This window comes from Cyprinodon tularosa, unplaced genomic scaffold (genome assembly GCF_016077235.1).
Source record: "Cyprinodon tularosa strain WSP-4 unplaced genomic scaffold, ASM1607723v1 ctg442, whole genome shotgun sequence".
Taxonomy (NCBI): domain Eukaryota; kingdom Metazoa; phylum Chordata; class Actinopteri; order Cyprinodontiformes; family Cyprinodontidae; genus Cyprinodon; species Cyprinodon tularosa.
In genome coordinates this window covers 248,229-360,595 of record NW_024039166.1, presented here as the reverse complement: position 1 = coordinate 360,595, position 112,367 = coordinate 248,229, and the positions used below count along the sequence as shown (strand labels likewise).

The window sequence follows — 112,367 nt, the reverse complement described above, 5'->3', positions numbered from 1 at the left end:
GGCCTGATTAGTGTTGGATCTGTAGAATCAGGAAATACTAAATCTGACTGAAATATCTCGGCTTAAAGGTCATCTAAGTTCTCTCACAAACGGAAACAAAGCCACTTTTCTGTCTGGAAATGGTCAAAAGGTTCTAGTGCCGTGGGAACTGAGGAACCCATGATGTAGAGTAACAATCCTACCCAGATTACTCCAAGAGGGCTTCATGTATGAGGTACCAAAACTCCACAAGTATCTTAATATCTGCAGGCCTCTGATAATAAGATATTCTGGAAGGATAGAATTATTATGAAAGTTAAAAAGGACATTAAGGTCTGTTTCATTTTTACACCTAAAAAGCAAGGTGGGGTGGAGCTAGTTTAGGGGCCTAATACTATTTCACTAGCCTAGGGATTGTGAAGCTTACTTTTTTATTTTTTACCCCTCAGCAATGGAATCATTATTTTTAACCATAATTTTTCACTCAAGTTTAACCGACATCAACGTTTCTCTAACGATCTACAGTAACAGGAACAAAAAAAAAGGGAAAATTGGATAAATATGGAAAGGAAGCAAATGGTTCCTTACGGTGCTTTATGTGGCAAGAGAAATCATTTTCTGAATCGTAAAGTTTGGGGTTTTATTCCACCTCCCTCTCTTGTTGCATGTCGATGTGCTCTTGAGCAACGCTTATTTCCAAGTTGCTGACCCAGTTCTGCCACGTGAATGTAGTTCTGGTTTAAAACGGCTTAAAAAAAACAACAGTTACCCCCTTTTTAAAATTAATGAAATATCTGGTTAACCAAATAAAAAAATAAAATAAGTTGAACTGAATTTCAGCAGCAACACACTGGCCTGATTAGTGTAGAAATAAACAAAATATGTCAGTTTAATTGACATTAAAGTTCCTCTAATGATCTAAAATATATATATAAAAAAAGGAGAAATAAGAGTTTTTTGCAAGAACATTTACTCCATTTATGGATATCGGCTCTCTGTGGTTTCTGTGGTCTAGAATCCAAAAAATTTACAAGATTTAGCCCTAGGTTTTGCTTTTTATTTGTTTACAAAGTAAAATTTGACTCAAACATTTCTCATAATTGGCAGAATCTGCCTATTTTAAACAGCTCCCTGAAAAAATAAACTTTAAAGAATAAAGCAAATTCTTAATAAATTTACGATTATTCAGACTAGAAGTATAATATTCCAACATTTAGATTTTTTATTCTTAAATTTTTATCATGTTTTAATGTTTTTTTTTTTTTTTTTTTTTAGACCATACAGTTTATGATTAATGATTTAAGGCTATAATTCAGTCTGTTGTCACCTTGGAGGCATTTTTTTCACAACTTCGAATTACATTAGGCCCAAACTCAATTAGGGAGGACTGAGTTTCTTAGTTTACAGGCTGGCATAGAGAGGAGCTTTTATTTTCCCCCATCGTAAACCGAAATGCTCCCAAAATAGGTCAACAGCGCCGCTTCATAACGAGACGTGTGAATTGCTAAGACAGTCCCAGGATAATAGCAAGTCCCAAAGCTTTCCAAACAAATCCCTCACATAGTAACACTGCCAACAATGAATTCCAGCAGGAGAGCTTTGTTCAAATGTGTAAGACTGGGTACAAAACATGTGTTCAAACAATACATTTGCAGCTACAGTAGACACAAGTTGTTATTTATAGATTCAAATTCTTTAAAAACATTTTTCTCACCTTTTTTTAAAGATGATGTTGGATTTTAGAAGGTATTGCAAAATAAAGGGTTACAATTTAAAAAAAAACTAAATATTAAGGTGTTATTGTTAACAAACAGTATTTGAAATTCTTCTGTGATCAAAATAAGAATATTTAGAAGGAATCAAAGGTAGATTTTAAACTTAAGAAAACCATCGCTACAGTCAAGCACGGTGGTGGCAGCATCATGTTATGGATTTTTCTTGTTCTGCTTCCTGGTGTATCACACAAAGTGTATGGATTAATAATGAAAGATGAAAGACTCCAGATTGTTTTACTTCACCTTAACTCAGTGGTTAGCAGAAGTGTTGCACCGATACCAGTATCGGGTGGGGCCACGATCCAGCACTAAAATGGTATCTGTATTGGCAAGTACCGACAAATAAGGCACCGACACCAATTTGAGAGCCAAAAGTTTATTCAACTATTGTCACCCATTCCAGGTAGGCAATAAAAAGTTCTACTAGATTCACTTTGTATTAGCAGGGGTTGACGTTAAGGATTTTTACCACACAATTTTTACTTGCCCAGTATAATGTTTGATAAATATAGTTCCTCATATTCATTTTTGTATATATATCAATGAAACATGTTTGTTTTTTAAAATGTTTTTTGTAATTCAGTATTTTTTAAGTTTCCAGGTTCCTGGTGTGTATCTGCATGCATCACATAATGAACTCAAGGCTACATTACCGTGTTAACATGCTTTTCAATCCTTCCTGCACATTCTTTTCAAACTAAACTTTGCTTTAAACTGTTGTGTGCTTGGAAAAATATAAATTGTAATGTTAAAAATCTAAAAAAAACTTGACAGGTTAAAAACTTAAGATAAATCACAAGACAGAAGTCAATGTCACAAATGAATAACTTTTATTTTAGAGTCACGGTATGTTTATACAAGATAATACTATTAATATAATGGGACTTTTCTAGAGAATCATTATACAGAGTTATTTTATACAGGGTTTCCACAGTCTGATATCATTTCAGAATTCCTGGACTTTTAACTGACTCGGGATTAGTTTTCCCTGACAAAATAAATGCAGCCGTTTGTCGTTTTGGTAACTATATCAAAATTACCGCTAGGTGGACAAAAATCACGCAGCTTTTTCAAATCACTCTCCCAACAATAAAAACTACTTGATCGGGCGATGGTTAAAATCGGGCCCTGCTTAGTCTTTTTCCTGCTTCACAAAGGTAGGCAGCAGCTTGACGAAGACATGATGGCAATTATTTTACATCCAAGTAGAATGCAGTTCCTCACATATACACACACATCAATTTCAAACAGATGGTATTGATGATATTGGTATCGGCCATTACTGCACTCCCAGGTATCGGTGCCAAAAAATGGCATCGGTGCAACACTAGTTTGCAGTTTTAAACTTCCAAATATTTTATTTCTGGAGGTTTTTCTTTTTTCAATAGAGAAAGAAATCACACTAAAAACTGTTTTAGAAAGTGAAAAAAGTAGCATAAATTGTTCTTTCATAAAATCCCATTTGGTTTCCATACTCTCTGGCAGAGAATTCAGACACTTTTTTTTTTTTTTTTATGAGAAGGGCTGCAGATTTTACATGACAATGGTGCAGCATGGACATCAGGGGAGTTCAGGGGGTTAAAGTCAGCCACAGAGCTCTGCAGGCTAAACACAGCTTCAGCAGCTGACAGAAAGACAAGGCTTTGGTCTGAATGTCAGGACTGAATTAGCACAGACACGATGGCATCCTAACAAACAAACCTCTCCAAACAGACACTCCATTCTTCTTTTTGGTCTTTCAATCTGGCTTCCAAAGTGATGGATGCATTTCAGTCAGGAAACTGTGGGGAGAAGAGCTGAATTTCTTACTTAAAAAAACAAAAAACAAACAAATCATTGTTCGAAATAGATCCATGTCCCAGAAAGCTTGTTGTCATACATTATGAAATAATAGAATCAAAGTTTAAGTGATTGCTCTGATTAAAGAGCATGTTTTAGACAAACTGAATCAAAATCAGAAACGCTGTTTCAAAACTTGCAGATTAACTTATACTCATTGATATGATCAGCTTTGTAAAAGCGAGTCTGGGTAGTAATAACAGCATAGACCTCAGAGAAGCATCTATTGCTGCCCATCAATGACTGAAAATTTCAAGTAAGAGAGATTATTCCTGCAGTGCAATGATCAGGAACATCTCCAATAAGACTAAAGGTAATATGTGACTCAACAGGATTAGCATGTTAGTAAGTAAGGTTTACTTATATATATATATATATATCACAAAGTGCTGTAAAATATGACGCATAAAATACATAACAGCACCATATAAAATACACATATACAAAATAAATACCATCATAGCAGTCCTTGAGAAAATGAAACAAAAATTTATCCTTTTAAAGCTTTAGACTCTTTTTCCAGGTGTATCATCAAAATAAGTGGTCCTCCTAATTATCAATCATTCTGGTGACATGTTTACGTGAAGCCGTCCTACGTGCTCATCCCCGTTTTCACTTCTGACATGGTTGAAAAATTGCAAATCTTCTTTTGGAAAGTAAGCTTGTATGAGCGATGTAAACAGTAACTTCTAAACAGGGCGTGCACGAGGAGAAATGGGCTCGTGCACGCCCTGTTTAAACTCTCGAGAGCAGGTAGAGGGTTGTAAATGTGAACTTTTTTGAAGTCGAGAGGGCGGGTCTTTTTTGATTTTGAGAAAATCCTCCACTATACCTTAAATATCAAGGTTTACATGTGGGTAAAGTAGACGTCTGATTACAACAGTGTCAGTGCCAGCCTAGTGGTTAGGGCATAGGGCTTTGAATCCTGAGATTGAGTTCGAACAACTCTATATAACTGTCACTAATATACATATTAGTTAGTTTTCATAACTATAATATGAAAAAATAAAGATATGAAAACTGATTACAGTTGGTATATACACCTTTCCCAGCAGATGTTATGCTTTGTTACCATTTATACATACAGAAATGCATCCACTTACAGATTAATTGTTTTCAAATCAATATATATAATATATTTAGTAGCATATATATGTATATATATATATATATATATATATATATATATATATATATATATATATATATATATATAGTTTTAGCAAAGATACTGTGTGGATCCCCAAGTTTTTTCTTGTTTTATATATATAGCCTATAGACGCTGGGCCCTTATTGGCTCCAAATACTAATTTAACCTTGATCCAGACAAGCAGTTAACAGCTTCAACAGAACAATTGTTGACCAACCGTTGTACAAAACTCTTGGGGCAAAAGTTAGTCTACATATTAGGGGATATGTCAACAAACTGCATTGAATTGAATTGCAGATCCTGAAATGTAAAGAAAGATTTCAAAAACTCTAAATTCCCAAGATGACAATTGAAAAAAAGGCTAAATATGTGGCCTGTTATGAAAAACAAACAGTAAAGCTGTCTTAGCTTGAGTTGTTCAGAAATACACATTCAGCACTTCAACTACCAAGCACGGTGGTGGAGGGGGAATTATTATGGTTTTTTTTTTTTTTTTTTTTTTGCAGCCAAGGGGTTTTCTAGGATTTGAAAAACCTGCAAGCATTCTAAAGCTAAAATAATGATCATGAAGATAAAAGCAAATCTTTACAGGAAGCCTTAATATATAGTGGCCTAGTCAAAGTTTGGAGGCCAAGTCAAGAAGTTATTTCCCATTAATGTGGTTCTATATGCATACGTCCTACTATGAACTATGAAATGTACCTAGATGCCAACAGAATAAAAAGATCTTTTATTTAGGGTTCAGGTCCATGTCAATGGAGAGGATAGAGAGAAAGATCTCTTTAGGTCAGCAGTGATTTGGTGATTCTGAAGTGTGAGTGGCAAAGCTAAAAACAACAACTACAGCCTGCCAGATGTGGCTGCTGCCTGCAACATGTAGAGGGACTTGTATGGTGGAGGAGGAGAGATGTTAACATGATGGCAGAGAAAATGACATGCAGACTCAACAGATTTCTCTCTTTGAGTCTTTTCAGAGGCAGATCCTGACAGCAGGCATGTGGTGGTGGGAGTACTCTCACTCTCTGCCCTACTTTCTGACTGATGATGCCACACAGAAACATGAGGGAGAATATCCTACATGGCTCAGCAGAGATGGATGAACGGATGGATGGAAGGATGGATGGATGCCAGAGATGATTGTAAAGCTCTTGTATTAGGACATACTAGCTGAACATGCTTTTGACGCGCTTTTTCAGCTTTAAACACACATCAAGCTACAAAGAATAAAGCTGTGAACTTCCGGTTTGTTTACATTTCAACTTAAGAGTTTAAGATGGAATAGTTGAACTTTAAACCAATACATAATTTTAGTTAATGGTGTCTTGGTATGCTTAAAAAAAAGGGAAAAAAAATATGATAATAAGACCAAAGAATGTTAAGAGTTTATTTTTTTCTACGATATTGGCTAAGATACAAAGACTGGAGAGAGAATAACTAAAACATTAGCCAAGTAACCAATCATAATATATAATAACATTAAAATAATTTGGAGATCTTTGCATTTCAACATCTTTAAGATATTATGATACTGTAGATGTCTGTTAAGAACAGACTGTGCTACAGTTTAACTGTGTTCCTGACTGTGTTTTAGTATCAATAGTAATACATTATTATGTAAAATAAATAAATAAACAACTGAAACATTTAATTACAACCCTAGTAAATCGATTACAACCAAAAACTTCAGTTATTTTAGAATCCAGTTCAATATGTTTGACTTGAGATGAGTTGATTAATCATCCAGAGGTGTAGCCAGAACATTTTTATAAGGGCTGAAAGCGGATAGGCTCCAAAACCTCAGGGTCAAGCTACACTGTTCCAAAAGGAAAATTAACAAGCAAAAAAATCCATATTTTCTAAATAAAGACAAACTATACTTTCCTATAGCCTTTGCTAACAAGTAGACGCATATATTTAAACATCTATGCTTTCTAAATAAAAGGTATAAAAAATTCTTTCAGTTTTGAGATCGGGGGCGTAAATCTTTTCTATCGTCATTACTTACGTACTTTTATCAATAAACATTCTGCATAAAATTGATATTTACAAGCAATAATATCTAAGTAAATTGATTATTTGATAAGCTTTTATTAAAATTGTTATTTATGTATGATTTCACTGAAGACTCCCAGATGACTTGGAGAGACACATTTTCTCTTTACCCTATATAACACAAAATCTAGTTCTGAAAATAGCATGAATTCTATATTAATCATCTTTGATGTTAGTATATTGATGTGAATAATTAAACACAAAAAAAATCAAAATTTTTTGAATATTCCACTTGATAGTATTACTGCTGCCACCATCAGAATTAGAGGGAAAATAATGGTAGGGGTGGCCAATGATTGGGTAAGGGTGGCCATGGCTACCCCTGGCCTCCCAATCTAGCTCTGCTCATGTAATCTTCCACAGACTCATGCTTTATAACCTTTTATTTCTTGTTAGCTCATAAAAAAATATATTTAAGGTAATAAAACACTTCTTTAGCGAAGAAATGTGGGTTTAATGGCAATCATTTGATATTTGCTTTACCGTAACTGACTTAAACTTGCTTTTTCAGTTTTAAAAGGTACTTTAGAACTGGAAGTTGATTTTACTGAATATAAATGTGTAGATAAATAGATTCATTTTTAGAAACTATAAAAATATTTCCAACTGCTTTAAAAAAAATGGCGTTAATGTTTTATTTTGAAAGTGAGTAATTCCTCTTCCGGTTGTAATGGCTGCAGCTTGCCGCCTAGAGCTCGCTGCCAGTTGGTCCAGGGACTCACGAGCGCAGCTCCCTTCTCCGTCCTGCGGCATATAAAGGCGCTCAGCGGTCGGAGACCTCCGTGTCAAGGCAGCGGTAACGTCTGCTTATTCCTTCCCGCAGACATTTCAAAATCCCCTTCCTTCACACCACCCGCGTCTGTGTCCCGTCACAGAGCGGTGGGGGGGAGGATAGAAAGAGAAGGGGGGCTTTGGGGGGGGGGGGGGGGGGGTCCATCTAGGAGTGACCAGCATGGACCCCCAAGCGAAGAGCCGCACCGGACCCGCGGCGATGGCGGCCGGAGGGAGCTACGGCGGCCGCCCGGTCTCTCTCGGAGTAGACGGGGGCGACTCGGAGTCCGGAGCGGGCTCAGAGGAGGCTGCCATGGGCTGCAGCGACACGTTCAGCAGCCTACCGGACATGGAGCAGGAATCTCTGGAGGACAAATTACGCGGACTGGCGTTCAGAAAGCAGACCTCGTATCGGTGAGTAGAGGGCAGAGGGAGGATGCTGGCAGGATGTCGCTCAGAGCAGGATGTGCTCAGGGATCCAGCGCGTGCACATTCCCGACATTTAAATATGGCTTAGAATTACAATTTATCTGCTCTAAAGGGAAAAACAAGTGAAGCTTAGAAATAGTTAAAGACTAAAGAGTAGGAGTTGTATTGTTATGAGGAAAGCAGATTTCTGTCCTGACTTGTCCAGGCAGGCATCGCTACGCTGCTGCTAATTGTCTCAGCATAAATCCAACCGAGCAATTTCAGCCCAAATAAAATAACATGTCCGCGTGCACACAAGCACGATGCGCGTGCATTTTCACTAGGGGGGTGGGGGATATTGATTGGTGAACAAAGTGTGTTTATGTGGATGCCAGCAGCAGCCTGACACCCCAGTGTGACTGACAGCTGCTGCTGATAGCAAATAATCACATTATTATAGATTTGATCTCACCTGAAAGAATCAGGAAAAGAAAAGAAAAATATGTCTGCATAGTTTCTCTGTTTATTTATTTAAAAAAAGAATGAGAGTACACTGGAAAAAAAATCTAACCATAGATAAGTAATTTTTTCTTAAAATAAGTGCATTTGTTCTTGGATTGAAGAGGAAAAAATAGACATTTTGCCAATGGAACAAGACAATTTGAAATTTAAAATAAGAAAACACAATTGCATTGTCTTATTTCAAGTGCATTTTATCTAATTATCTTATTTTAAGAGTAAAAATACTGATTCCATTGGCAAACTACCGGTAATTAATTTACCTACTTAAATTAAGGGTAAATACACTTAATTTAGGAAATTTTACTTTTTTTCCAGTGTAAAATTTTTTGTTGAGCACATGTTGTTTATATCACAATCTTATTTTGTGCTTTATTTATTTTAAAAGCTGGCTCCTTTGTGATTTGTTTCTACAATGACATATGATAACAATTACCAGCTTGCTTTAAAAAAATTTTTTTTTTATTATTACAATACAATTTACTATTATTCAGTACTTGGTAAATAAATGTTCACTGAAAGCCTTTACAAATACTTTATTTTATTTAATCAAATGAAAGAGAAGTCTAAACATTCTAGAGTTAGGTTCTACATATTGGGTACTGCATGGGGGTCACAAAAGTTTTGCTTGATTAGACTTTTTTTATATTCCTCCCTGCAATTTTTTCCACTAATTGAAATGTCTTTTAATACACATTAACATGAATTCAACACCTCAGGAGCTCTTTCAAGCTTTAATTACTTCTGTTAGGTTACTCCATATGTAATACAGTGACTATCGGACCAGTTTGATATAAAACAATCTCATACAATATATGTAATTAGGGGGTCCCTGCTCCACATCGCCATGAATTTTGGGGTCCTTGGCCTGGAAAACGTTGAAGACCCCTGCTTTAAACCATAAATCAGGATAAACTTGTAATTCCTTCATATTTGGATGGATTGTAAACTGCTAGCTCTATCCGAGTACCTTCAGTATGTTTTTTCTTTTTGGTTTTCAAATATTCTTACATAAAAAAAAAAAGAGTCCATATGTCAGACTTAAAAAACAATCAGTTAAAGATTGATCCATGCAGCTCTGTTTTTTTTAAACACAGAATGCAGCTCCGGTTGTTTTTGAATAATCTTTATTTTGCTCTTTATTTTGTTTGTATCAATCACTCCTATTTGTTTCTGAGTTACTGCAGCAGCTTTACTGCACCTAAATCCGGGTCAAATATATTTAAAAATTAGGACTCTTAATGAATTTGATGAACAGCAAAACATAATGGCTAATTAATCCTTGATCTAATTAGATTAATTTCCCCTCTTGTAATCATGCTCCCACTGAATTAACAAGCTAAATTCAGGGGGTATAAATAAAAAAAAAAGGTATGATGCACTGTGATCCAGTTATGAGACATTTAACAGATGGTAATTTGTGTTGTTTGTGTTTTTTTACCTTTTCTGGGAGTATTTTGTTTTTTTGTTCGGTGGATTTTTGTTATTCAGCCATAAAAACCAAAAGAGTGTCAAAGATCTTTCAGTTTTTGTTTTTGTCCTTAGTTCTTCTTTCGCTGGCTGTTTTGTCTGCTGTGTGAAAAAAGGGGTTTGCACAAATAAAGAAGAAAACAGGTTACTCATGCAAGCCGATTTGTCAATTCAGCATTAATCTAAAATTATTTAGAGGTTTCAGTTCTTTACCTTTATATAACAAGTGGTTCTCAGGTCTTCTAAGCTTATAAATCCATATACATTTGATTTTATGTAAGGATAATCCTAAAAAGCCTTAAAGGAATTTACTAAATTTAGCAGGAAAACATCCACCTTTCCTGAAAGGTATGTTCTCCTGTCTTTGCCACGTTATAATGTTGCTGAGATAAACTGGTGTCTCTGTTGCGTTTCATTTAAACCACAGGCAAACATAAAATCAAAGCTTATTAATCAAAAAACAAATAGTAAACACAAGAATTAATTCCATAAAGTTTTATCTACAGCTCTGAAAACATTCACTCAATTTTGTGCAGTCTGATGACCAGTCTCTTAATGAGATTTTCATAAATAAATAAAAAACAGCCAACAGGATACGTATCACAAACCCTTTATTTGGAGCTCATTTTCAATAATCTTATAAGTTAAAATTTAAAGCATTTTATGTAATTTCCATCTTTGATGTCTCAGCCGTACCCACACTGATGCTAAAGCTTTTGTAATAACCTGTAGTAATATTTTTACACCCCTGTGGAGGTTTTTAACCAGCTGAGGGTTAAAAATCATGCCAAAGCATCTTAGTTGAATTTGTCCAGCCTTAGACTAAGCATCCCGACATAAAAAAAATCAGAAGCACACTTGCTGATGTGATCAGAAGTTCGGCTTCTAGGTTTATTAGAGAAAGAGTAGATGTCATGGTCTATTAGTTACCGCTAGTGATCCAGATTTCAGAGTGACGAAGCAGACTTAAGGGCTGGTTATTCTCCTCCAGCATTATATCGCAGTGAGCTTGTCGCAGAATTTTGAAGCGTGGTCGCAACAACGCAAGAGGGACAATAACAAACTAGCCGTGGGTCTAGATACAGCGAGGTGAGGGCGAAAAAGAGCGGGGACCCAGGTGGGAAAAGGGTCCTAGCATTCTCGAGCACCTCGCTCTTCTAGCTGGTCCATCTTAACCCCGTAATGCCAAATGTATCATATTTGATACATACGGTTTCTGAAATGTCACCTTTTGCATAATTTAATGGTAAAAACTTCTCAAAACCCTATTGTACACAATCAGATATACCTGATACCAGAGGGCAGAAGACTACACAAAAAAATAATCTTGACTTATCGCATAGTAATAAATTATTAATATCAAAAATGTATTTCTGTTTTTTCTTTTTATATATTTTGATAAAAGGCTAAATAAGGACTTCAAACCAAAAAAAAGTAATTTTCTGTTTTGTTTTATTCTTGGATCGGGCTTTAAAGGGTTAAAGAGTCATTTTTCACAATGGCGGTCGTACAAACAAAACAAGCCAGTAAGGTACCAAACAGGAAATATGCATAGTGTAGAGGGGATGTAGATTTGACCAATCAGAGGCCTCCTGTCTGCGTTCAGCTACAATTTTGGAGAGGTGCAGCAGAGTGTCTTCAGGGGGGGCGGGGGCATGTCTGCGTTAACTGCGACACACGCAGACGACCCTGTTTCTGAGCATAAATCAGCCTTTTGACTGTTGTTTTATTTTATTTTTTCTGAGTAGCAGTAGTTTTGACTAGGGCTGGGTATTTTCGCCAAAGTCCTGAATCGATTCGATTTTGATTCACACAGTTCTAACTCGATTGATTTCGATTCGATCTGTTTTTTGAAAAATGAAAGTGGTTCAACTGTGTTTTAAAATACTCATATATTTAGTTTTTTCCTGTCACATTAAACACAAAGTGCAAACTTGTAAATCAGACAGTTTAAACTTGAGATATGAACAAAACTGTCTCATAAGTGCAAACTTGTTTGTGAAAAGTGAAAAAGTGAAGCCTCACATGAGCAAGCAGACGTTACACAGCAGACATGCATGAGCTGCATTATCGTCGCTGCACAAACCATATGTGCAGCGTTGTCTGTAACAACTACAGGGTGTTTTCTGGTCAGCCCCCATTTGTTAATGTCTTCAGTCAAGCTATTGGGTACATTTGCAGCTGTCTGGCTTGAAGTCATCTTGAGTGCATCTTTCCTGCTCATTTGAATGTGAACGTCACGTGGGTCACTATAAAACTAATCGATCTCATTCCCCAGACATCAATTTTGCAAAAAAATAAAGGAATCGATTCAAAATCGATTTTTTTACCCAGCCCTAGTTTTGACCTTTCGATCTCCCATTTAATTCAATTCAATTTCAATTCAGATTATTTATATAGCGTCAAAATTACAACACAAGTCATCTCAAGGCACTTTAAAGTTCAACCAGATCATCCAGTCAAATTGAAATTCAAAGTTTTCTATCTAAGGAAAACTAGTTGATTGCATCGACTCATTGACTCAAATACAATCCCTCACACTAAGCATGCTTGTAGTGACAGTGGAGAGGAAAAACTCCCTTTTAACAGGAAGAAACCTCCAGCAGAACCAGGATCAGTGTGAGCGGCCATCTGCTGAGACCGACTGGGGTTCAAGGAGACAGTCCACTTGTTCCCAGTCTGGTCTTATTGTTGAATCTTGAAACTAAACCTTGAAGTGAGGTCTGCAGAGCTGCAGATGTTATTCTAGGTTCCTTAGTGACCTCCTGGATGTTCCACCAACGTGCTTTTGGAGTAAATTGGCCTCCCATTTTGCTTTCCATACCAGATTAAATCTTACATCCCACTTTAGCCTGCTTCATGTTGTCAGTCTGGTTCTATAGAAGTAACTTGATTCTGCAGTAATAGTGCCTGGGGGTTTTTAGGGTGGATTTGAACTCACAATCATGGTTAGTCACAGTTCACTGTCACAGTTTCACAGCAGTGTGTTCATAACAATATGGTTTAAACAGGATCATCTTAGCCTGTTTCAGCCTTTGCATCGGCCATTGGATTCAGCGTATTCCCCTGCTGGATTAATTCATCTGAAAACAGCAAGATTTGGGAGATGTTAGAGCAGAACGGCCTGTTTGTTTCCCCCAAAGAGAAATGTGGAAATAACGCCTCAGATGGTTTAAAAGGCTTCGATATTTCATTGAAAATAGATATAGTGTTTTTAACCTTCAGTGGCATGAAGACGAAACCAATGAGTCTCACCAAACAAGAAAAAAATGAATCCGCCTCTGTCTTGTTGCTGCCGGATCTTGCATAGAGTTTAACGAGATTATATTTGATTTGAGGTAATCTGTGAAGCTCAGAATCAGCCATGTGGAGGAAACAGCCAGCCGGTCAGAGGAGGAAGGTAGTTTACATAACTTTGAAGTGGCCAATGCCAAGAAGTGAATTACCATATGTGGCTATATGGGAGTGAGAGCTGATCAAAGACAGGGTCTGTGAGCTTCTTCTCTGCTGCATTGTGCTTCCAGCAGCGTGAGGCACGTGGAACTTATCTGCCAGAACTTCGTCACACGTTATCTGTGTGTGCGTGTCCTTCCTTTTATCTATTCTTAGACGTCTCACCCATCTGGCTGCATGATGACCCTAACTTAGTGAGGAACACACCAACATTTCTGGGTTTTTCTGTTTAAGGAGTTTTTTATAAAGATATTGACTGGATAAAAGAATCCATCCACCCATTACTTCCTTGACTTTTAATTCAAAGTCAAATAATTTTACCTTAAACAAATCAGCTAGGGAAAAAAAACTCATAGAAGGAGGTTAAACTATGAAGTGTTTAACTTTGACACGGGAAATATGCATGAATAAACCTTGCCTAATGAATCTGTAGGAAATTGCCTCTAATTAACTGGTCAATCAGCCTGCTTAACCCACAGTCAGTAATTGAACTTCCTGCCTATTTGTGACAGCCGGTCATCTCTGTTGTTCATTTAATCCCATAACAAATTATAAACATCTAAAGTTCTCACAGCTCATAAAATGAGCCTCCTGTTCTGTTCAGAGCTGCAACTCCAAACTAACACTGATCTGAGATGATAAAACTCTGCTCTGTCCTCTTCCTTCTAAAAGCCTATATGTCTACATTACACGGGTATGTTACAAATTATGTAATAGTTGAGTGAGATTCAAATGAATGCATAAAATATTCAGCATTGCTAAGAGCTGCATTCATGTGGGATTAGTCATGATAGATATTACTGGTGTAGAGTAAGATGGAAAAGATTAATCCTTTGTTTGTCCCTCAGTTGGTCAGTTTGCAGTAATGCAGCAGCAAAACAACAGATCCAATATAGAGGAAAACAAGCAAAAAGTGAAAAATACTGAACAAACAATATGTATATGGAAGAAAAACAGTCTCATTGGAATCTGCCTTTTTTTTTTAACATCGAATTTTAAACGCTGAATTTTTTTAACCAAATTTCAAACACTTCAGCTGCAAAAATTCAGCTGCAAAGAATTCAGATGCAAAAAATTCAGGTGCAAAAATTCAACTGCAAAAAATTCAGGTGCCAAAAATTCAGGTGCAAAAATTTAGCTGCAAAAATTCAGGTGCAAAAATTCAGGTGCAAAAAAATCAGCTGCAAAAGAATCAGCTGCAAAAAATTCAGGTGCAAAAATCGAGGTGCAAAAAATTCAGGTGCAAAAATTCAGCTGCAAAAAATTCAGGTGCTAAAATTCAGCTGCAAAAAAATTCAGCTGCAAAAGATTCAGGTGCAAAAATTTAGCTGCAAAAATTCAGCTGCAAATATTCAGGTGCAGAAAATTAAGGTGCAAAATTCAGCTGCAAAAAATTCAGGTGCAAAAATTCAGTTGCAAAAAATTTAAATGCAAAAAATGCAGGTGCAAAAATTCAGCTGCAAATATTCAGGTGCAAAAAATTCAGGTGCAAAAATTCAGTTGCAAAAAATTCAGCTGCAAAAATTCAGGTGCAAAAATTCAGCTGCAAAAAATTCAGCTGCAAAAAATTTAGGTGCAAAAAATTCAGGTGCAAAAAAATTCAGCTGCAAAATTCAGCTGCAAAAAATTCAGGTGCAAAAATTCGGCTGCAAAAATTCAGCCGCAAAAGTGTTGACCTTTTGGTGAACTCAAGCCAAAGCAATTTCGTCATATGACACAACGGCTGAGCTCAGCGCTGTTCCCGGCTGAATGAGGAATCTTTTTTGGTTAAACAGATAGAATTACAAAACATCAGTTAGCTACTGACAGACAGCTATTAGAGTTTTTCCTCTTATCAGACTGGGTAAAACAACTGAGCCGATCACAGCTAGTACAGCACCCGTGTCTGTTTGCCGCCGCCATGTTGCCTCTGGCTGAAATGAAGAAGGAAAAAGTTTGCCGCCGGACGCTTCTTCCGGATCAAGCCAAGAGCTTTGGCAGATGGGGTGCCATACTAACTGTGATTGGCTCAGTTGAGCGCAGCCGTTGTGTCATGTGACGAAATGAGCTAATTTCATTGGCTAGAAGCTGCTCGACTCTATCGAGTGTAGATTGCTTTGGTTTGAGTTCACCAAAAGGTCAACACTTTTGCGGCTGAATTTTTTTCTGGTGAATTTTTTCCAGATAAAAATTGAGTGTAAAGAGTTCAATGTCTAAAAAAATCAGTGTTTAAAATTCGGTGTCAAAAAAATTCAGTGTTTAAAATTTGATGTTGAAAAAAAAAGGCAGATTCCAATGAGACTGTTTTTCTTCCATATATGTAGGACCTATGCGGATGAGCAAAATCGGCTGTTACATTAAAAAGAAACATTAAAACATGAAAAATTGGCTAAATGTTGAGAAAATGTTGAATTGTGACCTGACGCATGGAGGGATCCCGTTATCAGTCTTCTATGGTTGCAGGGAAACCAGTCACCCAGAGAAACTGGTCAATCTCAGGCAATAACTGGTAATGGATTACTGCCGCTTTGGGAATATAATACCACATTTTATCAAGAAGAAACTCATAAGCGTTGCTTTGGTTTGGACATCTTAACAACCTTTCAGAGGATTATGATATCCTCTAATATTCTATCCAACAGGAAAAATATTAAGTTCATAATATTTAAAGTATGTTTTCCAACAATTATTGCACTCCTAACTGTCCTTTGAGGCATAAATAATGGATAAACTGATGATGATATTTACACTTTTACCCATCGGAGGTTAAACGAGCATCAGATGAAGAGAAACAGCCCATTGTGAGTGACAGAGCTCCCCTTGGACCGGCTGGTTTGTTCTTTTGTTTACGGTTCTCACACCCACAGCTGTGGGGGTGACAATGATGTTATTGTGACGTTATGTCATGAGACGTAGGTATTGCTGTTGTAGGAGGCAATCCTTTGTCAGACCTCATCAGTTGAGCAACATCACTCTGACTGGTTGACGGGCTTTTTCATTTACATCATTTAATGTTCCATATGTTAGTAGAACATATGCTCCACTAATTATAGTCAATCCATTAAACAATGAATGATGTTTGGTTTAATTAAAACACAATATTGAGGCACAGATATGTTTGACACTATATGAAATTAAAATAAAATGACATAATTACCCTATAGAGATGAGGAACATCTCACAGAGTTCTTACTAGGATTTTTAAATGGCGTAGTTAGGAAGGGTGGGGGAGTTTTTTTAAATTTTTTGGGAATCTTTCCCAACCTGGTCACTTCACCCCTGCTTTCAAAGCTGTCCCTCTATCTGCTGGTGCATCTGCCTGCAAGTTGAGTCAATGACAGTGTTTGAAGGATGTTGTTCACATTTCCACAGTGTTTTCCTTACATATATGTGCAAATAAGGAGGTTAATGTGTTTAAAATCACCCTTCCATGGCCATTAGCCTCAATAAAAGTCAGTGTATCAGCCTGATTTCAATGTCCTTTTTTAAACTTTCAAAGTAACCAGCGTTGGTGCTGAAATGCGCTGCACAAAACCTTGGGAAAAGGAGCCCAGATGTCCAATACAAGGACCAATACGTTCATATAAAATCAGCAGCCTGAATTTCACCACAGCAGGAAAGATTTGAGCGTAGGGGCCCGCTACGCTGAAATAAGCTAGTTAAACCCTGTCACACATCGAATAGTCGTTTTCTGTAGGATTTAGGTCTGAGAATAGAGAAGGAATAAATTGCTCTAAAAAATGCTGCTCCAGCCTTAATGAATTGTAAAGGTAAGTAGGCCCCCAGCATAATAGGTCCTCCACTGTACCTAACCGTTGGCCTAAGGGACTTTTCTGCAAACTCATCCATTGTAGCATAAGAGACTCGCCTTAAATCTTTGTTGTTGAAAAATTTTAATTTATTTTCATCTATTTGAAGTTTTTGGTTTGGTAAAAGGTCCAGCAATGTTTGCTAGAGTCCGCCTGTTTAAGTTTGTGATTTTAGACTCCTTCCTGATTTGTGATCAAATTTCTTAATTAAAATAAATCTAATGTTTCAAGAAGATCAAGATACCATAAAATCTGACATGATTTCATACCAACATCACCTGTTTGCATAAGAGTTAAACCATAAAGGATTCAAAGTTTTTGTGTCATCAGCCTTCTGCTGTGGTCAGATTTAAACTTCAGCCTTTCAGGGAAATGTTGCAGAAACGGGCCTTCACACGACAGGATTTCGCAATGTTATCCTCCTACTATTTACAGCCCACTTTGCAAACAATAGGCTGTCCTCACATTGCGGTTTGCTCTGGTCTCGTGTAATCTAACGGGCCGCGAGACAGCGCTGGGCATAGGAAGAAAGTGCAGAGAAACAAGAGGAGAAGTAAAAACGGCAAAGAGAGTCGAATGTATCTGGGGTGGCTGCTGCCGTGCACCACCTGCAGGGGTAAACAGTGATCAAAGCACTTTCATCATCTGATGCTGGCGGAATATGAAGCTCTTTTCAGCTTTCAATTAGGACAGAGCACTGAGGAGACCGGGAGAATAGAGAGATGAAAAAGACGGCCAGGGAGGGAGAGGAGGAAGAAAGGCTGAAGGCTGGAGATGGAGTCAAAGGAGAGTCATTACTCAAGAAATATAAAAGAGAAACGTATGAAACGAGTAACAGTGGGGCATTATATAGTAATTGCTTTATTAGTCTTGCATAAGGGGAAAAATTACAAGTTAAATGGCTCTAAGAGTAGAATAAGTTTGCTGTGTTGTATGGACCTGCGCTAGAACATTAGAACTGTAATTTAGAGCCATTGGAGCTGCAGCTGATGCTGTGTTTACAGTAAAAACGGCCGTTTGATTGGTTGCATAGCTTGTGGCCAATTCCAAAACATGCTTTCCTTTGAGCTTTTAATAGCTTTCATGCATTTCTTTTTTTAAACTTTTTAATCTCCTGCAGTTTTATACGAAACAATGCAACAGCCTGAAGGAAAGAGAGATCTCAGATTGAGAAAACGACGTAATGTCTATTTACAGTAATTGTCTAACAGCGGCACATCACAGTGCAGCACAATGGTCCTGGCCTTTCCCCTTGGGAAATTATATCTGAAAGGGCAAAAGCAAGAGGAATACCTGGCGCACACAATGGGGTACGGCATGCAACACAGTTCAAAACACAGACGCAAATAACAGCAGAAACATGACACGAGTACAAAAATACTCTGAACATTAGATGTGATGTTTATTGTGATGATTACAAAAGTTTAACTAACATTTCTCATACTCTTTATGACGCTGGACCCGGCCTGTATTGAATTGCAGTCATCACCACCAAATGAAAGTCTGCAGTTTTGCAGTTTTTAAAGATAGCTATAATATTTCAACTGCTTGCAAATAACACATTCAGTCACATGATATGGATCTGCATGAACAGCATTATAAACGGAGGCAACTAAACAATTAACACTGTCATTCAAAATAGTAACGTTAAAGTATTTTAAATGCTCCTGCAGCTCTACTGCATGTATTTAGAGACTTGAAAACACAAATATGACTAAAAATGACAGAATTCACAATGTAGTATGTGAACTTTATTCAATAAAATTACTGTACATTAACAATTAAATAATTTTTTATCATACATTCTCAAATTTTCTGTAAAAGATAGATTTTCAACTTTAGCATGAATTGCAAATTGAATAAGAGTTTATCATAAATTAAGAAAACGTATATCTGAATGAGAGATTTTTGGAAGAATGATGAAAAATATTATGCTAGTGTTCTTATAATAATCTGCTATCCTAGACAGTCATTGGAAAACTGGTTTCACACCACAGTTTTAAAAGTTTAGAAAACTGGTGCCTAAAGTTTGGTAGAAGAGGACAATGAATTTTTTTGGTTAACTTTGATTTAATTAATTTACTTTAGTTTGATTTTAATAGAAATAATTATCTCTAAGTGGTCTTAATTGCTTACTACGGAAGAGGAATAGGGCCACTGAAAAAACAAAAACAAAAAAAGTTAAATTTTATTTAAAGTCAGAATTCTAAAAAAAAAAGTAAAGTCAGAATTTTGAGATTAAAGTCAGAATTCTGAGAAAAAAGTAAAGTCAGAATTCTGAGAAAAAAGTAAAGTCAGAATTCTGAGATTAAAGTCAGAATTCTGAGATTAAAGTCAGAATTCTGAGAAAAAAGTAAAGTCAGAATTCTGAGATTAAAGTCAGAATTCTGAGAAAAAAGTCAGAATTCTGAGATTAAAGTCAGAATTCTGAGAAAAAAGTCAGAATTCTGAGATTAAAGTCAGAATTCTGAGATTAAAGTCAGAATTCTGAGATTAAAGTCAGAATTCTGAGAAAAAAGACAGAATTCTGAGGTTAAAGTCAGAATTCTGAGATTAAAGTCAGAATTCTGAGATTAAAGTCAGAATTCTGAGATTAAAGTCAGAATTCTGAGAAAAAAGACAGAATTCTGAGATTAAAGTCAGAATTATGACTTTTTTCCCATACTAAACTGAATTTTTTTTTTAAAATCAGTTAACTTTTTTTTTTTTTCAGTGGCCCTAATCATTTTCCGTAGCTTACACTTGGCCTCACATCAACCTTTTTTTAGATGTTAAGCACTTAAAACTATTCTTAAAAATCTTTGAGTTATACATCATTTTTTTTAGTTAATCATTTTTATTTTAGTATTTCAGCTCAGATCTGATGGATGGACTTAGCCGCCCAAACCTCTCTTCTCCGTCTCCATTATCCCTGACGGCTGAAGAGCACCCCAAATAAAATCGATATGAAATCCAAGCTCTCACCTGAAACACACAGACGTAGCTGCTCTTTAATGTTTTTCCCAGCCGTAGCATATGCTGGTTAGACGAAGCATCAATCCAGCCAAACACTTGTCTCACAGTCCGAACAGCTTAAAGACACTCATGAATTTTTAAACAGATGATCAGAGCACCGATTGTCGATGAAACGTGAGGCTTACCGACACATCTTTCCTCCTCTCCTCTGGTCCTCTGCTCTGATCAACAGGCGTACATGCATATTTATGACCCATTCCTTGGCTACACAAGGTCATTCAAAAGATATGCATCTCATTTCTATATATTGACTATTAAGAATAAACAAAGAATTTGTAATAAAAGTGGTAAATGTTGTCTTTAAATGTGATAGATGGACGTAGAAGAACCAAATCCAAATCTTCAAAATTCAACACAATAGGCACTTTATTAGTGTTTTTTATTATATTTTTTAGCATGCAGATGTTCTATGTGAAGCTTATAAATGACAGGTTGATTTATTTAAATTTTGCAGGCATTGTTTCTTTTTTGTTTGACATTTTCATTGTCTTTTGCAGCACAGCAAGTGATAGACCGTTACTCTGAAAACAACATAAAAAGTTTGACTACAGATGACCGATGCGGACAAACGGAGAATATGTTTGAAATTCCTTAGACACCAACCTGGCTGTGGTGTACAGGGGGTCTGGCGTCGGGTTGTAGGTGGGCTTTGAACCAGCAGGGACTGCTGCACTTCACAAACCACATTGCGTTTTGAGTGAAGGGCATAAGGTGGAAATATTGCAATAAGCAACACCTCAGTTCAATTCAATTTATTTCTATAGCGCCAATTCACGACACATGTCATCTCAAGGCAGTTTACAGCTAAACCAGATCATACAGTCAAACATTCAAAGTTTTTGACCTAAGAAAAACCAGTTGATTGCATCGACTCATTGACTCTCAGCAATCCCTCACACCAAGCATGCTTGTAGCGACAGTGGAGAGGAAAAACTCTTTTAACAGGAAAAAACCTCCAGCAGAACCAGGATCAGTGTGAGCGGCCATCTGCTGAGGCCGACTGGGGTTCAAGGAGAAATACAGAAAGAAGCACAGATACAAAAGGCAGGAAACACACACCTCCAGGAATTTAGGTTTTATAGCAAAACAGAGCTTTTCCCTTCATATACAACTGTTTATATAAAAGAAAAACAACAACAAGAAAAAAATTGTAAAAATTTGTGTGAGAGCCAGGCTGCCTTCAGACCTAAATCATAGATATTTGGTTTGGAGGGAAAGAAAAGTGCTGTTATGAGAAGCTTGTGGATATATATATGTATATACATACCGTATATGTGTATATATACGTGTATAAATATATCTATATATATATATATGTATATATATATAAACACATATATATATATATGTGTATATTTATATGTGTATATATATGTAGACATATATATATATATATATATATATATATATATATGTGTGTGTGTGTGTATATATAGGTGTATATATTTATATAATCAGAAAATAGCACTATTCATTTTAAAATTACTTAATTTCTTTTTGTTGTTCACAGTTATTGGGTGAGTTTTTGGGAAGTCATGTTAGATCCTCTTTGTACAACATCTTTCAACATTTTCAGCAAAATGGCAATACTTAAAATGGAAACCTCTGCTTTTAGTTCTCTTTAACTCACATGCAATCATTTTTTGCTACTTCTTAAAAAAAAAAAAGATACATTTTAATGAATCACTAAATGTTGAATAATAGCGCAGCAGCTTCCCAGAACTAAACACATTTGTTTCATGTTAATTGATTGCTTTAGCTTTAAATCTGAACTTTTTGGACACATACAGAGCTTACAGTAAATGCTGGAGTCAGCCTTTGATCATGTGCATATGTTAGCGTTATGTCAGACTCTTAATCATGGTGAAGTGTTACTACATTGACTCACTTCTCCCATCTCTTGTCGTTTTTACTAGCATTACTACAACCCCCCTCACTCTCTGCGTTCCAGTTGGCTAGTAATGTGTTTGCTCATTCATATCTGTCTAAAAACAGGACTGATAATGTCTTTTTTTGGCATAGCAGGTTTTCTGATATTCCTCTCTCCTTTCATGGCCTTTTCAGGAGTGTTTCAGAGATCGGCTGTGTTGGCATTGGGGTATTTTACCCATAATACGGCATGCTGAAGCATTAAGAGGGATTGGCTAACAAGAGCCGCTCCTTATTAGTTGTCTGGCTGGCTGTAAGAGGCTTTTCCTGCTTGAAAATGGGGTTAAAAAAGAGGGCAAAAGCAGAAAAACAGAAAAGAGAAGTAAGTGTTGCTTTTTTTTTTTAGAGAAGAGGAACCTGGCTGAAAAAAAAAAATGTTTAATGCTTCATCTTTTACTTCCTTTCTCCAAAAGACATGGCATGACCTTACATGCTTTGACAGTCAATACCGATTCTTTTATCTGGAAATGTTACAAAAGATGAAAACGAAATAAAGTGACTGAAATAAAGTTAAGTATACAATAGTTTTAATTAAATTGCAACCAGACTTGAAGTAAACAGCAAACAGCAGTTATCTGCCTATCCTAAATGCTTCACTTGGAAAAAAATAAACAAAACAAAAAAACTCTAGGTCAGAACAAACTGTCTGGCTAACCTTCTCTCTCATGTTCGTCTGTTTACATTCCTTAAACGGGACAGAAATACAGGCCCAGAACAGCAATGTTTTCAAAATCCCCTCAATGCAATACACTCGTTTATATTAAAAAAATAATCTTTTCTACAATCTAATGTTTTAGTTTCTTGTGAAAACAGACAAAAATGTGAATTTAATTGTCATAAACTCAGTAGCTCAATTTTGCATGCTACTGAATTATTACAAATTTATTGTGAAATTGAAATAAGTGTATAAGTGTGTTTATTAATCTAAAAAAAGCAACATTGCCATGACCTTAACAACTACCCTTAAAAGGTTTTGCTTAGGTTTTTATTCAGCAGGGTGCTTTAAAGGCAAGGATGTGATGATTGAAAAAAAATGTTACATGATAGAAAAGGACATGCTAGCTTCTGGCATGGTAGACGGGGGAGGCTGGGATTTAATGCACTTCATAGAGTTGAGTTTTAGCATTCCACTTAGAGCAACCAGAACAACCTATTGAAAAGCTCTAGTAGCAGCACAAAGTCTCTCCCACCACATTGTGGCATTACTCTAAAAACAAAGCGCTATATCACAGTTAGCATCCACTTCATTGAAACAAAGTGGACAATAGTCAGACAGTATGTCAGAGGGACATACCCTGTTTAATAATGATAGTTTTACATCTCTGTACATTGAAAAAATAAGTGTTTCAAAAATCTTTTTCCTCTTTTTTATTGAGTAACATGTTTGGTTTTTACTAAAATAAATAATTTAAATGATGCATAAAACCACATTTCTGTCTTTCAGTCAGCATTTAATACACCTGGCACAATAAATAGTTAAAATAATGTCCTATCTTTACTTAACGCAGCATAGCGGTAAAACTAATTTTAGCCTTTCAGGTTATAAAGAGATCTTCTTGGTACAGAGAAAACAGATTTTTTAAAGGAAATGTCCGCTTATTAATTAATTGATGGGATAATTCAACTTAATATTATTTCAATAATCTAGAACTTGCATTTCTAGTTTTATGTGTTTTATATATTTTGTTAGGTACGTAGACCTTAGTGTGATTGATAAAAAAAGTAATGCTTAACAAACTTCCTAGCTCATGTTGATAGATTTTTCTTATAATTTATTATATTTGATCTACAGTATACTGACTAGGGATGGAATGGTTTATGAAAACCGTCCGAACAGTTCGGTTCGACTGTCTCGGTTCGATTCGCGTGTGTTTTGTTCGGTTCATGCGCTGCTTCTTTTTCTCTTAGGCGAAGCGTTTACACTCCAGAGCAGAAGGTGGCAGTACTGCGACCAAAGCCAACCACCAGTAGTAAACAAGAAGAAGAAGAAGCGAAGCAGCGTAGCCGGGTGTAGCAGAAAAAAATCAATTGTGTGGGTATGGTGAGTGGGAAAGAACAGGAGTTGGAAGACGCGCCAGCAGCACTTTATAGGTCTGCTGTATGGGACCACTTTGCATTTAGAGTGACCTACGATGACGGCGGAAAGAAAGTTGTGGATAAAAGTGCAACAGTGTACAAGCATTGTGCAACACGTTTTGTTTATGCTAACAGCAAAACCACCAACATATCAGCTCACCTGCAGAGACATCATCCCAGTGAGACAGTTGGCAGTGCAAGGAGGAGAGGGAAACAGTCGACAGGACAACTTCAACTCCCCACAGCTTTCAAACAGACATACGGTGACGAGTCAGAAAGGGTGAAATGCCTAAATGAAGGAGTGGGATATTTCATCGCCAAAGATATGCAGCCTTATTCCTTAGTGGAGGGTGCGGGATTCCGTTCTATGATTAAAGCCACAATATAAAATCCCATCCCGCAACCACTTCAGCAACACGGTAATTCCCGCACTTTATGAAGAGATCCTACTTTTAAACTAAGACTTTCACAATGATGTACCAAATGTCAGACTGTGTTTTTCTTTCAGTTTTAACCTGACTATACAAAGACTAAACAATCAACATATACCGAACCGAAAACCGTGACCACGAAACCATGAACCGAACGGAACAGTGGATTTCGTGAACCGTTCCACCCCTAATATTGACTAGCCTATTATTTTATTGTTGCTCCTAGATAAATATTAGTCAAGAGAATTATTATTAACAGATGTCACTCACCAGACACAAAATATATAATTTTTTTTTATGTTCAGAATAAATTGTAGATTAATCATAGAATAAAGTGCTGTTAAAACCATCTACAGCTCACCTCAGGTTATATTTATAAATTCCTTCTGCTGTTTGCTAATGTCTCCCATCTCTTAGTTCATATATGATGCATAGTTTGCACAGCTACCCTGTTGGTGAAAACATCAGATAGACCGGACCATGAGCTGGATGATATGACGGCTTACAGACTCACTTTCTGTTTCATCAGCTTTATTTCTGTCTTAACGATTGCATCGCTTGATGAGTTGATGTCTGGATTAAACAGCACAGAATATACAGCTAACAGATGCTGGAATCAAGGTTTTCCTTTTTTATATTGCTTGATTTTTCTGCACTTTTATATTTCATGCCTTATTTTTTTTAGTGTAATTTGTTTGTATGAATGTTTCAACCCTTAAATAATCAGCCAGAAATAAAGTTGGAGGGGGAGGAGAGGGCTCAGATGAAAGCAAACAGAACCTAGCTAACCAAACAGAGCAGGATTAAAGCATGTGTGAGGAACAGAGGGGGAAAGAAAGGATGGAAGTGTTTTATTGCTGCGCTTTTTTCACTTTCAAACTAGCAGCTCATCTCTTTTCTAACAAGCCCATCTGTCTCGATAATGAACCTGTGGAGTCGACCGCTGAGGTGCCAGTGACTCCATCACTGAAGCTTGGACTCTTCTCACTGGTCCTCCACATAGTATGTGATTCCTAAGCAACTTATCCATGGATTCACTTGAAAAACTCAACCTAACAACCTGAATAAAGGAATTTACTAATCTTTCGTTTTTGTTGGCGTGGTCATCTTTGAAGCCATTTTTAGTGGCGCTGACGGAGGAGAACGAATGTGCCGTTCTCTCGCCAACTGACTCTGCTGACTCATTTGTTGAAGCTCACAGCCAGCTGCTTCATGCTTTCATTTCTGCAACTCCTCCGTCTTATTTCCTGATTCCCCCTCCATCGTTTATCACCCTAAACCAGTCCGTTTCTCATCCTGAGCCGCTGTTTATCGGTTTCAGTTGGGAAACACACAAACATACTTTCCCGTGTACACAAACCAGTGTGTGCCGCATGGATTAAAAGCCTGGTGGATAGTCTCTTGTACGTGCGGTTTGTGTCTATGCAGGCAGGATTACCCAGCTCTGATCGTCTCTCAGCACTCAGAGAGATGACTCCCCACTCAAAGCGCTTTGTCTGCTTCACTCACATTATCTTAATGTGACTGTCCCTAAATAATAATACTTTTCATTTAACAGTCCCTCTCTTTCTCTTTGGTTGAATGCTGATGTTCTTCCCCTCCTGTTTTTTTTTTTTAAATGTAGCTCTGGCCTATGATGCACACACATGGATGCTTTAGCACACGCTGCTGTCCCTGCAGATCTCAGCTGCAGAGACATGCTATAATTAGTGAGACAGCATCTTTATCTCGCTCTCTTTTCTGTGTGTTTGGGGGCTCTAATTGCTTAGGTTAAAGAGTCATCAGTAAATGATTAATTTTATTAACCAGTTGTGCCCTCAGGTTTCACAGACAATAAACTTTATCTCTTTTGACGGTAAAATCTTAACTGTCTACCACTCAAAATTGTGCTCTCCAGTGTTTTTAAGCCTTTATCTGTTGCGCTAAATCTTTGCTTTCAGTGTATTAGTAGTATTAAGCTTTTTTAGTGCAACAAAATACACAAAACAAGAGGAAAAAAAAGGAGCTTATGGAAGCATTGGCCCAAATATAAAGGGTTGCAGTGACTATACTCATTGTATTGTGAGTTATTCCACATATTTTAATATTAGAGGCTCTCATTTCACGTTAAGGTTGCCCAGTTTCAGCCTTAATATGTTTTAAACTTACTGTGTCCAACGGGACAGTTAGAAATACTAAAATAGAGCTGTTATCAGTGAGTTACCCCACTAAATGTTCCCTTCAATGATTTTATTTCACTTACATCTGTCATGATGTTACAAAGTTCAGACCCAAATGCAGAAAACCGAACAGAGAGACCAGGGAAAAGTTTTATCGGGTTTTATTGAAGAGGTAAAACAGAGGGAGAAGTGTTGCTTTGAACACTGCTCAACCGGAACTGCAAAGTGAGGGGAAGACACAGCGGTTAGTTCAGGCTCAGTGGGGAATTTGACTCATGAACTTGGAGAAGAGGATTTGGTTGCCGACTCACGTTTCCAGGGAAGTTGTTGAATCCTTGATTCCTGTCTGTGTGCCGTGGTTCCAGTGTTTGTCTGATTCGGTGGAGGGCGGAACAGGGTTTACCCAGAATGCGGTTGTTAGTTGGTGAACGGAGAAACTGACTGCCACTCAGATTTTCTGCAGTACTTGAAGGGGTCGTAGTGGAGAATAATCCCTTTCTCAGTGCGAAGCTCAAACGATCTCTTGGGGAAAGTGGATCCAAACCTCCTGTTTGAACCCCCAGCACACTGCCCTGCATGTTTTAGATGTTTCCCAGCTTTGAAACACCTTTTATCAATTGATAGCAGATTATCAGGCTTTGCTGAACTGCAATCATCTGAATCTGGTGTGCTGAAGCTCAGAAACATCCAAAACATGCAGAGCAGTGTGCCTTGAGGACCAGGGTTGAAAAACACTGGGCTAGAGTACCCAAAACTGGCAAACACTCTGGCGTCGAGGTAGGAGCAGTCAGCAGCTTAAGAGCACTCCGTTAACGAGGAAACCATCAGCAGTGTGAGGAGGCGGACCAGAACCAGGCGCCTCCTGGTGGATGAAGGGAGACAAACACAAACACAAAGACAGGAGTCCTGACAACATCTTAGTGATTTGAAAACACTTTAATTTACTTCTGCTTTAATGTCTGTAATAAAACATAAAGTTAAGGTCATTTATTAGAAAAATTTGCCTAAAATATTTTAGTTGCTGCTTAAAAATGTAAGCACAACTCCTAAACCTAATAACCATGTGTTTGGGTTTACGATTTGCCCCTCTCCTGTTCTTACTGTTCTCTTAGGTTTTTCTCTTTTGCGTTTAGTATCTTAGTATATTCTTGTCTTCTGTTTTTTTTGTACATTTAGAATTGTTTCTCTTAGATCTGTTACGTTTTTCCATTTGGTTATTTTAATTAGCCTCCCCCCTCAGCTTCTGTGCTTACATTCTGCCTCAGCTGCTCCACATTTCCTGTAAATAGGTCTTTTGTTGTTTTTCTCATTTTCAACCCCTGCCTCAGTGTGTAAGCTCACTCATTCTCTTTGTTATGATCACTAGATTCTGCTTTTAATGCCTGGTATTCTACCTTCACTCCATGACCTTTTTTGTACATTTCTTTATTTTTAAGTTTTTTTTTTCTAGCTCAAAGACAGAAAATTTCCCCATTCGGTTCCCCAACATTATCTTTTGGGGCATCTGAAAAACTACACCACAAAAGTATATCAACGGTTTTAAAATGATGTAAATCAGCTCCACATAATGTGTTTATAAAAGCATTAAATATGACTAAGTGCCAAAAAAGGTAATTAATAGATATTCTAAGAAGTTATGTTACGGTCGTCTCAGATGGAAACTCAGAAACACTCGGCACTACCATATATGGAAATGAAGCGATGTTGGGGATTAACAACATTTTTAAATACTACATTATACTAAATGAAAGGAAAGAATGGATTAAAATGTAATGTATAGGCGCAAATGATTCACTGACATTTTAAAAGCAGTTCTATTAATCCAGAAATATGTTAAATGATTTACATTTCAAGCTTCTTACTCAAAGTTTTCTATGCTGCTCTTTCTTTTAACCACTGTTGTCCCTGTGTTTGATGCTCCACATGCTTTATCTTCTCTTATATCATTCTTTACTGTCGTCTTTGTGTGTGCTTATTCGAAGCTGTAAAGGTCAGATACAGATGCACAGCGTGAATCTAATGCCACCCACATATTACACGCTGACTTTCTCACACACACACACAAGCGCACTGGCAGACTCTCTAATTATGTAGGTGTCGGAGGAGGATGGGTGAGAGAGGGAGAGAGAACATGGGTGAGGAGAGAAAAACGGTAGTATCACTCCTATCATCTGGCTCAGGTTCATGACACGTTTTAATTGACTGTAGGCACCGACACAGATACTGCATCATTATCTCACTGCAGAAATGTGTCTTTCAATGTGTTTGTGCATCACTAAATCAAAATTGAATCAGTGCATCAGGATGCACAGCTAAGATTTTATTACAAAAACTAAATAAAAAACTAAATATTGGTGGAACATTTAGATTTAGTATTTTAGCTACAGTAATTTTTGGACTATAAGCCTCGACTTTTTCCTCATTTTTCGACCATTTTTCGACCTTGCGGCTTATATAACAATGCAGCTTATCTATGGACTTTTACAGCTAACGGCCACTACGGTGATACAGTACCTAAATCTATGGATTTTAACATCCACCATGTTGACGTCACATTTGCTTCAGCACACAAGTAGCCGAGCGCGGGAATGCGGACGTCCTCCAGAACCAGACTTAGAGAAAGACGGACATTGCGAGCAAGACAGTTTGTGTGACACCATTATGGAAAACAAACGTTTAAATGCATATGATGCAGCTTTTAAGTTAAAGGCAGTCAATTTGGCAGTAACGAAGGAAATAGAACCGCTGAACGTAACCTCGGAATCAACGAGTCAATGGTGAGACGTTGGAGACGCCAGCAGAAAGTCTCAATTCAATTGTGTTGAAATGTTAATAAATAGGAGCTTCCCCAAACAGTTGCCTCTTTCCCAACAATCCTCTCTGTGCACGAACCATATCATAATTAAACATATGGTTGATATTAAACATAAAATTAAACAAAAATTGTATATGTACAAATCATGCAATTTAGCTTCTGCGGCTTATATTCCGAAAATTACGGTACTTTTGTTTTTCAAAGGGTACAGTTGGAAGTTGACTTTTTACAAGCTATGGACAAAAAAAAAAAAAAAACATGTTACCAACAGCACACTTTTTATTATTAATTTGAAGACCCTTTTTTTCTTTTTTAAATCGGATTTACACTGAGATCAAAACCGCAGGTACTAAAAAAGTTGGTCATTAGTTTGTGTTATTCAAAAGTAAAATATTATTTTATGTTTGTCCTTTTTTGCCAAAGTGAAGCTAAAACTGTTATATTATATTGAAAATGTAATCCAAGGCCAGACACCAGCTTCTTGGAGCATTCCTCTTGAATATTTCTCCTCTGCTCATGGTCATAGGCCTCCAGTTCTCTGACGATTTTAAGTTGGCGTGCTAGAAAAAAATTTTCAATAGAGTTCAGCTCAGGCGACTATCTTGTCTACTTAAACATCTTCCAGCTTTGGTTGACTTTGAGCAATGCTGGGATAATTGTCCTGTTTCAAGGTCCAATGATGACTAAACTGTAGCCTCCTTACAGATGTAATCGCCTCTTCCACCAGGACTTTCTGGCAGTTGATGAAATCCTTCTTGCCATCCACATGCTGCAGGTTTCCAGTGCTAAAAGGAGCAAAGCAGTCCCAGAACATACCTGTGTCATATTCTACAGGTGCTTGTTATGTAATATTTTATTTTATATTATACTTTCAGGAATTTTTTAAAAGACCCGCCCTCTCCTCTTGAAAATGCACGACCCTGTACCCCCTCCCGAATGCCTAATAAACGCATGCACAAGCCCATTCCTTAAATTGCACGCTCCATTTAAAAGTCGCTGTTTGCTTTGCTCATACAAGCAAGATTTTGAAAATAAGATTAGCAATTTTTCCACTATGTCAGACTCACCACCAGTATGTGAAAATGTATGACAAGAAAACGTTTTAACCCCTTTGATGCCAGTGTTTGCTAATAAGTAGCAACAAACCGGTTGTATTACATTGCCAAAAATGTAAATCAAAGTTCAATTTTACTAAAATAACAGCATTTTTTTCTTGAATTGAGCAGATAAGTGAGACACTTTGCCATCGTAACAAGACAATGTACATTTAAAATAAAAAAAGAAAACAAAAACTGCAGTCTATTATTTCAAGTGCATAATGTCTTATTATCTTATTTTAAGGGTAAAAATGCTCATTCCATTTTCAGATCATCTTATTTTCCTACTCATATTTAGGGCAAATACACTTATTTTAAGAAATTTTAACTCATTTTCAGAACATTTTAGCTGTGTATGCAAAAATGCATCACCCCAGTGCTGTTCATAGTGTATGTTTAGTTATAACTGCTGTTACAAAATATACTTTACCTTCATTTCTATTTATTTAGTAACACGAAGTATTTTAATTTGGCATCTCATTGAAGTAAAAACACCCACAAAATGTCTTTATATATGTACATGTATATCAATTCAGGCTTCAAGGGGTTAAAAAAATATGTGTTAATCCAATCGAGTTTTTCTGCAAATAAGACTACCGGTACATTAAAAAAAAAATTCATGACATTCTTGTATGTGTGTGTGTGCTGCAGTAGAAAGTTGGACAGGCTTGCGGTCTAAATAAGGATCTGCGGCCACCGTTTAACTACTAACGATGCAAATTATAAAATAATCAAACTTATCTTCCCTGGAAAGTTAAATATAGAGGTAGATAACTTTTATTAACAGTTTTGGAAAGCCGAGCTTCAATGACTGCCTGAAACCGTAGCTCACCACTTTTACATCTGAAAGTGCGTATGCACATAAAAATATAGCTAGCTGGGGACGAGTACATCAGGGGCGGAGCTAGATGGGGGGCCAGGGGGGGCCATGGCCAGCCTTAGCCAATCATTGGCCACCCCTGTGGCCACACCTACCATTTATTTCCCTCAGAAGATTTTGTGTTTTATGGTGTAAAGAGAAAAGCCATCTAGGTTTCTTCAGTGAAATCATAGATAAATAACTAATTTAATAAAAACTTATTAAATAATCAATTTATTTAGATATTAGTACTTGAAAATATCAATTTTATGCAGTATGATTATCGATAAAAGTAGGTAAATAATGACAATGGAAAAGATGATCGCCCCAGAACTCAAACCTGAAAGAATTGTATCCACTCTACCTTTTTTCTAGAAAGCACAGATGTTTGAATATATGCGTCTATTTGTCAGCAAAGGCTGTAGGAAAATATAGTTTACTTTATACTTTATTTAGAAAATATATATGTTTTGCTCATTAATTGTCCTGTTGGAACATTATAGATTTACCGTAAGGTTTTGGTGCCTATTTGCTTTCGGCCACGCCTCAGTATTAATTGGTTATTGCCTGGCCACCCGTATAAAAATTTTCTGGCTACGCCTCTGGAGTACATAGGGCGGCTTTACGTAAACATATCACCAGAATGAATGACAATTAGGAGGACCACTTATTTAGATGAACCAAAATAAAAATAAAAATATACCTTTAAGATCCTGTCAATCCAATTGTTATTTGGGAGGTTTTGGTTTCTATTTTCTCTTTTTTGTTTTTTATTTCTTAGCTTAGCTCCATTCATCATGTAAAATAATGCAGTTTTCCACTCTAACCTCAGCATATAAGCCTAGTTAGCTAGGTGCTCATTATTAACTGTTGGATTATTCCGTTACAATACCTGTTTCTTTGTCTGTGCTCCATTTCCTGTTCCTCCTTCTGAAGCCTTTGTACGTTTTCTGTTTGAATACTAACTGTTAATATGCTTTTGCAAAGTTCCTGTTTGCACTTTGGCCCATGGTGTTTCTATCAGTGTGTGCTTCATACCTTCCCCTTTATTCAAAGCACTGATCCATTGGTCTCATTTGTTCCAGTTTTGTTTTACCTCGCCCCACAAAGCAGAATCCCATAGCTGTTTGGCTTATTTATAGAGTTGTAAACAAACTGGATTTAATTTTTCTTGTGCTTTTCGGTTAATTGTTGTATGATGATAATTGGAGCCTTCCAGCATGTAGTTTGTGAATTCCTGTGGAAGTTAAAGTCTGCTGGATTCAGACCCCGTCCACACGAAGACGAACCCTGGCCTAAACGCACAAATTTTTCACCAAACCAGCCTCTCATCCACACGAAGCCGGCGTTTCGGGGGTCTGTAAACGATCTTTTTTTTATTCAGCCTTCAGAGTGGGAAGATTTCGAAACGCCGTTTTCGCGTTTCCATCTTTACGCCCTAACCGCATATTTTTTTTTACACGCATGCGTCATAGCGTCGCCTCTACACACGCATGCGCGACACATCACAACAACAATGGCGCCGTTGCTAATGCTACTCACCCTGCTGTCGGGCTTACAACAGAATCTTCTTCTTCTGGAATATCTCCAGGAAGAACAGAGCAATATCGACGACATAGTTCAGCACCTGAATTTCACTTAACCACGAAAATGGACCCGCAGGGCAACCATGTATAAATATTAGTGCACATGCCCAACATTTTGTCGCTTATTTTTGCTTTGGCACCACAGCGCCACTTACAGGCCTGGCATACATTTTGCAGCGTTTTCATGCATTCGTGTGGACGCTCACATTTATTTTACGTCTCCGTCTTTACGGCAAACGTTTTGGAAAATATCAGCGTTTCGTGTTCGTTTTGACTTCGTGTGGACGGGGCCTCAGAAGAAGGTTTTAGACTATCTGCTTCCTTAGAAGACTGGTGGAATCCATTGTTTGCTGAAAAATGAAACCTTAGAGTCAGCTTCCTGTCTCCTACAGGATCCAATTTAAAATGTTATTTTTCGTTTTTTAAATCTCTAAATAGTCGCTCCCCCTCCTATCTATCTAAGCTATTCTCTACTTAACCACAAACTTTACGGCATTATTAAGGCTGTTTACTAATAGGTCTATGCTAATTTCTTGAGGAAATTTTTTACTTTCTTAGTTTAACATGTATTTATCCTTTTATCCTTTGTTTATATTATGAAGGTAGATTTGTTTCTTTATTATTCAATCAAAAAAAGGTTGCTTCAATCAAAAAATATATTTTCAATAAAAAAAATCTTCACTTCAATGGAAAAAAAACTTTACAATCAAAGAAACAAAGTATTTGAATGCAAAAATATATTTGAGACAAAAAAAAATGCATTTGAACGCTGCTTTTCTTTGATTGAAAATGTTTTATTTGATAGAAGTGCAGTCTGTTTTGTTTAAAGCAACTTTTTTGATTGAAGTAACATTGTTTTTTGATTGGACCATATAATGGGTAGGACATTTGTGTCTTTATTATTCAATCAAAAAAGAAGTTTCTTCAAACAAACAAACAACAGAATCAAGAAAAAAAAGTAACTTCAATGAAAAGATAAACATTTTCAATCATAGAAAATTGTTTTTTAATTGCAAATAAAATAATTGAGACTCAAAAAATTGCATTTGAACACTTTTTTTTATTGTTGAAAATGTTCTTTTTGGTTGAAGGGATCTATTTTGTGTTTTGGCCATACATGGGTAGGACATTTGTGTCTTAATCATTCAATTCCCAAAAAGTTGTTTCAATGCTTTTCTTGAAACAATGAGCTGTTTTGCTTGTAAATGTGCAACTAGAGCTGTTGAATATGAGCAGATACTTTACATAAACCCATTTAAATATGATCTTTATTTAACAACTTTAATTTGTCTGTAATGTGTTTATTGCAAACACCAGCATAATTTTACATTTTTCAATTAAACCACAGTTGCAAATCATGCTTGGTAACTAAACTCTGGTTACTGGCTTAAACTAATAGATAAAGTTCTATCTATAAATCATCAAACTGTGATGTTATACAATCCATGAGTAATTGTTTCTTTGAACAAGATCTCACAAGCAGTAAGAATTTTGAAAGTGTTTTTATTCCATAAACCTGGCTTTGGGGGAATAAATACACCAGATCTGTTTTTACCTTCAGTTTGCATTTAATTCCCTAAAAAAATAATTGTCAGCCTTTCTAGTGCTCCTGCTACAAATTGTTAGAATATTTAAAATCAGCCACCAGTAAGTGATTTAGTCAGTTTCATATAATAGAAATCTGATAAGTCTATAATAGGGATGCACGATATAATCGGCCCCCTATCGGTATCGGCCTGTATCGGCCTTAAAACTGAATATCGGACATCGGCCACCCCACCGATATTTAACCCGATATTTGATCAGCTTCTGAGTTTCTAAAGTCTAAAAAAAAAATAAAATAAAATACTACTTCTTCTTCCTCAAAAATGTATTTTTTAAAGACTTAAAAACTTCTAAAGACGAAGGAAAAAATATTGATACATTAAAATATCACAATGTCTTCATATGCTGATATATTGCCATTTAAAAACACCATATCAATCTCTTTTACTAATGAAATATTGCTATATGTCATCGTTATGCTACGAAATCCCCCGCAAATTCACGAAATTTTGCCATATTTTTATATGTTGATATATTGACGCGGTATCGATCTATTTTACTAACAAAATCTCACAAGAATTTGCAAAATATCACGATAGTTCGTAACAGAACGATGGAATTTCACGAGATTTTGAAAGTAAAATAGATCGATACCGCGTTTTTAAAAATCTATTTGATATCAGCATATTGAAATATATTTGAGTATATTATTTTTCAAAGTGTCAGAAATGGATAACAAAACTGCTATTTTCAATGACTACTTATTTTTGTCCAGCTTTAACATTGATATCGGTTATCGGTTATCGGCTATATGAGTTTTAAAATATCGGATATCGGCCAAAATCCCAATATCGTGCATCCCTAGTCTATAATAGTCCATTTTATGTGTTTTATGGAAATCTGTTTTCTAATTTAACCTCCAGGGTCCTTTTGTGTTTTTCTCTGCATCTCAGTTGGTATGTGTGTGTTTTCACACTAAACTGTCACATGCAGTGCTGACATTAAACTCACCTCTGAGAATTACCAACTTCACATATCCTGCATGTTTATACCTTCGACTGAAGGGGGAATATATCAGGCTCAGGGGATTTTTACTCAGAGCATAAATGAATTATTTAGATGAAGATAATGGTTTTTATTTTCATTTTTAATGAGAGACGTCTCCAGCATTTAGTGTTTTGATAGTTTTTTGTGACACTAGTCAGGTTAATGGATTTAAATCAGATTGGATGTGGCTTGAGTTTAAGGACACCTTTACTTGGAAAGGACAGAACCAGGCAGATATTTTGGCTTTAGTGATCGGAAACCTTCATTTGAAAAAAGACAGCCTCACGAAACATGAATTATTACCTAAATTGTTTTAAATAAAAAACAAAAAAATAATACTATTTAGGAAAATTTCTAGTGCCACTTAATTTTTAAGTGCTCCTAATTTTTTTTTTTTTTTTTTATCCAAGCCCTGTCCCTTGTTACTTCCCCTACTCACCTGCTTTGTCATTCTCCACTCTTCCCTCAATACACAAACTTACAGGTTCTAATTGTTATTTTTTTGGATTCCTCTGTCAAACTGCATTCTTTCCTCTACTTCTTGTGTCAGAACGTCTGTAACTCTCTATTTTGATCTAAAAGTCTCTCCAGCATGGCCTTTTCAATCTAAGCTATGACATGTTAGATGTTTGCTCAAACTTGCTTTGCTTTTGGCAGGACTATCCTCAGACAGATATTTGTTTTTTTTTACAACTATCAAAACAGAATGTTTTCATGAAAGATGATCTATTTAAGTTTTTAACATCCATCCGTTTAGGGGTGGGTAAAATAATTGAAGAATCGATGCATCGCAATTATTACACGCAAAATTCAGAATTGATGCGGGAGCCCCTCAGAATCAATTCACCTCCTGACCGTTGGGGGCGCTGTCGGCAATTTACACAGAGGTGAAGACGGCTGTGTTGGAGTCGCTAAAGGCTGCTGAAAGAGTCGCGCTGGACTTCGAAAGCGACTGACCCCTACATAACCATGACTTCTCATTTCATATCAAATGAGTGGGAATGCACAGGGAGCAACATAGCGAACATGTTGAAGGAGGCAATAAACAAATCGCATAACCGGAAAAGTAGCGGATAATGCTGCCAACATGCTAGTTGCTGTCGATATCACTGAGCTATTACATGTTGGCTGCTTTGCCCATGTGCTCAACTTGGCATCCCAGGCTGCTCTTAAAACTCATGGACTCACACGGCTTCAAAAATCAGCAATAATCGAAATCGTAACAGCAATAATCGAAATCGAACTGAATCGTGAGGTTCCTAACATTACCCAGCTCTACATCCGTCCTCCTGTCCGTTTCCATATTTTCATGTTTTGTTTTTATTTTGTATTTTTATGTAAAAAAAATGCTAAAATACTATTATAATCTCTGGAGGTTTTAGTTTGGAGCAGGTGCTTCTGACATACGGTGAATAATATGAATAAATTCTTATTTTAGTCAGTGTTTCTGCAGTGTACTCAGTTGACTCCCTTCAATGATGACTGTTAGCTGACAGTTCAGACAATCATTCTGCCTCTCCTTTTAGAAACAGAGTGGGTTTTCTGAGTGGGCGGTTTGAGAAAGAGGCTCTGTTGACTATTAACCAAAAAGGGAGGTACAGGGAGATCGTTCTTCAATCTATCTAATCTGTGATTTAAAATATATATATGTGTGCCTTTTATTTGAAAGAAATATAAATACATATGTCTAGTTTTGCATTACCAAAAAAAGTTATCGCATCTTATGTACATTTTTGAGGTATGTTATAAATAAATTTTAAAAAAGTGAGATTTAAAGGGTAATGTAAAGAAAAATATTTATGTTGGCAACTTATGCTGTTTAATGTTTTGCTCTAATTGAATATATCATTGTTGTGTCCAAATTTAAACTAATGCTGCAATAAAGAGCAGGAAAGAGTGCGAAAGTGTGAAGGAGAGATGATGATGAAGAGGAAGAGTAGAACGAGGAGGGAAGCCAAGGCCTCTGGGCAAAGCCAAGACCGCCCACAGAACCTCTCCTTCGCCGTGTTTCTCTCTCTTCCCGCTCTCTGTCTCACTCTTCACGTGTCCCACAGTCTCTTCTTTTCTTTTTCGCCACAGCCTGTTTCCAACTCCTCCTCATCTACTCATCCAGGCGATGTAATGTAGGCCAGTAAAGGAGTGAACTAAAGGACAGACACAACCTTCACCTTAACCAGTAACAGAGAGGTGCGTTCCTCTTTTAATCTGCTAATATTTATAAGCTACTCTCTGACCAGCTATGGAAGAAGGTTGATTCGGTGCCTTTTCAAACATTTAACTGGGTCATATGAAGTGGATCATTATACTGCTGTGGACATGATTTGGTTTTCAACACATTTTCTCATCATTTTACCAAATTTGCATTTAAATAAATGAATATTTACTTTTGAGATAATAGAAAAAGATAAAGTTTTACTTCGGATGTTCTCTGAGCATCCAGTTGGCCTACAGATGATTGCAGTTCTCCAACAGTAAGCATTAGAGGTTTTCCTTACCATCTTCCTTTTAATAAACCTCATTGTTGTTTGTCACCGTTCCAGTTGTTTCCAGATGTTGAAGAAGTTTAAGGATTATTATTTTAAGCCCATTCCTGATGATCAAAGGTGAGGGTTTATGTAATGTTATATTTATACAACAGGGGAACAGGAAGTGGTGGAATAGTAATGAAATTTTCTAGATTTATATTTATAGGGAAGGTTGGATTTCTTTAAATTATCTATTTTTTTACTACCGTATTTTCACGACCATAAGGCGCACCGTACTAAAAGGCGCAGTCTCAGTTATATGTGCCATTATTTAACACACGGGTTTTGGGTGCGGGTTTTATATACAGGTACATGTCCTCTACTACGTTTAAATACCTCTACTGTGTATTTAAAAATAGAGCGGGAGCAAAACTGAGTATGATTGTGCTTTATTCATGTATTTATTACAAAGTATTAATTGAACCCATCAAAGTCATCATCCTCTGTTTCTGAATTAAACAGCTGCACTGAATCAGACATGCCAATTCCCCCTTCTTCGCTGTCAGAGTCACATTCCGTGCCGGGCGGCTCCTCGGAAATGATGCCCGCTTTTGCGAAAGCTCGAACGACTCCAGCTGGAAAAGTCTCTTTAGGCAAAGTCTTTCTCTTAAAAATCACCATAGGCGGCAGTTTCTGTCCATTTGTGTGGCAGCCAAGCACAACAGTAAACGATGCCTTTTCATACCCCGTTGTGTGTATCACTACCGTCCTGGTCCCCTTCTTCTCCACCGTGTGATTCACCGGGATGTCGAAAGTGAGCGGCACCTCATCCATGTTGGTAATGTGGCTTGGCTGGACCTCGCCTTATGTCCGCGGAAACTCAGCTGCGTCTTCTTCACCTGTCGGAGTTCGTTTTCCATCTTCCTCACTTGCGAACCATCGATTCCTTCGGTTTAAACTGTGCATCATAGGCGTGTAAAGCACATACCTGTTCTTTTATACACAATCCACGCCCACACTTCCCACTTTAACGTTCTCATGGTGGTCTCAACAACGTCCGCAGTAACACATAGGGCGCGCCGCACATTTTGAGGGGGAAAAAAAGACGTTTATATGCGCCTTATAGTCGTGAAAATGCGGTATTTGTACCATTTCCCTTTTTTATTTTAAGTCACTTGTATGATCTAATATGATTATAGCGCTTCACAAAGAATTGTGATCAATATGATTGCTGTTAAAAATGTTACTGTTGCTATTGCTCAATACAGATATTCAGCAACTTGTCATGCTTTAAACCACAGCTGTTATTAGAAAAAATGATTTTATTTACAGCTTTACAAGAGAAATCAAAATTGGCCATCCGGAGTTATGCAAAAACATTTACATTTTGAATTTGTGCATTGCTACGTCAAATTAGGAGGAATAAAATCATTGGAAGGCTAGAAAATGTATTTTAAATTGAGTTAGAACAACTCAGTAGAAATGTTGTGTCTCTGAAATGAATTTTCTCTAAAGGGATTTTAGCTCCAGCTTAGTACAACAATGCAAACCATGATGGCAGAGCGAATAACCAGACACAAAGTGGTGTAAAATATTTATTAGGCATTTGGATAATAGGGACACAGAGTGTGGAGAGGCTGAAGTTGACACGCGTACTGAGAGTGGGAGAGACAGACAATGCTTATAAATAGAGGGAGGAAGGTCAAAGGGAAAGAGGCATGCTTCCTGTACCAAGCCTTATGAACGGATACACACAAACACATGGGCTGAAGATATGACAATACAATTATGCATTAAATAGTCAATATAAATCACTGATCTTAATGTTTAGGGTTTTTTTTTTTACTAAATTGTTTATTATTTTACTCTACTTTCATTATTTGTGTTCTAAAGGTTTCAAATTGTTTTAAGGTCTTTTTTCTTTTAGATTCGATTATTAACTCAATTATCCGGTGGTGGAGAGAGCTCAGCAGCTGCAGCCAAAAAAGACAGAAAGGCCTGCAGATTAAGAAAACAAGCTTATCGGTTTCAAAACACATTGAATAGAAAAACTCAAAACACATGCAAATCGACTTGTATGCTGTAGGCTGTACCTAACCACACATTCACAAATTCAAACGATCAGATGTGCTGCAAAGGGCAAAACAAATGTCCCCTAGACAGGTGAGGTAGTTTACGAACTAATTATTGTTTTTATTTATTACTTTTTAATGTTATTTAAAGGAAATCTTATGACATGTCGGATTTTAAGTAGGGATGTAAAACCCCTCCCCGTAGATTTCTTTACTTTGATCCAAATTCTGTATTCCCAGATCGATACAAACATTCTTAACATATTGAATTAATGATGCTTTTAAATACTCAGAAAAATGCCGTAAAGTTTGGCAGTGCCAAGAAACCCTTGAGTATAAATACACCGGTGCAGCAAAGCGGCATACGCGCATATGTATAAAAACTGGAATTTACGCCGAACGCTGAAGAGAACGCTCCACAGCAACGTCTTCTGTGCTAAGCATATTAAATTGTACTATGTGTGAAAGTTCTTAACTTATAAGTATTATATGATCACCTAAAAATGAGAATCTTGACCAATCTGATGAGAAATCAAATATGTATTTTGTTAGCATATCACAACCTCAACTTCTGCTGGTTTGGCCTTAATAACTGTAGGTGTAGGGTATTATCTTATAGAAAAAGCACAAAGTAGAAGATAAACCTTGACCTGAAGTGAACTGTGAGAACAGATGTGTTTCTATTTCTTCCTAGCCCAAACTGGAGCAAATAAGCATCTGAAAATTAGGAACAGTGTTGCTTATCTACGCACATAATACGGGCGTTGAACTAGCATATTACGCGCCCAGTGTAAATAATTTTACTGTTTAAAATAGGGCTGCAACTAATGATTATTTTGTATATCGAGTAATCTGTTGATTATTTATTTGTTCAACAATGACAGGACTTTTCACGGAATTAAGCTAGGTGAAACCAAAACTTTTCCACTTGAGGCAATCTGGATACAGCATATTGACAGATGAAAACATTCCTTATATCTTATATGCTAAATATTTATATATATTTCTTTACAATTTTGATATAACTACTGCTCTAAGTGGGTTGCTCTGTCAGCTAAAGGTATATTTTACAGTCTATATACTCCACTAATGGTTAATGGTTGATGATTTTTGTCAATAATCTACTAATAATGATTTATCCAATTAATTGTTTCAGTCCTAGTTTAAAACGTCAAGCTGTGACATGCGCTAACATGCTAAAACTCATCCAGTGTATTTACTGCTTTAGGTGCACTGCCAGATGTGAGGAGAGTTTTTAAGTTTTTAAAATCCACTAATTTGGTGGTTAAAAAAACAATCTATTTATTAGGATAAAAAAAATCTTAATTTATTAAATATTTTTTTTTTTTATGTTTTGTGATTTCAGTGTTTTTCATTTGAGGTTGTGGTTTCTGTTTTAAGTGGACATTGTAATCAATTGCTCAAAGTACTAATGACTAAGATCTTGTTTTTCATTTGTAAATAGTAGAAATTAACTACGGTAATTCATTTTAAGGTATGTTTCTAATTTCAATGTCAAATAAATTATATAAAATAAGGTATCTTCTTCTAGATGTAAAGATCACACAACAAACAGAGGAATTGCAGAGCAGCAATGTTTCAATCTGTGCCATGTTACAGCAGAACATGTTCCACAATCCTCTGAGCTTCCCTTTCATATTTCCAGTTATTGGCTTCTTTTCTGCACACTTATGAAGCTTTACAGTCACTCCTTCCTTTGCACAACTTCTGCTTCCTCTCTGCACCAAACTCATAATGCAGACTGTATAGAAACACACCCATGAAGTCCAGCACACTGGGAAATTTGCATAGTTTTCAAAGCAGTCGTAACATGGTGGAGATATTTATCCCTTTAAAATTTTCACTTGAATGAATGAATGAATATATTTCAGAAAATTTTGACAAACAACAATAAATTAATCAACCAAATACACACAAAAGTGACTGGTTAACATCAAATCAAGCCAAACCAAACACCAATTTCCCATCTAACTATATTCACTTGAAGATAAAATCTGTTTTCAAAATTTTCAGTGTTTCTCTGACCAAGGGCGATGTCCCGCCCCACCCAGCCCTGGCAATGAGACCACCCACCATTCCAAGAATATCACACCAGCTGATCGTTAGAGATACACCATCCATTGCTTTCTGACCCAATCTGATACCAGTACCTTGGTACCACAGTTAAATGAATGAACCGTATACCTCGTAATGTGACTTAAGGAATCTGGTTTGACATAAGCATTTTTTGTAAGAAATAATAAATGAACCCATGAATACTTATACTTAGTATGATTTATTTAGAATTAGACTGAAAGAAGAAATAAATAAAATTTCCATGTAAAGTGCACAAAAAATTATTTTAAAATATAAAATAAAGTAGTTGCCTCAAAAAGAGCCTAGTTTCACTGTCCCTCTGCATTACCTCCACCACTAAGCCTGACACTGGCTGTCTCACCTACTTACAGCAATAACAGCAACAATAAAGCACATTATATCATCAACTGAGTCAGAACACCATTAAATATAAAGCAACATAAGGAAAACGCTTAACACAAGTGAATCACTCAACTGATTAGTATTTTTCTAGATCTGGTAGAAGGAAGAATATAAATAGAAAAATGTGGCAGAGCGAAGAAGGAAGCACCAGAAAATAATATTTTCATCAGATTCAGGTCCAGTTTGCAAACCTCAGCTTTTTGACAACTAAAAACAGGACAGAAAATGATTGTTTTGGGTGCGGCGGTGGTTAAAGTGTGTGCCGCATGTACAGAAGGCCTTACTTCTACGCGGCTGTTGTGGGTTCAAATCCAGGACCTGTTGAACCTTGTTCTTCTTGCCTCTCAATCCCATTTCCTCTCTTTCAAAAATAATAAAATAAACCCAAATAGTGCTTAAAAAGAGACTGTTTTCTAGTCTGGCTTTAGATCTGTCTACAATTTTATTTCTTAACATTATCTATGATTTTCTAAATAAGTTGCTTGTTTAGGAAACTTTTATAAACTAAAATTAATTTGTTAAATATATAGTTTTAACTTTTGAAACAAGGGTTTTTTATTGTTGATCAAGTATTGGTGCTAAAACGTGGTTCCAACTGTTAAAAGGCCTCCAGCTGAGTTTGAAAGGCAAATTCTGACCGAGTGGGACAGAAAAACACTAGAGAGACAAATAAGAGGATGAAAATAGAGTCACAGATAAAAAAGTAAAGAGATAATTAGATAAAAAGATGAAATAAAATACAGAGTTTGACCTTTTCAAATCTTTTTATCGCCTTCATTTGCATTTGGGATTCTTGATTTTTTGGCAGTTATATAGGAAAGCATGTTTGACTTGGGGAAAAAAAAATTGTATTAATTTTTACATCTTTGGCTTTTTTTCCTCATCAACTGCAACCAAAAAGGAGTGCAGAAAGAAAAAAAGCATGGTAACCAAAAAAAGAGATCGTTCCTAATGCATCGTTTCTGCTTCCTTCAGCCATTTCAACACATGATCTCCTGTGAAATGAATCTCTTCAGTCTGATTGTTACACCTCTGCCTCTTTTTCTCTGCACATTTGTGCCTGCTTGGTACTGGCCAGTACATTTGCAGGACTGGAGTACTGTCCAGAAGTGGCTGCATGTTAACTTAGCTTTGTGCGAAGGCAGTGATCTGATAAGCGTTGATGGTGTACCCCACTGCAGCTGCTCTCACACACCCACTCGCTGTCATAGGCACACAGAGAAGTGAGCATGCTGCAATTAAACATACTTATTAGTGGGGAAAAAGCTAGATCAATCTAAATGAACCCAGAGTTTATGAGAAGAGACTTAGAACACTTTTTTAAAGAATTCTTTGGAAACATACCTTACTTTATTAGCTGTCAGTTAATCTGAAAAAAAATAAAAGCGTTTCACATTATTTACAATAAAAGCAACCACATATTAACTGCACATCAGGTCAGGACCACAGTGAAGAATCGTGAGCTGCTTCTCTCCGGGCAAGTCTGGGAACGTTTTGATTGATCTATGTGTGACAGAAAGCCTTTAGAATGCAGCAGAACATGAATTTTGTTACCCTTAACTATCAAAACCCAACGTTATGTAACGTTCAAAAATGTGTAAACAGCTGGTTGAATAATACCTTGGGTGCTCTAGTTAGGAAAATGACATGCAACTTTTATATTGTGCAAAAACTCAAAGTTGCAAAACCTCAGAGTAGCAAACTTAGAAAGCATCGTGCTTTAAAGTAAACACACCCCTACATATATTATATGGGTCTGTTGGAGGACAGCAAATAAAGAGACCAATGACCTCCTGAGGTCTTTGCATAGCAATGCTCTTTATCGTGTGCTGCATTACAATTTAAATATTTGATTTATTTTAGACTTTTATAAGCACATGCATCAAATTTAGTTAAGACTTAGTGTTTTCATCAAGGTCAAACAGCCACGGTATATTGGATGCTACACCACATTTATTTCTTACTTAAAAAGTCACATCAAGTTTCAAGCTAACTTCATTGTAAAACAGAAACAAACTTCGAAAAAAAGAACTGATTGTAATTACATAATGAGACTTATGTTTATTTTAATCAGCAAATCTAAAAACTTGTTTACCTATCTTTGAGCAGGTTATTAATAAAGCTCCACGTTTACTTGCACGCGTCTTATTCAGGTCACAGTGGGAGCATGACAATCTAATCTGACATGGGGACCATCTGGAAGGACATGTTATGTAATGTGAGCTGGGCGGGAGCATGCCAGTTGTGCCAAGGGTGCAGGTTTCTTGGTGGTCCACAGGTGTGTGGTGCATTTCATTCCTCTGATAATCAGTTCTGCTCTGCAGGATGGAGGGGCAGTAGGGATGAATGATATGAGCTGTGGTCTGCTTGTTCTTTACTGCCTGGTATCAATAAGGCCTCATTAAGATATTTGCACATGTCTTCTCAGATCCTTCTAGTATAAAAAAGGTACTGACATATAGGGAGTAAACCAGACTGGCAGAGAGAGAAAACTGTACCTTCCTGCCCCTTAAACACATGTTAGAAGCATGCAGAATAGTCTGAAATAGAAGAATGAATGTGCAGATATGGAGCATTGTTGCAGATTGATAATTAATCATAATCTAACTCCATTCTGTGCATCTGTGTTGATTTCTTCCTGCTGCTCTCCGTTCTCTGCTTTTTGTCTATTTTTGTATGAGGTCAAACTGAGGCTAAAACGAGAGATCAAACTTCCTTATCAGACACCTGCTTCACATTTCTTGTCTCAGGAATTTTAAAACGGAAAGAAACATACTCACCCCTGTGCTCTGACTCATTTTTAATTGAAAAAAACATTTAGAAAATACTTGATCTGACCTCAAATCTTACGTAGGCACTGGAAGTTTATTGCTAGATAAATGGTTTAATCCAACAGAAAAAGGTGTCTGGCTGCCAAAGCTTTGCATTGCACAAATGTTTAGCTCTGCATGACCTTTCTAACTTTACTCCTCTACTTCAGAACGCCTCGCTGTGTCACGCCTGTGGTGCTGCTGAAACGATGCAGGTTCCCTCGTTGTGCTGAACAAAGCCTTTTCAGTCTTTTATAAACCACCTGCATCAACCTTACCCAGTCCACTGTGTCTGAACAGTTTCTTTTCAGGTTTGGTATTGAATCTGTGTAGCAGCATCCGCTCACAGTCAGAACCTATAAATTACCACCATATTGAACACTGAATGTCGCTGTACGTCAGGGAAAACAAGTGGGAGGAAGCTTTAGGGTTTCAAAAATTTCTGTAAATATGTGATATGTATGTGTGTGTTTTATGACATACAAAAAGTATAATAAAAAAGCATGCACACCTCTCAAAGCACAGGTTTATTTAAAAATGTAATTAGTACAAACCAATCTAAAGGAAAATTAGACATTTTCTTTAGTAAGTTGCAAAATTTCTGTTAGATTTTTTTTTTTTTTTTGGAAATACTTATCTTTTTCATACAATACATTTTGAAAGTCCACTCTCAATCTCCAATTCATAACGCTATATATCTGTAAACATCCCATTTTCCTGGTCAGTTCCTTGTTTGTAACCATCTGGCATCATTTTGTCCAAACATTTCAAATAATTTAGTTTTAAAGTATTTGCATGAATCATAAGGATTAATTTTCAAATGGATAAAACTATTTTTGACTATAATGTCATAAAATTATCTTCTCTAAATTCTATTTGAAACATGTTCTACTCATTAAAATATTTGTATTGACGGTTTATGTTGAATGGGCTGTAAAAATGCAGTGTGTCTATTGGCTTGAGATGTCATGGCTGGAGATCTCACAATGCTAAAACTCTATTTAGAGACAACTCAGAAAAGTGTCTCAGGACAATTATCCGGTTGCTTATATAATGACTTTAGATAAACCTTCAACTAACACATTTTTTGTGGGCATGTCAGCATTTTAGGCACTTAGTAGCAAAACTAAAATCCTGAAGGGGAGGGTGACAGAGTGCCATACTTAAAAAGTTGTTCAAGAGAATATTCTCAGACTCCAAGGCTCGTTTGTAACCTTTAAATTGACATCTGAGTTTCAAACCTGTCAACACCATTTGCCCAATCGGGATCCATAAAAGACACAAGAATATCACCGCATTCATTATTGATTAAAAGCTAAGGTCTGGGACCTCTTCAAATAGTTCTCAAGTCTTCTAATATAAATTGCTCTAGTGCTCTTTTATACTACTATTGAATTTTATATTTCAAGGGGTCATAGAATGCAAAAGTTTCCATTGTCATAGATGAATAACGATAGTTCAGTGGATGAAATGGACGTACAGAGAAGTTCAAACCCCATCAACACCTCCTGACTATGCAAATCTCACAATTATAAACTTCCATCATAAAACAGGCGAATCCAAAGGCAACATCCCCGAGTTGATGTCAATTCGTTGATGTTGCCTTATTCGTTTTGGCATGTACTTTTGTCACACCCCGAAATTTACATACAGCTTAAGTGTCAACTGCTGATCCACAAGGCAGATGGGGGGAAGCACGTGGGGCCCCAGTGTCCAGCCTACCATCACTGGGTCGGGTTCAGTTACTCCGTCCTCCACTGGCTCCCTGCCCCCTGTCCGCCGGTGTTCCCGGACAAGCCCCCGAGCTGACGGCTTGGTTTGAGTGCCCGGTGTGTTTCGACTATGTGCTGCACTGTGTTTGATGTTTCAGTGAGTGCGTGCTTGTTGCTATGATGCGTCTTTGCTCAGCAGCTTTGCTCGTTGTCAACCAACCAATCGGCGCACAGCTCATCTAAATATTCACGATCATACCATAAAAGGAAGAAAACCTGTCGTTTCATTCTGGGGCTTTTAACCAGGCTTGCATTAGGGCTCATAGAACAGCAAATATGCCATTTTCAGCCCAACCAATGTTACAAACCCTATTCAAAGACCTTAAGGACCAGCCAGGCTCAGACTGGTAATCTGTGATACCGGGCTGTTCCTAATTTCAACCTGCGAGGGCCGGCGCTCCTTAAATCATAGCGGCCCCAGCACTTACTCTCCGGCCGAAGCCCCTGCCTGTGACAGTAAATAACACAAGGAGCTCATGAAGTAATAAAATGCTAACTACTTAAATGATGCATGCAGTATAGATAGACCTTCCTTGTCATTCACATCCTTGTGACGGTTGGCATATGGTGGAATTTTCTATTTCTTCTAACTGTAAAATCCTTGCAACAAATTAATTATAATAAAACAAAAATGCTTCCTTTAAACCAAACTACGATGTTCCTCTTATATTTGGTGAATTTATGTTTGAATATTTTGCAAAAATATCTTGCCGTGCATGATGGGGTTTTGCATTTAAAGGCTAACGTTTCCCATCTTAGGTGCATCGTTGCCAGGTTGGGATGTTTCCCAATCTGGCAGTTTAGAATGGCCGTCTATGGGTAAAAAAATGTTTTTCTCTAGATTTATTGCCTAAGAGATCAATAGACTTTGGTCCGAATTGGGCGAGATTTGGTATATTCAGGCAGTTTATGAAAATTATTTTGGCTGGAAAACCTGAGTCAGTGACATCTGGCAACCCTGCTGATGTGGTGAGTGCGGACGCTACACAGCAGTAGTCGTTGCTTTCGTGTTAATAACCAAAACCAGCACCAAACACCCTATATAATCATTCTAATGACCCCTTTAAGTGTGTTGAGGCTTGAATACTTGCAAATCATTTGGCTAAACTTGAAGAATATGTTTTACTTTAAAAAATATGACAGAGGTACATAAGCCAAAGCAACTACTGATGATTTTCACCATATATGGTGGAGAAACCAGCACTCCCTTCCTGGTCCTCTCCCTGCGTTTCTGCATGCAGGCTGAGAACAAGCATTGTCTGTCATACGTTATAACCTAAGGCCTGTACAGATACTGACATGTCCTCTGTCTCCTGTGTCTCACACAAATTCATACATACATGCTCGCTCTGAATGAGCTTTGTCACCAGTGGCAACGAGCGAGTCTTTTCTCCCTGACCCACATACAAGCAGACAGGAGGGAGGAAATTTGGGAGATTGAAAAGAGCAGATGAAGAAACTAATGTGAAGCAATAAATTAATAAAAAAGACATCTTTGTAGTGAATGAAAAACAAGCTGAAAGAGTCTGCCGGGAAGCATTTAGGAAAAATGATGTCTGGATTAGAATTATTTCAATATGGGAATTATTTTTGGTTTATAGCAACTGGAAGGAGTTCCTGTAACATTTGATTTGACAAACCATTATGTTTTTTATACTACCTGTGTATGCTGAGTAATGTACGATCTGTTATGAATATATTTCACCAGCCTACTTTAAGATGATTGGATTTATATGCAGAGAATAATAAACCAAAGGATTTCATTAATTAGTAATGTAGTTTAAATGGGCAAGGCTTTCACCCAGCCTGAATATTGCTGTTTGACAGACGACATTATGTATAGGATGTGACGCTTTTACTTTCCGGGAAATCCGACAGGATATTCAAGGTTTCTCTGTGTTTTTCATGAGTTTTGCTACCTTTAATCAAAGTATTAAGAAGCTGTATTCTCATCCGCTGGAAGAAGCTTACTTCACTGGAAAGAATCATTTAGATGTTTAGAAATATTTCCAGTCCTGAAGAGAATGGCAAGTCATTGTGTAAAAACTAAAGGACCCCTCCCATAAAGGCAATGCTGTTTTAAATCTTTGGTTTGCTTACTCTGAGTGGGATGTATGTTAGACATGTGACTGTGTGGATATTCAAATAGATAACTAGTACTGTATGTGTGAGACTTATCTTACTCGATGTAGAGCAGAAATGCCCAAAAAAAAGGGATAATATAATTCACAGTCAGCATATTGAAAATATTATAGTGGTTTAATTCCAATTTGATACCAGTTTAAGTATCTAAATTTAAACACCAGTAAATAACCTTAATCATTTTAATATATCTGTAGCATTTATACTTTATGTTATATCAGTTTTGCAGTAGTAGGAACAATTGTTGCCTTTCAGTTTTAAATTGAAAAATTTTTTATTTTTTTCTGCAGTTTTTTGTAAATTGCATTATGCACTGAAAGGTACTATTTTATTTAATACTTTTTCAACTCCAGGTGGTGGCGCTATTATCAGAATGTTATTAGAAAACTCTAAAGGTAATGAATATATGATTGGTAGGAAACAGGAAATTAAGATAGTAGTCTTAAACTGCTTAAAGGGCTCATGATGGTTGATGCGCGTAAGATCTGCGCATAAATTAAACCCCCCGTAACTCACTCACCATGTTTTCCATTCGGAAATTCTGTCTGCATGGAAGCTGTGCAGAAGGGTGTGGAAGCAAGTTAAACAATTTTGCCAAAAATCAAAATTGTGATTGTAACCAAAGTTGCGATTGAGCTTTATTTCAAAATTCCTTTGCTTGTAGATGTTTCACCCCAGGTTTTTGAAGCTTGCCTACCCCGAGTCCATTGTTGCAGGACTTTACTGTAATATTTGCATGAAAAAGTGTCAATCTTTACCTTCATACATGGATCTGCTGCTAGATGCAAGTCCCTCTAACTTTCTGTGTGACGACAAACCCATGTCAAGCGTTTTACCAGGTCTGGAGTGAGAAATTTAGGCTACACTGCATCCTGAAGTGACCCAAATCTGATTTTTATGCCCACATGAGACCTTGATCTGATCTTTCCATGGCTGTCTGAACAACACAGATCCGTTTTTTTCCAATCCGACTATGCCACTTGGCTATGTGGTCCTGAATCCGATACGGATCTGATCTTTTCAAATGCGACCTGCTCATCCGACCTGAACGTCATTAATACCCAACAAAGTTTACTATTCTGCGTCTTGCTACGCAGAAGCGGCAAGAAAAACAACAACAATGGCAGATGATGATGCAGAGAGCAGTATTTGCGTTTAACCATATTGAAAAGATTGTGTTTTTATGGTTGGAAAAGACCGCTAGATGCGCGCCGGCTCTACCGTCCATGTTTACTTCCAGAAAGAAAAAAGCATGCTGGCCTGTGACGTCATTCCGTCCACTACTACGCATGAGGGACACTTGCGTTCTTTGACTGCAGTTTACACAGGAGATCACATACAAGTCGCATATATTTGGAAATATCGGGAAAAAATCGGATTTCACAAAAAAATCGGAATTGGGCATCAAGGCCTGCAGTGTGAACATAGCCCTAGTGTCTTAATGTTGGTAAATAGTGTACCGGTAATTAAAAATTTGTGCGTCTGTGGTTTGAAAATTGCGTTTTTTGTAAACTGCGTTTATATTTTACATATAATGAATCTCCCAGTCCTATTGGAAGCCCAAAATTATGTCATTTGGCCACACAGACCTCGTTGAAACTTCAAGCATAAACCAGGCTTAACTGATTCTCTTAGTCCAGCCTATGTCAGCTTTCTTTTGATTTTCAGGGCTGATTTTTGATCTCTTAAAATTTGTACTAATTTTTGCCTATTTTGATTCAGCTGTAAGAGCTTTGATATAGTGAGATACTGAAACAGGACTAAAGACAATATTTCTAACCATCATCATTTAACTTAAGAGCAGAAAATATCTAACAACGTGACTGCCATTGTTGTAAGACTTCATTTAGGCAGAATTGTAATTAAGTTGACATATAAAGGTAATTTTTGCATTTAAGATGAGCCTTTAACACAGATTGCAAGTTTTATGTTAATATAAAAATATTCCATCTACATACTAGGGTAGGATTGTCAAACTAATTTTTAAATTGGACATCAAGACTTCAGAGCTTTTAAAATGACCAGATTTCATAATTAAATTTACAAAGGACACGTTGATCTCGTGTTATAACCTGGCTCCCATTTATTGAGCATTCAGATTCATTAAAAAAATGTTAAATCAAGCATCCATTATAGAACCTAGGTTAAAATCTCAAAAGGATTACAGAAAGAAACTTCAACACAATACACGTAACCTTCCTGTTATTTGTTCAAATTACTGCTCTTCCTCTCATCCCCATTCAGCTTTTATGAACTGCTTTCTTTTAACTAGCTTTCTACATCTGCCTGCTTAATCTGATTTTACTTGGAGCACCTCACCAATACTGCAAACATCTAACTGGATGTTTTTCACTCACAACTTTTACACACAGTTATATTTTTCTTTCTGACCTGTTAATGTTTAGCTATAGTTTTTACAAGTATTTCATGATTATTAGAATTAGGCCAGTTACAAACCTACTTATTTTCTGAATCTCTAATAAGCGAGATGGTCCTAAACTTTTGATTATCCATCTACCATTACCTTTTATATTGAGGCAGGTGTCCATCACCAACAGTCAGTTTGTTGCCAGGGTACACCCAGGTACCCTTAAAGCCAAACAGATGTTTTGTTTGATGCAGAGAGGAATTGGTTTACATATTTTAACTTCATCAGTATTTTTTTTCTTACACCGAATCCTTTGGCTTTAAGGTTTTGATCAGCAGAATATCAAAGCCTGCTATTAAAATACTAAAATCATCCTTTAGATTCTCATCCTCAGTTTTTCTACTTCACAAATGTTCTGCCTAAAATCTGTGCTTATATTATTTTCTGATTTCTGTTACCATCGTCACGATATCCCTCACTTGTGCTCCAAAAATAGATCTTTCTCACCTGAAAGGTAACTGATAGGGGAAGGAAATGCAGAGATGGAAACAGAGAAGAGAAAAAAACTGTAGTGTTGTTTCAATAAATGTGGATAGATTTCATACTGAATATTCTGAGTCTTTATCCTGAAAATAATTGGTATTTTATGTTTGTTTCAGTTGAAAAGGATTGGTAAGAAGTAAGTAGCTCTGATAATGGAGGAGATATATAGGTGGATACAGTGTCACTGGAGTGCATGACTCTCACCCTCACTTTTGTTTTCCTCTAAGGATATTTTAAAAATAGTTCCCTCATATTCATGTTTTTCCTTTAAATACATTTGTCCATAAGCTGGTGATATAAATAAACGTAATCTAGATCAGCTGGTTCTAAATTGAACTAAATTAAACACACGCACACATTGTTATGCAGGAGGTCAGGTGTCTGGTGTCAGATATCTGGAACTCCTCATGCTGATCGGCATAATTAACCTGAGCCGTGCTGCAGGTTCAGGAGGAGACTGCTCTCTGGATTTGAACTGTGCTTCAAAAGGACAGTGATGGTTTAAAACAGAAAATATTTAGGATGTTAAAGGTTGGAGCTAGTGGACCGGCAGGGAGGAGGAGGAGGAGGGGAAAGAAAGTGCGTTGGTTTCACCGGCTTCTCAACTACAGGTCAGTGAAACGAGAGATGTTTGAAACTTGCTGTTATATGATGAACGTTGTTGCTGACTTTTTGTATTTAGCGCTTTAAGATATCGAATATTTCAGGCCTGCTGTAACACCAACAAAAGTTGTGTTCTTTTCCTTTATAGAAATTTCAATTTTGTGATTTTGTTCTGCAATACAATATTGAAGATGGTGGCTGTGGTTTGTGCCCACACGGAACTCAGTAAGAAAGAAAACGTCAATCCAAAAGCAAAAGTAAAAAGGCAAATTTAAGTTTGCAAATGTTCTCAGGGAGAAACGCCTTGTGATGTTTAAAGGCACAATCTCTGTTCAGAGGAAACTAAAGTTACAACCGTTTAGCTAAAGTAAAAATCGTTACTGAAGATTGACGGATTGAAGGTTTATATGGTCTATGCAGATTATATACTGACATCAGTCTTTGATCTCCAATATGAGGGACGATTTTGGAAGCTGATATTGCTTTTTCTTCCTCCAGTGTCATGATATGTTTAAAGGTCTGACCCAAAGATGCAGAGAACCACTCAGAGAGCAAGGCAAATGTTTAACTGGTGTATTGAAGAAAAGGTAGAAGGGGGTAATCTGGAACTCAAAAGAACTGGTGAGCAGGAACTAGTAAGTCTGGAGAGGATATGACAATGATTAGTTCAGGGACCGTGGGAATCTTGGATGACGTAAAGATAATGCTAGTGAGGGACTTTGGGGGTTTTTTTCCTCTCACTTTGAATCCAGTAAGTGTGGGTTGATCCAGAGAAGAGGTGACACGTTGAAGAGTGGACAGGTAAATATTCTTTGGACCTGGAGGAGCAATGGAGCGGACTATCACTTAGATTTCCAGGAGAACTTGAACGGTACCTGTGGAGATTTATCCCCTGCTCAGCGTGAAGCTCAAACAATCCTTTCAGGGGAAGAAGGCCCAAACATCCAGTTTGCATTCCCTGCTTAATGTGAAGCTCAAACAATCCTTCCAGGGGAAGAAGGCCCAACATCCAGTTTGCAGGGTGACTTCCTGCCGAGAGGCAAAGACAAAAAAAACAAGGTTAAAGCTCAGAGAGACAAAGACTCAGTTAGACTCAGCTAATCTAAGCATGGCTAAAGTACCCAAAACTGGCAAACACTCTGGCGCCGAGGTAGTGACAGTCCACTGCTTAAGTACTCCTCCAGATAATGATCAAAAGAGCCGCAGGTGTGCAGGGAAGACCAACAAGGACAGGGCGCCACCTGGTGGTGGAGGGAGAGACAGACACAAAACAGACCACACAAACTGGATTCCTGACATCCAGTTACTTGATAAAGATGACACAGTGATGACAAATGTTACACAAGCCTCATTTTAAACAAAAAGAAACAATAACAATAACTTCTGCATTTATAGATGAAAAACATGTGATAAAAAGTGGTATTTGGAATGTGTAAAAAAGAAAAAGTCTGGAATTTCGCCTTGAAAACATGTAGGACCCCTGTATCGCCTTCAGCAACCAGCTTCTCCCACATAATCACATCTTCCAGAGTCAGAAGATGTTAAATTCGATCCCTCCCACTTGCAGCTGCCTTTTATTTTTGTAGCTATTACTTTTGTTCTCCCATCAGCTTGGGCTATAAACACTCAGTTCAGGAAACAAATTAAACTGACTGTAGCAGTGGGGAATATCATGCTATTATTTTAGCCTTTTTTCTCCTATTTCAATCACCTGAATGTCCTTAACTAAGAAAACAGTTCCCATTGTCGACCTCTGAGGATCTCCGTTTAGAAAATATCAGAGAAATTATTCTGTGTGCGTAGGAGGTGAAATAAGATCTGACTTTACTTTCCCACACACACACCATCTTCCCACAGACTGTGATAAGTGTAACTGCTTTTAGTGTAAAGTCACTGAAACGCATGAGACATATACACTAAAGCAAATTCTCTGGCAGGATAATTACTGGACAAGCTGCCGATGCTCCCACAGTGTGGTCGTGATGGCAACACTGACAACCCACCTCTGCAGGAGGAGTAGGAGGAGAAGTCTGAAAATAAGGAAAGGAGACAAGGGGGCGGATGAGTAAGAAGAGCAAAGGATGAAAAGGAGCACGAGGGAGGGAGATTAGGAGGAGCAAAGGGTGGGAGAGTCGATGATGTGATTTTGGTGAGAAGACGTACAGCGGGACAAATGGAGGGATAGGAGGAGGACAGAAGAGGGAGCAGTGAGTATTTCTTTAAAAAAAGGAAACAGAATAGGATCAGACTTAAACTGCAAAGATGGAAACTAGGTGGTGTTAGTTATAGCAAGCAGCTGTGTCAACTCCACCATGCTGGGTCCCAATTAATCCCTTTACTGGAGGCTTTAAAACCCTGCTCCTCTCAGCTGTCTCATCTGTCTTATTCAAATAGCCCACCTCATGCTCATTAGCGGTCCGAGCCCACAGAGGCAAAAACAGTAGCGTATCCATGCATCCTGTGGAGCAAGGAACGCGATCATAACTGTAACACTTTACATTTTTCTTCTTCTATGACAACTCCTGCACCGCAGCCTTAACCAGACAATTTCCCAGGGACTTGATAGACTGGAATTGTAAGGATAAGACTTATGCTATGCTATAATCCAATAATTTGTTGGCATTCTACTGGATATTGGGATCCATCCATTAAAGTAATTACCTAACATAACATTTTATTAAATTAACGGATTTCTTACAGGTTATAATTCCTTTTTTTTTTTTTTTTGGAACCCTCTTTCTGTAACGTATTTATTTGCTCAACCTCTTATTCCCTCTTATTACCCTCTTATTAATTTGATCAATATTATCTTTAAACCATTGGTTAATCCACTAACATTTCCTTAAAACATATAAGGATCTACATTTAACCAAAAAAAAAAAGTCTATAGGGCAGTGAAGGTCTATGAAACAATAGCAGGCTGTTATGCTACCAATGCTGTAATCAAATTAAATTTAAACTATATCTAAGCCTTTTTGGCTCAAAAATGATCAAACAATCCCCTGAACGATAAAACCGTGTGGATCAGACATCATGCTTTATTTAAGTGAGTTAAGAAGCAGAAGGCGTTTTAATACCTGCAGATATTCTTGTCCATCGTTAGTTAAATAATGTTTAGTTTTTATCATGTTTCTCGTTCTGAACACACGTTAATGCAGCATTTGAACATTTTTTTTCAGATTTCTTCTTATTTGCACTTTTATCTGAAGATGTCTGATGACGTAACTTACCAACAAAAGCTGGTGTCATGGCTCAACTAAAATACTGCAATCCTGGAAAATTATTCAGTCTCACAGGAACTCATGTAACCTTGCCTGTAACCTGAATTCTTGTGTTATCTGTGCGTTGCTAAACACATAAGAATCCATCTTGTCCTGCTGCAACCAATCAAGACTAAACCAAAACTTGTCGGCTAGTCCTGTTGCAGCATGATGTTTTAAGGTGGGTTATGCAGACGTGGAGTAAGCAGTAACAATGTAGAACGGAGCTTAGCTGCTGCTGTCACATCTGTCCTGTAAGGATCCGTAATTTTGCCTTTGAAAGAAGATCAGAAGGACTTGCTGCATATGTTGAAAGGCATTTTAGACCAAACCAAACTTTGGTAGGCAGGAACTAGGTTTCACTTAGTCCAATCAGCTCTGAAGGTTTTGCTACATGTCTCAACTTTACCCAGATTCAATAAGGCTCAGATTGACAATGTGCAGAAATAAGGCAAGAATACTACACATTATAATCTGGCTTGCTAGATTAGGACTCATAGACGGATTACTTAAGCCTAGATCTTATTTTCAGGAATGCATATGTACATTTTTACTGTTATTCTCTGCAGAAAGGCTCAAACAGGAGAAGAATGCATTAAGATAAAGTTGTTCCCCTTATCAGAAGAGGATTACTTCAAAGTTTACATTTCAAGTTAAAACAATATGACACGATTTTCTATTTTATGTCCTGCTGGGGAGATGTGAGGCACCCTGTACTGATTTTCTGTTTGATTTAAACACTTTTAGGATTGCATTTGGAGCATCTTTTTTACACAGTATGTTTTAAATAATGATCTTTGAAACATTTCATTTGATCTGCTTTTGGTTGTTAAAATATAAAGCCTCTCAATAATCTTTCTGTATGAATGCCATCCTTTTGCATATGTGTTTTCACTTTGCTAACCCTGATAATATTTCATTGGTTGATGGAAACAAAGCTTACATACATTAATGAATGTGAAGTGCCGTGCATTCATCATAACCGATAAAGCATAATTATTCTGGAGCAACCCTGCAGTAGGATGCAGAGTCCTTGGCTTTCTCTCTTCTTAGATGTTTTTTTTTTAATGAACAATGAATCATTCTTTACGTGCCTCTTCACATTTTTTTTCAAAACAGAACAATTTATCTGAGTTTATTGAAAGAGAGGTTACAGTGTTCTAAGGCATTCTGGGAAAATATACCTTTTTGTTCTTACAGATCAGAATACCATGTTTGTATTTCTAGACTTTTTATAATGTAGTTAAATTGATTGAGAACTTGATATTTTCATGTTTCTTTTTTTGTTTTGTTTGGAATTTTTATAAATTGGAAGTACTATTATTCACTATATGTACATATTCTATATATAGTAAATGAAAATCATTGATGTTCTGGTTCATTTGCATCTATGTGAGGGTAACGGCATGCGTCCAGTTACTATACGTCCCTGCATTTGTTCCATTGTTGCCCACGCAAAGCTATTTTTAGTTTCAGTGGCGTGTCAAGGTGTGATCAGGTTGCACCGTGTGTAAGTAGACTCTTCTTTGTCCTGTGTGATCACTTTAGACAGACGGCCACTAAAACTTTCATCAGTTGGGAGGTCAGATGTGTTTTACAACCCTTTTTTTAGGGGATAAGTGCTTTTTCTTTCAACTGGAATCCAAAAAAAAAAATGTATCAATTGAAGGAGACTTTTAAGTCTCTGAAGGATTGTGTTGATATTAATGAATGCAAAGAATAATTGAATTCCCTTTTAATTTGATATTTAGTTCAGTTCTGCTAAAAAGAATTCTGGAATGGGATAAATAGGGTGACAGTAACAGCAGTTGTACAATGTACTTATAAAACTTAAAGCTGGAGTAAATAAGCCATGGTCAATAATGTAAACAAGTTTCCTATAATCATATATATATATATATTCTTTGCAAGGGCTGCTCAGTGGTGCAGTGGGTAGCACTGCTGCCTAGCAGCAAGAAGTTTCTGTTTTCGATTCCCGGCCTTGGGTCTTTCTGCATGGAGTTTGCATGTTCTCCCTGAGCATGCGTGGGTTCTCTCCGGGTACTCCGGCTTCCTCCCACAGTCCAAAAACATGACATGTTAGGTTAATTAAGGTTAAGTGTCTAAAAATTCTCCTTAGGTGTGAGTGTGTGTGTGAATGGTTGTTTGTCATGTTTGACTCTGCGCTGCCCTGCGATGGACTGGTGACCCGTCCAGGGTTTCCCCCGCTTATCCCCACTTGGGATTAGCGTATCAGATAATGGATGGATGGATATTCTGTGCAATTAAGAGAAACAAAACAATGAAAACAGCAGAAAAAAATTTGGCGGCATTGGTGAGAACACTGTACCAAATACATTTTCAGCATTCAGTTGCCTTATATGGCTTTGCAATGTTGGATGTTCCTATTTTGAAATTTAAAGCTACAGTGTGTAATAATTACAGTGATATACAGTCAGAAATGTAATATATTTTACATAACTATGTTATTTTATCATCATCTACGAGCTCAGCCTCTTAACCTTAATATTTGCGTTGCCTTAGAATTCGTTATTTATAATTACATAGGAGCGGGTCTCGCAGCCATGGAGGCAGACATCTTTGCGCTACGGCAGCACAGAGCCAACAAACTAGCAATTGCGAGATCGCCCATTACGCTCGAAAGTAACTATGGCAAGTTGAGAGAGATGAACTGAGACGTTACTGAACAATAGATGGCAGTATTATGCCTGAGATACTATCTGTAAAATTATCTATGTAAACAAACCTCATCACTTGAGAAGGTAGGTGATGCGGACATCGTGGAAGACATTTTGTCCCGTAACGCTCGATGTACTGTTGGGGGGGAGAAGCGGTGGGGGGGAGATGTTCATGTTGCTGCGGTCTGCAGTCTGGATGTTAGATGTCACTAAAAATTACACACTGTAGCTTTAAGTCTTAGTTTGTCGTCTTAGTTTTGCAATAATTTTGCTAATTTGCAAATAATAAATATTTAACTGTTCATTTTTTCAGTGTTTGGTTTGTTGCAGGATGCGTCTGGGCTTTAAAATCCCAATCAGGTGATGATGATTTTTATGCATATCAATATTAGTCTGATGGGCAGAACTGGGCCAACATTAACAACATATGTTCTTGTTCAGTCGTTCTTTTTGTTTTAGGAGGGTGAGGGAAGGTTATTGGTCATGTGATAGTGATTCAGCACTGGATTGTGGGTGTTTAACCAGAGCAGAGTAGCAATATCAGCACTTTGGTTGCTTTTTCTCCAAAGGGTAAAGATGCAAATACCAGGTATTGGCTATAGCAGCAATATTAATATTCAGATTTTGACATCTGTGGATTGATACTCTTGATGGTGTCTATCCACACTACCAGAATACACTCGCCCCTCCTCAAACTGTTTCTACTCATCAAACAACCACCATCCCAAATATATTTAGTCTGAATGGATCCTAATTCAGATCAATCCTACTTCCTTAAGCAGAACTTGATTAGCTGATGTTTAATACTGTAAATATATTTTTTGAATGATAATTTTTTGCAGTATAGCTTTAAAAAAAAACAATACTAAACATTGTGCCTTTAAGTATGATGAGTAAAGTGATCAGATGTAATAGAACAAATAAAAAAGAGGCTCTTCATCATATTTCTATGAAAAACAATATGTTGTTATCTTTGGATCGGATTTTATTGCTCATGCTTTTACTATTTGGTATGACCTGACACTTTGATCACAATGTAGTATGCAATTGTTTTATATAAATAAAGATTAAATGAATAAATACAGATTGAGCAGACCTCCTATGCGTCTAAGGTGTGGCTTTGCGGGATAAAACCTTATTCATCTTATTTAAACAACCCGACTTGCCAGTTCCTGTTTTACTCCCGATAAAATCAAACTCTAACCTCTTTGCCCCATAGCTGTTGCGAAATAAAACTCCAAAGTGCACCATAGCCAGAGTGATCCTGTGGGATGAGGACTGTGGACAAGAGCGTTTCCTTATTTGAATTTAAAATAGCCCACACTGCCAGGCTTTCCTTTCTAATTTCATTTTATCCACTGAAAGATTATTTTTTTCCACAGAGGATTTTACTCATCAAGCTTAAGAATATTCCTGCCGCTTATTGTTAATTTAACCAATTTGAATTTAATTAGTGCAATTTCATGTGTTATGTAGATAATATTCGTATCTTTCAGTGTAGCTAAAAAGCTTTGAACATTAAGGATTGAAGTTCCTAAGATTTAGGGATCTAGATTAAGCAGAACTTGATGTTTGGTGTCTTTTACAGCCATTACCCCAAATTTTCAGGATTGGGATTGGAATTACATCATCGCCTATGACTAGAGATTAATATAGGTGGTAAATTAGCACTGGAGAGGCAGAGGAGAGAATGTGAAGAATTTAAGGAACAGCTGAACATAAATCTGAGAGGGTTAAAAAGAGGAAGAGACGACTGCTGAGTCATCCTTAGACAGAACACAACATCTCCGACTCTTTCTCGTCACCATGAAGTGCCGCTGGCAGTCTCTCCTCCAAGCTGCTCCAAGTCCTCCTCAAATAAATATCCGCAGCTGAACCGGAAAACTATGAATAATTAATCTACTAACTAAGTCACACTGAAACCCAAGTTCTTGCAGTTATTCGTTGACTTGTCAGCACGCCAGCTGCGGCAGAATCTGGCAGCTCAGTTTCCTATTGTCACTAGTGCAGCCTGTGACCATGTAGCAGCCTTTTATTATTGCTAATATTATTATTAAATAGTGATATTTGAAAATGTTTACGTCTGTTTTTGCTTTTCTGCAGGAAAGCCATCTCTAGATCAGGCCTCCATTACCTCGGCCCACCTCAGCCAACGTTCCCCCCAGCCTCCAACGGACCAAACAAGGAGCTCCGTACCTGTGTGGACTGGACGGTGAGACACTCAGACTAGCTTAGTTATTTGCATTTATTTACTTACTTGTGGAAAGTATAAAAAAAAGTATAAAAACTTTTTAAAGTTTCCTATCTGTCTGAGTCACGCCATGACATTTACAGTTTCAATTTAACAGATTTGTCAGCAGACGGTTTCCCAGTCATACATTTCTGAGGATACAAAAAAACAATCATTTCCCTCCTTTTCTTTATTTATAATGCGGGAAGATGTGTAAGCAGTGTGGGAGAGAAACTTTCATGTCACCGTTTCACAAGATATGACTTTTACAGCATTTAATGGATTTTGTTTATAAAACATGAATCATGAGACTGAAAAGCTGCTTTAAAATACTCTGTGCTGCAAAGAGTCGCAGGGGAGCTGGGGAAAATGTCAAGAGGCGACGGAAAGTACGCATAAGACGGTCCAAAAGTGCAGAAAGAGTTTGAGTTGGCATTTTTATTTGCAGATAAACCCCATTAGCTTTCACTTCCTACATAAACAGAAGCTCTAAACTTGAAATCTAAAGTGCTCTGTGGTTCTGCACAAGTAAGTAATAACAGAAGGGCTGCAACTAACAATTATTTTGCAAATCCATTAACCTGTCGATTATTTTTTTGAATTAATCAATTAATAATTTGATAGCCAAAGGTTCCTTAGAGAAGATTTTTCCAAAATGAATCCGGGTCATTCTTAAACTTTTCCACCTGAGGAGTTCTGGATAGATCACATTGACAAACAAAAAAATTTTTTCTATCTTAAATGCAAAATGTTTATATATTATTTTACAATTACCGTAATTTTCGGACTATTAGCCGCACCTGAATATACGCCGCAGAAGCTAAATTGCATGGTTTGTACATATACAAGCCGCACCGGACTATAAGCCGCAGGTTTTTTATGTTTAATTACTGTATGGTTCGTGCACAGAGAGGATTGTCAGGAAAGAGGCAACTGTTTGGGGAAGCTCCTATTTATTATTTCTACCGATACGTTTGTTTTCCATAATTAGGGTGTCAAACAAACTGTCTTACGCTCGCAGTGTCCATCTTTCTCGCTGTCGTTCTGTCTCGTACCACTCGCAGTATAAGTCTAATTCCAGAGGACCTCTGCATTCCTGCTCGCGCGGCTACCATACTTGTGTGTTGAAGCAAATGTGACGTCAACATGGTGGATGTTAAAATCCATAGATTTAGGTATTACCCTAGTGGCCGTTAGCTGTAAAAGTCCATAGATAAGCCGCATTGTTATATAAGCCGCAAGGTCGAAAAATTGGGGAAAAGTCGCGGCTTATACTCCGAAAATTACGGTACTGCTGTAAAAGGGTTGCTTTGTCAGTTAAAGTTATGATTTACAGTTTCTATGCTCCACTTAACGATTAATCCTTTCAGACAATCATCATTTTAGCCCTAAATAACAGCATTCATAAGTTTTTACCTTATTGTGAAAATAGTCACATTGTGATAAAATAATCTTTCATCTGGATCGCTTTATTCTAGAAATCAATGGTGCACATTTTTTGGGTTTCTCTGCTGATCACCTCCTGTAACCCTCTTTAGCCAATAGGATTTTCCTGTTGATTTGAGCAGATGGAGATAGGGATCACAAACTGTTCCTCTCTGAACAATCTTTCCAGATTGTCCTGGACCGTCTCTCATATTCCCTTCAGGTCAGTCCACCGGTTTTTGATGTTTAGGTTTGAAGAATCTAAACTCAAAGACCTGATGTATTGAGTATTAACTTTGTTAAATTGGTATAGCAATCAGCCATATTTGTTATTTCAACTTTGTGCAAACCAATGCCATATTTCCTCTGCATTGAATCTCTGCCTTAGGGAACAGTGAGCAGCTTGCAGCACCCGGGGAGCTCTCTGGGGTTTAGGATCTTCCTCATGGACCCAGGGGGGTAGTCAGTGGGATCCAAACCAGAGCCTTCCAAGAACTGAAGCGCCCTTCTTTGTGGGCTAACCCTTCTTTTCTATAATAGAAACCAACTGGGACTCAATTTGACTTAAATACGTAGGACTTGTGAATTGACTTGGAATTGAGTACCTTTACTTGAAATGAGTTCATGCTCTTCCAGAACAACTCATTATGAATATAACAGTGGACATGCAGTACTTCCACATGTCCAACAGGACCATTTTATTGTGGAAAAACTAGGGTTGTCACGATACTAAACTTTTCAACTCGATACCGATACTAAGGAAAATATTAGATACTCGATACCATTTTCGATACCACAAGGATAAAATTTCAACAGAAATATTTTGATTAATAATTAAAATACAATAAATAAATAAATACAATAAACAATAAGAACAACATTTTGAGGTTGTTTGCTGTGCACAGTATTTAGCAAGCTTGATAAAAAACTTACAAAATTAAAATTAAGTTTTCCTTACTTGGCTATGCTTTGCACACATAACAATGACACTAGCCAAACCAGTTAAGAAACAAAAATAATTCTCAGCAGCTGCACCTGTTACAAAAAAAGTCTGAAACTGAAAAGTGCGCAGAATTATTCGATCCCACAGTGTTCAGAAAGTGCATTTTCCTCTATTCTGCACTTTAGATGAATGACTGTTTAGGTGCGACTGGCACTCGATACTTTTGAAAATGAGTATTGTATCCAGATACAACATTTCAGTATCGATACTTTTTTGAGTATCGATACTTTTGACAACCCTAGGAAAAACACAATCTTAAATCCCGCTAGATTAAAAAAAAAAAAACTCTACATGTGTGATGGTAGGATAGAAAATATATGTAGATGTTGGCTCTCCAAAAGTGATTTTTGGGGACTTCTTCTTCTGATCCTCCTCTGGGTGGTGACCAGATAGGTTTGGGTTATCATCCAGTCTGGGGGCCAGTGGCTAAAGCATATTAATGAAATCCTGTAAACAGTGATCCTACATGGAGAATAAAATGCTTAAATGCCTCGGGTACATCTATTTAAGTTAGACCCCCTTCTTTTTGTTGTCCTTTTGAGATAAAATCATTTTTCACATATTTCAGCAAGCCTTTAACCCCTTGAACCCTACGGACCCACCGGCGGGTCCAGCTGCTACATGACCTCGTAATTTTACCAAACCCCCAGTATTGATGTAAAAAACATATTTGGCACAGTTTGGTGACATTTAGGGATAAATCTGCCAAACTGCCCCCCCCCGCCTAAGAAATTTCTCACTAATACCATTCTAAAATAAATATGATTCATCTGATTGAGTCCAAATTTGGAATATTTTTACACAACATTTAGATTTAAAAGTCTGTACTACTTTTTTGTGCTATAAATAATATTTTGGTAGTGTTTTGCAATGTTTATTTAAAAGAAAATTTTGGCGAGGTTCAAAAAATGCAAAATATTTTGTATTTTGTCCCTAATATTTCAGGCAGGGTCAAAGCTACAATGGTGCTGACACCAGAAAACCATTCTCATCTTACCTTTAAAGACGTACCAAAAGTTTCTTCTTAAATCTAATAGCTTTGAGGCTATAAGTTATTTACTTTTGTGTGTTTTTGTCAGGCAGAAATTTATTTATACCCCCTTAGGGTGTAAGAGGTTAATCTTAGGAGAGAAAAAAAAATCCCAATTTAACAAGCACCCAGACTTTTTATCTATTGATTTGATTTAGTTTTGTTGGTGATGTATGTTGTTGTTCCAGTTATGCTGAGCTGCTCTTAGACTTTCACACAGTAACAAGTGTTGGAAGAATGGAAAATTAAAACCTCCCTCTCACTCTCAGGCCTCTTTATTATGACTACAGCATGTTTACTTAAACCTTAAAAACCAAAGGAATTTAATATCCCCAAATATTTCAATTATCAATAATAATAATAATAAGGTGCCACGGGTGTAATGATGTGTCGTAGTGAGTAGATCAGCTCTCAGGACATCATATATCATTAATGAGCTGCAAATAAAACATGCTTTATTATTAATGAGAATGTGTTAACTGTTTTGGGAACACATGGAGCTGCCTGCAGGGACATTTCCAGCACATCCTTACTAACCTTTAAATCTCTGCATGATGCATGCTCATTCATTTATATACATACACTCTATATATGTGTGACTGGTCATTATTTTCTAACACATTTCTTAAAGTCATACTACAAGATATATCCCCCCCGAAACGTTAAGGTCTTTGTCTCTGTGGAAAATAGCACAAGTCAACCAACTTCAGACAGCATCTTAACAAGCTCAGCAGATGCGCCGAGCTGTCTCCTCCTAAACGGCACAGTGGTTGGACGCGGCACCCACTGCTATCTTAGATTTGTTTCTGAGGATGAGCCAGACTTTCTTTCCATTTAATCCACGATTCTCCACACAAAGCAGGCTGTTTGAAGTCCAGCTCTGTAAGTGTGGCTCTATTTAACTCAAAAGTTTTGAATTACCCAATCAGAACCATAAAAAACTCTGATGACATCATCGTTTCCTAAAGTGCTTTAGAGTAACAGTGCAGGAAAACCTTTCACTTTGGAAACTTTGCTCTGATTTTTTGTTTAATTTTATATTAAACACAGAAGAACAGCATTTGTGGGGTTTTTTTAAATAGGGGATCTAATTTTAGGGGATTTATTTGATGTTTTTGTGACATAAAAATCAGCTTTTCTGATTTGCTTTGAAGCTCCATTTTTTACATCCCTTCATGTGTTGGTATCGATTTATTATGTGTGTGCCGAGCGTTAACTGCAGCTTCTGAAGTGTTTTCTGCTGCAGTGAAATTACCTTACTACTCAGCAACCGCATTTATGCACTCGACACTTACTCCCCGTAATCTTCTCTAAGTGTTTCTGTGCATTTGATTGCAGATTTATATACGACTGAACAACAACTAGGAGGACTGGGAAGGGAGACATGCAGGTGGATCATGGCTGCCTATTAAGTGATAATTCTACCCTCTTTCTCCTCCTGTGACTCTGCAGGAGAACGCAGTGAACGGAGATCACTTGTGGACAGAGACGAGTTGTTCAGGAGATCTCTGTTATCTTGGGGAGGACGCTTGTCTCCTAAAGACCACAGTGAGTATGGACTGATCACGTCTCCGCGTACGTGCAAACTGGGAAAGAAGAAGCAGGTGGTTTTCCTAGGATTTTATTTCTGCATCTATCTGGTCCTCGAGCTGTTAGCTGTCTTTCTTTCTTCAAAAAAAAAAAAAAATCCATCGTCTCTGAATTATAAATAATTCAGTTCAACTTTGAGACCATCTGAACTGAATACTAATGCTGGGAATACATGAATATTCGATCTATAGAGTTTAAACAAGTCACTCATTTTAATCCTCTGATATTTTTTCACTTTTCATTCTGATTTTATATGAAATGTTTAGTTAGTATTATTGCCAGATTTATCACTTAAAGCTTTTGCTTTTAATGGCCTTTTCAAATCTTGTAGCACAAATAAAAGAGTTTCTAAAGAGTCCGGAAAATTGCTTGATTTAGATGTGAAGAAATATGGACGTTTTCTAACTTTCTTTTTCATCTAACTGAATTAAAGTAGTATTAAGTAATCCATCTTTCTGGTTTGCCTTTTAAAATTTGTCTATTTTATATAATTTATTTCCTTTTAACATTTTGTGGGTTTTTTTATTTGTTGGCTGGAAAAGGGCTTAAATTCTTGTGTTTATTTTAGAAATATTGAGAAATATGCGTTGATATCCTTAAATAAAGAAGCAATGATAAAATTGTTCTTGGATTATTTACTTGCTCTCGTAGATCCAGACTAATTTGACTTTTTTTTTTTTATCAATCTTCAGGATTTATGAATAAATTTGTTTTTAAACAGGGGACTTTTGTTTATTTTAGTTTTTTGCATATTTTCAGTCCAACTCCTGATTATTAACTGTGGAATACTTTATTTTATAGGTGCAAAAAGCCTTAAATTAAATTAATATTTAATGGCACTAGCATATAGGATTTTCACGATGCTAAAAATTCAACCCAACAATATCCAGGAAAATATTTGATATTTAAATCCATTTCAATACCAATCCTAAACAATTAAAGGTATAGTGGAGGATTTTCGCGAATTTTTTAAAAGACGCGCCTGAATAGAGTACAGCTCTGCATCTACAATTATTATTTGAGTAATTTTGGTGTCATAATAAAGGGAACATCTGGGACTTTTGTTCAAGTGTATAAGTATCAGTATTTATGTCATTAGCCCAGAGTAAATTAAGAAGGAACACAAGAAAAAATGACTAATTTCACTTCCGCCTAAAAAAAAGCCAGACTTTTTCAATGAATATCTCTTTAAAATGATGCAGATGGAGGTAAAAATCTATATCCAAGCATTGAACAATGTATGACCATTATCTCTGTAATTTTGCTTTACTTGATAAGGACCAATCTTTGCAGAGGTTTTAGTGCAGACTATTCAGGCGGGCTTTCCAAAATGGCCATCTTGGCACATTTTGGCAACACCTGTTCCATTAGAGGTTTTTGATGTCATTCATGTCATTATTATATATATATATATATTTTTTTTTTATTTTTCCACTGTGTGTCATCTCGTGTTAAATAAGCGTTTTCGGAAAAGCTCTATATGCAGGCTGATATCTCGGCAGTGGATTGGTCGATTTAGATGATTGACATCTCGTTTGAACCGTTAGAGCCAATAGAATGTCGAGGTCATACTGAAATTTGTGTCAGACACAGGATTGGCTAACTATAAGGAAGCAAATGCATCAAATGCAAAACAAACGTTCTTATGTTGGTCCAATAGGAAGTCTCCTAGTAAAAAATGTGAAGTTAGATTGAAGTTGGTAAGAGTTGAAAACGGACGGAGGCATGTTGGACTTATTAAATCCAGCTTTTTTACTTTCAATTACAAGTCTTCACATAAATGCAAAGGTCAGACAGAATTTCTGTTAGTAATTTTAAGTAAGCGGTTGTTTATGTTTGTATTCTTTGGCTGCTGGTTCACTCACGTAATAGTAGTGCTGTTGAAATCGTTTGGATCTTAGCTTTCATATAATATGCTGTTTGTTCGTCTACCATGAAGTATTAGAGAGGTAGCGATGGAAATGTGCAGAGGAGGTGGACGCTCTGACGTTTTTGATATTTATACATCAATATGCTTGGTGTTTGGGTTGTGTTTAGTGTATGTTAAAATGACTTTTATCTGCTTGTAGCACAGTTTCTCCTTTTTAATTTGATGTATGGTATGGCTACATTGGTACATAATTAGTGCAGCATTGTGCCCCAATTGGGGGACCTTGAAGTTCAAATATCAAACTTTTATTTCTATAACCTTTTTTCTGTGGAGAACCATTTGATTGTTTTTCTTTCTAACCCTATTTTTATTTGTAATTTGATATTCAGTGTTATATAAGAAATCAAAGTATTTTCAGTACAAGAAGATGTCACTGCATGGAAAGATTCATTTCTGCACTTCATCATGTGAAGTTTCTTTGACTTAAATCACATAGTCCATAAAATGATTAGACTTTCCAATGCAGGATCATTGTAACCCCAAATGTCTGTTACATTTAAACCAGCTGTGTTTACAGCATAAAACCCTGACAGCAGTGAAACCTTCCTGCTGAGAGGCATTAACAGCAAACATGTTTAAATTACAGGTATAGTGAACCCTGTGTCCATTTACACACCTCTTCCAGAGAATGGCTGCTATTATAACATCGGCCTGAGAAACAACCATCACTTTCACAATAAAATAATGACACATCTGAGCATTACCTGCAGCGAGGCGATTACAGCAGGTTTAGAAGAACACGACTGGACTTCAGACGAGAAGATTGCTCAAACATCCAGGCTCATTTGTGCTAGTTTCTTTGTCAGTAAATTACATATTTTTTTAAACTGAAGTCGGGGTTGATACACTAAAATATGTTCAGTGATTTAAGGTTGGTTTATTTGTTGCCAGTTCTATAACGCTTATTTTAATTATATATAATAATGAATAATATAGTATAGTAAAGCTAATTTTTAACGGGTAGATTACAACTTTTTTTTTTTGCATTTTAAGATTGAAATTAGAAAACGTCTCTCTTATATTTGCCTTTATTGATTTCTAATCAGTGATTTTTATTTTGATCTCAGTCTGAAAGTGAAAGTTTTCTTTAAAAAAAAGAAGAAGAAAGGATGTTTAATCATCCGTCTGGCATTAAGTGGTGCCATTATAAGTGACCCTTCAGCGTGGAGATCAGACTGCACCGTTATTAACTATCATCATCATGTTAGTAGAGATAGTACCCTTACATCATAAGTGTTTGTGCTTCACTAGAAGCACCATGTGATCAATGATTGTTGAACGTATCATCAGTGGTTTTGTGTGTCTCACTCCGCTTTTTGCTCCCTGTGTGTCCTTTAAGAAGTCGGCCCCCAGGAGGAAATGTGCCGCTTGTAAGATCGTTGTTCACACCAGCTGCATAGAGCAGCTAGAAAAGGTACGGCACGCAAACACCAACCCACTAACGCTGCCCATCCTTCACGTCTGACGTTTATTGCTTTAGAATTTAATTCAGTCCACCCTTATTCCCCACAAATTCTGTCGAGCCACTTTCAGGCCCCAGATAAATGCTTTCAGACTCATGAACGCGGCCCGTCTCTCTGTTCAGATTAACTTCAGATGTAAGCCGACCTTCAGGGAAGGAGGATCCCGATGCCTCCGAGATGTGAGTGTTTCTTCTTGTCAGCATGTGTGTGTGGCTGTAAACATGAGGAATCACGGCCCTGCGTGTGATTGTCTGCCGACAGAACGTATTGAGACACCATTGGGTCCACAGGCGGCGGCAGGAGGGCAAATGTAAACAGTGTGGGAAGGTAGGTTCACCACGACGCAGAGATGCTCCTCAAGTCATTGAATAGAGAGAAAAAAAAACTCACTATGAATCTTTGTTCTTTCAGAGTTTTCAGCAGAAGTTCTTCCACAGTAAAGAAATCATCGCCATCAGTTGTTCTTGGTGTAAACAGGCTGTAAGTAACTCATTTATCTTAATAACTAAGTGATTTTGTCAGGGCTTAGAACAGGGAACCCAGTATTCAAATAGGCTGACAGTATGATATTTCAAAAGAGGTTTATTTAAAACAGACGGATCAGCAGTTAGCAGCTAGAGCGTCTAAGGCAGGAACCTCTGGTCTTAAAGTTCAGTCTGTGCCCAGAGGACGAGGTTGATTCTAACTGGTTGACTGTCAGCAAGACGCGGGGAACGCTGCCTAGAGATTCCCAGACGTTGAAGCCCTGATGACTGAAGAACAGCAGGAGATCAGATCCAAGCAGACGAAGGAAGGCAGGATGATCCAGAGGGCGAAGCCAAAGCCGGTATCAAGGAGATTCCAAGAAGAAAATCAGGACCAGAAGATCAGAGATCCAAAGAGGCACCGAATGGAAATCCAGGACAGTGTCAGGAAGCAAGTCAATAGGCAGAATCTAGGAGGAGTCCGAAGACAGGTCGGGTAAACAGATCAGAACAGGGACAGGCAAGCTCAGAGGTCCAATGGCAGATTGGGTCACAATCAGAAAACACTATGACTCACTAGAAGACTCTCACCAAGGGCTGGAATAATCTGGAACTGTGACTGGAAGCAGGCAGGTTAAAAAGAGACTGGGGCAGGTGACACAGAGGAGTGGTAATCAGAAACTGGGCGAAGCTAGGCAGGTGATAATCATAATCATAAACAGATTTCCACTGAAGAAAGGAGCCTTTTTCCTTTACAGTAACCCAACAATAAGATCTATGATGTGTTTAGTCTCACCTTTAATCGAATCTGAACTCGTCTTTCATAATTTTTCCCTAAAATCTCAACAGTTTTCACAATCTGGTCCCATTTACTAATTTGTAAACCCTTAGGTTCTTCCTCTGACGTAGAGAGTTAGTGCATTGCCTCCCCAGGTTTTCATTGCGTTTGTGCAGGTTTGGCCTTTCCTTCCTGATGCCACTGGAGGAGGAAGAGGGGCCCGTCACCACATGTTCTCTACCATATTTAAGATTAGGTTTAATGGGATTTTTCTAAATATGCATCCTTTGTTTCACGCAAACAAACTCTACTCACTCTAACAGCTAATAATTGTTTTTTTTAGTGAGTGGACCCTAATATGTAACATTTGCTTCATTAGTAGGGTTTGGAGATTGTTTTAGTTACTCTTATTGTATGATAGCAAGTTAAACTCCAGGTGTTTTAGCCTCCCTTCCTCTAATTCTGGTTATCAGCATTTTTAGACGGAGCTATTTTTGAGGAAAAACTGACAACCACTTAAATAATATGCAATATTTTCTTTTCCATTTTGAAGAAAAATGCACAACTCATGGATTATTCATCTAAAATTTTTTATTCAGTTTCGCTGCATTTATCATTCAGTGTGAGGATTATTTGTTATGACTCTAAGTGCTTTAATGTTAATGACTCATTTGTTAATGTGCAATCCTTTATTTTAATGGCTTTCAACTAAAGGATCTGAATATATTCTTCTACAATTTTGTTTTCAAGCACATACTTTCTTTTAATTTAACGTCAGCCTTGGATTGAAAGTTAATTTCGCGTCTTTCAAATCATGTTTATCATTGATTTCTTTAGCTTGTAGGTATTTATATATGCCTTAAATGTTTCTAGAGATGAAGAGAGATGCATGATTTCCAAACATGGAAACAGCTGGGTGATTTCTGACATAATGAATCTTTAAAAACCCTAAACGTTTAAAAATGTTGAAAATTAGACACTGGGGGTCTATTAATCCACAGAACGATTAAAGTTTGTCTGTTTTTCTTCCAGTTCCACAATAAGGTGACGTGTTTCATGCTGCACCAGATTGAGGAGCCCTGTTCGCTGGGAGCCCACGCTGGAGTCATCGTGCCTCCCTCCTGGATCATCAAAGTCAGGAAACCACAGGTGTGAAAGCAGAGCTCCAACACCGCCACATTCCTGACTTAACAAAGTTCACCAGCTGTCATCTGGTGATGATAATGCAAAGTGACCTCAGTGGGTCTAAATTTGAGAAGCGGCCTGTCGATGGCTTGTGGAGATGACGTGATGTGATCCGACGTAGGTCGGATCTCCAGGGGAAGTTTATGTCTCTGTTTGAGCTCCCTCCTGCACGCACCAATGCAGGGAAATGTCTCCCGCAGACGAGTCGCCTGCTTCATTGCTCTTCTAATCAGCGTCAGAACGGACGTGTTGACAGTGAACTAACGGCTAAACTCTGACTCTGTGTCCCAGAGCTCCCTGAAGAACTCGGCCAGGAGGAAAAAACGGACGTCTTTCAAACGAAGGGCGAGCAAGAAAGGACTGGATGTGAGTGAGGAGAAGCTCCTGTCCATTCACCGGCTGTTAAATGCACCAGCAGAGAGAGAGGTGGTCTTTATGAAGCCCAATAAAAGTAGTTAAGCTGGTTTTAGAAAAAGAAATCATAACTGATTTTTTTTAGTAAATTTGGAATTTAATAAATTTTATCTGTTTTATACAAATACCATTTTTTATTTTCAGATTTATATTAAATTTCTTTTTACTTGAGGTTGAGACAAACTTATTATTATTATTTTTTTTTTTTTACAGTTTTTAAAGTTAAACTTTTCTTGGATTTAAACTTTGACTTTTTAGAGAGAAGAAAAAACTACTTAAAAATAGTAATAATATAACTACATTGGCACTGTTTTTAGCTCAAGTTATTCTTTCTTTGATAGAAAAAATATATAATTTGTACTTCAAGAAAGTGAGATATTTATTTTCATCTGTTATTTATTAAAATGTTTTATTTTATTTTTAAAGATTATAGATTTATGGTTCTTTTTAATTTCATCATTTTCAATCACTTAGAAGCAGGAAAGGAGTCGTGACATGGGACGATCACTGATGATAAAAACACAGACATACTCTTTTAGTTTTTTATATGCAGATATTTATGATTATCCTTTCCTTGAATTAGATTGAAGATTAGTGGTGACACATACAGTTTTATTAAACTCATGACAAAAAGAAGCTAAATTAAAGTGCCATTATTTATCTAAATGTGCTGCCAGGAGATCTAAGCCACTGATTGAAACAAAAACACACCAGATTGAACCTTTTATCCATAAGATGTGTTTTTCTTAGAACACTCTAGATGACCTTTTATCAACGGAGCACAGCATCCTGAACCTTCAATATATGAATTTATTCATAACTTTGAAGTGTCTGAATTTATGTAAGATATATGTAAAAAATCTGTATTGGAATAATTTTTCGTTCATTTATAAAATGAGAAAAAAATCTTTGTTAATTATTGTTTTAATTCTAGGTTGCCTCCTGAGTCTTAAGAATATTTCTGGGGGAAAAAAATTATGAAAGTATCTTTCTAATGTAATTTTTTGCAAACCATGGCCATATATTTCTTGAAAAATCAGGCCTTATGACGACTCCCCTGCCTGCAAGCTCAAATAACTTCCAGGTAGTAGTCTAGTCAAAAAAAAATACATAGCCTCATGAATATAGTCTATTAACCTAAAGCAACTTGAACTTCACCAAGGCACCTTACAGTAGAACTGCAGTCAGTCCCTGGACTGTCATGGCTATCACTGCCCCTACATAGTTGGGGAAAAATGTAGAGGATGAATGTCTCACTGGGATCAGCTTCATAGTCATGGCAGACCACTTCTTTGATTTTATTTATTTTGCTCAGGCTACTCGTAAGCCCACAGCCTGCCAAATGTTGAAAAGGATATATTATTGCCATTGCTGCTAATATGTAGTAGAAATTTTACATATTCAGTATTAAAATGTCACAGGGGATGGTATGAGGTGATGGTCATTTAAGAAGGGGGATGATTTTTAAGCTTGTTTTAAGAAGGGGGATTCCATGCCCCCTCAACTCGAGTACTGCTTCCAGAAATAAAACAAAAAAGATCCAGCAGGAGGTTTGGTTGAAACTCTTTAGAATCACTTTACCACATGTTTTTAATGTTTTGTACAGAGAAATTCGGAGAGAAGAGGCGTTATTTCCACTTTAAGACCTTAAATAGTTCTGTTTCACTTTTCAAAACCTCTTAGGGATTTTTTGGAGGCTGTGGTTTTCAGTTTAGTTTTTACATCAGAAAACAGACAATTCAAAACTTCAATTTCTACTTTGAAAGAAAAACAGACAGCTAGAAAAAACAATTAAAAAAAAGAATCAACTGGGCACACACATCGTTCAACCAGATATAATAAATCTATACACATATTTTGTTTTCAAACTCCACTGAAGTTTATTTCACACTTCAGGTTGCAACAAAACAAACTACACCATCTTTACAGTGGAACACTTTTGTGTAACTGTATTTTTTTCATAGTTCTATACTGTAGATTAGAAGAGGATTCTTTGTTGTCTGTGTTATTTTCAACATATTTCTTTTTTTTTATTTGTAACAATATTTAACTTTGCTATAATCTATACATTAAAAAAGCCTCTGTGCAAAATGGAGTGAAAACATTTAACAGCTCCCTGAGAGGTTTTTCTTTGTACTTTAATCCTCACATCTTTTCAGTGGCTGTAGTGAGCCTGCTTTTTGCTGTAGATCTTCTCAAATCTGGGTTGCAGTGTCACAACTGTCCATTATGCTCAGTCAAGCAAGCGCTGTTTTTTTTTTCTTCACACATACCGCTTCCCGCGCCCCCCCTGCAATGGCATTGCGCCCCCCCAGGGGGCGCGCCCCACACTTTGGGAACCACTGGATTAATGTAACATTTAAAAAATGTGAAGCTCTTATCCAACGACAGTTTATTTAAAAGTTTCTGTTTAATGAAAAAGTAAAATCTCCCTATCAGGGCCTTGGAGGAGAAAAATGTTCTCATATTGGAAATCCACTTAAGACATAATTTGATCATCAATACACCACTTGAATCAGCCAGTGGAGGTTGTTATAACTTTTAATAATTTGTTTTTGCCTCCAGCTAGTCGTCTAATAACTAATTACAGTTCTGCAAATACATCAGAAGCACCAAACTTTGAGCCATTATTAAGCTATTCAGCCAGAAATCATAAGAACTTTCTTGATTTCTTTCCTAAAGCCAGATGTAGTGGATCTGCATCGTGTCGACTGGGATTTACCTCCTGCTTTCTGACTCGGCTTTAGTTTATTTTTTCACTCTTTAAAAATGTTCTTCTTCTCTGTAGGACTCAAAATGGCGTCCGTTCATCCTGAAACCCCTCCCTTCTCCTCTCATGAAACCCGTCTTGGTTTTTGTAAATCCAAAGAGCGGAGGAAACCAGGTGAGGGAGCCTTTCAAAAAACATTAGGCTCAGTCAAACTGACCTTATTATACTTTCAAGAGTTTATAACCTACTGTAATTAACTAGTAAAATGAGCTGTTAAATATGAGGTCATTTCTGTTTACCAGTTAGGTTTGTCTAAACATAATGTGTTATATTCTGTCCAATGCTCAAAGTTAAACTTAAAAGTAAGTTTAGATATCAGGAACTTAAAAAGAAGAGTCATACATGTATTGATCTACAGGGTGCCAAGCTGTTACAGATGTTCATGTGGATCCTAAACCCCAGGCAGGTGTTCGACCTGTCCCAAGGTGGACTTCGAGAGGCGTGAGTAATCTTGTTTTTTTTCTAGCCCTAACTCTGACCTGCAGAGCTTTTTGTTCTCTGTTCTCAAATTCACAGCCATGTGATCAAGAGACGGTATCTTAAAATGAGAACTCTTTGAGATATTGAAGGTTTTAAAGAGCCTGAAACAATTTAAAGTGAGGAATGTTGAGGTGAAGTGTGAAGGAACAGCTGTTAATCTGCATGTTTAAGGATGGGGGAGAATACTCAAAATAATATGATGACATTGTCGTGATTTTACTAAAGTTCAGACCCAAATGCAGAAGACCAAACAGGGAGACCAGTAGAAAAGGTTTAACAGGTTTTATTGAAGAGATAATGCAGAGAGAAGTGTTGCTCTGAACACCGCTCAACCGGAACTGAAAAGTGAGGGGAAGACACTGCGATTAGTTCAGGCTCAGTGGGAAATTTGAGTCCTGAACTTGGAGAAGAGGATCTGGTTGCCGAGTCACGTTTCCAGAGAAGTTGTTGAATCTTTGACTCCAGTCTGTATGCTGTAGTTCAAGTGTTTGTCTGATGCGGTGGAGGGCGGAACAGGGTTTACCCAGAATGCGGTTGTTAGTTGGGGAACGGAGAAACTGACTGCCACTCAGATTTCCTGCAGTACTTGAACGGGTCGTAGTGGAGATGAATCCCTTTCTCATTGTGAAGCTCAAACGATCTCTTGGGAAAGTGGGTCCAAACCTCCTGTTTGTAACCCTAGCTCAGCTTGAAGCTCTGTTGATCCTTCCAGGGACAGGAAGGTCAGAAAAATCCAGTTTGCAGGATGACTTCCTGCCGAGAGGCAAAAACAAAAACAATGTTAAAACTCAGGTTGACAAGAACTCAGTTTGACTCAGCAAAACTCAGCTTGGCTAGATTATCCAAAACTGGCAAACACTCTGGTGTCGAGGTAGTGGCAGTCAGCAGCTTAAGAACACTCCGTTAACGAGGAAACCATCAGCAGGTGTGTAAGGAGGCGGACGAAGGGAGACAAACACAGAAACACAGACACACAGACAGGAGTCCTAACAGACATGCTGCAGTTAAAAGCTTCATGAAACTTCACACCTGTCATTTATCAGCAGGTGTATTATCATATTTTGCCATTTCATCTTTTGAGTTTTCCTTTTATTAATGTTCTTTCTGGATCCCAGGAGGTTTCCACTTTGGTATTTTTTAAGAAAGGACATAAGTTTTAGAATTGAGTGAGAAAAATAACATAATTTTGACATTTAAAGTGCAAAGAATGTGTGTATTACTTCCATATGTATTTCTCATTTTGATTCTAATTTTAATTCTTAGGTTGGAACTGTATCGCAAAGTGCCAAACCTGAGGATCCTGGCCTGCGGTGGAGACGGCACAGTAAGCCTCTGTTCTGCTCTTCCTCTTTTTCATCAATTCTTGTTTTGTTTTTGTTTTCTTGTTTTTTTTCACCACGTTCCTGGAGCTTTCTTTGCCTCTCCATAGGTGGGATGGATTCTCTCTGCTCTCGATGAGCTGCAGATGAATCCTCAACCTCCGGTCGCTGTGCTTCCTCTGGGAACAGGAAATGACCTCGCCAGAACGCTCAACTGGGGTGGGGTGGGTTTCCATCCTTCACTTCTGTTGGAGAGTCGATGCTAAATTGGTTTATCCTCCAATTATGCGTTTCATTTTTGCACAGCAGGTGAAAATAACCGAGCAGCAACTCAGGAAACGTCTCAAGTCATTTGTCTTTTTTTACCTCATGACCTGATTTCCATAAGCATTGAAAATAAATCAGGGTTTACTTCCTAAACACCTCTGGGAGTTGCAAGGAAACCCACATTCCAGGATGTCTGAGCGCCATTCCGGTGCATTTCAAGCCTTGACCTGTGTTTGACTTCCTCAAAGCTGTTGACACATCAAACAAAGAAGATACAGCTGATATTATACCAGTTTCCTTATAAAACTTTCTGCTCTTTTTTCTTTTTAAATACCCTGAGGTTATTACAGTAAAGCGTAAAATTAAGACGCTTCAGATAAAATAAGGAGATCCATCAAATCAGTAGAGATTTTATTGGAAAGCTGAATTCATTTTCCTCAACATACAGTGATCTTCTTCCACATTTGCTGCATGACTTAGGATGAGCTGCTAGGATCTTTGTGGAGTCCTTCAACAGATTAAAATACCTGAGCTGTTGGTCTTTGCAGCTCCTCCTAAGTGGACTCCAAAAAGACTTAAAATGTAAGATCCTACTAGAAATGTACTAAAAATATCTTACCTAATGCACACCTTTCAAAAAGTAGGTTTGTTTCTAAGCTGGAGGCATTTAATACGTGAATAAGAAGTCGTACCACCGTCTCATTAGACGAATGCATGAATTTTCATACCCAAACCTACTAAATATGTCTTCATATAAATTGATGGATTAAGATTATTCTTCAGCAGTAGAGAGGAGGGTTTACAGTATGTAGCTCATCTGTGCTGTGATATAAAGCCATAACAGTGACAGTTTTATTAATAGCGCGTGAGCAGAGGGTAATTGGTTACGTTTTTTTTAATTACCGAAGAACTCGCCTCAATAAGAGCAAAGCTGTTTGATGAGCTGTTCGTCTGAGCGTGCTCGGTGCTGACGCGGCGAGGACATCCAGATGACTTTGTCAGCTCCGGAGATTTTTCCTATAGTCGGGGAGATTGATGCTTTGTGAGGAGATTAGACTGATAGACAATTCCTAGCTACCATATGTGCAACAGCCCTGTCCTTTTCATCCTCTGCATGTTTCTGTGTGCATCGCTCCTCTTTTTACCCTTTTTCCATTTCCTAACCACTTCTTGCTTAATTTCCTTCATATTTTTTTTCTTTCCATCCCTTTGTTATCTGAGTCATTACTCTTATCTTTATGTTTTCTGCAGCTCAGTGTTTAACTAAAGTTGTCCTTTGCTGGTCTCTGCAGTTAGTCCATCCTTGAAGACATAAATTTTTTTGCAAAGCTATTTTTTGACCCTTAAGGACAATATAGTTTTATCTGAAAACATTAGGATGTATAAAGTTACACCTTTATTGTAAAGTTCTACATCTATACAAAAATAATTTTGTCGCATCTTATATCTCTCCTATAAACAGGTATTTTATAAAATGACAACTATTGTATTTTAATTTGCTGTTAAACTGAGTTGGGGAATAAAAATAGCAGCTGAAATAGATATGATTTTAGTATGTGAGATTAGCTTTTTATAAGTTATTGTTAAAATATACTATTTATAAATATAATAAAGTTCCTATTCTTCAATATCAGATCATGGAACATTTGCTGTGTTCCAAGTGCTACAGGATAATTATCGGATGTTTGTAAAGCTTTCCTTTCTAGAGTGATTGGAAAACCTGTATCTAGTATTAAATGTCAACAAATGAAATATTGTTAATGGGAAAGTTTATTGAGAGTGTGCATTATGGTTGGGGCTGCAGAAATTACATATCAGGCTATTTGAAATGCTGCATTTGGTTTCTGATGCTTCCAACTAACACCTTTTAGATGCCAGAAGAAATTCTGCCTGTTTTAATAAATTCTCACAGCAGTGGATGCCCACAATTCGGACAGATAATATGGCTGAGAAACTTTAGGTCAGAGAGAGATCTGGATGCACTGAAGAAGCACAGGAGTCAGGAAATGTCAGTTGAATCGTGACTGATATCATTATGATGGTGTCTTTCTATTAGATGTTATGAGATGATTATTTGGTGTCATCCAGCTTTTGAGTTATCGAAAGGAATCTGTTTCATTGTAATTGTAGGGCTGCCTGGCTAGTTGTAGTGGTGGTTCTTGGAGGAAACCAGTAAAGATTACGTGTTAAAGCTTCTGAATCTGTGACGCTGTTGGGATTTTTCTGTGTTTGAAACCTTGAAAAATGTGTTAGAAATACCAGAGTTCATGTTTTTGTTTCTGCAGTATAATGATCCAAAACCTAAAGACAAACAGAGATGGTTCCCTTGTTGCAAAACCAACCTTCTTCCACTGCTGAAGTTTTAGGCTTGAGGGTTATTTTCTTTACTAAGGGTGTCCCTATAAATGGAGGTACATGGTTTATCCATAAGGGAAGTATGAATGTGCAGCTATTTAATGCATAAAAATTACTTTTTATTAAATGTTTTAATTAAAATCTAGATATCTCCCCCTAAGAAAGCTATTTGGATAAAAATTTAATAACAGAACATACTCTTTAATTTTTAAAGCACTCAAAGATCAAGAAAGTTTCTGTAAAACGAGAACGCTCCTGATTTCTCCCTGTTGGCCTGTTTCTGTTCGTCTTTGGTGCAGGGTTACACAGATGAACCCGTGTCGAAGGTGTTGTGTCATGTGGAGGACGGCTCAGTGGTGCAGCTCGATAGGTGGAACCTGCTGGTGGAGAAAACATCCGTCCAGCCTGAAGAAGGCACCCAGAAGGTGAGGACTGTATTCATTTAAATGAACCCACCAGAGATCATTTAAAACAATCAGATACTAACCTTATGTCAGATAATACCCACTGGAATTTTCTAATAAACCTTTTCTGGTATATTATAGAAAATAATTTCTTAGCTGCAAATCTTTGCATTGGACACAAAGAGACATGAATCTTTTCCGTCCTTGCAGCTTCCTCTGAATGTTTTCAACAACTACTTCAGCCTGGGCTTCGACGCTCACGTCACCCTGGAGTTCCACGAGTCCAGAGGTCTGTCCCCACGTTCTCTTCTCAGCCCAGAGAACCTCTGTTAGCGGCACCTCTGCCATTTTTGATACACCTCAGCGATTATATTGGAAACCTGCACATGTTTGCGTTCACGTAAAATGCCTCTTCGTTTGCTGCGCTCATTTAAAGCACTTTGTTTTCGTCTAGAGGCCAACCCGGAGAAGTTCAACAGTCGCTTCCGCAACAAGATGTTCTATGCCGGCGTAAGTGTCCTACATGCCTGTTCACATCACTTTAGATGCTCATACCTTACAAAAAAAACAGCCTTGGATTCCAGAATTCACATTTGTTTTCTTTACGGTGTAATTCTGCCTTAATGAATCTGCAGGAGAAGCAGGAAGTTAAACCCACTGATAAAACAAAACATCAGTTTATTCTTATAAGGGTTCTTTCATCTTTCCTCGTGTGATATTCGTTCAGTATGCTCTCTAAACAAAAAAGCCAAGTCCATTTATCTGACAGTCATTCTGTGGGGAAACTATAAAAACCTTATGACAGGTTTTAAGGGAGACCTTTTGCTCTTAAAAAGTGAGAAACAGATCCAGAATTATCCTCTAGTTGCTTTTTTTTCTGAGAAATCAGCTGAAAGTCAGAGAGGATGGGCGGGAGTGGAAAAGGAAACATACAGAGGAGTTATCTCTTTTTAATGAGGGAAATGTAATGAACTGTAATTCTGTTTGATTGGGTTCTTCTTTCTGTTTATCTGCCTGTGTGTTTGTGTTTGTGTGTGTCTTCAGGCTGCGTTCTCAGATTTCCTCCAGAGAAGCTCCAGGGACTTGTCCAAGCACGTCAGAGTGGTGGTGAGTGTTAACACGCTCTTCCTCTCTCCGCCTGTATCGTCTTCCATGTCGACATGTCTGGCTCGGGTGATTAAACGGGCTGTCCTTCAACTTTTCTTTGACGTTGGCCGTGCGGTTTGTCCCATTAAATCCTCAGTCGCCGTTTCCAGTTGAAATAAATCTCTGGGGGCTAAAAAAACACGTTTTAACTGAATGTTTGGTCCATTGAGACTAATGAGAAAGCACATCGCCATTGACCCATCCATTTGGCTGCTTCGATAAATTAAACAGTGTGGTTTCCATGTTATGGAGCCCATCAAGCAGACGACTGAATTCATTAAAATTTCAGTCCAGATCAGCTCGTTTTATTCCATCCTCCGAGCCTGGTTGATGCTGAACAGGTAGAGTTTTCAGGAGATCAAATGTGTGATGGACTGAGCAGTAAGGATAACAAGGCACGGGATTGAGTCCAAATCATAGGGCTCTTTAATTTAACCCAAAAAATAGGTAAAAGTGATAAAACTACTCAGAAAAACTAGCGACTTAATAATACTACTTCAGCGATAGTTTCAAGGTGTTGCTTTATTGTATGTCTCGTACCATGTCTTTCGGTTGGGCTGTTCTTTTTTCATCTCGTTGCAGGTGATGAATAGCCTGACGTAGTCCGACTCAATTCTAGCCAGAATATGAGTCTGATACTGCTCCATAGAGCTGTGATTATGGGGCGTGTTTCGAACGAACCAGGAAAAAAAATGCCTCTGCACTCAATTGGATAGACCTACAACCAATAAGAGCAACGGAGTGCGTGACGTATGTTAAGCGAGGCATAGTTGTTGTCCACAAAAATCAAAGCGTGCAATTGCACGCCTATAATAAGAAGATGAGACTTGATGGCGTTTCTCTGTTCCTCTTTTAAAATTAATTTGCTGTCGATATCTTCTAGAACAGACCTAATAGCAGAATCTACTCACCTAAACTCTCCAGCGGCAGCCATTATTGTTGTCACCCAAGCGCACATTGGTCACGTGGTTGATTACGTGACTGTTGGTCATCTGTCCATCATCGTATAAAGCCCGCCCTGACAATTTGATTGGATCGCCTGACAGTGGGCGATAATACTCGCGCTATTATGGAGCAGAGCCAGACCGAACTTCCCCGACCTCAAACTTTGTGGGTGGGACTAAGTTCGGAATGGCACCCAGGCTAGGTGATGAAGCAGACTGAAAATGTTTTGTCATTGTCTCCTTTCTATCTCCTCTTTCTTTCATCTTTTCTCTTTTTTTTTCTATTTCCTTTTTCTTCTTCTGTTTTTCTGCTCTATTTACATTTGCAGTGTCCATATAAACTGTAAAACTCGTTGCATAATTATAATAAAGCAATTTATATGCATGAAACAAATGGAGCAATATGGCAATAGCCATACTGCTCCACTTGTGAAAGTAAAATCTATTGGGCTCTTTTTGGCATCAAGACAATAATTCTTATTGCCACATTGCCAGACAGGTCACTGTTAAAAAAAACAAAACAAAAAAAAAACTAGCAAAGAAAACAAAACATTACACTAAAATATGGCTGGTCAGACCACTAATCTCAATTTATTAACAGGATCTCTGCTAGTACACGTTGCTGTGAAGTCACCAGAGATGGGAAGTAACGAAGTACAAATACTTCGTTACTGTACTCAAGTAGATTTTTCTGATATTTTTACTTTACTTTACTACTTATTTTTATGGCGACTTTTTACTTCTACTCCTTACATTTTTACACAAATATCTGTACTTTCTACTCCTTACATTTTAAAAAATTGTCTCGTTACTTTAGTTTTGAATCATTTCAATGGAGTTACCGTTATTATTTTTCACGTCACTGTGAAAACGGAGCCGTTTTCCCCCTCTGTTCCCAAAGTGTAGCCGCTGTCTATCACGCACAGCGTCACATCCTTCACTACATTTCCCAGCATGCACCACAAACCGGCTATCATGGCGGCGGCAGTTCCAAACAATTCACCAGGTAATTTACACTAGTTCCAAAATTACAACGTCACCTTTCATTCAACACTTTACTTACTCACCAGCGTAGCAAACTCTGAAGGTACCCACTGCGACAGCTTTAATATACATTCCGTAGTCGGTAATAAAACTTCCCAGTCAAATTACACATTCTCTTCCCTTAGTCCGTCAGCATACTGGTCCGTGTGGAAACACGTACCGCATCGGAGCCAGTCTCTTATCCATTGTCCCAGTGCATTGAAAAAGACTATTAGGGGGCAGGGGTGTTAAGTGGGATTTCAATGAATGTAATAATTGTTTGCATGGTAATAAGTAGGTGAAATGGTAATGTTAGCATGGTTAAATTATTTCATTAATATGTATGTTTTTGTATGAATGATGCTATTGTCTGTATTTATTTTTCTACAATGTTTTTTTTTTTTTTGATGAACTTTATTTAAACAAGGTGGGTAGAAACAAGTTAGGCAATAAGAACATTAGAATTCTAATTCTATAGAAGGCATAGTAGAGGCAGATTTCAGAATGAAAATACAAAGTAACTTTGATGAGGAAAATAAAAAATGCGTGAGTAATGCTAATAATACAATAAAATAACATAAAGACAAGGGGATTCATATGTTAGGATTAATGTACATCAGTGGGCAGTTTTCATTAGTATTTCAGTCAGGTATTTGTGAGATTCGATACATTCAAGAGATGTCAAATATAAATTAAATTCAGATAAAAAAATACTAAAGATAGGGGAGGATCTCAAGACTCTCTGTTTATGAATAAAGAATTTTGCTAAACAAAAAATTAGGTTACAACAGAGTTCTATTGTTTTGTCTTTCAATAGTATTCCAAAAACTACCATATCTCTAGAAATAGAATTAGGGAGTGCAATTTTTGATTTGATCCATCTTTCTAAACAATTCCAAAATGTTTTAGTCTGACTGCATTCATAGAAGAAATGGTCTATAGTTTCTACATCACTTTCACAGAATGAGCATTTATTGTCATCAATATTAAAACGGATTCTTAGTAGTTCTTTTGATGGGTAGATGGCAGTTTCTTTAGCTTTTGGTTGTATAGGAAGTTAAAAAAAAAGTTCTTGGTATTTCAATAGATTTTTGTTCAAATTTGCAAAGAAATTTATTTTTATTTATTTTCCCAGGGAACAAAGTTTCATTTAGACAGTTTCTAATTGTGTGGTTATTGAATTTTTGATCAGTGGTTGATATTCCATTAATAGATAAATCGGGTAGTTTGGGGGTAATTGGATGATATATTATTATATTTTGAATCTGATTAATAAATTGTTCTGGCAAGGCGTTAAGTAATCTTGTAAATTCATCTTTTGGAGGAAGGAACTGATATTTTGTACAGAATTGTTCGTAATTTAATATGTAACCATTAGTGTCCATTAAGTGTATAATAGACCAAATATTCTTCTCCATCCAATCTTTGTAGAATAATGACTTATTGCGATGTAGAATAAATCTATTATTCCATATGATAGAGGAGTGTGGCGAGTAGTTATGAACATATATCATTTTCCATTTTTTCTACAATGTTAACTGTGCTTTATAGGGGATTTCCCTTCCTGTTTAGTTGGGCTGTCCCAATTGGCTGATTATTGGTGGGTCTATTTAAGGGGCACACTCCCAATGGCTTAGGGGTCTGCTTGGAGAGACTGGTTGGAGAAACTGCTCTTGAAGGTCTGCTTAGAGAGACTATATATAAAGTCAGCTTGCTGTGAGGCTGTCAGTGTTTTGTATTGCCTGCAATGGCCGGTTTTGTTTTCTTTATTTGAAAGTATTTTGTTTGTTTTGTTTTTTTTTGTCTTCACCGTTGCACCAGTAAATAAACCGCTACACGCTTTTGAACTGGAATTTTGTTGTCCGCTGGTTCTGACCACCTTTTTGCAAGTCATCTGCTTACTCCTCCTCTGACGTGAGACGGGAGCTGGTGAGCCGTTTTCTCACAAATACCAAATTCAGTCTAATTGGATGGGAATCTACGTTGCATTTGACTCACCACTACAAGATGAATCGACAGATTCGGCGGTATTCATTGCCGGCAAATCATTGCAGCTTGGTGGCGGGTGGCGTTAGCATAGTAGCATGGACGACGAGATGATTGAAAATGAACACAACGGAGATCTAGTCCTATTGGCAGACATCCATTTAAAATGTAGGCAACGGCATGAAAAAAGTGGTTTCTACTTTTACTTTTATACTTTAAGTACATTTACAAGCCTGTACTTTGTTACTTTTACTTGAGTAAAGAAGTTTAATCAGTACTTCCACTTTTACCAGAGTATTTTTTAACACAAGTATCTGTACTTTTACTCAAGTACGGAAAGTGAGTACTTTTGCCATCTCTGGAAGTCACCATTTCTATTGTAGTTACATTACATTGCAGGCGTTTTTATGCCACAACTCAGTGAAAGTGGGGAGTACCAAGATGGCGGCAGGTGACTTAAAATTCTTTCCGATATCAGCAATAAATAGAGATAAGTGGATCAGGCCACAAAAGAAAAACAAAACACACAAAAAACCTTAACCCCCGTCATCCATAATTTTGATGCTGTATGGTCAAAATAAGCTCAGCCCATTAGCCCACCTGATGATTCATTAGCCAAAGGATTGGAGCAATTGCAAAAATAAAATAAAAAACAATGTAAACCAACATTTTAGAATATAATATAATTTCCAAATAATAAAGTGGCTCTGTAAATAATTGAAAACAAACTGAATGATGTGTATAGTGTTACTAAACCTGTATGGCAGCAAATGCAGCCATCACAAGATGCATGATGTCAAACCAATGTTCAGAGAATTTAGGGTGAAGCTATTGGGCATGGTGGAGGTGCCTCCATGTCCTTTAATGTCTTATTAAAGGTTTGTTAGGATTATTTTCAGCCATTGATGCTTCAGTTTAGACGAAAGAGTGAAAAAATAGCTCAAAATGGCCGCAGCAGCAAACAAGTGTAGGAGTACTTCTTCGTACTTCGGGGTTATGGTGGACCACTAGCCAAACAGTGAATGAGTTACGCTTGTAGCCCACATAAATAACATCATGACAGCACTTACGCAAAATGTTTGATTGACAACCAAGTAGCCAATCCACTTTCAACAGTAGCCAAGTGGATTGGTTAATAAGTGCAAGAATGCCATCTATCAATTAATTAATTTTAGATGAATCTGGAGACTTAATCCTGAGTGTTTCAGGATTCAAAGCAGATCGACATCAGCACTTTCTGTTTTGTCTAAGGGTGACGGATCAGGCTGGTTGTGTAAAACTTATCCCTCTCAGGCTCAAATTAAGTTGTAGTTGCAGGAAAAATCAGATATTTGGAGAAAATGATCATATGGGGTAGTAATATACAATTCAGATTTTTTTTTTGAGAGAGACCTTCACATGCAATGAATTCTGGGATGTTGCAGATTTGCAGCAGTTGTAAATTAACACTGAAGATTGAATCTGATATTAACGTAAACTTTATTTGAATGTCACAAACAAGAAATTACTAAAACAAAATTTGAAAAAAAAACTTTTTCTCCACCAACATCTGAAAACCTCTTGAGAAGGCCGTTTCTGTTAAACTGTTGCTCAAAATATAGGCAAACTAGTAGATAAAGCATGTAGCATCCATTTGTACCTGTTTGGGCACATGTTGCGAATCCACAACATTGAAATCGAGATGGCTCTGGTGAAAAACCCAGAGGAGATAAAATCTACTAATTGGCATGTGTCATATCTATACACATTCATTATTCATCTTATGTAATATTGATTTCAAAATAATGGAAATTGGTAGTGATACTTACATGAAATTGGTGCTTAGAAAATCTGTTTCAGTGACACCAAGGACTCAGCCATGTTGAAAGTGAGTCAGCAGTGCTATCTGGTGAGCTGGAGAGAAACTGTTTTTTGCAAATGCACAACTAAGTCCTTCTGTTGAACTTCTGAGTAACAAAAGCTCTTAAAATATGCATGTGGAGTAATTAGCTAAGTAGGATTTAGCCTGTTGCAAATCTGCAACATCTGCCTGGAGAGGGTTAAAAGTAAACCTTACACACAAAAAAAATATATATATTGGTGGTGGCTTAAGCATACTGTGGGCTGTTCAGATGGAACTTTCAAGACATTCTTCGGCTGTAACAACACAGCTGAACTACAGTGACATGTTTAATGATGAAAATAAATCTCAGCTCCCAATGGGAACCAATCCTGGTTTTTAAAAGCTTGGAACAAAAGCAAAATAACTCTCAAATAAATCTTTACAGCCCATTAATTGGAATCGCCTTCTGACTGCAGCTGTATTTAACATCTTATTTTAACTGCTGTCAATGCATCCCTTCAGACCTAAAGGGAGTAAAAGCTGCAGCTTAGAAATCTGTGCTGGAACAAATGCCATAACAGTATAATTATCTCTCACGGTGAGTTGAATTAGAAATATTTTAGTGCAGCAATTACTCTCTGGTGTTTAGGAACCCCTGCTGCACAGATCTTTGTGTGATCTGACAGGAGGAACCGGGAGCCGAGCTTGATGTTTAAGCAGCCTGTCAAAGTAAATGGCAGGTCCAGAAATGTAAAACAAACTCTGCTTCTGACTTAACATCACTCAGCTCTACAGCGTGGACTCTTGCTCTCTGTTTTCTACAGTGTGACGGAACGGACCTGACCCCAAAGATCCAGGAGCTGAAGTTTCAGTGCATCGTGTTCTTAAACATTCCCAGGTAGGTCAGGAACAAATACAATAAACAATGTTTATGATTTAAAATTTTCTGTCGCGCATGGCTTTAGAATTTACATCCACGCCCAAATGTAGCTGACATTATGTTTTTGTTTTGGATTATTACCACACAGGATCTCACTGTTACATATTAATGATGGCGAAAAACAAATAAAACACAAAGAAATTCAATAATATGTGATTATTAAAAAATAAAAGATTGCTTCATTCTACTTCTGTAGTATTGGTTAAAAACAATTTTTTTGTAAAATAAAAGTTGAATTATATGATCATTTAAATAAACAAAATCAACTAATCAGCAGCTAATAAATAAAATAATGGGCCAGGAATCAAAAATAAATCCATAACTGCTGCAACAAGGGATTATAAAGTAAATAAATGAATAAATACTTTACTTTATTTTGTATACTAACATTTCAGAAATATACTTTTTATTATTTTTGTATTGTTTTGCATTTTTTTATTTATTTATTAGAACATTAAACTAATAAATACATGTGTTTTTATTTAACGTTTGTATTATATAAATCTTATCATTTGATGTTTAGGCTGTTCTTATGTGTTGAATACAGATTTTAATGCAGCTTTAACAGAAAATCATTTGTTTTTAGTAAATTGCTTTTAGTTTTGTTATCTAATGTATTTATCTGTAGTTTAAATTATAAAGCTTTAAGAAATGTTTAGTTAATATATGAACCTTTTGTTGATGGGAACCGTTGACCTGGACGCATCGTGAAATAATGGCATATTAAAAAATGTTTCTTGTTTTTTTAAGCAGAGAAACATATTTATTAATAACATATACACCAAAAGTTCAAGACTTATTCATTTCTTTCCCTATTTTTCATTAGAGAAATTCAATTCAGTTTATTTAAGTGGCACCAATTTACAACACATGTCATCTCAAGGCACTTTACCGAAAAAAATACTGTCAGAATGGTTAGAAAAACCAGTTGATTGCATCGACTCACTGATTCGTCAGCAGTGCCTCACACCAAGCATGCTTTTAGCGACAGTGGAGAGGAAAAACTCCCTTTTAACAGGAAGAACCCTCCAGCAGAACCAGGCTCAGTGTGAGCGGCCATCTGCTGATGCCGACTGGTGTTCAAGGAGACAGAAGCAGATATAGAAAAAGAAGCATAGATACAAAAGGTAGCTGTCAACCAGCTACACAGGCGGCCCCGTCCAGGAAACACACAGCCAGGCAGACGAGCTCCAAGCCAGAGATTACATGGTTAAAACTTTCTAAATTCGTTTTTCTCCACTTGATTGCAGAGACCTCTTTAAACAAAATGATGAAGCACTTTAAATCACGATGAAGTGGGCTCTGCTAATTGGGTTCAGAGCTTTGACTTCTTCTGCTATTGTTGGAGAGGATTCTTGTTCTCAGAAGAAGGCAGATGGGCGTCCACTCTGACGGCTTTATTACTGAGGATACATGAAGTACCTTCTGATAGGCTGGTAAAACATCTGCTCCGGTTTGATGGTTTTAAATGTCGGGGGTTGCAGGTACTGTGCTGGCACCATGCCGTGGGGAAACACCGGTGACCATCGAGACTTTGAACCACAGCGCCATGATGACGGCTGCATTGAGGTTATCGGATTTACGATGGCGTCACTGGTGAGGAAAACAGAGACAGAGCTGCATATTTAAAACAGCTGATTGAGATAAACATTTGATTTTTATTGAGCCATCAGCATGCGGATTAAACCTTTTTTTCATCGACTAGGCGGCGCTACAGGTTGGCGGTCATGGTGAGCGGCTTCACCAGTGCAGAGAAGTCATCCTCACCACCTACAAGACTGTCCCTGTTCAGGTAAAACCAGCAGACAGCCTCTGAATAAGGGATGGATGAGGGTACATCTGATGTCTGAGGTGGACTAATAGGTGTCACCATTGTCATGAAGATACTTTGCTTCATCTGAGATACAGTCTGTTTATCAAAGGATTGAAGAACAAAGTCTGTTAAGTTTGGTGATCTTAGGAGCAGCAGTGGATGCTTACGTTTTCCAAGAATACTGTGCTTTATGACAATATGAATTAAATGATAAACTGGAAATCTGCTGCTGACATCTAATCTTTTCAGATAATCTATAACAGATGAGGTCTGTTGAAGTTTTTAAACATTTAGAGTCCATGAGGTTTTATTTATTTGACCATTAGCCTCAGAAGTCTCATATGTGGCTCCTTTTCTTAAAGGAAGAGGAGCCACATGTGTTTTTTCAGGACGGTTTTTCTAAAACACACCTATGTATGTAAATTTATTGCATAACGAATCTCCATTTACTTTTTTTTTTATATAATTGTAACACAAACCTATTTAACAAATGTTGCATAATTATTAATTGAATATAGCTTATTTATTTAAAGTTAGATTTATGTATTCGGAATTATTAAACTATCCATACTCAAAATTAATACTAATTAGTGTATTGATTTCAAATACATAACGTTTATTTAAATGACTTAATATTTACAGTTACGTTTATGAAATTTAATCAATAAACTTTGTGTTTTATTATCACAGAATACATAAACCTGATTATTAAGTATTTCAAATGAATAAGTTGCTCTATTATGCAAATAAATTAAGCTGTATTATGCAAATAAATATGGATTATGTAAAGTTTATCTGATAGGTTTGTGTTAAAATCATCTAAAAGAAAAGTAAACAGGAATTATGTCATAAATGTACATAAATCTCAAACATTGGGTGATATATATCTGTCAGTGCACAGACTGCTCCAGATTCACACAGAAAATTGTGTTAGCATTCAGAATGAACACTTTTGTAGCTTCTATTCCTCCTTCTCGCTCCTTTCTTCACTCTATTTAGCTGAAAACTATTGTCAACAACACCCCACTGTTGTCTTTGAGCTGCAACATTTATTTATTTATTTACCTATTTAATCAGGACAGAGCACATTAATGAACAATCTTATACTTCTGTACAGATTGTAAATAAGCCAGATTATAGCATAGTTGCTAATTTACATCTGTCGTCCTGAGTCAGGAAGACAAAACAATACAAGATCACATAATACAATATCCGTCAAAAAACACATAGACACACGTTCAGACAATGACATTACAAGAATAAAATTAGTGAGTGCATGACTGGGAACCTTTAAGAAACTGGGAAGTTGCTTTTTAAATGTGCAGTAAGTGGGACATTCCCTGATGTTTGTTGGGAGGCTGTTCCAGAAGTGACCCCCTCTGACTGATAGAACGGTTTGTCCAAAGGTTGTTTGAAACATCTCAGGCATTAAAATATACTGTAAAAATCAGAAGTAGTTAGAGTCCAACCAGCTGCACAAATGTGATGCTGGCGGGAAGTTACTTTATATGCAATATTTGAGCAGAAAAATAAGATCTTAATTGCAATATTACCCTCTGATATTATGGCGACGATTGTAATTCATATAATTCGATTCAATTCAATTTATTTATATAGCGCCAAATTCACAACACGTCATCTCAAGGCACTTTACAGTTCAACCAGATCATACAGTCAGATTGATTCAAAGTTTTCTATCTAAGGAAAACCAGTTGATTGCATCGACTCATTTACTCAAATACAATTCCTCACACTAAGCATGCTAGTAGCGACAGTGGAGAGGAAAAACTCCCCTTTAACTGGAAGAAACTTCCAGCAGAACCAGGCACAGTGTGAGCGGCCATCTGCTGAGGCCGACTGTTGGTTCAAGGAGACAGAATCAGAGATACAAAAAGCAGCTGTAAAGGCGGCCCTGTCCAGGAAACACACAGCCAGGCAAACAAGCTCTGAGCCAGCTCCCATGCCAGAGGATGAAGAGAGCACATCCAGCCAGTCAGGGTCAGAGAAACAGGACCACACAAGAAAACAGCCCCATCTCCAGCATCTATAAACAAGGGTGTTGATGGAAGCAGCACAGCTGATGTTTCTCTCCAGGATGGAGTCACAGCCAAACAGGAACAGACGAGGCAAAGCTACTCTGAGGAAAAGCAGAGAGAGCAGAACGTTAGAGATTGAACTAACAGATTCTGCAGAATAGGAGAATAGAGATAGAATGAATCAGAATGATGAAATAGGGGTCCCTATGTCCTCCAAAAGTCTAAACCTATAGCAGCGTAACTATAGAGATAGCTGAGATACTGTGCGTCTCTAATTTAAATATTATGGAGGATTTTAAAGCAGAAGAACTTGAAGGCAAACTAATATTGTTTCTGCGTTCTCTGTCTGTCTCTCTTTTCTTCCCTCTGTGTCTGCAGGTTGACGGTGAGCCGTGCAGACTGGCTCCATCCACTCTGCGCATCTCTCTGCGAAACCAGGCCAACATGGTCCAGAAGAGCAAGAGACGCACCTCTGTGCCCCTACTCAACGAGTGAGTCACTCACTCACTCACACACACACAGATACAGATGGATGAACTAGTCCAGCCCTGTGAGTCACTCAATCTGTTTAGTGAGCTGACATTGACTCCTCTCAACGTCTCTCTTCAGATCTCCAGATTTGTCCTCAATCAAAGGGACATGAGCTTTAATAAATGAGATCTTCACATGTCTGGTGTTTTCTTTTACGGCTGAGGAGACATTTGTTGGTTTATTTCCAGGATGAAGGGCTGTGTTTAACACCCTCGTCCCTTTAGCAGCTCTGTCTCTATTTAGTTTATAAATGTGAGTCTATTCTCTGCTTTTTAAAAGTCTGTATGTGCTAGAAACAACAACGCAGACTAGCTTCTTGTAGTATTTAGTGCTATGGAACTGTGCTATCAATGTTTGTCGACTTACCTTTTGGGATTTTTTTCCATCTTTCCCTCCTCCGTTCCATCCTTCTCTTTTTTTCTCCATCCTTCCAACACACTTAACCACTTTTTTTCTTTTCCTTTTCCCTTTGTCTTCTCTCTTCACCGCCATTCGTCTGTCCTTTCTCCCGCGTTTGTGGTGTTTGTGTGCGTGTGTGCGGCCGTAGTATTCAGAAGGTGTGTGCAGCTGATCTGCGCCGCCTCTCTGCTCCCCCCGACTCCTTCTCTGTGTAAGTACCTCTAACCCCTGTTCTGTCGCTGGACGCTCCTGTGTCTCTGTGCACGTCGGAGCAAATGAAACGATGGCGTCATGTTTTATCTGTCAGGTTTGATCTATATTTGAAATCACCTCAGCCTTTTCAGCTGTACTATTTTGTGCAAGTCTTAAATCACCCAAAACGTCACACTGTGTTTTGCTAGTTAAATGTTTTTGGTTTTTTTTTATAAATTGTACTGATGTTAAAGGAATAGTACACCCAAAACATGATTAGCCTTCATTTTCTACTCACCCCCATGCTGAACAACACTCTGGAGTACTTTTTTGATATCTCAAATGCATCTGGAGATCTGGGAGGCTTCTTGCTGTCTGCTGACATTCAAATAATGGAGGTCTATGGTGCCCGAGGCAGAAAGGTCCATAAAAGTCCACAAAAAACGTGTCAATAATCCTCCATACTGCTCGTCCAATGTATTCCAAGTGTCCTGAGTGGGTAGCATCCAGAATTTACTGGAAACGAAGTCATTTAGAATGTTTTTAGAGCATAAACAGTAGCGTATAGGATTTCCTAAAAGCGTGTTCACGAGTCTACGGAAACCGCGGCAGACCAAACTAGACGAAAGTGCGCATTCAGCTCGGCAAAGAACTCATGCTCTTCCTCAACACTGAAGTCCTCAGACATTTTTCTTTCGTTGTTTCTTTCTTTGCACAGGTAAACAGCACATTTCTTCTTCTACGCTTGCATTATCGGCAGAGCAGACGCTGAATGCGCACTTTCATCTGGTTTGGTCTGCCGCGGTTTCCGTAGACTCGTGAACGCGCTTTTAGGAAATCCACTACTGTTTATGCTCTAAAAACATTCTAAATGACAATAAAATAGAAAATTAAGGCTAATCATGTTTTGGGTGTACTATTCCTTTAAGATGCAGAACAAAAACAAAATTCAAGTTTCTGAAATTAGGATTAACTTTCACCTGCAATCGAATCTTGAACAAGGGGACTAAATTAGGACTAGGACTATAATCTCTTCTAAACACTGATGATTTTATTTTTTGAGTCTGAACAGCAAAACCAAGGAACAGATTTCTATTAAAAGCTGATTAGGAGCATTTATTTTAGGAAATAAACTGTTTTAAAAGAGCCACAAATCGTTTTTTTTTAACCTAAGTCACCTCAAATAATGCAGCTTGGTGGAAAAAAAAAAGCAGAACTTTTTCAGTCATTTAAAGAAAACCTTAAAGTAGAAGATCGACTGAACCCCTGTGTGTTTTCTGAATTATATTTCATATTCCTCAGACCAAACAGCCCACAGTCAAGTGAAATATCTCCATTTCACCTTTTCGATTTTATGCATTCTCAACACAACCTGGGAAATCTCAGGCTCCATTGTTTTCTCGATGCAAAAACGCAGCAGATTCTGGGTGATTGGTCTGTTTTGGATTCATTAAAAGAGACTTAAGCTGTTTAGTCATCAGGATAAAAAAAGATTCAGGATAAAAAAAAAATGTAGCAATGATGCACTAGGCCAAACTTAACACAGAAATACTGAAACTATAGAATATGATATTACTCACGTGTTTTTATATAAAATAATCTGTTTTCCAAATATAAGAAAACTTGAAAACCTTATATAAATCCACTAAAAATATATATTTTTTGCAATGATTCCAATTCATAAAAAATGCTGCTTGTGTTTTTATGTATTTGCCCAAAACTTGTAAGAATAACCCTTAATAAAAAGCTGACTAATGAGGTTCCAAAAATGTCTACCTTTTCCCTGTTCTCATCTTATATACATTTAAACTGCATTTTTATTTGTCTTATTAAAGGATTTTATTTCTCTTTCTAAAAGGATCAAAATGTTTTAAGACTAAAGAAATCTTTTGTAATAAAAAGGGAAACATTTAGCTTTAGAGTTCCTAAAAACTCTGATATTTAAATCAGGAGCAACAAAATCACAAGTAAGTCTGATAGGAAGGTTTGCATTGGAAAAATGATCTAGAAATAAGTACAAATTATTAAAATAGGTGTATTTACTCTTAATTTGAGAAGGTAAATAAGGTAGTTTGCCAATGGAATGAGCATTTTTACTCTTAAAATAAGATAATTAGATAAAATGCACTTGAAATAAGACAATGCAATTGTGTTTTCATGTTTTAAGGGTAAATTGTCTTGTTCCATTGGCAAAATGTCTCGTTTTACCTCCTTAATCCAAGAACAAATGCACTTATTTTAAGAAAAAAATTACTTATCTAGATTTCGATTTTTTCCAGTGTGCACATTTTAAAAGAAAGGCTATTTCTTGTTTCAAATATTGGTCATTCTCTGCTGTGCTGTGTTGCCTGTAAGTGTTTGTTGTGTCCAGTTACTGTGGTTTATGTGAGGAGGTGTATGGCGCATGCTGACGTCTTCTCAGTCTGCTTCTGCCTCATGTCTCGGTCTTTTTCTGCTGTCGTCCCTTAAACTTTACTGTGAGCTCTGCTTTTGTTATATCTCCCCTAAATGTGATGTCTGTGCCCTATCCTTACAAAAATCCTTTATAATCAGAGAGAAACAAAGGTCGGGTTATTTTCTTCTTTTTAAAGGTAAGCTGAGGTGCTGTGGTTAGTTCGGGATGTTTTTGTTTTCATTCCTGCATCTTTTGAAGCATCTGGCTCTGTTTTACCTAAAAAAGTTTTGGGCTACTCAGATTAATGCTGCAGAAGAACACCAGAGCTCAGATCTGGTTTTGTTTGCAAAAGGCTTAATGGCCTTCAGTTTGTAAGTGAGTGTTTAGTTAAAACATTTTAAGGCCCTGAATAAGAGTAAAACCAAACAGCAGGAATTAAATGTTGCATAATGTGTCGCTGAAGTTCAGATTTAGTCGTGAAACGTGGGTCTACAAGTGTCTGTGCGTGCATGTGTGCATATATACAAACCAGAGTTTTCAAACCCCTGGAATTTATGTTACAACCACCAACTTCATAGTGTTTTATTGGAATTTTAGGAACACAAAGTAGATGCGAAGAGGAAGGGAGATAATCCATGATTTTCAATGTTTTTTTACAAGAAATAATCTGAAAAATGTGGCGTGCATTTTTCTTCCTATTCATCCAAAAGGTCACAGTCCACTAATACGGGCTGTTGAGTCCGTTGTTTTCCTCTGAAGACCAGGAAGCACAGTACAGAGCTCAGAGAGAGATAGGAAGACATCTAAAGCAGGATTTAGCCTCAAAGCTTTGAACGCCTCTCAGAACGCTGTTTAAAACATCCCTGAAAGGAACGTTCTGTAGAAGACATATTGAAGGCAGCAATCAGATCAAATTTGCACAAAATTCTAAAGTTTCACCCTCCTGAAAAGCACGCTGTTACAGCAGGGATCCAACAAACTGGATTTCTAAAATAAGCAAAGGATTTAGACCATTGAATTATCCTTTTTTTTACTTGGTTGCATCAAATCTTTGCTATTTGTTCATCTTATTTGTCGTATTTGGTTTAGAGACACTAAAGAATAATAATTCAAGCTTCACAAACTACAATTATTAGAGATTTTTTTAACCTCTAGACCCTTTTTTTCAGGTTTAACAGGACCAAAGGTTTCTTACCGGGGTTCTACTTCAGTTTATGAAAAATAATTTATTTCTTAGATATTAAAATTTAGAAATAACTTTTTAAAATCTGCTTAGATAGTCAAAGTATGTTTATCCAGATAACAAAAAATCTTGCAGCAGAATTTGAGGCTATCTTTGTTTCATAAGCTGCACAAAACCTCATTATGCTACTGCATGAATAGCTTGTTCATAAATGTCCAAGATGAGATTGAAGCTGACAAACAATCCAGGAGTCTGCAAATGTCTGAAATACTAAAAAGAAACCAAGTAATAGAAAAGTAACCGTGCAAACTACGAACCATAAACGTGTCTGATGATGTAAAACATTTGAGTGGGGAAAAAAATGCAAAAGAAAAAAATATCCAGAGAATAAATACTTTATTACTGCACTTTGTGTTCAACACAATTAAGATTTTATTATATTTTAATTTCAATAATAGATGTGAAAGAAAATGAAACGATTTTCTCTTCTTCACAAACTGAATCAATTAGTTGAAGTTTTTGGTTGCAACGTAACAAAATCAGAAAATGTTCTGGGGGTGTGAACACTTTTGTAAGAGACTTTGTCCTTACCTGTGTGTGCTGGAGCATGTCTGATCCGTGGGCGTGCACGTACATGCACTGGCCTGTTCTTCCCTTGCAGTCCTCACGCGGTTCCAGATCGTTTGCGTCTCCGAGTCAATCGGATCAGCCTGCAGGAATACGACCGGCTGCAGTACGACAAGGAGCGGCTGCGAGACATCTGTAAGGCTCTCTGTTTCCTGATTATTAGGATGCCAATATAACTTTATAAAAACCTTTTGCCATTAAGAGAAAATATGTATTTACTCAATATATGTGTGTCTCCCAGCTATCCCAGTTGGCATTGTGGTTGTTAGGGGCGACTGTGACCTGGAGACCTGCAGACTTTACATCGACAGATTGCAAGAGGCAAGTTTTTATCTTTGTCATCACCATCTGCACATCGCCGCTCTGATTTCTCTCTTCTGTCACTTGCTCTTCATTCTTATTGCATGATCCTGGTTATTTATAACCGGGTTGGTGATCTCAGAGCCGCTTATTAAGCTGTTTGTTTCATTTGGCAAAAGCTTCTTTGACTTTAACGTGTGCAAGTTTGTCTTTTTCCTCCCATCCAATTTCTTCGGCTGCTTGTTAACCTTCAAACCTGTCTGCTGTGCCTGATAGGATTTACACCAGGCGCCATCTACTGGCCACAGAGTGCACTACCAGGTACATGACTTGGAAAGGGACAGGATTAGGGAACGTTTTTAGCAGATTTGGACTTTGGTCACAGATTTATTTGGACTAAAGGCTGAAATGACTGTGATTTGGATAATGTACATCCATAACGAGGGATTAGATCTTGGTGCCTGAGATGCTGCACTGTAGATGAATACAGAGTTTCTGATCCGTCTGAAAAAGATTAGATTAATTATTTTTACAGATCTGGATAAGTATGGACAAAGAAAACCAGAGTCTGTATTTACAGATTTTATTCCCTGTTCTATCGTCTAAATAATGTGACCTTTCATCCTTTTCGTTTTATTGTCTCATTAATTCATTCCTTTCTTCCTTATGTCCCTCCATCTGCTCTCACCTTCTTCCTTGTTTTGTTCCCTTTTAGTGCTGCCTTCCTCCCTTACATGTACCCTTTCCCCTAATGTCTCCTTTCCATCATTGGGGCCTTTGTTGTGATCTATGTTTGTTTCTTTTTTGGCTTCCTTGTTCCCTTCCTTCCTTCCTTCCTTCTTTTTTTTTTTCTTCCAACTTCTTGTGTTTAATATATTTCAAAATAAAGGTGAAGAAATGGTTGAACTTTAAAGCTGAGACTGAGAATATTTTGCATTTTTTACATGACAAATCTGTGAATCCAGTATAAATCAGTGTGTGTGAATGGGTGAATGACTAAAAGTAGTGTAAACCACTTTGATTAAGTCTTCCGGCTTGAAACAGCGCTATATAAGTACAGGCCATTTACCATAAAGTTTTGCTGTTTAAGTCCTTAATAATATTTTTAAAAAAATATTTCAGTTTACTAATATTTTTTTCTTTAACCTGCAGGATGAAAACAGAAGTGTCTCATTAACAGGTTCAACCAGTAGACTGTCTCCTAACTGGAGCTTCCTGGATTGTGAGTTTCTCCACTAATTTACTTGAAACATTAAAAAATCTAGTTATGGAACAATGGAGTAGCATATGGAAAATAATCTAATCTCAAAAGTGAAGCATAGCAGAGGACATCTAATGCGATGGACCTGTTTTGAATTGAATCACTAACTCTGGAATTTTAAATGTAATCCTTGTTTTTTTCAGGTATAAATTAAACGTAACACATGTTCGCCCTAATCACTGGCTCTGTTCGAAAACCTGGGCTGCATCCTCCAAGGACGCGGTCTACCTAGACTGGATCCTTCGAAGTCCTTGAAAATAAGGAGACCGGAAGAGTTTTGGCTGTAAATTCGACCAGGTCCACCCTTCGGCGGGTTTTACCGCCGTATGCTCTGTTGCTTAGCAACCGTGAACGTTGACACACAAAGCAGGAAAAGAATGAATACAGAAGTTTTCAAAACTGTTTATTTATTTCTTTTTTATTATGAAGTGAACAAAGACTACACTCACAAGAATCCAGAGTGGAATAAAGGTTCCAACCACCAGGAGCATGAACTAATAAAATCAAATGTAATGATAGAAACCTTAGTCAATTAAATAACATGCTGCTGTCATTTTGCACATCTCTGATGCTGCTGCTATTTTCTAATATCCATTACTGTAAAAATGTCCATAGCTGCATATTGGTTATTTATTCCCCAGTTTTATATTGTTAAAACACTTTACAGTATTTTATTGTTTATATTTTAACTCTTCCCTATTATGTTATTCTTAGACATTTTTCTAAGGTCCACATTTGTGTGACCATTTTCAATAATCTTTCTGCTGCTGTAAATTTTTCCATTGTGGGAAAATAAAGGGATTTTCTATTCTATTCTATAAAAGGGGTAGAAATATATAAGTAAATCTAAACAATATATTTATAAAAAATATATCTGCAAAATCTCTAATATTCAACAACAAAAAATACGAAGTTAAGCATATTGTGCAAAACAGCAATAAAAAGATAAAAATCCTATCAGATTTATAGTCCCCACCCTGCAAATATATTAGAATCTGTCCTTAAATTACAGCCAAACCCATTTACACAGTAACAGATAAAAACCTTTAGATAAACCAAACATTACCGCCACATATCTGACTCTATAACCATTAAAACAACAACAATTTTTCATTAATCTCAGACGGAACTATTCACTGACTTGTATTATATTAAACTGAACTTCCAATTTTCACCACTGTTCGGCACCAAGTAACCTTTACTCTGATCACGGCTTGCTTGGTCTCGCAATGAATCCTGGGATATCCAAGAATACCGAGGATACATCGGACCCATCCTTCAAATCGGGCAAAAAGAAGGACGCATTTTAAGGCCGCATAACAAGGACTCTTGGAATCCGACCAGACCTCGGCGCCGCGCTATGACGTAATCGGTCTTCAAATCCGGTCTTCTAAGGATGCGTCCTAGGTTTTCGAACAGAGCCAGCATATAGTGTTTACGTAATTTTTTTATCAGTGTCCAAACATCTAGTGGATTAAAAAGAAGTGGACATGAAATTTCCCACAATGCACCTTGAAAAGTAGTGATCATCCATGGTCCTTCGACCAGCAGATATATACCGGAATGCTTTGCACAGAAAGCTCTCTGCGCAAAGCATTATGGGATTTGTTGTCACAGCCACGAAATTTAACAAAGATGGCGCAGGGATGTGGAATCACGTGACCAACGGGGAGCTTAAAGTAGTGCTCTTCTGTCCGTATGGTCAGTTAACTGAGTTCACTATATAGTCCCTGCTATATATGGCAGATTGAGGGATTTAGGGGTTAGGGCGGGCGATCGGACACAGCCCATGTTTCAAAATGTATTAATTTTGCTGCAGCACTAAATCGTTATCATTAGAGACGACTTTAATTGTGGATTATGCTATAAATAATAAGTTAAAACCTACTTTATGTGGGTCTATAATTTACAGAAAGAAAAGAAACTAGACCTATAAGTGAAATCTAGTTTTATTCATTTAGGTTTTAATTATATCTTTATCCATATCTTCTCATTTCAGCGACATCAGCTGACCGCTTCTATCGAATAGACAAGGCTCAGGTAAATGAGGACAGTCAGACTTCACTAAGCCTGATGCATCCAGCTTCAGTTTTCTTATATCTCATTTTGTTTTCTGCAGGAGCATCTTCACTTTGTGACAGAAATATGTCAGGATGAGGTCTTCATCCTGGACCACGAGGGTCCGTTAGTGAGCCAGGGGTCATCAGCTGGGATGCCTGATCTGGTGGTGGAGCCTGCTACTGGGTAAGGATGGAAGTTTTACAATGGCAAGAAGATAAGAAACAATATGAATCTCACCCAATGGAAGATTTTAGTAGACTTATGATTTCAAAGCAGGGTTTTCATAATTAAGCTGTAAACAAGAACTCTGTGTGGTGTTTTAATGCATGATTCAGTAATTAAAACCTGAACAACAGTTTTGCAGAAGGAGGGGTGTAAAAATAGGTGCATTTACCCATATACACCACTAGATGTCACTAGATGACCAATTGATGTTGGTACTCTGAATAATCCAAGAACAGTGTAGAGAAGAGCACCACGAAAGTCCCTCAAATTTGTAATTTATTTAATGAAGTGCTATTAGATCCACTTTTTTAGGCTTAGGTGTCTGATCCACTCATAGGTTTAGCCCTGAGGGGAAAGCGTAAACCAAAGATATTACTGTAGATTTAGCTATTAAATTAAGTCCACAGACCGCAGGAACCATTGTGACTTCTTTTTTGGTGTGTTTAACAAACTTTACAAAGTGTATTGGCAAAAATACAGACGATCAGGTCAAAATATATAACACTGTTTAAACATCTCTACATCAGTCGGGGTTGTTAATGTAAAAAAGCTTGAAATTAGAGTAGAAATGAAAACTTGCCTTATGTTTTGAAGTAAAAAAATAATAAAAAAAGATTGAAACACTTGTCCAAATTAACCAACTTCTGGTGTTATGGTATTTACTGTAAAAGTTGCATCATCTTGTGGATCTCAATAGGGATGTTTTTATGGTGTAGCAGTCTAAGTCTGCATCTGCGACACCGGAGATCCGTTTTGAATACATTTTACATTTGAGCTCCTAGATCTGGAAATAATATCTAAACTTTTCCATAATTTTTAGATCGTGATGAGTTTAAATAAAAACGTAAAATAAGGATGCATCGATTGCAGGTTTCTGGGTGATTACCGATTAAAAACCCTTACATGTTGATTCTGATTTTGATTTTATCAATTGCGATTAGATCACAAGAACAACAATATTTAAATCTTCATCACACCTGAAACAATACAAACCTCTCAAATAACTGCTTATAAATATAAATCCAGGTTTATAGCAATGACAGTGAGGGATTTTCAGATCTTTGCAGAAGTTGATAAGATCAGGATCACATCTAAATATCGACTTCCAACATTAAGGATATGCATGTCGATCAACCGGCCAGCTGATCTATCCTTGCACCCCCAGTTTTCAGACTCAATCAGTCCATTCATCCGTGTGACAGTTTAAAGCCCAACTACTGCAGAAATGTCCCCAATAGGTTCAGGGTTACTTTCTGTGTTATGCTTGAAAAAAAGAAAAGAATATCTGAGAAATATACTAGATATTTGTTTTATTTTTCAGGAATCTTAATATTAAATGTTTTTTCTATGTGTTATGGTTATTATAAATGGTTATAGTTTGTTATTATAGACACAAACATGTGGTGCCCTGTATTCCACGCTTTATTCTTTAGAAGGATAATTTTGTGTTCTCAGTTAGAGCTCAATCATTGTTGGGCCATCAAAATAATCCTCTAATGAAGCCCCAGGATCCAAAGCTCCATCTTGCTCCGGAGTTTTTCTTTCTGATCTTTAAATTATTCTTAAGTCTGTCCTCATTTTAAAGCCAGTTTATTAACATGGTGCCAACATCCCACCTCTTTTTGGCATCAGGTTGATTTGGACATTTGCTGAGTGTCTCCCTTCATGGTTTCTCTGAGCATGCCACATTAGATAGAGACCTGTAATGATCTCAGGAAGTTGGACCCAGGATTCGAGGCGAGACAGGCAGTGGGAAAGTTCAAAGCGTGAGAGAATACAGGTCAGTGACTGGATGTGGAGCTGAATACGAATTGGAGCCAAGTCACTGACCTGATTCAAAGTTCAGTCCGTTCGCGGAGAACACAGTTGAATCCAGGAGGGAGGTGAGACCGCAGTTGCGACGGGCGACGCCCCCAGAGTTCCTAGAGAGCGAGCAGAGCGGACGCCTGCCGACGCCAGGTAGTAACCGAGTCCAGAAGGGAAATCCAAGGCCGAAGTCAGAAGACAGTTATAGGTTCAGAAGCCGGTAGAATCCAGGATCAGATGCGACAAACAGAGCAGACAGGGGCAAGGCAAAACTTGAGATCCTCAGGGCAGAAACTGGTCAAGATGAGGAAAAAAGAACAGACTAAAGATTGCTAGGAAATGTCTCACAAAAACACTGGAATAACCTGGCGCTGATGGGAGGCAAACACACAACCTATATAGTAGAGAAACCAGGTGGAAATGATCGCCGATAATCAGAACCAATTAGACAGGGAAGCAAGGAGCAAAGGGGAAAACCAAAACATCACGGCCAAGATCATAACAGAAACCCTGAATTTGCTGGAGTGTCAAATAGGATTAAACACATGGTTGTCATGGTGATGGAATAACAACCACTCTGGAATGATCGTCTCTTCCTGCTTGGCAAAGTGTCATAAAACTGTCTTTTTCCTCTCTCTCTCTCTTCACAGAGCTCCCCTGACATCTGAAGAACAAGGTAACCAATCAGAGATTCATCTGATTTAAACGGGTTGAATCCAGTTCAGAATAGCATAGAGAAAAGTTTTGTTGAAATGCTTTAGCTTCTGATGAGTAAAGAGCATTTCGTTGGAAAGTCCTGGTTTAGACTATGATAGCATAAGTTACACAGCAGCCAGCATAGCTTCATAGTTTAATACATCAGTGCGTAATGTAAGGAGTCACAATCTGGGTTATTGATGCTGGGAAAAACACAATCACTACCTTTCAAGAAAAGGAGAAGAAAAACACAATATATAACTTTATCATCTAAATAAGGGTAACAGGTTACATATCTACGGAAGAGGATTAGGGCCACTGAAGAAAAAAAAGTTAACTGATTTTTACATTTTATTTCAGTTTAATATGGGAAAAAAGTCAGAATTCTGAAATTTTTCTCAGAATTCTGACTTTAATCTCTGAATTCTGGCTTTTTTCTCAGAATTCTCACTTTTTTCTCAGAATTCTGACTTTTTTCTCCGACTTCTCACTTTTTTCTCTGAATTCTCACTTTTTTCTCAGAATTCTGACTTTTTTCTCCGAATTCTCACTTTTTTCTCCGATTTCGGACTTTTTTCTCAGAATTCTCACTTTTTTCTCAGAATTCTCACTTATTTCTCAGAATTCTCACTTTTTTCTCAGAATTCTCACTTTAATTTTAGAATTCTCACTTTTTTCTCAGAATTCTCACTTTTTTCTCAGGATTCTCACTTTAATCTTAGAATTCTGACTTTTTTCCATAGCCATGTCTGTTTTAGAGACTAGCTCTCTTGTTTTAATGACCTTCTGCTTTAACCATAGCCATGTCTGTTTTAGAGACTAGCTCTCTTGTTTTAATGACCTTCTTGTTTTAATGACCTTCTGCTCCTCTATTAATGAGGGGACCCCTCGGGCACATAAAAAGTTGCCTAATTCCGTCATTTTCACCAATGTGTCACTGGCCCTCTCAAACAACTCACATCTATGTCAGTGAAGCTGAGTGCTCCCACATCTCTTCCTTCATGGTGCCCATCTACATTAAGATTCAAAATTTGACTTTTCTCCCATGTTAAACTGAAATAAAATTTAAAAATCAGTTAACTTTTTTTTTTCCAGTAGCCATAATCCTCTTCCATACATATCTGTGTATAAAAAATAGGATTTTAAAAAATGCACCCAAATGTAGTAAACAGATTTATCACAAGCTAAAGTTGAACTTTATTTATTTTTCATCAACTCATCATATGCAGATGACTGATAGCCTGCAGCCGTAATCATGATTCAACTAATGGAACAGAATGATTTAAGGTTCTGGAACGATCATGATGACTATACCTCAAACCAGCATCCAAGCATTGCCTTTTTATAATAAAAAATATCTAATTCTGCACCTATTCTACCTGTGGCACTGTGGAAGTACCTGGGTAAAGTCCTCTGACATGTCTGGGCTTGTCAGGATTTAAAAGAGGAAAATAATGGGGCAAAGTTGAAATGTTTACAGTCAGGAATTCCCTGAACAATTTAGCCTTCCAAACAACGCCGCTAACCTTCTTTTTCTGTCACTTTCAGTTTCACTTCATAAAGATTGTTGAGTATATTTGCACAAAAATAGTCGGTCCCTTTACCATCCGAGGGGTAACTTGAATTTTATTATACAATTACCAGCATGCAAAGGATGTGATTGTGTAACATCTGTAAAACAAGGCCAGTTTGTTATGTTCCTCTTCTAGAAAAACATGCTTATCAGTGCAAGAAGCAAACAATGGGAGGTTGATTTATAAGATTGGAAGACAAAAGGGTTAGATCTGTTAGAACTTTTTAAACCAGGAGGAAGACAAGCCTAAAGATGTCTAGAGCGTCTTTAGATTCTGCCAGATTCTTTGTTTGGACATGCAAATGTTTTTTTCTATGTGTAGTGATATCCCTGTATGTGTTTTGTTGCAGCTCTTCTCACTGCTGCCTCTACTGGGGATCTTTTACTGGTATGTTGGGGGAAAAAAGCAACACTGATGTCAATAGATTTACAGGAAATCTAACCAGTTTAGCCTGTTTGTGTATTCCATTTTGATATTTATCTCTTCGCTGAATAAGTTAAACTACCAGTGCGAATCATCTCCTAATTACAGTCAGCTGACTCATTTCGTTGGTTTTCGGGTGTTTCTGGCTTAGTAATTCGCAGTTCTATTCACCTTCTCATAACACAAAAATTCTCAGCCAGTTAACAATAGATGACATCCAAAGAGCGGATGATGCCCAGACCATTGAAATTTTAAGCGGGGGATGCTATCCAGACACATAAGTTCCTAAATGTTAGGGTGCCACTGTTTTTTTGAGAGCTGTAGTATCATTGGAGCGACAATAGGAGGAGAGGAACTGTGCTAGCGTGGCGTGTAAATGGGGAAATTGAGTCAATCATTTAAATGTCCTTATTTAGTCATTAAAACCAAGTCTGACTGCCTCATTGTTCTGAATAATAGATTTTATTCATGACATAAACTTTTTTATAACTTTATAATCTAAAGTGGACTATGAATTATTGTTTTATAGAAATAGAGGCCATGGATGCAGAAATCAAGACAACTTTAGTCTCTAAATGTAAATGATTTATAGAAATGAGCAGTTCTCTACAGCTCTGGGGTCTTATTTATAAAACATTTCATAAGATCATACTAAAATCCCGATTTATGAAATGCAGCACATGACAACAAACAATTTTCCTTTATAGAAGACAGCTGTACCCCAAGAGTTTGCTTCATGTTCAGTCCTCCACACTTACATATTCAACCATAAGTGGAGCAAGCAAAGCACCATGCCGTTGGTTTCAATTACCCTTCAGAGTCGGGGTGTAAATCACATCCATTATAGCGATTCGATTCAGTATCGATTTCCTGACCCAATGATTTGCTTATTTTCGATACCCAAGAATACAACACGATACGATTCGATTAATTATTGTTTTTTTTACTTACAGGCTAGACAATTTTTTCTAATTCTAAATAAATCAATGAAAGCTCTATTAATGTTTTGAATTTTATTTGAGAAAATACAGCAAACAAAAGAAGTAGCAAAGTCGTACTTCACCTAGACCACTGAAACTCATGGACTGAAAAATAATAATGCCCCTGTTTTATAGATTCTGAAAGCATCAAAAAATACTGCAACGCATAAGTGCAACAGCAGATTAAGTAACAAAAATAGGCCTATACTACACCGCAGCACGGGTGTCAGAGTTACATCATAAATGGATAAAAATAGATTGGAGGAAAAAATAACATGAGTCGATACTCTTGCTGACGTGTCGATGCATCGGATCGTCGGCTGTTGGATCGATGCATCGATACAAAACGATTATTATTTACACCCCTACTTCAGTCTGATTGGGACTAATAAGATTATTAACAAGTGGATTTGGGAAGATAGTTAAAAAAAAGTCTTTATAATGTTAAAAAATTCCAGGGGAATTAGCTCTATAAGCAGTTTCTCAGGGACCCCACAGTGGTAAACAGCTTAAAAAAAAAAAAAGAGGCTAAAATCTGGGAAAGAAGCACACATAGCGATTTATTATGGGTCATTATTCTGCTTCATTATCTTACTATATTTACATGCTTCCTAATCTTTCATCATTTTGGATATTTAATAAACAGATTAAATCACAAAGCGTCATCCATTTTCTTCCATATCAACCATGATGTCTACCTATAATTCATAAACATATTTTATATTGTGTATCTTCTGATTGTTCACTATTTACTATTGCTAGAGTTTGGTTGTGAAATCTGAAATATTTATCAGAGAAAATATCACAAGTCACTAAAAACCTGTTGTGGTTTTTCTTTTCCCAGCTGACTGATAGCGTACGTCGAGGAGTCAGTTTGTTAGTAAGAGACTCTAGAGGTTGCTCCGCGCTGCATCTTGCAGCCCAGAAGGGCCACAGAGATCTGGTCAGCTTCATACTGCAACAAGGTGAGCAACTGGACAGTATGCTAAAACACGGGATTAGCATGTAGCTGTAACAGGAAGGACACCTGATAATGTGTTACAAGCTCTGCTCTCAGTACTCACCATTTTCCTGTTGATTTCTGACCATCCTATGAAAAGCCAGCCGCCACACGTATCAGATCTGCAGCATGTTTGCTAATGAACTACTGAATGTTTATTTGGATGGATATTTGGAAACATTCAAAAAAAATAGTGAAATAAAGTTAAGTATTGATGATGTAGAATTAGAATTAGTTGATGAAATAAAATTTTGAGGTGTCATTTTAGATGATAAAATTAGTTGGATGAGACATATACAGCACGTCCGGTCACAGCTGCCCAGATGTTTGGTTATAAATAAAGCCCGGCACCTTCTAACCAAACAAGCTTTACACACATCATACTGCTCATTGTTTCAGCCCTATCTAACCTATTGTGTTGAAGTATGGGGTCACACTAACAAAACAAACATTCAACCATTGATTATTATGCAAAAGAAAGCAATACGAGTAACGAATAACAAACACTATAGAGATCACACTCACTGTTTATTCCTTGATTCAAGAATTCTCAAATTTGCAGATTTGATCAATTTCAGAGCTGCTAAAATACTTTATAAAGAAAGAAATAACTTACTTCCTTGTTTTCTGATAGAGATGGAAAATATGATCTTAAATTTCAAAACTAAGTATGGTCGAACAACAAGAAGAAGCTTTAGTTTATCAATTAGCGGAGTGAAACTCTGGAACAGCTTGCCTGAAAACATTAAACAATGTAAAAGCATCCAGCAATTCAAAAAAGAATATAAAAAAAGTATTTTTGATGAATACAAAAAAGAGTAATATATAAAAATTTGGTATACTGTTTGTTTTACTGTAAATAATTGTCCTTTACCACCATGACTCACGTAACTGAGGGGTAGGGCCTAATAAGCTTATGCTTCATCCTACTCCTTTTTGAAACATGATGCATGTTTATGAAGTATTCAATGTAAACATTGTTGAATCAGATCATGTTTCAAAATAAATGAAATGAAAATAAAATGAAAAAAATGTCTCTGCATCTCCACCATTAGTTTCAACTTTACTGTGAAAGAGGGGACATCATCAGTATTTTTACTAGCTTATCAGCAGCAAGAGAGAGGAAGCAGGTGAATGGGTTTTTCATATACGTTCAGCGTACTGCCGATTGTTTAAATACTAATCAGTCCCAGCACTGCTTATGAGTCACTTTGCGCTTTCTTCACTTTCTCTTCCCTCCTAATTATAGCTATAGTGTCAAAGTCTGTCTTTAAGATTAAAGATTATGTCAAATACATGTTTTTAGCCTAAAAATTTCAACTTCCTGAGTCTTTTGTTTGGTCATTGGGATGTGCAATTTGGAGGAGTGTGTGCACTTAGCAATTTTGCTAAGTTGTTACTGGAATAGATGATGTTTGAGGGTCTGTTTCGAACATAAATGACCAGTAAGGATTAAAGTGATGAGATGGAATCAATTGTTTTATATGCACATAGAAAAAGTGAAGAGTTCCAGTAGAATAAGTTAATTAAAACGTACAATTATAAACCTCTTGTTGTGAGTTCAATAAGAAAACAGATTCAGATTTGGACTTTATTAAAGTTTTTTGTTCCTGTTCTTTGTTTCTCACTCCTCAGGGTCAAAAGTTCTCCTGGATTTAACAGACAGAGACAAGTAGGTTGGAGAATTTGTATTTATTTTACATTTATATCTTAAAGGCTTGAAAAGTAGACGGCGTGTTATAGTGTTTTTAGAGCCAAAGTTTGCTTAATCTTTGTTCAGATTTTAAATCCTACATGCTGCTTATGTTCACTTCCTTTTAGTTTCACATCACTGAGGTTTTCATATTACTGTCATCAGCCTTCAGTAAGCCTTCCTGTGTCTGCAGGGGGGAAACCGCCTTGCACAAAGCAGCCTCAGAGAAGCAGCATGCAGTGTGTCGGATGTTGGTGGAGGCAGGTGCATCGCTGGAGAAGACAAACTTCCAGGTAACCAGCAGATCATGCTGTCAACAAACAAGAGGCAGGGGAAGTTTTCTGTCAAAGGAAAATTATTTCCTGAGAAATTGTTACTTTCAGTTTCACATTAAAAGCACTTCCTTCACTTTAATAAAAAAACATCTCTTTATATCATGTGCAAAAGGTCACTCTGTAGTATGTTAAACCCATCGATCTCCTTTCGAACACCCTCCTTTTGTTTCCAGTTAAAAGTGCTGACGTTAAATGCAAACTCTGTGGTTGAAGCAGCTTTGAGTAAGGGATGAGGAAGAGGAATGACTCTTCTTCCTTACAGGAAAGGCTTTTTAACTTTCCTTATCAATAAAATCGCCCACAAAACCACCAGACTAAACAAAGAAGTTTTACCTAAATATGAATTGTAATTTGCAAGATATTTCCTGCTGTCTTTGGATCCATGTTCTGGATCAAGCTTCACCCCTCTTCATCCATACTCCACAGCTGGTATTAAAAGTTTTTCCTCCTATGCCATGCTTCGTTTTCTCCTAACCCAGCTTTTTTACTTTGTCTCATTTGTCAATCAAATCTTAGTATACTGCCATAACTTCTATTGGCAAAATAAACTTTCTCCTTCAGGCTTCCTGAGAATTCCACCTTTCTTTTATTAGTTTCATGACTTAAACTAAAACATAACATGATAACTGAGGCATATCAACTCAGGGGCTCTTTGGAAATTCCTCTTCCAACGAACCTCCGATTTTACAGTCTGACAAATCCACCCCTCAGGCAGTTTGAAATGTTTTCCTCTTGCTGATAATTGGGGACTTCAAGTTATCTGGAGGCGATCGCATACCTCCAACCGCCATGTATAGAAAACTTAATATATACTCACACAGTGTTGTAATACGTGTATCAGTTTTTCCTTTGCTAGAGGGTATTCATCTGTAGTTTATAACAATAACTTTCAAAAGCTAATTTTATTGAGTTTGCTTTTGATACATTTAATGTAGAAGAATATTTGGATATGCCTTGTGCAATTTCAGTCAGGTGGCTTAAAATCTTGAGTCGGAATGCCATAAATTCATGAAATTAAGTTGATATTTGAGAACTCAAAATGTTATAAGTAATAAATTATAGAAAAGCCACAATGGCTAATTGAGGGTGTGGAGCTGATGTGCCTGAGCAAAAAATCAGTAGGACATTCTCCCAGAAGCTTTGTGACTTTGCAACATGTCGTAAGGCAAATTCCAGTCATTTTCTCTTTCCTTCAGTTTTTATAATTACTTTTCAACGGTGTCCTTCTTGGTCGTCTCCCATTAAGTCCTCTTTGGCTCCAACAACAGATGCTGCGATGTGACACTGATTTTCCCTGAGCTGGAAATTCAGCTTTAATCTCTTTAGCAGTTTTTCTTGGCTCTTTCATGGTCGACTCCCTTAAGTGTCACTTGAAATACAATGTATTTAGGATACATTTTGATCTGTATGCTAAAAGTAGTTAATAAAGTGAGATTTTTTTGGACTTTAATTAACCTTCAGTGTTATTCATTCCCTTCAGGGGAAGACGGCAGTAGACCAAGCAGCCGGAGACTCTGAGCTCGTAACCTTCCTCATCTCCAAACGGCAGACTGCAACTGGCACCAATGAGGACTTAGAGACTGCTGTCTGAGGCATAAACACGCTCATTTGCTCGAGCTTCGGACTCTGGACTCTGCACAGCCCTCCAGCCTGAGAGTAGCTGAGGGAAGTATCAAACCCGTGCTGGATTTAGGTCTGCGGCGCAGAGACGGACCAGGAAAGGCACTCCCCCTGTACGCAGCGCCGCTGCAGCAGAGATTTTCATGCTCAACTATTTATTTATATTTATTTATTCTATTTATTGGTTGTACTGGTTGGCTGACTTTTAACAATTGCAATTTGTCTTGTAATGGAGTAGTTTTGGTCATATTTTACAACTATATTAAGTCTGGAAGATGGTCAGAGTTGAGATCAAAGCAGTATATTTATCCCATAAAAACCTGTGTGCCAAAGACGTTACACTGCTGTGGTGTCATATCTACTCCAAATATACCACCGGCTCAGGCGTCCTGCGTTGATTTTCATAGGTGTTTAGTTATTAAACCTTCAGTCACATGTCTCTGCTGTGTTTATCATCTGAGTCACCAGTGAGCTGATGTGTCAAAGCTCATTTTATAAGGAAACAAGAACACACCGAACAGGTTTCCTCCTCTTCTCCTAACCAAGGCATTTCCTGGAAACCATCTCGTTCAGAGAGGATATGTGCATTGGTTGAAATGGCTTTAGACAATGAGTCTTATGTTGGACTTCCCAAGCTTAGACAAGAGTCACAACAGCTGTCTGTAAAAACCTCCAAATTAACTATAGGGTTCCTTTTTGAAATGATATCAAAGCTTAATTGTTGTGTAAAAGAGTTAAAGGACATCTTTTCTGAATCATCAAAACAAACATGAATGTAGCTCACCTGTAACAAAGATGCTAGCTTTTTTCCCCCCCTATTAGTCACTTCCCATCCTGTCTGTACAGTCAGTCTGGTCTGAAGTGGAGCCAAACTTCGTAAACATCAGTATCTAAAGAAACAGTTTTATTTTGAACACAATAAGCTGAGCTCTACTATACGGAAAAACCTGCAATTACTATTACCTACAATTAGAAAGCCTTGACATAAACTACTCTGTTGTTGCGGCAGCTGAAGCTTGACTGGGAAAAAGTAGATTTAGTTTCTGATTGGAAGATCCCACATTAAGAAAACTGCTGGCAACATTATTAAAACCCCTACTAGGGCTGAAAGGTTTTGGAAAATAATCTAATTGCGATTTTTTTTTAGCTTAATATTGCGATTACATGGGATTATTATTATCCAGTTTAATTTATATAACAAATCTGTTTCCTATTAATCTGTTTTATTTAAAGCACAGATTCCAACAACAATGGAAACAAATCTGCGGCTTTAC

General features: G+C 37.2%; 1 protein-coding gene across 8 annotated transcripts; it reads left to right on the top strand.

The window, feature by feature from the left end:
- The first annotated feature begins 7,707 nt into the window (after positions 1-7,707).
- On the top strand, positions 7,708-111,532 carry dgki (diacylglycerol kinase, iota). Of its 8 annotated transcripts, none has more exons than XM_038300204.1 (34): positions 7,708-7,980; positions 61,079-61,187; positions 66,116-66,211; positions 69,526-69,597; positions 69,769-69,825; positions 69,908-69,973; positions 70,058-70,126; positions 71,921-72,037; positions 72,365-72,499; positions 75,276-75,371; positions 75,616-75,698; positions 77,001-77,061; positions 77,167-77,280; positions 79,978-80,103; positions 80,293-80,371; positions 80,537-80,592; positions 81,127-81,189; positions 87,828-87,901; positions 89,428-89,539; positions 89,649-89,735; positions 92,171-92,283; positions 92,871-92,933; positions 97,154-97,254; positions 97,361-97,440; positions 97,696-97,740; positions 98,572-98,641; positions 100,680-100,720; positions 100,800-100,924; positions 103,423-103,448; positions 105,392-105,429; positions 107,290-107,410; positions 109,081-109,117; positions 109,332-109,431; positions 110,954-111,532. In XM_038300204.1, exons 1-34 carry the CDS (start codon positions 7,748-7,750, stop codon positions 111,062-111,064), a joined length of 2,976 nt encoding a protein of 991 aa, XP_038156132.1. In that variant the 5' UTR covers positions 7,708-7,747; the 3' UTR covers positions 111,065-111,532. The 8 variants fall into 8 exon arrangements, with proteins under 8 accessions (XP_038156132.1, XP_038156131.1, XP_038156135.1 ...); XM_038300203.1 differs by having other exon boundaries at positions 69,523-69,597; XM_038300206.1 differs by having other exon boundaries at positions 7,709-7,980; positions 69,523-69,597; positions 72,365-72,439.
- Positions 111,533-112,367: the final 835 nt, after the last annotated feature.

Bases quoted from the DNA above. Each gene is read 5' to 3' on its own strand.
- dgki (XM_038300203.1), top strand. From the start codon at position 7,748: ATGGACCCCCAAGCGAAGAGCCGCACCGGACCCGCGGCGATGGCGGCC. The intron at 98,642-100,679 runs GTGAGTTTCTCC...TTCTCATTTCAG, and splicing joins TAACTGGAGCTTCCTGGATT to CGACATCAGCTGACCGCTTC. The intron at 103,449-105,391 runs GTAACCAATCAG...GTTTTGTTGCAG, and splicing joins CCTGACATCTGAAGAACAAG to CTCTTCTCACTGCTGCCTCT.